The sequence below is a fragment of the Leucoraja erinacea genome, chromosome 4 (assembly GCF_028641065.1).
Source record: "Leucoraja erinacea ecotype New England chromosome 4, Leri_hhj_1, whole genome shotgun sequence".
In the NCBI taxonomy this organism is placed as follows: Eukaryota; Metazoa; Chordata; class Chondrichthyes; order Rajiformes; family Rajidae; genus Leucoraja; species Leucoraja erinaceus.
Window position 1 is genome coordinate 31942876 of NC_073380.1, and position 121896 is coordinate 32064771.

General features: G+C 42.8%; 2 protein-coding genes and 1 non-coding gene across 7 annotated transcripts; 1 reads left to right on the top strand and 2 right to left on the bottom strand.

Annotated features, from left to right (window-relative positions):
• Positions 1–44688: 44688 nt before the first annotated feature.
• LOC129696250 (tripartite motif-containing protein 54-like) lies at positions 44689–119861 on the bottom strand. Of its 5 annotated transcripts, none has more exons than XM_055633967.1 (10): positions 118978–119858; positions 105026–105198; positions 93860–94037; positions 92001–92096; positions 90963–91196; positions 90136–90158; positions 89916–90040; positions 84776–84993; positions 81693–81902; positions 44689–44802 (listed from the first exon to the last, which is right to left on the bottom strand). In XM_055633967.1, exons 1-10 carry the CDS (start codon positions 119143–119145, stop codon positions 44716–44718), a joined length of 1512 nt encoding a protein of 503 aa, XP_055489942.1. In that variant the 5' UTR covers positions 119146–119858; the 3' UTR covers positions 44689–44715. The 5 variants fall into 5 exon arrangements, with proteins under 5 accessions (XP_055489942.1, XP_055489943.1, XP_055489940.1 ...); XM_055633965.1 differs by lacking the exon at positions 44689–44802 and adding an exon at positions 72996–73600 and having other exon boundaries at positions 118978–119851; XM_055633963.1 differs by lacking the exon at positions 44689–44802 and adding an exon at positions 79591–80562 and having other exon boundaries at positions 118978–119861.
• On the top strand, positions 67695–70474 carry LOC129696251 (UI-like). Its single transcript, XM_055633969.1, has 2 exons — positions 67695–67919; positions 68616–70474. Exon 2 carries the CDS (start codon positions 68625–68627, stop codon positions 69120–69122), a length of 498 nt encoding a protein of 165 aa, XP_055489944.1. The 5' UTR covers positions 67695–67919; positions 68616–68624; the 3' UTR covers positions 69123–70474.
• A 1653-nt stretch (positions 119862–121514) lies between the features above and the next one.
• On the bottom strand, positions 121515–121603 carry trnay-gua (transfer RNA tyrosine (anticodon GUA)). The gene is given in 2 exon segments: positions 121515–121550; positions 121567–121603. It is a non-coding gene; the product is annotated as a tRNA-Tyr (tRNA).
• Between the last annotated feature and the right edge of the window lie 293 nt (positions 121604–121896).

Below are 121896 nucleotides of genomic sequence, written 5' to 3' on the forward strand. Positions count from 1 at the left end.
CCTTAATCATGAAATTTATAGCAGCTTGCACCTCTTCATGGAATTGCATTTCCATCAAGAAATGTTGTCCTCTTCCCCAAGAAGTATATGTTCAGAGTTTAGTTGAATACTATATTTCCTGGAGGGTGGAGGGTCAAGGATATGTGGAGCTCGGGAGCTTGGAATCTTTTCAGCAAATCAGACTCTATTTCCTCTGCATGGTTCAGGTGCATTTTACATGGCCAGATTTGGCAAACTGGTGTCAGGGGTTATGGGGAGAAGGCAGGAGAATGGGGTTAGTAGGGAGAGATTGATCAGCCACGATTGAATGGCAGAGTACTGAATGGCTGGGTAGATTGCCGAATGGCCTAATTCTGCTCCTATTGGGCCTGTCCCACTTAGGCGACTTTTTAGGCGACTGTTGGAGACTTTGCAGTTGCCACATGTTCGCGGGTGGTTGCCGGGGAGTTGCCTTCATGGTCGTGAGGAGTTCCCGTGTTCTCATGTTTTCAACATGTTGAAAAATTAGCGGCGACTAGAATGAAGCCGCAATGGACCTCAAAGGTAATAATCTCTGGATTACTACCAGTGCCACGTGCTAGTCAGAGTAGAAATAGGAGGATATTGCAGATGAATACGTGGCTTGAAAAATGGTGCAAGGGGGAGGGATTCAAATCTTTAGGGCATTGGAACCAGTTCTGGGGGAGGTGGGACCAGTACAAACAGGATGGTCTGCACCTGGGCTGGAATGGAACCAATGTCCTTGGGGGAGTGTTTGCTAGTGCTGTCGGGGAGGATTTAAACTAATGTGGTAGGGGGATGGGTGCAAGAGCAGAGAGGCAGGGGGGTGTAAAATGAGGGTAGAAGCAATAGGTAGCAAGGTGAAAAGTAAAAGTGGCAGGTGGACAAATCCAGGGCAAAAATCAAAAAGGGCCACTTTTGAACATAATTGTATAAGGGGTAAGAGTGTTGTAAATACAAGCCTCACTGCTTTGTATCTTAATGCAAGGAGCATTCGTAATAAGGTGGATGAGTTGAATGTGCAGTTAGTTATTAATGAATATGATATTGGAATCACGGAGACATGGCTCCAGGGTGACCAAGGCTGGGAGCTGAACATCCAGGGATATTCAATATTCAGGAGGGATAGACAGAAAGGAAAAGGAGGCGGGGTAGCGTTGCTGGTTAGAGAGGAGATTAACGCAATAGAAAGGAAGGACATTAGCTTGGAGGATGTGGAATCGATATGGGTAGAGCTGCGAAACACTAAGGGGCAGACAACGCTAGTGGAAGTGGTGTACCGGCCACCTAACAGTAGTAGTGGAGTTGGGGATGGCATCAAACAGGAAATTAGAAACGCGTGCAACAAAGGTAAAACCATTATAATGGGTGACTTCAATCTACATATAGATTGGGTGAATCAAATTGGCAGGGGTGCTGAGGAAGAGGATTTCTTGGAATGTATGCGGGATAGTTTTCTAAACCAACATGTAGAAGAACCAACGAGAGAGCAGGCTATTCTAGGCTGGGTATTGAGTAATGAGGAAGGGTTAGTTAGCAGTCTTGTTGTGCGTGGCCCCTTGGACAAGAGTGACCATAATATGGTTGAGTTCATTAGGATGGAGAGTGACGTTGTCAATTCAGAAACAAGGGTCCTGAACTTAAAGAAAGGTGACTTTGAGGGTATGAGACGTGAATTGGCCAAGATAGACTGGCCAATGATTCTTAAAGGGTCGACGGTGGATATGCAATGGAAGGCATTTAAAAACTGCAAGGATGAACTACAACAAGTATTCATCCCAGTTTGGCAAAAGAATAAATCAGGGTAGGTAGTGAATCCATGGATAACAAGGGAAATCAGGGATAGTATCAAAGCAAAAGAGGAAGCCTACAAATTAGCCAGAACAAGCAGCCTACCAGAGGACTGGGAGAAATTCAGAGAGGAGGACAAAAGGCTTAATTAGGAAAGGGAAAATAGATTATGAAAGAAAACTAGCAGGGAACATGAAAACTGACTGCAAAAATTTTTATAGATATGTGAAGAGAAAAAGATTAGTTAAAACAAATGTAGGTCCCTTGCAGTCAGAAACAGGCGAATTAATCATGGGGAACAAGGACATGGCAGACCAATTGAATAACTACTTTGGTTCTGTCTTCACTAAGGAAGACATAAATAATCTGCCGGAAATAGCCAGGGACCGGGGGTTAAATGAGATGGAAGAACTGAGTGAAATCCAGGTTAGCCAGGAAGTGGTGTTAGGTAAATTGAATGGATTAAAGGCCGATAAATCCCCAGGGCCAGATAAGTTGCATCCCAGAGTACTTAAGGAAGTAGCCCCAGAAATAGTGGATACATTAGTGATAATTTTTCAAAACTCTTTAGATTCTGGAGTAGTTCCTGAGGACTGGAGGGTAGCTAATGTAACCCCACTTTTTAAAAAGGGAGGGAGAGAGAAAACGGGGAATTACAAACCAGTTAGTCTAACATCGGTGGTGGGGAAAATTGTGGAGTCAGTTATCAAAGATGGGATAGCAGCACATTTGGAAAGTGGTGAGTTCATTGGACAAAGTCAGCATGGATTTATGAAAGATAAATCATGTCTGACGAATCTTATAGAATTTTTCGAGGATGTAACTAGTAGAGTGGATAAGGGAGAACCAGTGGATGTGTTATATCTGGACTTTCAGAAGGCTTTTGACAAGGTCCCACATAAGAGATTAGCATACAAACTTAAAGCACATGGTATTGGGGGTTCAGTATTGATGTGGATAGAAAACTGGCTGGCAGACAGGAAGCAAAGAGTAGGAGTAAACGGGTCCTTTTCAGAATGGCAGGCAGTGACTAGTGGGGTACCGCAAGGCTCAGTGCTGGGACCCCAGCTATTTACAATATATATTAATGATCTGGGTGAGGGAATTGAATGCAACATCTCCAAGTTTGCGGATGACACGAAGCTGGGGGGCAGTGTTAGCTGTGAGGAGGATGCTAGGAGACTGCAAGGTGACTTGGGTAGGCTGGGTGAGTGGGCAAAGGCATGGCAGATGCAGTATAATGTGGATAAATGTGAGGTTATCCACTTTGGTGGCAAAAACAGGAAAGTAGACTTATCTGAATGGTGGTCGATTAAGAAAAGGGGAGATGCAACGAGACCTGGGTGTCATGGTACACCAGTCATTGAAAGTAGGAATGCAGGTGCAGCAGGCAGTGAAGAAAGCAAATGGTATGTTAGCATTCATTGCAAAAGGATTTGAGTATAAGAGCAGGGAGGTTCTACTGCAGTTGTACAGGGTCTTGGTGAGACCACACCTGGAGTATTGCGTACAGTTTTGGTCTCCTAATCTGAGCAAAGACATTCTTGCCATAGAGGGAGTACAGAGAAGGTTCACCAGACTGATTCCTGGGATGGCAGGACTTTCATATGAAGAAAGACTGGATAGACTCGGCTTGTACACGTTGGAATTCAGAAGACTGAGGGGGGATCTTATAGAAACTTACAAAATTCTTAAGGGGTTGGACAGGCTAGATGCAGGAAGATTATTCCCGATGTTGGGGAAGTCCAGAACTAGAGGTCACAGTTTAAGGATAAGAGGGAAGACTTTTAGGACCGAGATGAGGAAATCATTTTTTACACAGAGAGTGGTGAATCTGTGGAATTCTTTGCCACAGAAGGTAGTTGAGGCCAGTTCATTGGCTATATTTAAGAGGGAGTTAGATGTGGCCATTGTGGCTAAAGGGATCAGGGGGTATGGAGAGAAGGCAGGGATGGGATACTGAGTTGGATGATCAGCCATGATCATATCAAATGGCGGTGCAGGCTCGAAGGGCCAAATGGCCAACTCCTGCACCTATTTTCTATGTTTCTATGTCTATGTTTCTATGGAGAGTAGCGAGAAATCTCGAGCCGTAGGTGGGTCGCCAGGAGCTCCTAGTGGGTTGCCAGGAGGTCGAAGGTGCTCTTAGGTTCTCGTAGGTTGTAGCCGGTGCAGTCCGGTAATTTTCATTGGCTCATTGGGGAAAAAAACGTGAGCAGTAGTTTTCAGAACCAGGGATAACCGACTGGTAATGTTAAATGTCCGCCGAACGTCACAGCCGTATATCTTTGGCTTCTAAAATGTTGGCTGGCTTCTTAACAGTTGTCTCCGCTCCTTCTCCCTCCTTCGCCCCCCTTCTCCCTCCTTCTCCCCCCTTCTCCCTCCCTCCCTCTTTTAAAGGACTTTATTACCATACCCTGTGCTAGCTGTCTTAATTAAAGCGGCAACCTTCCTGTTCATCGCGGTGTGTGTCTGTATCACCTTGGCTTTGCATCGTGTGAATTTTAGAAGCGCTTGCCCCCGCTTGCCCTGGCCCCCGCCTTTGCTATGTGTGTGTGTGTGTGTTGCACTCTGAGAGTCGGCATTCAAGTTGCCTGTTTTTCAGGCGACTGTTGGCAACTTAACAGTCGCCTGAAAAATCGCCTAAATGGGACAGGCCCATATCACTCGTGAGCAAGAACTTATGAATATCAAATCAACATAGCTAGCTTTTTTCTTTGAAGCCTGGAAAGTTATCCAGTGCTGGGCGGGAGTTCCTCATGGAACATATCTTCTTCACTTTATCCGCAGTCTACTTCAGTCGATGAACCTTTAAAATGGACTACAGGACATCTTCCTCATTCTGTCATTCATGAGCAGACTTGTCAAAACACAGCCCATCATCCGATTTCTTCCCTAGATTCGTGATGAACACAATGTAAGGTCATAATAAAATTGATAGTAGATATTGACCTTTGCATGAAGACAACATTTTTATGTTGACCCAAATATTACTTAAAACCTACCTCCCATTTGGTCTGGTAATATATTGAATTTAAACCAGAATGCAGGACACTGAAGAGGAGCTACATGGCCTGAATGTGGTGCAAATAGCAGCATTGTGGAGATGATAAAATCCTTCATCTACCCTGGTTGTATTCTGAAATATATGGAAAATAATGAGGCAGAAATTAAAAGATGAATCTCATTAGCACCTGTGAAACTCACAGACTGTGAATATCACGAGTAACACCAATAATGAGCTCAATGGGCACCTCAGGTGCTCCAGCATTACAACAGTGGAAGAGATTAAAAGTCTCAGAGTTGTACAACAGAGAAACAGGCCCTTCAGCCCCATCAAGTCTGTTAAAATGAGTTCTTTTTGCCAGTCTAATTCAAGAAAACTTGAGTCAAACCATTGCTGCTAAAATCAATTCTTTATTCTGTCAGCGCTGGATAATTCTTTAAACCTTCCAACACAGAGTTAGAAACTCTGGAGCTGGTCGAAAGAACTACTGACTTTGGCATAAATGTAACACATTATATAGGTAAAAGACAATGATGGTACAAAAGGAGTGGCAAACTATTAACCGATCATTATGGTTTACCATACATTTAACTTATTTGCATTAATCAATCAACTAAATCCTTTCCATTGATTGACAACACGTATAGTCACATGTTTTTCCCTTTTCCAGCCCCTTTACAACCTTCTTCCCCTCTGTGGTTTCTTCAACCTCTTTGCTCAAAATCATTTTATTTCAATAAAGCAAAACCACAGATATAAAACTAATTCTCAGAATATATACGTAATACAGCAATCACACAACACATACACACAAAACATATTTTCACTTTTGGAAAAGAAAGTTATTTCAAAAACTTCAGATTTAAACAAAGTCTAATATTTACAATCGTAATTAAACACAATACACTTCACAATTAATTTCCTTACAACCACATAAAATACAGTTACTTATGGATTACAAAGATTAAAGATGAGTTTTGCCTCATTCTTACAAAGTGGTAAAGACAAAGTTCTAATCACACAATTCCCAACTACAGACACAATTGATTGCTTCTTCCCAAGCTCGGGTCTAATTTCATTCTGTATTACAACCTCCTCCTTCTATCTCTGGAGGAAAGGAATGTAAGGCCTCTTTACAACCTCTTATCAATAGCATTCCACACAGCAATTTGAAGATTACTATATGCAAACCCCAATCGTTTGGCTTAGATCAAAACAGTTACATTCTCAGTCTTCTATAACATAAGAAATCCTTTTGCAAAGGTCACACAACCATCACCTATGCCTTATCTCTTATCCCAACATAAATACACTTAAACAGCACAAACCATCTCACAGACTAGTATCTACCCTTGGTGCCTACAATCCTCTACCATAAATCGCCTTAATGACACAGCCAAACTCTGAGATGTGCCACAAAGGAAGAAGGATGGTGCCCATGTCATGGAGAAAGATCCCATTTACAACCTCCATTATAAACAGCAACCTAAACCAACTACAACTTCTCACAGCATGATTATTGCTTCAAAGCAATAAATAAAGATATGCCTATTCAGATCAACATTTCCATGTTATGATAAGCCATCTGTTCTCCTGTGTGTGCTCTTTGTTCTTTATTTCTTTGTGGAGGCATGGATTTCTGAAAGCCCCAACTCCAAACCCTTCTCTTTGCAACTTAACACAAGTTCCTTAAGAACTTATCATTTGAGCAATTTTATTATATATTTCCTCAAGTCCACCCATGCCGTCAAGCACCCCTTCAAAAATATTTCTACAGCATGTGCATCCCCCTCATATTGTCATTTTCCTCTGCCATGTGTTATCCTGAGCATCAATGTGCAAGACCTTGGACCCATTTGATAAATTATTGGTGCAGTGAACATTTCTCAACTATCTCATCCAGCACTCCACCAATGCTAAGGTCGAATAAAGAACAGCGAATCCAGGCAGAATTGGGAGATTACTTCTGACACATTACCCTGGTAGCACCCTTAGCTCACTAGTGGTCACTATGTAATTGAGCCTACTTTGGGGCACTCATGATTAACATGGGTGGACATGATTACGATCTACCTCAAAGATACCAAACTCGTATTATGGTCAGAATAGTGGTCTTGTTTGGCAAAGTAAGTAAGTAAGTAAGTAAGTAAGTAAGTAAGTGAGTGAGTGAGTGAGTGAGTGAGTAAGTAAGTAAGTAAGGTGCTCCGCCCACAAGTAACAACATGACATACAGTGACAGTTACGAATGACTCAGAAAACACTAAACATTAATAATAATAATACATTAATGGTAAATCACCTTTGATCAAGTATGCTACATCCGCCATTCATTGTGATCATGTCTGATCATCCCCTATCAATAACCCGTGCCTGCCTTCTCCCCATATCCCTTGACACCACTAGCCCCTAGAGCTCTATCTAACTCTCTCTTAAATCCATCCAGTGATTTGGCCTCCACTGCCCTCTGTGGCAGGGAATTCCATAAATTCACAACTCTCTGGGTGAAAACGTTTTTTCTCACCTCAGTCTTAAATGACCTCCCCTTTATTCTAATAGGCCTTTCTCACGGGGCGACTTGACGCAAGATATAACCAGAGTGAAGTGGTCGTGGTCTAGCACGATATCATACGATATAACGGGGGGGTAGACAAAGAGTTCCCACGGTACTCGGCATTTCTGTTATTTGTGCGAGTGACTTGTCCGTCTCCCGATCTTTCCCGTTAAATCTTGAATTACCATTGTAAACTGTCAAGTGCAATTAAATCATCACGTGGCACAAATGATGGGAGGATTAGCTATCCTCCAATCCAGGTGTTGTTGATGGTAAGTGGGGTGAGGAGCGAGGGAGCTCTCCTAAAGTCTACAATCAATTCCACTGTCTTAAGCAAAGATCTTATAGCAGAACAAGATGGGCCACTCCTGCGAAATGCAATGGGCTGACGTGTAGTAACTATGGAGGGGATCCTGGGCATTTTTCGCGCCCATTTTAGCAACCTGAGCCTACCTAACCCGACCCGACTCGCACTGTAATCAATGTTGCGGGGCAACAGTTTGTGTGGGTTAGATTCATAAATCTGTCAGTTCAAACTTCTTGTCAAGAATAACATTTGACTCTGGTAATTGTCTTTTTTAATGTTTTTTAAATCATTTCTTTTTAAATGGCTCACAAACAGTGTTTGAGTTGATTTTGTAGTAACCGGAACCGCCCCGAATCGCAGGGTAATTGACATAGCGGGGGAACTTTTTGTGTGTGATATTAGGTTAGATTCATAATTCTGTTAGTTCATAATTCTGTTAATTCTTATTAAAGAATAAAATGTTTATAAACACACATACATGAAAATTATATAAATGTATATAATCATATAACACAGGTCTCGCACTCCCTCTCCCCGCTGCGGATCCAATCTTTAGCCGGAAGCAAGATGGCGGAACAAGATGGCGGAGGCAGGTTGCTAAAATGAGTCATAAAATCGCCCATGAATCCGCCCATGAGCGTACTACACGTTTGCGTGAGAGTAACCCATATTGCTTCGCTATAAGATCTTTGGTCTTAAGAGCATTGAGCTCTAGGTTGTTGCAACGGCACCAGGACACCAGCTGCGACACTTCCTGTCTGTAGGCAGATTCATCCCCAACCAAAAATAGCCCGATTATAACACTTGCCTAAAAGTGTGAAGTACAATACTGAGGTACTGGCAGTATTCCAGATCTCAACACATTGGTGATCATTTCAAAAAATAAAATGTAAAATCGGTGGAAGATAAGTTATTTTGATAGTTTATAAATCTTTGTCCTGACTTGGAAATATATCAATGTTCCTTCACTGTCGCTATATCTAAATATTGGAATTCCCCGCATGGTGTAACTGTGAGAGACACCACCTTCCCAGGAGTAATTATTTGGGCATCACTGAAACTAGGTAATATGAAAACATGCCATTCAATACTGAAGAAGATTGCGTGGAGTGGATCATTGTGTGAATCTACTGTGAAAGTGGCAAACTGTTTAAATAGGTTTTATGTGCAATTCATATGCTGTGTGAAAAAATACAATAAAAATAAGTATGGTCTATGAATTAAAAAGATGGCACATACTAATCTGTGACTTTGTTCAATAAAATGAATCAGAGAGTAGCTATCAAGTGTAGCTGCATGTTATCAGACTGAAATATATTTTATGGTCTTTTATCATTTGGTTATTCAATCATTACCACAGAAGGAGGCCATTCTGCCCATCATGTCAGTGCCAGCTTGAATGCTTTTTAGTTTGTCATACTGCCACCCCACCCCACCTCCACACCCAACCCCCACTTCCCCACAACCATACTCTTTCAAAGATTTATTCACTTCCCATTTGAAAATTATTATTGAATCTGCTTCCAAAATAGAACATACATTCTTTTGGTAGTTTATATAGTCTAAGCACAGTCTAGTGAGAATCCTGCTTGTTTTATAGTCATACAATGTGGAAACAGGCCCTTCAGCTCAACTTGCCAATACCAACCAACATGTCGCTTCGACACTAGTCCCATCTACCTACGTTTAACCTATATCCCTATCCATGTACCTGTCTGAATGTTTCTTAAATGTTGTGTTAGTGCCTACTTCAACTACCTCCTCCAGCAGCTTGTTCCTTATACCTACCACCCTTTGTGTAAAAAAGGTGTCCATCAGGTACCTATTAAAGCTTTCCCTCACACCTTAAACCTCTAGTTCTCGATTCCCCTACTCTGGGTAAAAGACTGTGCATTTACAACAATTTGTTATTTTCATGACCTTATACACCTCTAAGATCACCCATCATTCTCATGTGCTCCAAGAAGATAGAAATGAAGATAGAAAGTGTTGAGGATAGAAATATAAAATAGAAGATAGTGTTGAATGGAACTGGGGCTCAACACCTCCCTGTGTGCCTGGGTCCTGGACTTTCTCACCGCCAGGCCCCAGGTAGTCAAGATGGGAGGGAATACATCGAAGTCCCTCACCCTGAGCACAGGATCGCCCCAGGGTTGCGTCCTCAGCCCCCTATTGTACTCCCTGTACACACATAACTGTGTGGCTAGGTTCAGCTCCAACTCAATAATTAAGTTTGCTGATGACACTGTGGTGGTGGGCCTGATCTCAGACAACGATGAGAAGGCCTACCAGGAGGAGGTGGCTGATCTAGCACTCTGGTGCCAGGATAACAGCCTCCTCTTGAACATCAAAAAAACGAAGGAGCTGGTCATGGACTTTAGGAGGGCACATCATTCGAGGACGTACACTCCATTGAGGATAAATGGGGATCCTGTGGATAGGGTGAACTGTTTTAAATATCTGGGAGTCCACATCTCTGAGGATATGACATGGGCATCACATGCCTCAGCACTCGTGAGTAAGGCAAGGCAGCGCCTTTACCACCTCAGGCAATTGAGGAAATTCAGAGTGTCTCTGAGGATCCTCCAGTGCTTCTACGCAGCGGTGGTGGAAAGCATCTTGTCCGGTAATATTACCATCTGGTTTGGGAATTGCTCTACCAAGGACAAGAAGGCTCTGCAGAGAGTATTGCGTTCAGCCGAACGCACTATGGGAACTTCACTCGCCCCCCTGCAGGAACTATACAACAGGAGGTGCAACTCCAGAGCAAATAAAATCATGGGAGACCCCTTCCACCCCTGCAACGGACTGTTCCAGCTGCTATGGTCAGGCAAACGCCTCCGTTGCCTTGCAGTGAGAACGGAGAGGTTGAGAAGGAGTTTCTTCCCAGAGGCAATTCGGACTGTAAACGCCTATCTCACCAGGGACTAACTCTACTGAACGTTTTTCCTTCCATTATTTATTATGTAAAAGAATATGTGTGTTATGATTGTGTTTATAATTTGTTTGGTTGTTTTGTTGTTTGTCTTTTGCACAAAAGTCCGCGAGCATTGCCACATTCATTTCACTGCACATCTCGTATGTGTGTGACAAATAAACTTGACTTGACTTGACTTGACTTGAAGATAGAAATAGGCTTTGAGGAGCCATGAAGGAATAAACCATGCAGGGCCGATCTTCAGAGAAAATTAGGTGAATAGAAAAATGAGAAAAACATTTTTTACACAGAGAGTGGTGAATCTCTGGAATTCTCTGCCATAGAATGTAGTTGAGACCAGTTCATTGGCTATATTTAAGAGGGAGTTAGATGTGGACCTTGTGGCTAAAGGGATCAGGGAGTATGGAGAGAAAGCAGGTACAGGATACTGAGTTGGATGATCAGCCATGATCATATTGAATGGCAGTGCAGGCTCGAAGGGCCGAATGGCCTACTCCTGCACCTATTTTCTATGTTTCTATGAATGGCTGGCTGGGAGACAAACGTCTGATTTGCAGCAGTGGGGTCATGGTCAAAGGGATTATGAAGCAGTGTCCGGTGGTTTATATTTGGTTTTGGGAATAAGGTCTGAAAACACCCTTTCCCTCCCACCCCTCTCCAATCACCACTTCCCCCTCTACTCTGAAGCTCTGTGCCGAACAACTGGCACTGGTCTACACAGCCATTTACAACCAGTCCCTGCAAACCAGTACTGACCCTGCCTGCTTCAAAGCTTCTACTATTGTCCCTTTACCCAAAAAGGCAAGGATTACTGGTCTTAATGACTACAGGACTGTTGCATTGACCTTTGTAGTCATGAAGACCCTTGTGTAGTGGCCATTTGGCTTAATTTTGTGTGTCATAAATTATGATATTTGCCTTTAAATTTTGTCTGCCTGTAATTACGTGGGTGGGATTTATTACATAGTCGGAGGCGTGTTTGTTGCTGGGATTCTTGGGAGAAGTTTGTAGTTTTTTAGTTAGTTTGGAGGAAGCATGGTGGGACGGTGTAGCTTTCGACCGTGGGTTTGAGCCATGGGTTAAAGATGGGTTAGAGCTTTTCAACATTAAAGAAGTTTTCTAACGTTTCGGAGCCATGCGGAGTTTTCTAACATTGATCAGTCTGGATGAATATCTTACTGTTTTACTTCGACAATAAAGAAACTATTAATCAAGAGACTGTGTTTGAAAATTTATCTTTCGACGGCTCTGAATGTCTCGTGGAGAGCTCCCATGCATAAAACGACGCTATCTCCTTACCTCATGTCTTCTCCTAGTGGCTAGAGGGAGCAATTCCTTGAACGATATAATAATTTGCCACTATACCTTGAAAGGCTTGTGCTGGCCAAGCTGAAAAATATCACAAACCCCCTGCTGGACCCACTGCAGTTTGCATATGAGGCCAATAGATCTGTGGATGACGCAGTCAACCTGGGCCTTTACTTCACCCTCCAGCACTTAGACCGCCAGGGGACCAATGCGAGGATCCTGTTTGTTGATTTTAGCTCTGCATTCAACACCATTGTGCTAGAGCTACTACACTCCAAACTTTCCAAGTTTACTGTTCCTGAACCCCTCTGCGGGAGATCACCAGCTTCCTGACAGACAGGAAGCAGCATGTGAGGCTGGGAAAGCACATCTCAGGCCCGCAGACCCTCAACATAGGAGCACTGCAAGGCTGCCTACTCTCGCCTATCCTCTACTCTCTCTACACCAATGACTGCACCTCCTCTGACTCCTCGGTCAAGCCTCTCAAGTTTGTGGACAACACAACCCTGATCCAGGATGGGAAGGAATCTCCCTACAACCATCATCTCCAAGGACCTTAAATGGGTGGGCACCATCGACTCCACAATCAAAAAGGGACAACAGAGGATGTACTTCCTGTGGCAGCTAAGGAAGCACAATCTGCCACAGGCAATGATGATCCAATTCTATACAGCCATCGTAGAGTCTGTCCTCACCTTCTCCATCATGATCCGGTTTGGCTCATCTGGAAGCTGCAGCGAATCGTCCAATCAGCTGAGAAGGTTTTTGGCTGCAACCTTCCCTCCATTGACGAGCTATACACTGCAAGGGCTAGGAAGCGAGCGGGCAAGATCATCTCTAACCCCTCTCACCCTGGCCACAAACTCTTTGAATCACTTCCCTCTGGAAGGCGACTCCGGACTGTCAAAGCTGCCATAGCCAGACATAAAAACAGTTTTTTTCCACGAGTAGTACTCAATAACCAAAAATATGTAGCCTCCTTTTGCTCTGGTATTTTATTTATTTCACATGTTTAATCGATAATGTTTTATTATTAATATTTAATGTTTTATGTCATTCCTAACTGTCACTGTATGTCATGTTGTCACTTGCGAGCGGAGCACCAAGCAAATTCCTTGTATGTGAATACTTGGCTAATAAACGTATTAATTCATTCAATTCATTCATTCTAGGTCAGTTTGAAAAACCACATCAGTGCTGCCATTTTTGGCAAGTTTGATGACATTGGTAAGGTTGGTCTTTAGTGATTGAAGTTCTGCATCTACAGAAGCAGCAGATTAGTGTGAGTCAAGTTGTGGAAAAATTGTGATGGTCAATGTCATCTTGGAGGTTGTTGAAAGGGGAGGAGGACAGAGGTAGGGGTTTATATAGCTTGGGAATTCTGAGGAACGAGCTCAAAGGCACACAGAAGTAAAGATTATTTGCTAAAGAGATGGCATGGAGATGAAATCAGGGGAAGATGTCATGTCAGGCTGGAAGCTCATTGGGATAGAGAATGGGTGGATGAAGCTGAGGTCCCTGCCAAGGACAAATCATTTCTGGTCCGAGAGAGATCAGAAGGGATATCAAAATCTCACCAAGACTTGGGAAAATATGGATTCAGATTTTAAAAAAGGGATGATGCAGAAGAATATTTAAATTCAAGAGTTGGTTTCTGATAGTTGGTGCCAATAGAAAAGGAAAAAAAAACTTTTGGAAAAAGCATAGGGGGTAGCGAAAGATCAAATGGAACTGTGGACCAGGGCAGCCTTGAGGTTGGGTGAATGCTAGAATGGACATGGAATGTCAGAGATGGAAATATTCACAAAGGAAAAACATTTGGTTGTAGAAGTTAGTTTTTGTTAGTTCAAAAATTTAACAAAAACAAGAAGCACAGTGGAGTGGCGGTAGAGTTGCTGCCTTACAGCACCAGAGACCCGGGTTCAATCCAGACGACCGGTACTGTCAGTACGGAGTTTGCACATTCTCACCATGACCACGTGGGTTTTCTCTAGGTTTCTAGGTTAATTGGCTTCTGTAAATTGCCTCCACTGTGAGGGTAGAAAGGCTTGTTTCCCACACTGCGTCTTTGAAAACAAAATTATTATGAGAAAACAGAATTATTTTCAAGTTGGGCAATCTTGGCAGAGCAATGACAATGTTTAATTAAACAGTAATTCAAAAATGACTGTATAGGTCGGTGGGGGCGCTGAAAGCCGGCAGCCCTGCCAGCAGCGTGTTAGTTTTTTCTACTTTTTTTGTTTTTTTAGTATGTCCTAATGTGTGTTTTTAATGTTTCTCTGTGTGTCTTGTGTGGGGGGTGGTGTGGGGGGGTAAGAGGGAAACCGCTTTGGTCGCCTCCTCCACGGAGAGGCGACCTTTCCCATGTCGTCTCCCCCATAGCCTAACATCGAGGATCGGTGCGGCCTTTCCTGGAGACGCGCCCAGGGCTTCAGCTGTGGGCGCAGCGTGGAATCTTGTTGCGGAGCGGGCGAGCCCTCGCCGGGGATCACCGGAGGGGAGCTCCGACTGCCGGCCCTTCAGGCTGCAGTGCGGCGGGGACTTTAGATCTTCGACCGCCAGCCCGCGGCCTACACCATCTTGAAGCCGCCGTCTCCGGTAGGGAGGCACCGATTCAGAACTTACCTGGACTTTACCTTGTCTACACATCTGGACGCCCGCAGCGGTGGTTACAGAGGTTTGAGGTTTCGACCACGGGGAAAATGGAGGAGGACTGGCCAAATGTTGTGCCTTCCACCACAATGCTGTGGTGGATGTTTGTGTTAAATTTCTATTATGTTTTTGTGCAAATTGTACCGCTGCTGGCAAATAAAACTGATTGATTTTCTTTGGGTTCATAATTACTGTTCTGATGAGAATACTTTCCGTGCCAATGCATTCATGAAGTCTTCCATATAATCATATAACCATATAACAATTACAGCACGGAAACAGGCCATCTCGGCCCTTCTAGTCCGTGCCGAACACGTATTCTCCCCTAGTCCCATCTACCTGCACTCAGACCATAACCCTCCATTCCTTTCCCATCCATATAACTATCCAATTTATTTTTAAATTATAAAATTGAACCTGCCTCCACCACCTTCACTGAAAGCTCATTCCACACAGCTACCACTCTCTGAGTAAAGAAGTTCCCCCACATGTTACCCCTAAACTTCTGTCCCTTAATTCTCAAGTCATGTCCTCTTGTTCTGTCCTTCAGAGAGAATGGATATAAATCTGTAAGATTTAGATCATGCCTGGTGAAAGTGATTGATTGTTTTGTAAAGATGATGAACTAGTAGATGGCAGAAGATATTTAAGCCAGGAGCCATTTGATGAATCTCATTTCAACCACAATTAATGTTCAACCAATTGATTAATTAGGAGATTGGCTGAAACTATGGATAACAGGTAATTCCTTTAGTTGACAGAATATGTGTAATAACATCCTACTGATGTTTTGGCCCAACAATTTGCAGTTAATAAACAATGATGGAATAGGTTGTTGTTGATAGATAGAAATGTGGCATTGTAAACAATACCAAAGAAGGCAGAACATTATAAATAAATATTAAGAGATTAAGTGAAGGGTCAGAACCGTACCCAGTAAATATAGCCCCAGTTAGAACACATTCATCTTATTATGAAGATAGACACAAAATGCTGGAGTAACTCAGCAGGACAAGAAACATCTCTGGAGAGAAGGAGTGGGTGACGTTTCGGGATGAGACCCTTCTTCAGGCTCTAAATTTCTACATTTTCTTGTCTTATTATGTTTACTTCTGGCCACTGCAAGGGATATTGGAGGATTTACAAGAATGAAATCTGGATCAAAGCATTAAGCTACCTGCATGATAACTGTATTCCTTTCTCTCTGGGAATTAAAATGACTAATTCTTTCCATGACATGCTTCACATTTCATATTCGATACATATACTTGACTTATGTCCTGAAAACTAATCAAACTACCAAACACATGTATGGATACAACTGTTGGGAATGTGCTCATTGTGATTGCAGGGGGTAAGTAAAATTAACATATTCGTACTACCATACTGTAAATTAAAAACTTACAACTGAATACATTTAATTGGAATTATCTTTGCTGTTGCAAATTAAAAATTCAGTCTTTCTGGGTTGATTATTACATGGATTATGTTGATTTATTACCAGTAGTCTACAATTTATTATTAAAATATCCATTTGGTCAGGTCTAGTTTGTATTTAATATTACAGTCTGCATAATATATTGTTATGACTGAAGCTGATTCACCTTCAGTCATAATGTTATCAGCATTGCAAATTGCTAAAGTAATCACATTGCTCTTATTATTTTTAGGTCCCAGGACTATACTTCAATTAATTTTAATAAAGTCTGTAACAAGTGATACTGTCAATGGATTGGTCCATGGATTAGGAAATACAGATGGAAATTGTTTTCCTGAAACGTTGATTGCATGCAATTTCTTTATTCTTAGTCAAAATTCCTAACATATTGCTAAACATAAAAGTAGTAAATGCTGGAAACACTCATCAGGCTGCATCTGTGGAATAGAAAAAGGATTCACATTTCAAGTTGAAGAACGTACAATATTCATAGTGTTTAAGAAGGAATTGCAGATGCTGGAAAATCGAAGGTGCACAAAAATGCTGGAGAAACTCAGCGGATGCAGCAGTATCTATGGAGCGAAGGAAATAGGCAACGTTTCGGGCCAAAACCCTTCTTCAGGTTTTTTTTTGGAGGGAAGGGGGAATCACAGAGGTAGAGCAGTTAGAGAGGAGGTTGTGAAACTGTCTCCGGAGGGAGGAGGAGAACTTCTTCAAAGTAGGCATACCTTGAGGAGATTTCGCAGTGGAATAGACAAAGTGTTTAAAAAGGAACTGCAAATGCTGGAAAATCGAAGGTACACAAAAATGCTGGAGAAACTCAGCGGGTGCAGCAGCATCTATGGAGCGAAGGAAAAAGGGAACGTTTTGGGCCGAAACCCTTCTTCAGGTTTCGGCCCGAAAAGTTGCCTATTTCCTTCGCTCCATAGATGCTCCTGCACCCGCTGAGTTTCTCCAGCATTTTTGTGTACATACAATATTCACATGTCATTTAAACCTCTCTGAATTTATGTGAAAAAATAAGATATAGGAAGTTTAGTTTAGTTTAGAGATATGGCATAGAAACAGGCCCTTCAGCCCACTGAATCTGCGCCGACCAGCGATTCTCACACATTAACACTACCCTACACACACTAGGGACAATTTAATATTTTATAACAAGCCAATTAACCTACAAAACTGTACGTCTTTGGGAGTAAACCGAAGATCTCAGAGAAAACCCACGCAGGTCATGGGGAGAACGTACAAACTCTGTACAGACAGCACCCGTAGTCATGATTGAACCCGGGTCTCTGCCATTGTAAGCTCTACCACAACGCCACCATTGTAATTACCTTGTAATTTTAAATGGAATATGGATCAGTTCAATGCAAAGTATTCCTTTTTAGTATTTTTGATTTTAAAGATTCCAGTTGGGAGATATCTTGTAAACCCCATGATCTCACTCCAGCCTCTGAGAGTTCAGTGATTAAGGTTGAAAGGAACATTGATATAGTCCAGTGATGTCTGCGGTGGATGTTGTCAGTGAACAGCTGCTTTGATTCAGCAGGGATCAGCATCCTTGCTGTTTTTTGATCCTGATAATGGACCTGTCCTATTTAGGCGACTGTCGGTGACTGTCATGTTGCCGGCAGTCGCCTGAAAACCCGGCAACTGAAACAGCGACTGTCAGAGTGGAGCACACACACACACAAACACATCACTTCCTTCACCAGCCCGTTATGCAGACAGGGGACAGGGCAAGCGGGGGGAGCACTGTCCGAGTGAAATTCACACTGTGCAAAGTCAAGATGATCCAGACACACATCGCGATGAACAGGAAGGTTGGCGCTGTAATTAAGACGCTAAAAAGCACCATGTATGGTAAGTCCTTTAGGAGAGGGGGGAGAGAGGGGGAAGAAGGAGTGGAGACAACTTTTAAGAAACTGGAGATACACGGCTGTGAAGCTCTGCGGACATTAACATTACCGATCGGTTATCCTTGGTTCTGAAAGCTACTGCGTTTTATTTCCCAACGAGCCAATGAAATACACCGGTCAGCACCGGTTACAACCTACGAGGCATACAAGAGACTTCGACCCCCTGGCAATCCACTGGGACCCGTTGGCGACCCACTTATGGCACAAGAATTCTCGCTACTCTCCATGGAGGCTTCATTCTGATCGCCGCTAATTTTTCAACATGTGGGAACTCCTCACGACTGTGAAGGCGACTCCCCAGCAGCCACCCACGAACATGTGGCGACTGCATAGTCTCCTGCAGTCGCCTAAAAAGTCGCCTAAGTGGGACAGGCCCATAACTCTCACTTGTGAACACATCATCCCAGATTTTAGTGGTATACGCCAATCTCAGTTCTGCTACACGGAGGAGAAATATCCTCACCCCATTTCTAATGACTCCTGCTAAACACTATATGTATGACTGCAGTGAGGATAAGTTTGGATTTGGCAGTCGGGGTTTCGTCTCGAGATTCAAATACGGCTAGAGGCCAGTTGGTTGAAGCGAAGCAGGACTTAAAACTAATGAGGGATGTACCTCACGGTTCTTCATGAAAGCTTAAATAAAGGAAAGAGGTAGCGCTTTATCTTTGTACCAGCTAATGACAGATCATTGAACCATAAATTGTGGAAATAACCCAGTAGAGAATATATTTTTACTTTAATACAATTTATATGTCATAGAATGTTTATTAAATGGCTCATACAAAGCAAGAAATTAAATTCAAATTCAAAATATTGGAAACACTGCAAATCTGAAAAATGAATACAAATTGTTATGCTTTCTCAACGGGTCAGGTGGCCTTAATATGAGAAAGAAATGGAGCTAATGACCTTTCAACAAAACATTGACTGGTATTCTGCACACAAGTTGCTTTCTGACCTGATGAGTACTCCCAAAATATAGGAACATAGAAAATAGGAGCAGGAGTAGGCCAATCGACCTCTCGAGCCAGCACCGCCATTCAATACGATCATGTCTGATCATCCAAAATCAGTACTCCGTTCCAGATTTTTCCCCGTATCCCTTGATTCCCTTAGCCCTAAGAGCCAAACTCTCTCTTGAAAATATCCAGTTGACCTTCTGTGGCTGAGAATTCCACAGATTCACAACGCTGGGTGAAGAAAGTTTTTCCTCATCTCAGTCCGAAATGGCCTACCACTTATTCTTAAACTGTGACCCCTGGTTCTGGACTCCCCCAACATCGGGAACATTTTTCCTCCATCTACCTTGTCCAATCCTCTAAGAATTTTATATGTTTCTATAAGATCCCCTCTCATTCTAAATTCCAGTGAACAAAGCCCAGTCGACCCATTCTATCATCATATGTCAGTCCCGCCAACCCCGGAATTAACCTGGTGAACCTACGCTGCACTCCCTCAATAGCACTAATGACCAAAATTGCACACAATACTGAAGATGCTGTCTCATCCTTGCTCCTAAACTCAAATCCTTAATGGATCTTATACTAAATTTAATTCCATTGCTTTTATTGTTTGAGTGACTTTGGATATTGCTAAAGTTGCTATATCCATTCTATCGTACATTTGTTCTATTTTTTTTAATGTTCTTCATTTCAAATGAAGTGGCAGATTTTCTTGCTTTTGTCTTTTTCAAGTCATGAATCTTTATGGAGACTTCCTGAATTGATATCCGAGTTGTTCCCCAGAAACCTTCCACCTACAACCTATATGCCTTTGCACCTCAGATGAACTTTACTTGAGAGAGAAATGGAGGTAATGATTCACAAAAACACCTACAAAATTGACAGTAGAAAAAAATGCTGGAGAAACTCAGCAGGTGCGGCAGCCTATATGGAGCGAAGTAATAGGTGACATTTCAGGTCGAGACCCGAAATTGTCCTCAAGCTGCTTTGTGACCCGATAAGTAGATCTATCTCTATGTTAAATATATATATTTTTGGAGGAACAACATGGAAACAGGCCATTCAGCTCACCGAGTCCACTCGTCCATTGATTCTTCTTCTTGCGTATGGCGTGCACAGCCTAAAGTTGTAGGACAACTTGTTCCATTTGATCTTATTTGACTGTGCACACCGGGTTGATTGCATTTGTCGAAACAGGGTGGACCACGTGAAGGTTGCAATCTCCCACCCCGTCCATTGATAACCCATTCACACTGGTTCTATGTTATCCCATTTTGCATTTACTCCTTACACACAAGGGGTAATTTACACTAGGCCAATTAACCTACAAACCTGCACACCTTTGGTATGTGGGAGGAAAGTGGAGCACCCGGAGGAAACCCACGCAGTCACAGGGAGAACGTGCAAACTCCACGCAGACAGCACCCGAGGTCAGGTTTGAAACTGGCGCCATGAGGCAGCAACTCTACTAGCTGCGCCACTGTGCTGCCATATATTTATAGACTCTAGTTCTTCAGTTTTTTGATGAAGACAATTCCAAAATCTCATGATCTTTCACAAGAAGAAACATTCTTTCCACATCCACTCTGTCAAGACTTGCCATAAATACATGACTGCTCTATCTAATATTTCCTCCCAGGACACATGATCATTTGAGGCATTAGCATATTCTGGGAACATGCAAACTTTATTTTTTCTGCATGTGCTGTCTTTTCAATTGAAACTAGTTAACCACATGTCGATATGAAATTCCATGTGTAAACAGACAACTTCATCATACTGTTGTACTTTTCTTATTGTTCATACTCAATAGTTTCTGATATAGTTTATTGCTTGAAAATAAAATACAACCTCATCTAGTTCCCAGGAAGCATTCTCAGTTACAAAAGTGCCAATGGATCCATCAGTAAAAGGGGTCATTATAGCATTATGTATAAAGAGATGCATTACTGACAGCGCTGCGGTGCGGTGGACCTGGTGTGAACCCATGCCCTCCACCTCCCCCATCCCCTCCAAGGATGTTGCCATGGCTTGAGGGCCTGAGCCAAAGGAAGAGGTTGGGCAAGCTAGGACTTGATTCCTTGGAGCACAGGAGGAAGAGGGGTGATCTTAGAGTCATAGTCATAGAGTCATAAAGCGATATAGCGTGGAATGAGGCCCTTCGGCCCAACTTGCCCACACTGGCCAACATGTCCCAGTTACACTAGTCCAACCTGCCATTGATTGGTCCATACCCCTCCAAACCTGGTCTATCCATGTACTTGTCTAGCTCTTTCTTAAATGTTGGGATAGTCCCAGCCTTGATTACCTCCTCTGGCAGCTTGTTCCATACACCCACCACCCTTTGTGTGAAAACGTTACCCCTCAGATTCCTATTAAATCTTTTCCCCTTCATCTTAAACCTATGTTCTCTGGTCCTCGATTGGCCTACAGACTCTGTGCATCTACCCAATCTATTCTTCTAATGATCTTATAGAGGCGTATTTTACCCAGAGTTTTTTACCCGTTGGGAAATCAAGACCAGAGGACATAGGTTTAAGGTGAGAAGGGAAAGATTTAATAGGAATCCGAGGAGCATTTATTTTTCACAGAGGGTTGTGTGTATATGGACTAATCTGCTGGAGTAGGATGTTGTGGCAGGTATTATCACAACATTTAAAATACATTTGGACAAGTACTTTAATAGGAAAGGTTTAGAGGGATATGGGCCAAATGCTGGCAGATAGGACTAGTGTAGATGGGACATCTTGGTTAGCATGGGCAAGTTGGGCTAAAGGGTGGTGAATCTGTGGAATTCTTTGCCACAGATGGCTGTGGAAGCTAATTCAGTGGATATTTTTAAGGCAGCGATATATAGATTCTTGATTAGTAGAGGTGTCACAAGTTATGGGGAGAAGGCAGAAAAATTGGGTTAGGAGGGAGAGATAGATCAGCCATGATTGAATGGCAGAGTAGACCTGGGCTGAATGGACTCATGCTACTCCTATCACATGAGCTTATGACCTTAAAGAGCCCATTTCCATGCTGTAGCTCAATGACTTTATGACACAGGGTCAGCACCACTGTGTCAGGGACCTAGTGTGAACTCTCACCCTCCACAAGGAGTTTTGTAGCAATGAATTTGACGTTGGATGGGTGGGTGAGTGATGTGGTGGCTCAACATTGATCTGAGGGGCACAGGACTGCACTGGGCAGGCCCAGTAGTGCACAACATAGCTAGGGACTCAGATCGCCTGTTCCATATGTTGACGACCTTCAGATCCAATGGTCTCTCACATAACTGCCCATTTTCTCTTCATCTCCTGTTTGGCTTTACCAGCTCAAAGACCATTTTTGAACTTGTGACCATAGAGATGTCTTTGGGGTGCGAAGAGCTGGCAGCGAATTGAACTAGTTGCCATGAAATCCATCAGATGGTGTTGAGCAAAACCATAGGATCCTGACAGTCTATCAATGCCTATTTCACTGCACAATTCATTTCACTGCACATCTCGTATGTGTATGTGACAAATAAACTTGACTTGACTTGACTTGACCTGCACAGAGGAAGTGCTGTAATAACATCTGTAGAGTGTAATGGGTGATGCTAGATCCCTGGTATAAAATGGCTCAGTATGTAGCTCAGACGGATGTTTTTTTTTAAGTTTGGATGGAGGATGGGGTGAGGAGGATCCTTACCTGTGTATGTCTTGACTGGAGGATCAAGGTCTCTGCAACAAATAATTGCTAATGATATCAGTATGTCATCACTTATGGGCAGTGCAATGCCACAGACGCAGGTCTTACAGCCCACCATGTCCATGCTGATCATTAAGTCCCATCCTTACTAATCCCATTTACCAGCAGCTGGCCTGCAGTCTCCTATTCCTTGGCAATGCAAATGCTCATCCAGATAGTATTTTATGCGGTGAGAATACCTGTATCCATCATCTTCACAGGCAATGCATTCCAGCTTGCTGCCATCCAATGGGTGGCTTAATCAGCTCTTCTCTAAACATTACTCAGCTCTCTATAAAACTCTTCCACCTTCCTCAATTCGATAGGGGGCGCCATCCTGTACGGGTATGGCTGCCCAGCGTGCAGCTGTCCGTTTTTTCTCTCTTTTCTTTATTTTTAGTTAGTTGAGTTTTTTGTTTTCGGAGGCGGCGGCGCTGACTTTAACATCAGGAGCCCCATAATCTTCTTCTTCCTCACTTTAAAATAAACCCCTCCTTGTTTTAGAAACCTGGGTCATGCCATTAACACCTTTGATTCCTGTTATCTATACTATTACTAAAAGTCTCATCTTGACCACTTCCTGTCTATGTTAGATTTTTGAAAAAATGCTACCCTATATTGCTATGATTTTTCTGCCATCTTATTCACTGTCCTCCTCTCCTCCAACCGCCCCAAGGTTTTTCTGATCGGTGAAATAATAAAAAAGTTATGAATGCTAAAAAAGTCGTGAGATCAGCAGATTGGTCTTCTCACCTGTCAGTCACCATGATGAAGGTAACGCCCCTTCCGGGGGGGGGGGGGGGGGGGCAGGAGAATAAAGCTCCGGAGGCCGGACGTGAGTCAGTCATCCCGGAAGATTCCGAGTGAGAGTTGAGTCCAGAACTGTGAGTCTACGCTGTGGACTGAACTGTGAGTCTGCACTTTGCTGCTTGATCTAAATTGAAGGGTTGCTCTACAAAATGTACTGCTTGAACTGAATTGAAGGATTGCTCTGCAAAGTGTGCTGCTTGAGCTGAATGGAAGGGTAGCTCTGCAAACTGTGCTGCTTGAACTGAATGGAGGGGTTGGTCTGCAAACTGCTGCCTGAACTGAATGGAAGGATAGCTCTGCAAACTGTGCTGCTTGAACTGAATGGAGGGGTTGCTCTGCAAACTGCTGCCTGAATTGAATGGAAGGTTGGTCTGAAAACTGTGCTGCTTGAACTGAATGTCCCGCTCACTGCGGAAGTGCCGCTCACTGCAGAAGTCCCGCTCACTGCAGAAGTCCCGCTCAGGGGAGAGGCCGCGCTCAACCTCGTGAGTACATTCAAGAGTTTTACTGTCATATATGTTGTGTGAGAGTGTGTGATGGATTGTGTGAGTGTGTGTGTGAGAGTGATGGTGTGTGTGTGGAATGGTGGGTGTGTGTGTGAGATGGAGGGTGTGTGTGAGATGGAGTGTGTGTGTGTGTCTGTGAGATGGAGTATGCGTGTCTGTGAGATGGAATGTGTGTGTGTGATGGAGGGTGTGTGTGTGAGCCCACCATGAGCCCACCAGCCGTGAGCGAGTCAACTGCCAGCCCACCAGCCGTGAGTCAACTGTCAGCCCACCAGCCATGAGTCAACCGTCAGCCCACCAGCTGAGTGAGTCAACTGCCAGCCTACCAGCCGTGAATGAGTCGGCTGCCTGCCCACCTGGCCCGAGTGACTGAGCTGCCAGCCCACAACGCCCGAGTGACTGAGCTGCCAGCCCAACAGGCCCAAATGACTGAGCTGCCAGCCCAAGAATCCATTCAGCCCACAATGTCCATACTAACCCTCTGGAAATCAGTCCCTTCACCCCACAACACCCATACTAGTGCTCCAGAAAGGCCCCCCAATGGCCACCAATATTGGAATTGGTGGATGGGTGGAATATTGCGTCCCACTCAGGTGGAATATTGCACCAACGGGTCCCACTTAGTCTAGTAGTAGTTTATTTACGATCTACTCTATCAATACCTCTCCTAATGTTGTACACCTCCATTGACTGCTGATGAGATTACTAAACATCAGATATTGAAACATAGAAACATAGAAAATAGGTGGGGGAGTAGGCCATTCGGCCCTTCGGGCCAGCTGATCAGCCAAAATCAGTACCCCATTCCTGCTTTTGTAAATTCCGGTTCTAGACTTACCCCCTTAGTCTGGTTTAGTCAAACACTAAATCAAACTCTGGTTCCAAAACCTTACTTTATTGAAGAACAAACTGCAGGGACAGTTGTCGATCCACCCACGCAAGACAACAATATCTTGTGCAAACAGAACAGAAGACACAATCAACTGACACACCTCAAAGAATTACCCACCCTCTTATACCCTTCCAAACTAAGGGTGTGACATTACTTGGGGGAGGCAACCACAACAAACCAATCACACATATCGATCACATTATACAGTTATTAACAGTTCTCTAACCCAATTACAAAGTACCTTATTACAATTTTTCTACAGAAGCTCCTGGAAAGACTAAGTAATCCAACATTTTCCCTGGTAGTGTTGCAAAGAGCAATTCAAACAAGGTTTCACATTTCAGTTAATCATCAAACAGCAGCACAATACCCTGCAACATTATTTACAATACCTTTTCACACACCCTTCTATAACCAATCCCCACTATGCATTTGCAGATCTTCTTATCTATTTCTGCAAACCCTCATACATTTTAACAATTATCATCAACTTCCATCTGGGGTCCAGACTCCTTGGAGACATAACTCTCAGCTTGCAACTTTCACAGAAAGAGGCTATGCAGGACTTGCAGATGCAAAGGTCCTCAATTTTATATATCTCTATTTTGGTCAATATTAACACTTTTGTTTAGAGATTCAGTGCAGAAACAGGCCCTTCGGCCCACCGGGACGGCACCAACCAGCGATACCTGCACATTAACACTATCCCACTGGGGACATTTTTTACATTTACCAAGCCAATTAACCTACATACCTGTACGTCTTTGGAGTGTAGGAGGAAACCAAAGATCTCAGAGAAAACCCATGGGGAGAATGCACAAACTCTGTACAGACAGCGCCCATAGTCGGGATCGAACCCAGGTCTCCGGCGGTGCATTCACTGTAAGGCAGCAACTCTGCTGCTGCACCACCGTGACCGCCCTATATCTCCCCATATCCTTTGATTATATCAATGGACAGCATTTTGGATTTAGGTTTTATTAGCTTTCGAAATCTGTCTGTTCAGACTAAATGTACTTTGTCTGATTTGAGCATTTTCCCATAATAGTAAATGAGGATAAAAAAACAATGTAACCTTTGTATTTTGTTGGGTTTTACTGAACCCATGTTTCTATGGACAGTTAATAATATATGAAAAGATGTTGAAACAGCTTTCACACATCTCCAATAGTTGCATCACTCACATATATATGTCTTGAGGTGTAAATTACTCTGCTGCCAACACCTTTGATTCCTGTTGAGAAATACTTTCAGGCTAGATATTTGCCCTCCATTCCAAAGGTATTGCAAATATTTATCTGCCCGAATGAATATCTTCAGCGACGTGTTATGCAAATATGTCCAATGAGTGTCAAATAAAGTCATGGTAGTCCGCAGGACAAAAAGGTGACTAAGTTAAATAGCTCTAGAACACTACCGCCAGCGTTGTGACTGATTATTAATGTCTGCCCGTTTGACCCATTGCAAGGCACATATAACATTTCTGCTGCTTCATTGTCATAACTCCAGCAATTCCAACTCTTTGTGAATCACCAGAGGGGCCACTTGTGTGAGTGGTTTGCACCAATGCAAGTTTGCTGGCTCCAGTGATTTAAAGTCAGCCTGCACCTTTTAAAGGGGAGCTGCATTGCAGAGATATTTCTTGTAGAAATCCAATAGCTAGCTAAAGTTACAGTTCAGCAAGAGCAGTAGTAGACATTTAGGTTTTCTTGTGGCACAAGATGGAGAAGAATGGAGTGCTCTCCTATCTGCAAGGAGTCGGAAGGCTTTCCAGGCACAAAGAGAAGAAATGGTAGGGGAGCAGGACTAGGAATACATCCTCAAGCATCTGAATGCAGTGTTGTCAAAAGTTCAGACACATAGTCAATGGGGGTGATAATGTCTCTAAAACCCACCTTCCAGCAACCCCACCATCATCTCATCTCACCATGACCAGCACAATTGGTGTAGGCCTACATCTTGCTTCCCAACCCCTATCTATTTGCACAACCCAATCATTGTGTGATTCTCCTTTCATTTATCTAAGAAGTTTAAAACATTCAAGGGCCTGACTCAGCAACTCATAGTCATAGGGATTAGAGTATACAGCCCTTTAGCCCAACCATCCAGGTGGACTGAGATACTCCATCTAAGCTAGTCTCATTTCCCTGTGTTTGGCACATATCCATATAAACCATTCTTATCCACTTATACAACCAAATATCGTTTAATTATGTTATTGCGTCTGCTTCAATTACTTCCTCTGGTAGCTCGTTCCAGATACCCAGCACCCTCTCTGCCTAAAAGATGCTCCTCAAGTTCCTATTAAATCTTTCTCTTCTCACTATAAACCTAAGCCCTCTCGATCTTGATTCCCTTACCCTGGAAAAAGACATTGTGCATTTATCCTATTATTCCACTGATGATTTCATACTCCTTTTTTAATCCATCAAACCTCTGCCTTCCAGACGGCGGTTGAAAGGAACAAGTTGTCGAGAAAAATTAAAGTACCACTCAATTTGGTGCTGTCAGCCACTAATGAGCTGCACTTTTCAAGCTGTGAGTAGGGTTTTGGCGTAAAATTCAATTCAATTCAATTCAACTTTAATGTCATTGCACAAATACGAGTATGGGTACAACGAAATGCAGTTTAGCGTCAGTCCATAGTATAGTGCAATATAGAAATAAAAATAAAAATACAGAATAATCAAACAATAATCGAACAATGTGGACAGAGAGACTGGAGAAGTCTATCGGCGGGACTCCGAGTTCAACAATGTGATGGTATTATTGTAGAAGCTGTTCCTCATCCTACTGGTACGAGACCTGAGGCTCCTGTACCGCCTCCCTGATGGGAGGAGGGCAAACAGTCCATGGTTGGGGTGGGAGGGGTCTTTAATGATCTTCCCGGCCCGTCTCAGACACCGTTTTCGGTGGAGGGCATCCATGGCAGGGAGCGGGGCACCGATGATGTACTGCGCGTTTTTCACCACCCGTTGTAGTGCCTTCCTGTCCGCTACGGTGCAACTGCTGTACCATACCGTGAAGCAGGTGGTCAGGATGCTTTCGATGGTACAGCGGTAAAAGTTGGTCAGGATCTGGGGGGACAGGTGAGCTTTCTTGAGCCTCCTCAGGAAGTAAAGGCGCTGCTGCACCTTTTTGATCAGCTTGGAGGTGTTGAGGGACCAGGACAGATCCTCCAAGATGTGTACCCCGAGGAATTTGTAGTTGGAGACGCGCTCCACCTCAGTTCCGTTTATATGGATGGGGGTATGTCTGCCCCCTCTGACCTTCCTGAAGTCAACAATAATTTCCTTCGTCTTCTTGGAGTTGAGGACGAGGTTATTGTTGGCACACCAGGTTGTCAGGTGCTGGACCTCATCCCTGTAGGCTGACAGTAGAGTAGAAGGATTGAAGCCCCTAGGCCTTGAGCTCTCTGGTAGAGTATTTACTGCAGCACCTGGCCACATAGATAAATGTTTGAAAAAAATGCCTCTTCCTTTGATCCATTTAATACTTTGGTAAATAGGAGATCCTGAGTGGGGTGGCACAGTGGTGCAGCTGGTAGAGTTGCTGCCTCACAGTACCAGAGATCCGGGTTCAATTCTGACCTCAGGTGCTGTCTTTGTGGAGTTTGCGTGTTCTACCTGTGACCTTTTGGGTTTCCACTGGGTGCTCTGGTTCCCTCCCATATCCTAAAGACGTGCGGGTTCGTAGGTTAATTGGCTTCTGTAAATTGCCCTTAATGTGTATGGAGTGGGAAAGTTGTTAACATAGAACTAGTGTGAACAGGTGATCGATAGTTGGCGTGGAGTCAGTGAGTCTCTGGCCTTCTCTGAACTAAAAGTAAACTTTGTTATGAACTGTATTGATGAACAATCAAATTGCAAAGGTATTACTTCACTCTGAAATAGGACCAGCTTTATTGTGTTTTATGAGGAGGACAATATTAAAAATTGAATTATAGTAGGTGGATAAGAGTTAGTCTCGGCATCATGTTCGGCACAGACATTATGGGCCTGGTCTTGATCTGTACTGTTCTATGTCCTATGAAGAATTCTGTACTAAGTTTAAATTGACAAAAAAGTAGGACTTGGACTAACAGGGATAAACTACACATCAAATTCTCTTGATACTTTTGACAAGGTTTAAAACTAACAAATCTATCTGAAACTAAAAACAATAATATATTCCAATTGTTATTTGGAAAATGCCTTGAATAGATATTTGCTCTGGCTTTACATTCAGAGTCATCTTGTTCTTGTAACCAATGACTGTACAATTGCCTCATTGATGGCGTTTTGCCATTTTAGATGAAGTCAATCTGTTAGGTCACTGTACTTAAACTACTCATAACATTTTGCTGTCAGTTTGCAAAATTGTTTTCAAATGTCTTCATAATTACATTATTAAACAACTTTCACATGTATGAATGTATTTTAAATCTCAAAGAATGAATAAGAATTAACTTGTAAAATCTTAGGATCAGAAAATTGCAGTGGATTAATACCTGGTGGATATATAAATATTAAGTTATTGAGATATAAAGAGTCCGAAGATAAAACTTTGCATGCTTGGAAATTTTAGTTCACCTATTAGGGTAGCTAAGATGGGGAACAAATTATCATTTATTCATTGGTCTTTTACTAAAAACATTATTGTGTTACAGACCAGATTAAGATGTATCTTCATAGCCAAGATATTGTGGGTCAGTGCCAGGAAGAGCAACTCAATTCATGCTACAGCTGACAAGAGGTTAGGTACATCATAGGACAGAATTTGTTGAAGGAAACAGGAGAAAGGCAGTTTTTTGTTGGAGGCATTGGAAGATGGCACTGTGATGGAGTTATCTCCAGCTCCCATCCCAAGGGTAGTGGGAGCTGGAGATCAGGAAGGTGCGCATTTAGTAGGGGATCAGAGACAGGTTGGCATTCGGTAGAGGTACAGTATGTTCAGGTTTGGAAATGTGACTGTTTGCAGAGTCAATGTAAAGGGAAGATAAAATTAGACCCAGCTTTTCAATGTGCGGAACTGTAGGTTAGAAGGGGCTGTGGGTCGAAGGGTTATTCCGACAACTGGAGTTAGTAGAATTGTGCCCAAACAGAGAAAGGCCTGATAACCTGAGCTGTCAGATGTTTATCAGGGCAGTCTATGGATGAGGGTTGTTTACCTGTTGCTTGCAGCCTTTTTGCCACTTGTTACGAAGAGGCCGATTTGGGAGCTTCGTGCCGCGGAGAGAGTTTCAACCACCCCGACATGGAATTTTCGATCACCCTGATGGGGGATTCGATCGTCGGCTGTGGGGGCTTTGATGGCCCAGACTGTGGATGGTTTGACTGCCCCAACCACAGGAGAACAAGAGGAAGAATTGAAGATTGAACTTTATTTCCTTCCATCACACTGAGGAATGTGGAATCCACTGTGATGGATGTTTTTATGTTAAATTTTATGTGATTGTGTGCTTGTTGCTTTTCACTTAGTATGGCTGTTTTCACTGTATTTCACTGTACCTTAACTTGACAATAAACTGACCTTGAAATCTTAATTCCTGCAATGGTGGGACTGATGTATGATGAAAGAATGGGTCGACTGGGCTTGTATTCACTGGAATTTGAGAGGGGATCTTATAGAAACATATATTTTTTAAAGGATTGGACAGGCTGGATGCAGGAAAAATGTTCCCGATGTCGGGGGGGGGGGGTCCAGAAACAGTGGTCACAATTTACGAATAAGGGGTAGGTCAATTAGGACTGAGTTGAGGAAAAAGGTTTTACAGCCAGCCAGAGAGTTGTGAATCTGTGGAATTCTCTGCCACAGAAGGCAGTGGAGACCAATTCATTGGATGTTTTCAAGAGAGTTAAATTTAGCTCTTAGGGCAATGTGGGGGGGAAAGCAGGACCGGGTTACTAATTTTGGATGATCAGCCATGATCATATTGAATGGCAGTGCTGGCTCGAAGGGCAAAACTGCCTACTCCTGCACCTTATTTTTTTAAATGTTTTTATGTTTCTACTAGACCAATTGCAGACCCGTTGGGTCTGCTCCCCCAATGGTGTGATCCCCCAGCCCAATATTCCACCATGCACCCGTCTCCTCCAACGGAACTGAAGCCGTTCCCAAATGTAAGATTCCAGCACATTCCTGCCTCCCTCAGCAATCCCAATTGCACCTGCTGCAGCAGTTCCAATTGCAATACCAATTGGCTCTCCCCCTCCTGTTGAAGCACTTGCTGTGATATCCTATTGAGGTGAAAAGTTCAGTGTTCCTGTCTTGCAACTTTGTTTTGAAGTGTGTTGGAAGCAGATAGGAAGGAGCAGCGAATCAAAAGGAAGAAAGGCAGCCGGCAGCCGGACGGACGCATGGCAGGCGGCAGCGACAGACTTTTATATAATAATAGATGAGTCAAGGCGCAGAGAGCCGCTGGCGATGACGGACGTGAGGAGTGAGCCGGTTGGAAAAAGTAGGATTGCCCCCAGCTAAGGGTGACGGAGGAGGCTCTCCAACAGCCTGGAGCTTGCCTGAATCGGGGGCCGCTCCAGTACATCAAGCACGTGGTCCTTTTGTAACTAGCGCTACAATATTGTGATTCATGCATTTGTGATCTATGCAAAAATAATTTCACTGTGCAGTGCATTCATGACAATAAAGAACCATTGAACCATTGATTTTCCGGCCTCAGAATAGAGTCAGCCAGTGAACAACGGTGTAGACTGGGTTGAATGCCATCCAACCCAATGAATTTGCAAACTTGGGTTTTCCAAGTATAGCGTCAGAGATAATTTGACATTCTGCAAGAAACCTTTCCCTCTGTGGAGGTCAAAGTCATGCTGACACTCAGCTTCCTCACCACAAATAGTCTCCACTCTGTCTACTACATTTCTGTTCAATCTGCATCCAAGAGTCCACCCAGGGACCACATTTACTTTTCTGAGAAATAGAGTTCATGGGGAGCCCTGGGATTTTGCAGCATTGCACGCTTCCCACATTTGGAGGAACCCATTGAGGGGAGCAGGCGGAATACAACAGCTTTTGGGGGGAAGTCCCTGTGTGAAGTTCCATAGGCTTTTTCCCCCAGCTGCTGTGAGCATGCAGGTGGTAATTCCATTGCACTAAGGGAGTTTGCTACTATATGAGCAAAGCTCATTAGATGCTGATAGAATCACTTTCCCAACCATGTAATCATCTTTGCACCAAGCAACTGGGAGGGCCCTCACATGTATCAAACTATCACTTGCCAGGTTCCCACCCCTCAGCTCTCTTGCAGCTTTCTCTCCCCCACTGCAATCAATCTGAAGAAGTGTCTCGACGTGAAGCATTACATATCCATGTCCAGCAGAGATGTTGCCTGATCTGCTGAGTTACTCCAGCACTTTGCGTTCTACGCAAGATTCCAACATCTGCAGTTTCTTGAGTCACCAATGACGTTCCTGGCTTTTGTGGCATTTCTATTAGCGCCTCACTTATAGAATTTGGACTTCCGCTGAGATATTCCGTATGCTCCCTTATGTGAGAATATAAGAGGATCTCACACTTGTGGATCTCGTATGAACATGAAATGTCTTGCAGCATTGTTTCATTATGCAGGGATTATCTCTTCTGGAGGAAATTTGGAAAGTATGTTATCCATTCCTGTCAGTCTTTTCTCTTTGCGGGCCTGATGTGCCTTCGGGATCCTCTGATCCTCCTGACATGCATACTTCTTTAAGCGATTGTGGGAGCTGTCCTTCCTCCCCTCTATAACCCGCTCCACATCATCCAAAATGCATGCTGTTCTAGCTGCCTGTCATGGAGAGTGTGTTTTTAAGGACTGATGCCATTATCTGCTACAGAGCAAAGTTTGGTGAAATCCTGCTGATGAACACGCAGCATTCATTTTGGTGCTTGTTCCCGGATATAAATAACACCAAATCAATTTCAAATGGAATTTAGACAAATCTAGTGGATTTTGGTTGCAATTGGGCTTCAGCACTACTTACATCCGTGATTAATGACCATGACCTTTCGTACGGCGACTTCAAATATTTTTATACTTTGTTTTAAAAGTTAAATAAATTCATCATCTATAGAAATTGAGACTTTGGGAGAATTTCACCACTGCTCCAGAATTGGGAAGGAAAGTTAAATTCATAAATCAGAAATAGAGGCATCAAACGTGCCTGTTTTCATTTTAACCAGGTCAGGTTCTCAGGAGGGATGAGCTTGAAATTCTAATATTTAAATAAAACATTTTTAATGAGATTTTGGCAGCAGATTGAAATTAATACCTCCTGCACAGGTGTCCTGGGAATGGAGCAACTCATCAGTGAAAAGGAGGTGAGCGTGTGAGGAAATTCATGGGGTTGATTAAAGGGTATAAAGATTGTTATGAATAAAGGCTCATTGCTCACAATGACCTTCGCAGTTCCCTGTGGGATTCCTGCTGAGAATATTGTTGTTGAGGAAAATGTACTTGTGCACTTTAAAGTGTCCAAACAAAGAGCATTAAGATGAGTGGTGTTGTGGATGTTTTGACATGAACTTCACATAAGGGAGGCAAATGATGGTGATGGATAATTTCTATGTCAATAAATCAGTGCATTTGACTAACTCAATATTTGCATAAACACCCATGTACTGAATCACTCGTCACTGGATGAAGCCCCTCATCCTTTCAATCAGTCTACGCTGCACCGATGCAAAGACAATTATGTCTTCTTAGTTTGTTACGACTCCCGATGTCCACACGCCCTTAGGCCATTTCAGTGATATAGCCACATGCTCAAACACAGTGAAATATTTATCAATATCTTTTTCACTGAACGGTGGAACCAAACGAATATTTCTGCTCACATCAAACTCATGCTCTTTAGAAGAGAACCAAGAAGTATCTAATTCTTTCTCCCGCAGCTGAAATTCAGCCCTTTTGGTTTCCTCCTCAAGCTCAAGCCGTTTCATTTCAAGAACATGCATGAGCTCATCCATTTTTAAGGCCATTCTCTGTGAATCAAGCTCCATCTCCTTCAGCCTAATGACTGCCTCCATGTCCTGACCAGGCTGAACAGAAGGTGGGGGACTGTCTGCACAGCCAGGCAAAACCCCACCCTCCACCAACGCAGCCCACAACATCGATTTAATGGACTGTTTCGTTGAATGCTTGTCAATAGGCACGTCATAGTTCTCTGCCAGCAAAATCAAATTCTCCTTAGTACACCTATCAAACATCTCCTGACTAGGAGCCTCAACAAACTCTTTCACCTTAAATTCCATCTCTAATGTAGCACCAAATCACAAGCTATTCCACCACTCACAAATGCAACCACAAAGCAGAGAAAATGTTTTTTATCTCACAACACAGACTTCCTCAGCCACCAGAAGCCTACCAAAAAAACCCCAAAAACGTCTAGTGTCCTCAAAACTTAGGACGAGCCCCCATTTTGTTACGATTCCCGAATGCAGGTACTTCAGAGCCGCGTAACATCATTCAAAAACCAGGTTCAAGTTCAAAAATAGTTTTAATTATTCAATGGAACACAAAACCCAAACCTGATTCAAACAACCCAGTCAGGGATATGGATGGACTGACAAACAATGAAACAGTGCTCCAGCCAGCCACGTGATGGACCGTCGAACCGGAGACTCTAAAACCTGCCTAAAGAGATATAACCCTGAAACAAAATACACAAAAACACTAAGGTCAGCCCTTATCCATCCCAATTCAATATTTGTTAACAAGTAATGGTGAAAGTACACAAAGTTCTATGCCATGTGGCCAGGCCTTCCTCAGCTCACACCAGCAGTCTGCTCACAAGTCAGGGTCGACGAAGAAGAGAGAGAATCCTGGGAGACTCTGGTATTTAAGCTTCAGATGAGTCACCCGTCACCTGATGCAGCTTGGCCAATCGGGTACAGGAGCCTTTAACCCCTTGATTCCAGACTCACAGCCACGAGGCCTGCACTCGGGAGAGAAACAGAGAAAGGTAAGTACATAGCATTCACCAGAGGGGGACCGCCTAACAAGTTACAGATAATAATTCTCATTAGTACAAATGAGGTCTAACCAAAGCCTAGTACGATCTCAGTAAGACTTTCTCACTTTTATTTTCTAAGCCATTTACAGATCTTCCCTTGGTCATAACAGATTTGCATTCCTGAAAGCTGTTCGCAACCCAAACCCAAACAGTTTGAAATTTGGAAACATTGCCGCCTGACTATATATGTAGTCACTGAGTCTGAGACATCAACCTTCTGTAAAATAGGTCTTACATTAAGAATTTTTCTTACTGCATGTTACCCCCAAGCACCTTTGGTGTGTGAATATGACGTGAAAGTGATTACTCTTGACTTCAAGTCAACATTTGTCTGAGTGTGGCATTGAAGGCCACATTTCGGATGTCGCAGTGGTGCAGCTAATCGAGCTGCAGCACCAGACACGCATGTTCGATCCTGACTTTGGGTGCTGTCTGTGCGAAAATCTGCATGATCCTGACCTCGTAGGTTTCCTCTGAATACACTGGTTTCCTCCCACATCTCAAACATGTGCAGGTTTGTAGATTAATTGGGCTCTGTAAATTGCCCTTTGTGTGTGATAAAGTAGGATACATAGAACTAGTATGAGGGGTGATCGATGGTCAGCCTGGACTTGGGGGGCATAGGGCCCTGTTTCCATACTATACTTTTCAATCGATCAAATAAATATGCTTGTGACATTTTGACCCTATTCAATCCTAGACTGTCAACACAGGGAATTCATCAGGGCAATGCTCCAATCTCCATATTTTCTCCTATTCCACGAAATACTTTATCTCTAATACAACCAAGGAAATGATCGGTACAATAATAATTTCCATTTGCATGTCCAGTTACAAAACAATGGAAGATTATTCACTGGCATCCCATTTACCACCCAATCATTCTTCATAGCTTCAGTGAGTTTTCTCTATCTGAAACACCTCACCAATTCTCCAAGGCTCCCTTGACAATGTCTCCCAAACTCCTGATGTATACCACTTTGATGTCCTTTAGGGTTATCAATGATTGCCAGAGCCTTCAAATTACCCTTCAGTTCACATAACATCCTTATGACGAATGCCACAATTTTAAAAATTAATTCTTGTGTCAAAACCTCAGCATTTATTATCTCACAGCATGTTGAAATAACTTGCTGTGAGATACCTCCAGTACCTACTAGAGAAGGGGCGGTGTTGGACCTCCTGTTAGGAAATGAGACGGGTCAGGTGGCAGAGGTATGCATTGGGGAACAGTTCGGGACCAATGATCACAATACCATTAGTTTCAATATAATTATGGAGAGGGTCAGAACTGGATGTAGGGTTGAGATTTTTGATTGGAGAAAGGCTAACTTTGAGGAGATGCGAAAGGATTTAAAAGGAGTAAATTGGGACAGTTTGTTTTATGGGAAAGATATGGAAGAGAAATGGAGGACATTTAAAGGGGACATTTTAAGAGTACAGAATCTTTGTCCCTGTTCTGTTGAAAGGAAATAGTAAAAATTGGAAAGAGCCATGGTTTTCAAGGGAAATTGGACACATGGTTTGGAAAAAGAGAGAGATCTACAATAATTATAGGCAGCATGGAGTAAATGAGGTGCTTGAGGAGTATAAAGAATGTAAAAAGAATCTTAAGAAAGAAATTTTAAAAGCTAAAAGAAGATATGAGGTTGCTTTGGCAAGTAAGGTGAAAGTAAACCAAAGGGTTTCTACAGTCATATTAATAACAAAAGGATAACGAGAGATAAAATTGGTCCATTAGAGAGTCAGAGTGAACAGCTATCTGCAGAGCCAAAAGAGATGGGGGAGATATTGTACAATTTCTTTTCTTCGGTATTCACCAAGGAGAAGGATATTGAATTATGTGAGGTAAGGGAAACAAGTAGAGTAGCTATGGAAACTATGAGATTCAAAGTAGAGGAAGTACTGACACTTTTGAGAAATATAAAAGTGGATAAATCTCCAGGTCCGGACAGGATATTCCCTAGGACATTGAGGGAAGTTAGTGTAGAAATAGCAGGGGCTATGACAGAAATATTTCAAATGTCATTAGAAACGGGAATAGTGCCGGAGGATTGGCATACTGTGCATGTTGTTCCATTGTTTAAAAAGGGGTCTAAGAGTAAACCTAGCAATTATAGACCTGTTAGTTTGGCGTCAGTGGTGGGCAAATTAATGGAAAGGATACTTAGAGATAATATTTATAAGCATCTGGATAAACAGAGTCTGATTAGAAACAGTCAACATGGATTTGTGCCTGGAAGGTCATGTTTGGCTAAACTTCTTGAATTTTGTGAAGAGGTTACTTGGGAAATTGATGAGGGTAAAGCGATGGATGTTGTCTATATGGACTTCAGTAACGCCTTTGACAAGGTTCCTCACGGAAGGTTGGTTAAGAAAGTTCACTGGTTGGGTATTAATGGTGGAGTAGCAAGATGGATTCAACAATAATAATAATAATACATTTTATTTATGGGTGCCTTTCAAGAGTCTCAAGGACACCGTACAAAAATTTACCAGTTAGAGGAAAAACATGTAAGGGGAATGAAATAAATAGTAGAGACATGGCTAGTACACAAAGTAAAGACAGAATACAATTCAAAACACAATATGAGGCAATTAATCCACAGATGAAAAGGGAGGGGGACGTGGGGCTAAGGATAGGCAGAGGTGAAGAGATGGGTCTTGAGGCGGGACTGGAAGATGGTGAGGGACAAAGAATTGCGGATCAGTTGGGGGAGGGAGTTCCAGAGCCTGGGAGCTGCCCTGGAGAAGGCTCTGTCCCCAAAACTGCGGAGGTGGACTTGTGGATGGAGAGGAGACCGGCTGACGTGGATCTGAGGGACCGTGAGGGTTGGTAGGGGGAGAGGAGGTCAGTGAGATATGGGGGGGGGGGGCAGATGGTGGAGGGCTTTGTAGGTGAGGATAAGGATTTTGTAGGTGATCCGATGGGAGATGGGAAGCCAGTGAAGTTGTTTGAGGACTGGAGTGATGTGATGCCAGGATTTGGTGTGGGTGATGAGTCAGGCGGCTGCGTTCTGGACCAGTTGGAGTCGGTTGATGTAGGTGGAGTTGATGCCAAGGAGAAGTGAGTTGCAATAGTCCAGTCAGGAGGAGATGAAGGCATGGATGAGTCTTTCAGCAGCGGTAAGTGTGGGAGAGGGTCTGAGTTTGGCGATGTTGCGGAGATGAAAGAAGGAGGTTTTAATGACATGGCGGATGTGAGGCTCAAGGGAGAGGGTGGAATCAAAGATCACGCCAAGGTTGCGGGCCTGGGGAGATGGGGAGACAGTGGTGTCGTCGATGGTGAGAGTGGGGTTATTGATTTTGCTGAGTGTGGCTTTGGAGCCTACTCTCTGGCTGAATGGGAGATGCCAGAGAGTAATGGTGGATGGTTGTTTCTCAGGTTGGAGGCCAGTGATTGTGGGGTGCCACAGGGATCTGTGTTGGGTCCACTGTTGTTTGGCATGTACATCAATGATCTGGATGATGGTGTGGTAAATTGGATTAGTAAATATGCAGATGACACTAAGATAGGTGGGGTTGTGGATAATGAAGTAGATTTTCAAAGTCTACAGCGAGATTTATGCCAGTTGGAAGAGTGGGCTGAAAGATGGCAGATGGAGTTTAATGCTGATAAGTGTGAGGTGCTACACCTTGGCAGGACAAATCAAAATAGGACGTACATGGTAAATGGTAGGGAATTGAAGAATGCAGGTGAACAGAGGGATCTGGGAATAACTGTGCACAGTTCCCCGAAAGTAGAATCTCATGTAGATAGGGTGGTAAAGAAAGCTTTTTGTGTGCTGGCCTTTATAAATCAGAGCATTGAGTATAGAAGTTGGGATGTAATGTTAAAATTGTACAAGGCATTGGTGAGGCCAATTCTGGAGTATGATGTACAATTTTGGTTGCCTAATTATAGGAAGGATGTCAACAAAATAGAGAGAGTACAGAGTAGATTTATTAGAATGTTGCCTGGGTTTCAGCAACTAAGTTACAGAGAAAGGTTGAACAAGTTAGGGCTTTATTCTTTGGAGCGCAGAAGGTTAAGGGGGGACTTGATAGAGATCTTTAAAATTATGAGAGGGATAGACAGAGTTGACGTGGATAAGCTTTTCCCACTGAGAGTAGGGAAGATTCAAACAAGGGGACATGACTTGAGAATTAAGGGACAGAAGTTTAGGGGTAACATGAGAGTGGTGGCTGTGTGGAATGAGCTTCCAGTGAAGGTGGTGGATGCAGGTTCGTTTTTATCATTTAAAAATAAATTGGATAGTTATATGGACGGGAAAGGAATGGAGGGTTATGGTCTGAGCACAGGTATATGGGACTAGGGGAGAATACGTGTTCGGCACGAACTAGAAGGGTCGAGATGGCCTGTTTCCGTGCTGTAATTGTTATATGGTTATATGGTTATATAGTTAAACTTCTGCACATGGACTGCAATAGAGCATCATGGAAGCAACAGGTTCAAGAAGGCGACAATACCACTTTCTCAAAGGGAACACAATGCCACCTTCTCGAAGGCAATTAAGTAAAAAGCAATAATGCAATCAAAGTCTCCATGCCACTCTTATGGGCAAAAATTCTCAACTCCAATTTATGTATAACTTGCCTGAGGAAATTCACCATTCCAAGGGTTCTCTCACACTGATAACTTGTTTGATTTCAGTTCTAAAAACAGTCCCCAGCTCTATTTGCTGTGACAATTACAATCATCACAAATTCACCACAACCTTTTAATCACCCAATTAATTGTGACATGAGGTACGCATCCATGCATGCTATGTGATACTAATGAGCCCAAAGCCACTAAAATTGATTTCAGTTGTCATCATTTCGACAAGAATATCCACCTCCTCTCAACCTGACTCTAGTCGTAGGATTTCAGCACATATCATTTCTGAACTACTGATTGGTGACCAATTGCGTGCAGCTATTTATTTTGTAACACCATTCATTCCTGTTCTATCCACATGAATTCATACCATTTAAAATATATATTTCATGCAATACAGATTTTCTTTGAAAACAAAATTGATCCACAATTTGAGAATTCATCAATAAAAACAAATAAAAGATACTGGTCAATGATATAATGTTGAGTTTACATAATCAATGGCAAGCAATTGTGGAAAGTTTGCACACTTCAAGAAATTCCCTATGAAATTTCTTGAAGCTGTAAGAAGTGCAATGATATTGGAATTATTTTGAGAATACATGAGCTGGAAGGATAAATGTTGAATGCAGTATGACTTTCAGAGACACGTGCTGAGCTTAGAACAGTAACTCCGGACGAAGACTTTTGATGACTGTAAATTCTTTAACATGACATTAAATTTTGCAGGACAATGTTTTCTCAAATCTGCACATGCTCTCCTTCTGGTATTTTCTGACCCCCTCCTCTTATTATTTTAAATTTGAGGATACTTTTCAAATGCATCTCTGATTGCAATGTGAGGATGACAGAGTGGGAGGAGCAGGATGGGGCAAAGAAATCGAACATGTCCCAGTGATCTCAAGCGGCTGGCTTGGATTGGAGTGGCCTTTCCCGGCGACAGCCCAGAGCTTCGACAGCAGGCGTGGCGCGTACTTCCATTGCGGAGCCAGAAGAAAGACTCCGACCACTGGCCTGCTGACTTTAACATCATGAAGCTGTGGTCTGCGGAGCTTCTAGCAGCAGGCATGGAGTGGACATTTACCATCCCGGAGCCAAGGATCCCTTGCCGGGGATCGCCGGAGAAGAGCTCTGACCGCTGGCCTGCCTGTGGCCTATAACATCGAGAAGCCCCGGTCTCCGGTAAGAAAGTGGCTGATTCGGGCACTCCAAGTCGAGGAGTGTGTTCCATCCGTCCCGACATTGGAGCTTCTATCATCCCGATGAGAGGGCTTGTACATCGGGCCGTCGATAACGGCGACGACGGAGGGTCAAAGACCTTAACACGGGCGAACAAAAGGAGGAAGACTGACTAAACTTTATTGCCTTCCATCACAGTCATCACTGTGGTGGATGTTTATGTTAAGTTCTATCGTTCTTTTTAATTGTGTGGTGTTCTTTTAATAGTATGGCTGCATGGTAACTCAAATATCACTGAACCTTAATTGGTGCATGTGACAATAAATGTGAATCTGAATCTGAATCGGTGATGGAATCGTGTCGCAGTTAATTTAGCTCTGAATCAAATGATCACTCTATGAAAATGTAACGGGGTAAATTTAAATTGTAACAGGATAACGATCTACAGAGTGAAATAATGTGTATTTTATATTAAAATTTCATTCCGGATTAAAATGATTAAAATCATACAAATGATTACCAATAAATCAATACAAATAAAATTATTAAAATCATACAAATTGAGTAGAATGCAGAATACTTGATTAACTCCCTAACTAAATTATTCCACAAAAATAAATCAATAATTGAAGCAAGAAAATAATTTATTATACTTAAGCAATAATTAGCTAAGATAAAGATAATTTGGATAATAAATTAATTGCTGAAATACTCAAAGGTTTCAGTTGCCTGAATAATTAATTATACTTCCAGTGGTCAGTTTGCATCACAACCTGACACCCAAGGTTAATTTATGCTAACAGTTGCTCCGTGAGGTGTTGATTCCCTTGCCAAGCTTTTACTGATACTTGTCTAGATCCTCCTGACTGAGAGTCCATATTTTAATTGCCTGTGACTGAGTAAATACGGACTGGCAATTGGGACAGAAGAAAGGTACAAGAAAAAGCATTGCTACTGAATATTTTCAAGCAGAACAAGGCTTGGTTTGGATTTAATGAATGAGTCATTGGAAATGTAAATGTTGCCTACACTGATACTGACTACTTCATGAAGTTTCAGCTGATATGATACTTTACAGCTCGGCATTTAATACAATCATTCCCTCCAAGCTGGCTACCAAACTCTCAGAACTGGGTTTCTGCGAATCCCTCTGCAATTGGATCCTCGACTTCCTCATTGGTGGAAATGTGTCAGCCTCGATAACAATCAGCACGGGAGCACCTCAAGGCTGCGTGCTTAGCCCCCTGCTGTACTCACTCTATACCCATGACTGCGTAGCCAGTCATAGTGCGAACTCCATCATCAAGTTCACTGACGACACCACTGTTGTGGGACATATCACTGATGAGTCAGAGTATAGAAGTGAGGTCGACCGTCTGACCAAATCAACAAATTTCAACAACAATCAGTTTTATTCGTCACATTGCACATAAAGTGCAAGTGAAATGAATTTGCCAGCAGTGGTACAATGATAAAGAACACACAAAAACACACTAAAATTTTTAACACAAACATCCACCACAGCATTCGTCACTATGGTGGAAGGCACAAAAATTTGGCCAGTCCTCCTCCATTTCCCCCCGTGGTCGGGACCTCAACCCTCCGCAGCCGCCGCTGCGGGCGCCACATCAGCACCTCTACTTCCTGAGAAGATTACGTCAAGGAGGACTCTCTCGAACTTCTACAGGTGCACAGTAGAGAGCATGCTGACCGGTTGCATCGTGGCTTGGTTCGGCAACTTGAGCGCCCAGGAGTGGAAAAGACTGCAAAAAGCTGTAAACACTGCCCAGTCCATCATCGGCTCTGACCTCCCCACCATCGAGGGGATCTATCGCAGTCGCTACCTCAAAAAGGCTGCCAGCATCATCAAGGATCTACACCATCCTGGCCACACACTCATCTCCCCGCTGCCTTCAGGTAAAAGGTACAGGAGCCTGAAATCTGCAACATCCAGTTTCAGGAATAGCTGATTCCCTTAAAATATCAGGCTAAATGGAATGAAATAATTCTGTAATAGATTATCAGGAATAAGTCATTAATCATTTGAATGGGATGAACTAAAGAAGAAGTAACTAATTACATTTGATCTTCTTTGGTCAAGGGGAGAGCTCCCCCACCCCCCTCACCCCTTAACCCCCTTAACCCCCCCCCACCCCCTCACCTCTTAACCCCCCTATTCCCCTCATCCCTTTAACCCCCCCATTCAATCTTAACCCCACCCCCCCTCACCCCTTAACCTCTCCCTCCCCCCTCACCGCTTATCCCCACATCAGTCCAGTTCAGAGCCACCCTCCCAAACTACGGCAGAATCTAGCAGCTGAACATGTGCTGATTAAATCCACTTGTTTCGTTAAATGTGCTGTCAGAATAAAGAATACAGAATACAGGAGCCAACAGGTATCTATGTCTTGTCAATTTACATTAGTTTATACCAGTTTCCATATTCTAAGTTTGATGTTTTAAATGATTCCACCTCAATTTCTCCCAGGCTACAGAACGTACATTTATAAAATGATGAAAGAGCACCCATATTTTAAGAGTCACTGAGTTTTGACATTTATTTCTCAGACCCAGAAGGTTATGCTAAAAGCACAATCTCCTCATTCTGTAAGTGAGCAAGCATCCCTTTTTTGTAAAGCTCACGTTATGAGGTTTTGAGTTTCAGCCTGTGTCATGTGCTACAGTATAGGCTTCCATGTTTAACTTAAAAATACCGCAATTTATTTTTCCTTTCGCTAAATTCCTCTGACATGATCAATGAATAAATTTAAGGATCAGGGCTTTGTGATCCAGGGAAAATAAATCAAATGTTTACTACGGCACATAGTTGCAAAATGTATTGCATGTGTTAACCCAGTTTCTCATGATTGATGTTTCATTCTAGAAAATAGAAGTTTAGTGAAATTCTACTGCCTGTACTTCATATGATTGGTAGTATTTGGATTTTGTGCAAGAGTGTTAAATTATTTCTTGTAAATCAACACCCAATTTTGTGTCTTTCTTGACTTTTATTTTATGGAATTATGAAAACAGGAATGTTGTAAAACTTCATCTTGCTATTCTACATTACAGAAACATTAAAAAAAATACCTCCCTTGAGATCTTACATAATACTATTAGTGTTCCAAATTGTACTAACTAAATGACCTGGAGGAAGTAGTACATTGAATTAAAATTGTGAAGTTTTGAGCTAGAATTACTGTGGTGTCTCTGGATCATTCAAAAAATTTAGTGCAGTGATTCATGTTCAATGTGAAATAGCATTGATTGTTGGTTGACATCCTTTCATCTGCCGGATGGTGGAAATGCTTATTTCAAAATTTGCTGAGGCCACACCAATCGTTCATTTCCTTTGATGATATGCAAGCCAATTTAGGAAAGACTGAGCCAGTCAGAAGTGCCATAGTCTGCTTCTGTAATCTTATTTACAATGCTGATATCTGCCATGGAGCTGTTGAAACCAATCCTTGTCATGACAGTACAACCCCATCCGCAGCTAATGATACCATGCACTTCTGTCATCGAGTTCGCACTCATCTATTCAGTATTGAAATTTATTTTATTAACATCTTTAACACAGATCTTTGGCTGCCTTACTAGCCATTTGACATGGGCTACCTCCCATACCAGGAGTCCTTGGAGATGTTGCCATCTTGTGAAGTGTCATTGATTCAGAATGACATTATAACATGTCCAGTATATCTGTTTATTGAGTATCCATTGTATATTGTTTTAATTCCTTCTTGAAGCTAGATTACAATGTTCTAAAATTATTTCCAGTGTCAGTACATATTAATCCACAGATCAGAAGTCTAATTCAAAAAACAGTAGAAACAGTCTCTTGATAAATAATAAACATTTATTTGCTTGCCGTTCGTGCATTTTTTTTGTGATTATTACTATTTTAAATGCATAAGCACAGAGGTAATATAACATCACGCTTCCCGGTCCTCAAGTTTTGAGGCCAAGGGTCAACCGTGGCCTTGTTGAAAAGCAGCGCAGGCTCCAGGGGCTGTACGGCTCCTGTGTTTGATTTTCAAAGGAAGAAATGTAATTTGCATAACTTAAACAAGAACAAATTGAAATATTCCTAATGGATCTAAGCCCATTGAAAAGAAATGCATACCTCAAAAGATCTCATCTTGACAGCTACAGTGATGTCTTTTCAAGTGAAGTGACTGTAATGACTCGCTGAAGCTGCTCCTCAAGATCTTGTCTGTCCCTCTGCCCAACAAACTGAGGGAACATGTTGGCGATTACATTAGTGCAGAATACATAAGGTATTTCTGACACAAACTTAGATGTATATTTATTCAGTGCCATTGGAGTAAGACTATTAGGATTATATTAGATTATATTTGAAAAGGCAGATGAAGCAATGGAAAGAAAATTGTATTCATCCTAAAGGAATAACTAAAATCTCTGATCTAAAAAGGATATACAGAAAACACTGGCAAAATTAATATGTTATAAAATGAATTGAGTTGTGATTCATAATTAATCTGACAAGAGGAAACAGGTACCAAGTTTTCTGCAGCGATACATGATTTATTTGCTTTTAAATATTAAATTATTATAATCAAAGAAAAAGCCAAATATATTTGAAAATTAAAACCAGATGAAATGCTGCCAGTGTCAGGATAAAATAAAGCCACAGTAATATTTGGAAGTTATATTCATCAGCCTAATATGCTTATACTTGTACCCAGAATGGTATTTTTTACTTTCCAGATGTTGATCAATCACACCTCCCCTCCAGCATTTTCTGCTCTACTTAATGGATGTATAAATAATAATAAAATAATTCAAAATAAATGAAATAAAGTTGACAAAAGTTTCTTTAAATTCATACTAATATGGGCCTCATATCTGAGGAAGGAGGTGCTGGCTCTGGAGAGGGTCCAGAGGAGGTTCACAAGGAATCCCAGGAATGAGTGGATTGACATATGATGAGCGTTTGATGGCACTGGACCTGTGCTCGCTGGAGTTTAGATGGATGAGGGGGGACCTCATTGAAACTTACCGGATAGTGAAAGGCTTGGATAGAGTGGATATGGAGAGGATGTTTCCATCAGTGGGAGAGCCTAGGACTAGTGGTCATAGCCTCAGAATTAAAGGACGTTCCTTTAGGAAGGAGGAGGAATTTCTTTAGTCAGAGAGTGGTGATTTTATGGGATTCTTTGCCACAGAAGGCTGTGGAGAACATCAATGGATATTTTTAAGGCAGAGATAGATAGATTCTTGATTAGTACAGGTGTCAGGGGCTATGGGAACAAGGAGAATGGAGTTAGGAGAGAGAGATAGATCAGCCATGACTGTGGCAGAGTAGACTTCATGGGCTGAATGGCCTATTTTTGCTCCAGCATTTGTGACCTTATAACTTTACTCCGATGGAAGAATAGAACACGTCCTCTTCTGCTCCTTCATCTGCACCACACTCCTCTAGCCCCTCCTTGTCATGCTGCAGCCGTGACATGCAATGCAGCCAGGATAATGAAGAGGTCGTAAATAGTAGACCACTCACTGCAAGTCTTGAGATATTTTCTTTCTGAAGAAGATGGTTGGGCTCTGTCATTCTGGCCAATTTTTTTGTGGGGGGGGGGGGGGGGGGGACAGAATAAGAACAGAAAGTGCTTGAAATGCTCAGCAGCTCAGAGAGCCTCTAGCGAGAGAGAAATAAAATTAACATCTCAGGTTGATGGCCTTTCAGCAGAACTTTCATTGGGGAGCAGAATTGTTGGTGGAGGAAGTCGTTTTGTCAGATTGTACATAATAAAACAACATTCCTTACGAGCTGGCAATTTCACAGGAACCTTCCATCAAGTTCAGGATACAACTGTGTGCAAGGGAAGTTAAAGGTTGACTCCAGAAATCAAAACTTAGATGATACTTGTAGAGAGATAGAGAGATTGTAAATGCAACATTTTTTGTTGATTTCTATCATTGTTACTAATACTTACAATATCTCAAATACACAGTTCAAAATAAATTGTATTTTTAGATTGTTAGCTGGAAATCAACAATTCTACTACCCAGTGCTTAATTAGTCCCCACTATATTTCAATGTAGATCTCAACCAGAATGTTAGCAGCATTTTGCTTCATTCTTATTCATGCAATTTTAGTAAATGCTATTAAATAATATAAAAGATGGTTTCTCATTGAAAAACTAAAACCAAGAGAATTTGATTGATGATATCATGTTGGAATCATAGAGTATTTGGAATACAGAACTAAAGAGAATACAGTCCATTGTGTCTGTGCTGGTCAAAGGTCCAAAGGCCAGCCAGGCAATCTCATCGTCAGCCACTCAGTCCAGAGTCTTGTGGATCACAGCTCTAAGTACAAGGGTTTCTGTCTCTACCACCCTTTCATGCAATTCCTGATCCACTGCCACCATCAAGTCAATTGTGTTTTTTTTTGATGCATTACACATACTGATGAATGTTTAAGTGTTACAGTCATTGTTGTACAGGACAGAAATGGGCCCTGCCCATGCTGCTGACCTGCTTGCCCTTCCACACTAATCCAATCTGCCCGATTATGGCCCATTCTATACACCAGAGGGTGAGGGTGAAAGGTTGCTTCTCGGACTGGAAGCCTGTGACTAGTGGTGTGCCTCAGGGTTCGGTGCTGGGCCCATTACTGTTTGCCATCTATATCAATGATTTGAATGAGAACATACAAGGCAAGATTAGCAAGTTTGCAGATGATACAAAAGTGGGTGGTTTTGCAGGTAGTGAAGATGGTTGTGAAAAATTGCACATTGGCCTTCATCAGCCAGAGTATTGAGTATAGAAGTTGGAAGATAATGTTGCAGTTGTGTAAGACGTCGGTGAGGCCAGATTTAGAGTATTGGATTCAGTTCTGTGCACCGTGTTATAGGAAAGATGTTGTCAAGCTGGAAAGAATACAAAGAAGATTTATGAGGTTGGTGCCAGAACTAGAGGGTCTGAGCTATGGGCAGAGGTTGAGTAGACTGGGACATGTTGGCCGGTGTTCCTTGGAGTGCAGGAGGATAAGGGGTGATCTTATAAAGGTGTATAAGACCATGAGAGGGATAGATCGGGTCGATGCACAGAGTCTCTTGCCTAGAGTAGGAGAATTGAGGACCAGAGGACATAGGTTTAAGGTGAAGGGGAAAATATTTAACAGGAAATGAGGGGTAACCTTTTCACACAAAGGATGGTGGGTGTATGGAACAAGCTTCCAGAGAAGTTAGTTGAGGCAGGAACTATCCCAACATTTAAGAAACAGTTAGACTCGGATGCTCTTTGTGGATTATAGCTCAGCTTTCAATACAATCATTCCGGACATTCTCATTGGTAAACTGGTCACTCTCGGCCTCCCCACTCTCACATGTGCCTGGATAAAAGATTTCCTCACCAACCGGCCCCAGACTGTGAGACTCGGCCCCCACCTCTCCTCCACGCGCAGGTTGAGTACTGGCTCCCCACAGGGCTGTGTGCTGGGTCACAGTAGTCCGGCCCACAACAACAACCGCATCAAAAGGACGACACTACTGTAGTCGGACTTATTTCAAAGGGAGACGACACCTACAGAGAGGAAGTCCTCTATGCTCAAAAACATCTGGCTCTGACCCCAGCAAAAGAGCTCATTGTCGACTTCAGGAGGCATCACCGACTTAGTCCCCCTACACATCAGCGGCGAGTGTGTGGAGAGGGTCAACGCCTTCCGGTTTCTCGGCGTCCAAAATATCCTCGGACACACGACCGGTCATCAAGAAGGCTCAGCAACTGCACTTCCTGAGGGTCCTCAGTCTACCTGCTGACCTTCTACCGTTCAAGAGCCTGCACATACCTTCCAGCATGTATGGCAGCTGCACCATGGCAGACAGGGAGAGGCTTCAGAGGGTGACAGCACAGAAGATCATTGGTTGCCCTCTCCCCTCCCTGATTGACATCTACACCTCCCGCTGCCTTAGCAGGGCAAATAAGACCATCAAAGACAGCTCCCATCCTGGTATTGTTCGACCTGCTAAGTATAGGTGCATCAAATCCAGGACAAATAGACTCAGAAAAGTATAGTTTTTCCGATTTAACTTATTAATTCATCAAAAGTTGTTCACAATATTAAAATTGATAAATGTGCACCTATCCCCCCCCCCCTGTTTTTGTTTGTTTCTTGTTTTTTGTACTAAATCTGCACTGAGTCCTTTAAAATATTTCATCTATCTGCAGTACATGGATTGACAAGCTATGGACCAAATACTGGCAGGTCACCTTACTTTACGGATGGCCATGGGCAAGTTGGGCCAAAAGGTCACATGGCTCTATGAAATTTAAGCCTTTCCACATCGCACAACATCCCAGTTAAAACTTTCTGTAAAAGTCACACAGATCCTTAGTTTGGTGACCAGAATTTTTTGTCTTCAAAAGACCTACATGGTGTTTTGAAGTTTGCATTTGAAAGATATTTATTTACTTATATCAAAAGTTGTTCACGATTTAAAATTGATAAATTATCAGGGTGTGATCAAAAAATATTTCAAATACAGTGGATTCAAGCTCCGTGATCACCTTACTTTACGGATCCCCATGATCCCAGCACATTTTATAAATTTAAACCACATCGCACTGTCTTTCTAAAAGTCACACAGATCTATTAATTTTTTTTTAAAAAGTGATGCACAGAACAAATATCAACATTTCATTTGTTCAAATCAGGGTGAATCAAAATGTTTTTCATCATCAATATCCAAATCAATTATTCACATTGCTATGACCTTTACGCAAAACTACTTTTTTTTAACTTAAAGCAAGCAAAATTTACCGTGACAGAAATACTTAAATAATGAATCCACAACCTGAACAGAATTCTGGGTAAATATTCCCTGGACCAAGAGATGAAAGAGACTTTTGTTGGACAAAAAATCTTCTCTATTTAGAATTAAAAACTAAAAATGCTGAAAGTATTCAACAAGCCAAGCAATATCTGTGCAGGGAGAATAAAAAAACATTTAAAGTCAATGATTTTTCAAATGAATTGACAAATATATAGATCAAACCAATTTCAACTGGGATCTTATATTGATCTAATGAGGCAATCCTTAAAGTGTGAAGATGGGTCCTGACCTGAAATATCACCTGTCCAATCCCTCCACAGATGCTGTATGACCTGCTGAGTTCCTCCAGCAATTTAGTTTTGCTCAAGATTCCAGCATATGCAGTTCCTTGTGAATTCTTAAAGTCAACTACACTTCTGTGAACAAGCCGTCAAGAATAGAGTAATCTATTGACTGAATTTTTCTACATTTGTTAAACACATACTAGTGTAAATATTTCCTTTCTTAAATTACTGTAGCTTAGGCATTTGAGTGCATCTTTTTAATATTTAAATACATGCATTTTAAGTTAAGCTGCAATTAATTCCATCTTATTTTATATTGAGTACATGTTATACAGTGATATTGAAAACAACTTGAAAATACTTATGTAACAATAGCTTCTATTCATGCTGCCACGCATTAAGCATTTTATTTTATAATTCAGGACACTTTAATCATATATTGATCAAGGGTCAAGAGTCAAGAGTGTTTTTATTATCAGAGGTCCTGAAATTAAACAATGACATTCTTAAGGGGCTGTCCACCTTGGGCGACCTAATTGGCGAGTTAAGAAGAGTTTAGGAGAGTTTGAAAAAATGTCATGTTGAAGACTTCCTTCGACTATGTAGAAGACCTCCTTCGACCTTCTTCGACTATGTTGAAGACTAGCTTTGACTAGCTACGACTAACTTCAGGAAAATTGGACACCGAATAGTGGAGAGCGAAGAAGACATCCTTCGGTCTCCTTCGACCTCCCTTCGACTTCCCTTCGACTATGATGAAGACTATCTACGATCTTTTGACTACCTTCGACTACCCTCGATTACCTACGACTAACATGCTGATCTACTACGACCTATTACGACTAAACCTACGAGTGAAAAAAGTATTGATTTTTCCCATGGCAACCTTTTTTTACTCGCGGCCATTTTTCAACATGTTGAAAAATACGGCATGACCTAGATGAGGCCTCGAGTACGTGGAGACTACTCTCAAGCATGAAGGAGAGTTACAAAGACCTCCTACGACCTCGTGTCGACCATGCTGTGAGTATGAGTCGAGGGCAAACTCGCCGAAACTCGCGGATTAGGTCGCCCAAGTGGGACAGCCCCTTAACTTGCAGCAGCACAACAGATATGTAAACACAGTACTCTGTAAACATCATAATAAACATCAAAAGGTTCAATACAAAATATTGATTCAAATGCTTCAAAATAATGCCATTTTGATCTTAATGTATGTATTTCTAAATTTCTCATGTAACATTGTTATATTTATCTTATTTCTTTACTTTTTTTGTATTTATCGTTCCTTACGACTACCATAAGGTAAAATATGGGGTTTTTGGGGGCATTTTGATATCACAAATCTGTGGTCAAAATACATCACTGCCTTTCAGATTTCTGTCAGTTTACATGCTGTTTAGCCCAAAGACAAATGTATTTACTATTATTAGTTAACTAATTATGAAATTAGCTGCAAATAGATACGTCTCCCACATCAAAAGGTCACACCTCATTTAAGATGGAAATCCTTGGATGAAATTATGTTGTTTCAATGAGACAATCCTAAAGGTCAATTGTATTTCTGCTGGTGAGCTGTCAAGTATAGAGCTACCTCTTGTCTGAATGCTTCCACGTCACATACCTATGCACATTTTAACTATTTCCTGCCTTAAATTAGCTATGCCACTTGAGTTTCATATTAATATTAAAGGAAGTTTACGTTGTTGAGCTACAATTAATTTCACCTTATTTTATGTTGAACGCATGTAATTACACATTTTGTATCTGTGAACGTTTATTAAGAGTCAAGAGTCAATTTAATTGTCATTTGGACCCCTTGAGGTCCAAACGAAATGCCGTTTCTGCAGCCATACATTACAAACAAATAGACCCAAGACACAACACAATTTACATTTTACATAAACATCCATCACATCGCTGTGATGGAAGGCCAATAAAACTTATGACACTTGAGTTTCTGGCGGTACACTAAATTATTTACTTTATAATTCACAAAACTATGAACATGTATTGATCAAAAACCTTCAAAGTAATCCAATAACCCAATAATCCAACCTGCGTCTACCACCTCCACTGACAGTACATTCCCGAAACCCAGCAGCCTTTGTGTAATAAACTTGCCCCTCAGAATCCTTTCAAATCTTTCCCCTCTCACCTTAAAGAATGCCATTTAATTTTTAATGTATGTACCCTAGGAAAAGAACTGTGACTATCTACCCTATCAATGTCTCTCCCTCATAATTTTCTTAAACCTATTAGGTCACCACTCAACCCCCTTCACTCCAGGGGAAACAATTCCAGCCTCCAAAACACTCATAGAGTCATAGAGTCAATAGAGTCCTTGCAGCTCAAGTTCTCCAGTCCAGACAATGTCCTTCTGAATCTTTTTTGCACCATTTCTGGCTTTATCACATCCATGGTAATGGGAACTGCGCACAATATTCCAAATACAGTCGAATATTATGGCCATGAGGGCAAGCCTGCGAAAGCCTTGGTCACTATTCTGTAGACCTGTGTTGTCACTTTTAGTGAACCATGTATTGTACCCCTAGGTCGCTCTGTTCAACAAATTCAACTCTTTCAGCTTTATGCGGCTTTCTCGTATTTCTCTATCATTAATCGTAATGAAAGTCTTGTATTCCAATAAAAATAGATTAAAAACATGTTAATGGCAGCATGTTAATTTAAATGATTTAAATTAATTTTATGTTCTACTATTTTACTCAAAGCCTTATCTCTTCCTTCTACTAAAAGCAGATTTTAAATTATCGACCGCAGCCCTCAGGTGAGCTCGTTTACAATTTATGTCAAAAAAACCACATGTGTGGTATCAGGTCTCCTATGCAAACTGATACAGATGTGTCAAATTCAACCATCAATTTACAATGGAATCATTAAAGGAAACTTCTGCAGAGAATAGAGTGGTTTATTCGAGTTTAATTTTGTCAATTGTTCCCTAACTGTTATACATGAAAGGTTCTTTAAGAGCAGAGACGTTCTCTTGATAAAACCTTGATTTTATGTAAAATATTGCTTCTCAATGATTAGAATTTATCATTAAGAAATAAATCAAGTTTTTTGTGTGTATTGGCTATTGAAGCAGAGGACAGTGTCTTTGTTCAATTTGATTTGGGTGAAAATTATCAAATCTTTGGTGTTTTTGGTTTTCAGCTTTGAGAAATATAACATCAAAGTATTTCCAAAGCAAAATGGAATCTCTATACTTAAGATTGTTCAAGACTTCGAGGCATATTCATGCTGTAGAAAAATGAATCTTCAAACACCAATGAATTTGAAATGATTCAGTCATAGTCATAGAGCAGGAAATAGGCCCTTCAGCTCCAATTGATCCATGCTGCCAAGATGCCCCATCTAAACTAGTCTCATGTGCCTGTGTTTGACCCATATCCCTCCAAACCTCCATTAACACGTTCCTGTGCAAATATCTTTTAAAATCTTTTAAATATTCATGTATTTGCCTCAATTACTTCCTCTGGCTGCTCCTTCCATATACCTTTCGACCTTTGTGTGGAAAATGTTGCCCCTTAGATTCCTATTAAATCTTTCCCCTCTCACCTTGAACCTTGCTCCTGACCTCTTTATCCCTAACCCAGGAAAAAGACTATGAATTCACCCCATCTATTAATTCATGATGTTATACACCGCTCTAAGATCAAACCATAGCCTCCTGTCCTCTAAAAGATAAAGTTCCAGCCTATATAACCTCTTCCTGTAGATCTGGCCCTCGTGTACTGGCAACATCCTGGTAAAATACCTTGCACTCTTTTCAGCTTAATGGCAAATTGCCTCTAGCAGGGTGACTAAATATTCCAATTGTGGCCTCAACAATGTCTTGTACAACTGGTTTGGTTCACCAACGTCTTGTACAACCTCATAGTTTCATAAAGTTTTAAACTTTCTCCATGGTGATTGGATAAAACTGACACATTAAAAAGAGAATATCAACTCATTAACTAAGTAGCATCTGTACAATTTAGGTGAGTTAATGATATCTAATTTAGTTTAGAGATACACTGTGGCCAACCGAGTCTGCACCGACCAGCGATCCCTGCACACCAACGCACTATTGCCAATTTACAATTTTACCTAAGTCAATTAACCTACAAACCTGTACATGTTTGGAATATGGGAGGAAGTCGGAGCACCCGGAGAAAACCTACGCAGGTCACAGGGAAAACGTACAGACAACACCCGTGGTCAGAATCAAACCCAGGTCTCTGGTGCGGTAAGACAGCAACTCTACTGCTGCATCACTGTGCATGCACATGGTAAATAAATGTATATTAATGATTTTTGAAAATAACTATAACAGGAATAGGAATGCTCACCTTCCGTTGGTTGTTTTATAATTAAATGTGGCCTCCTCTGACCAAAAGGTTTGCAAAATTAGATTGCTGACTATAACTTTAAATAAGATTCTATCAAAACAAGTAACATTTTCACAATCACTGCTAAAAAGGAGGATGATTAATAACATACGTAAAGCAACTGACAGAAAGAAAGTCATTATGACAGTCTGAAGGAGCCCAGAGGTGGAGTTTTCAATATCTGTCACTTAGCCTCATCTGTCTCGTGTTTTAATGTGTTTGGAAAGTAGCTTTGGGGTCAATGGAAGTGATTTTTCACCAAAATCAAACATACTATTTTACATTAACTTTTAAATATATTCCAGGAAATGTGGAATGTCTCCAAAAGAATTCCAGGAGATGTGTTTTCACTACACAATTATCTGATCCCTGGTAATGACGAAAATATTTCTCTATCCACCGAGCTTTACATGCATTGGTTCACTACCTTTCAGATGTCATATTAAAATATCTGTTTTTATAAAGTCCTTGCATGGATGTGTTTGGGTCCTGCTTGCAGCAGACTAAGTCAAAAGGTATATTCCAAGGGATAAGATACACATGCATTTGGATAGGTGGGCTGATTAGGGATAGTCTGCATAGTTTTGTATGTGGGAGATTGTGACTTACAAATCTGATTGAGATTTTAGAAGAAGTAACTAAAATGGTTGATGAGAGCAAAACCATTGATTGGTAAGTTTGCAGATAACACTAAAGACTTCAACAAGACCTTTGATAAGATTCCACATGGAAGCTGCTCTGGAAGGTTAGATCACATGGGATCCAGGAAGACCTAGGAGAGCTAGCCAGGAAGCATTTAGATGGATGAGGAGAGACCCCATTGAAATTAGTTTAGAAGGATGAGGGGACACCTCATTGAAACATCAAATAGTGAAAGGCCTGGATAGAGTGGATGTAAAGAGGATGTTTCCACTAGAGATAGAGTCTAGGGCCAGAGGCCAGAGCCTCAGAATAAAAGGACGTACCTTTAGGAAGAAGATGAGGAGGAATTTCTTTAGTCAAAGGGTGATATATCTGTGGAATTCAAATCCACAGAAGGCTGGGGAGGTCACGTCAGTAGATATTTTAAAGGCAGATTGATAGATTCTTGATTAGTACAGGTGTCAGGAGTTTTGGGGAGAAGGGAGGAGAACGAGGGTGAGAAGGAAAGATAGATTAGCCATGATTGAATGCCAGAGTACACCTGAAGGGCTGAATGGCCTAATTCTACTCCTATCATTTACGATTTTATGAGCTATCAGACTGGATAAAGAATTAGCTTCATGAAAGAAAGCAGAAGGTGATAGTGGGGTTATTTTTCAGACTGGAGGCCCAAGACTAGCGGAATCGGTGCTGGACCCATTACTGTTTGAGGCTTAGATCAATGATTTGAATGAGAATATACAAGATTAGTAAATTTGCAGATAACACTAAAGTGAGTGATATCGTAGATAGCAGAGATGGTTATCAAAATATACTGCAGGACCTTGATCAGTTGGGCAAGAGGGCTGAAGAATGATAAATTAATTTTAATGCAGATAAGTGCAAGATATTGTATTTTGGGAAGTCAAACCAGTACAGGACTTTCACAGTGAAAGGCCGAGCCCTGAAAAGAGTTGTAGAGCAGAGGGATCTTGAAGTGCAGGTACATAGTTCTTTGAAAGTGACATCACACATAGATAGGATTGTCAAGAAAGCTTTTGGTTCATTGGCCTTCATCAGTCAAGGTATTGAGTATCGAAGTTCGGATATTATGTTACAGTTGTACAAGATGATTGTGAGGCCGCATTTGGAGTATTGTGTTCAGTTTTGGTCACCTTGTTATAGGAACTACGACATTCAACTGTAAAGACTGCGGAGATGATTTACGAGGATGTTGCTTGGACTTGACGGTCTTAGCTACAGGGAGAAGTTGCATGTGAGAGGATAACCTGGTGGTTAAAATGACAATTTGCTTGACATCCTGAACCAGATGCAAGAAGATGAATTTCTGCAGGCAAATGAAGTCAAAGTGAAAGTCAAAAGCTTTTGATGTGGTCACAAAGGTCCTATCAGGTGGCGGTTCTGCTGCTCCTTGCGTTACCCATGGTGCATGGTGAAGATCATGTCCATTGTACCTATAGATAGACACAATCCTTGCTGTGGTTCAAGGGCCAGTTCTTTGGCCATTGGGAGGAATTGGTTTTGGAAATCCCTCGTGAGGAGTTTCCCTGTGGTGGGCAGTAGGGAGACCCTTGTGCTGATCATGAAATCATATTTTTTCTCATTTCTTGAGGATGCTTATGAATAATATAACTCTGGTATACCCTTGTGGAAGTGAATTTATGATTGAAGTTCCTCTCCACTGAGTTTGCTAACTTCGGCAGGAATTTCGCCTGTGAACCGCCTTGTTGTCAGTCAGAATGAGGTTAGACAGGCTTCTTTGCTTTTGGATGGAGCAAGGGGTGACTTTATCCAGGACAGAGGTATAGTCAAAGGTTTTTCAATTGTTTCTTGCTACAGCCACTGATTGCCTCTCTGTACTTGGTATGTTCATCATCCTTCTTGAATGCGATTTTAAAAGATCTGGAGTTACTCTCCAGATACCAGCAAGGCGGTGGGGGGACTGACGTGAGGGGGAGAACAAGGATGGATCTGGCGTGGGATACTTTGTACTTTGTAAGCACCCTTTATATGGTGACTATTTGCATACCTTGGGTATGCAAGCAAAGAATTTTACTGTGACTTGTCACATGCGACAATCAGAGATCACAGCTAGTCCACTCGACGCAAAAGCCATAGTAGGTCATGGGTGATCTTTAGCGCCATTTCCGTAACCGGCTTCCGCCTCCGCTCTAGTATCTTTGCTTTACTGACAGATTTTTCACTTTTAAAACTTTTCATATAACAAATGAATAAAGATAAAAAAGTCAATAATGCCTTACTTTTGATGAAATACAGTGAGCAAACGCGATAATTCCCGATATTTTGGATCTTTAAATCTCCACGGCAAATGTCCGCTAAGCACTTCCGCTGTTTTTGCACCTTCAGCTCCCTCTTGAATTTACCTTAGTTTCCATTTTGTTTTTGGACTGTAAATTTAGGTAGCTGTGCCTCACGGTCACCCCAACTGGCACAGTAAATTGCAGCTCAAAAACTGTCCGTTTTCGATGTTTTTAACGGGTGTGAAAGTGCGTGTTTTCCCATTCACTAACATCTACCGGAAGTGACGAGTATCCTCCAGTTATAATTTGTGGTCACGTGGATCAGGATCTACGCTCCAGTGACCTTTTGTGAAATCACCCTATTGCTATTATTTTACCAAATACCACACAAATCATCTTTTTGTTGGTCCCTCCTCTCGGCCTCTAGTGTAAACCCCCACATCGTCCTCTCTCTCTCTCTCTCTCTCTCTCTCTCTCTCTCGCTACTTTATCTCTCCTTCATTTCAGTCTCTCCGTCTGCCCACGTCTCCCCGACCCACCCGCTCCCTCTCTCTCTCCTCTCACAGCCTCGCGTTCTGACCCGCTTGTCCCCGCAGTTCTCTCTCTCCTCTCCCGATCTCTCTACCCTCTCCCTTGCTGTCTCTCGTTCTGACGCCGTCCTTTCCCTCGCTCTTCCCCCCTTCTCCTCCCCACTCTTTCCTTCTGTGACCTCTCTCCACTCCCCTCTGTTTCGCAGTGTCCACCCTCGCCTCTTCTTATTGTCCATTCTTCCCTCCCTCTCCCTTCTCTCCTCTCCCTCCCCTTCTCACTCCTCTCTCCTTCCCCATCTCTGTTCCTCTCTCTCCTTTCCACCCTTTCTCCCCCTTCCTCTCACCCTCCTCTCTCTCACCTTCCCTCCCTCTCTCTCCCCCTTTCTCACCGCCCTCTCCTCCCCTCTCTCCCCTTCCCTCCCTCTCTCTCTTCCCTCCCTCCTCTCTCTCTCTCCCTCCCTCCCTCTCTCCCTGCCTGCTCCATCTCCCTTCCTCCCATTCTCTCTCCGCTCTCTGTGACAAAGATCATAGATGTTCTGTGAGAAGATTCCTCGTGTGTTTGTTTACCCCTCTCTGCGCACATCCTGTCCCGGAGCTACGAATGCGAAGCATGAGCGGAGAAGCAGAGAGGGTTCATCTTTATAGTGAGGACAGTATCTCTCCGCTGGGAACAGCGTATTGTGCAGGGAGCGCCAGGACCAGTGTCACTGCCACGGGTGTCGTTTCCATTGGAAACGTTGTTACCGGCCGAGAGAGGTCGAAGATGGACTGTTAGCGCTGGGGCTGGTATCCCTACTGTGGGATTCCGGTAGCAGAGTTCCGTGTACTGAAACTCCACCCTGACTCAATAATTTGTTTTCTGGTTAGCAGAGTCTGTGTAGTGACAATGACAGTGTTAAACTCCAGATTGATTTAATAGTCTGCCTTCTGGTAGCAGAGTCTGTGAGTAGCAATGTTACAAAATTTTGAGATTTTAAAAGTCTAGTCTGTAATTTATCCCATCAGATAAAGCATAAAAAGAAGTTTAATTTGACACCCAATTCACTTTCATTTCTTCAGTATTAAAAAAGTTATGGCCATTTTCATACTCGGAAATTAGCATCTTGTTCCCTATTGCTTTTCCATTGACTTAACACAAAAGCTGGGATCGAGGACAGTCAAAAGCCCATAACTTTCTTAAAAATTAAGAGAACTGAAAGAAATTTTCAGTTATTATAGATTGATGCATTCTGAAACAAATATGAAACAATCTTACTTAGATGACTTGAAATTAAAGCATATAATTAGTTAGTTACCTAATTATAGCTAATTACAAAATTCAATTACTAGATCTAAACATAGAAACATAGAAATTAGGTGCAGAGTAGGCCATTCGGCCCTTTAAGCCTGCACCGCCATTCAATATGATCATGGCTGATCATCCAACTCAGTATCCCGTACCTGCCTGTGAGTACAGAGTGACTGTTTAGCACACGGGCTGGGACAGATTTTCAGCAATGCTTCAGGTATGTTTTGCAACATACCTATGACTAGCGCATGAAATAAGTAAACACTCTTGAGAATTAAGAGTACAACTATTAATTATTAGTGATCCTGGAAGTAGTATTGCATTTTAAAATGCTGAATAATACGTATTTACCTGCTTTCCCAATCTTATTTGTATTATCGATTTGGAAAATTCCTAAAATGCCACCAGTTCTTTGTGGGTGACGCCAGGATTCAAGTTTACATCTGCAACACGACCAGAATTGCAGATGCACCACCTAGTGGTCACAACTGGAATCTGCTACGTTTTAGAAGCCTGTTAATCGACTCAGCATGTAGATCTACAGTATGTGGTTAAGGAAGAGGTAACTGAAGGAGGGAAAAAATAACTTTGTTCTCCAACGTGACATTTGTGACAAAGGCTCCAACCTCCAACATTGAATGTCCATTCTCTCCACAGATCCTACCTGCCCTGCTGATTTCTTCCAGCACTTTGTATTTTGTACCGGGGTTCTGCATCTGCAGTTCCTTTTTGCACTCCCTGCACTCCCCCCTTAATTAAGGTAAGGGGGGAGTATGGGTGCCAGGGCAGTTTACTGTTCTGGATGTCAGATGTGGGAAGTCATGGAGTCTGATAGCCTTCCAGACGTCCACATCTGTGCCAGGTGCGTCGAGATGGGGCTCCTAATGGACCATATTAGGAACCTGGAGCAGCAACTCGATGACCTCTGTCTGGTCAGGGAGAGCGAGGAGGTCATAGAGAGGAGTTATAGAGAGGTGGTCACTTCAAGATCACAGGAGGCAGACGAGTGGGTCACGGTTAGGAGGGGCAAGGGGCAGAGCCACGGACTAGAGGCTGTACACCTTGACAATAAGTACTCCTGTTTGAGTACAGTTGGGGGGGGGGGACAGCCTACCTGGGGGTAGCGACAGCGACCGGGCCTCAGGCACCGAGACCGGCCTGTTGCTCAGAAGGGTAGGGAAAGGAAGAGGAAGACAATAATAATAGGGGACTCTATAGTTAGGGGGTCAGATAGGCGATTCTGTGGACGCGGTCAGGAGACCCGGATGGTAGTTTGCCTCCCTGGTGCCAGGGTCTGGGATGTGTCTGAACATGTCCAAGATATCCTGAAATGGGAGGGAGAGGACCCTGAGGTCGTGGTACATATAGGTACCAACGACATAGGTAGAAAAAGAGAAGAGGTCCTGAAAGGAGAATTTAGTGAGTTAGGAAAAGAGTTAAGGAGAAGGACCGCGAAGGTAACAATCTCAGGATTACTGCCTGTGCCACGCGACAGTGAGAGTAGGAATGGAGTGAGATGGAGGATAAATGCGTGCCTGAGGGACTGGTGCAGAGGGCAGGGATTCAAGTTTCTGGATCATTGGAACCTCTTTTGGGGAAGGTGGGACCTGTACAAAAATGACGCGTTGCACTTGAACCCGAGGGGAACCAATATCCTGGGGGGAGATTTGCAAAGGCTACTCGGGAGACTTTAAACTTGAACTGTTGGGGGGAGGGACTCAAATAGAGAAAGCTAGCAGTCAGTGTGTGAGGCAGGAGGCAGAGAATGGTAGCACTCAGACCCAACATGTAGGGGAGAAAGAAGAAAAAGATAATAAACAGAGAATAAGAGGTGGTGGATTTCTTAAATGTGTATATTTTAATGCTAGGCGCATTGTAAGAAAAGTGAATGAGCTTAGAGCCTGAATTGACACCTGGAAGTATGATGTTGTGGCGATTAGTGAAACATGGTTGCAGGATGGCTGTGATTGGAAACTAAATATTCCAGGATTTTGTTGCTTCAGGTGTGATAGAATTGGAGGGGCAAGAGGTGGAGGTGTTGCATTGCTTGTCAGGGAAGATATTACAGCAGTGCTTTGGCAGGATTGATTAGAGGGCTCGTCTAGGGAGGCTATTTGGGTGGAACTGAGAAATGGGAAAGGTGTAGCAACACTTATAGGGGTGTATTATAGACCGCCTAATGGGGAGCGAGAATTGGAAGAGCAAATATGTAAGGAGGTAGCAGATATTAGTAATAAGCACAAGGTAGTGATTGTGGGAGATTTCAATTTTCCACACATACACTGGGAAACACATTCTGTAAAAGGGCTGGATGGTTTGGAGTTTGTAAAATGTGTGCAGGATAGTTTTTTGTAGCAATACATAGAGGTACCTACTAGAGAAGGGGCAGTGCTGGACCTCCTGTTAGGAAATGAGACAGGTCAGGTGACTGAGGTATGTGTTGGGGAGCACTTCGGGTCCAGTGATCACAATACCATTAGTTTCAATATAATTATGGAAAAGGTCAGAACTGGACCAAGGGTTGAGATTTTTGATTGGAGAAAGGCTAACTTTGAGGGGATGCGAAAGGATTTAAAAGGAGTTTATGGGAAGGATGCAGTAGAGAAATGGAGGACATTTAAAGGTGAAATTTTAAGAGTACAGAATCTTTATGTCCTTGTTCGGTTGAAAGGAAAGAGTAATAATTGTAAAGAGCCATGGTTTTCAAGGCAAAGTGGACGCTTGGTTCAGAAAAGGAGAGAGATCTACAATAAATATAGGCAACATGGAGTAAATGAGGTGCTTGAGGAGTATAAAGAATGTAAAAAGAATCTTAAGAAAGAAATTAGAAAAGCTAAAAAAATATATGAGGTTGCTTTGGCAAGTAAGGTGAAAGTAAATCCAAAGGGTTTCTACAGCTATATTAATAACAAAAGGATAACGAGGGATAAAATTGGTCCATTAGAGAGTCAGAGTGGACAGCTATCTGCAGAGCCAAAAGAGATGGGGGAGATATTGAACAATTTATTTTCTTCGGTATTCACCAAGGAGAAGGATATTGAATTATGTGAGGTAGGGTAACAATGGAAACTATGAGGATCAAAGAAGTGGAAGTACTGACACTTTTGAAAAATATAAAAGTGGATAAGTCTCCAGTTCCTGACAGGATATTCGCTAGGACATTGAGGGAAGTTAGTGTAGAAATAGCAGGGGCTATGACAGAAATATTTCAAATGTCATTGGAAACGGGAATGGTGCTGGAGGATTGGCGTACTGCGCATGTTGTTCCATTGTTTAAAAAGGGTTCTAAGAGTAAACCTAGCAATTATAGACCTGTTGGTTTGACGTCAGTGGTGGGTAAATTAATGGAAAGGATACTCAGAGATAATATATATAATCATCTGGATAAACAGGGTCTGATTAGGAACATTCAACATGGATTTGTGCCTGGAAGGTCATGTTTGACTAATCTTTTTTGAAGAGGTTACTAGGGAAGTTGATGAGGGTAAAGCGGTGGATGTTGTCTATATGGACTTCAGTAAGGCCTTTGACAAGGTTCCACATGGAAGGTTGGTTAAGAAGGATCATTGTTGGGTATTACTAGTGGAGTAGCAAGATGGATTCAACAGTGGCTGAATGGGAGATACCAGAGAGTCATGGTGGATAACCGTTTGTCAGGTTGGAGGCCGATGACTAGTGGGGTGCCTCAGGGATCTGTGTTGGGTCCACTGTTGTTTGTCATATACATCAATGATCTGGATGATGGTGTGGTAAATTGGATTAGTAAGTATGCAGATGATACTAAGATAGGTGGTGTTGTGGATAATGAAGTAGATTTTCAAAGTCTACAGAGAGATTTAGGAAGAGTGGGCTGAAAGATAGCAGATGGAGTTTAATGCTGAGGTTCTATATTTTGGTAGGACAAATCAAAATAGGACGTACATGGTAAATGGTAACGAATTGAGGAATGCAGTAGAACAGAGGGATCGAGGAATAACTGTGCATAGTGTGTGCAACTGTGCATTCCCTGAAGGTGGAATCTCATGTAGATAGGGTGGTAAATAAAGCTTTTGGGTGTGCTGGCCTTTATAAATCAGAGCATTGAGTATAGAAGTTCGGATGTATGGTTAAAATTGTACACGGCATTGCAGAGGCCAATTCTGGAGTATGGTGTACTATTCTGGTCGCCAAATTATAGGAAGGATGTCAACAAAATAGAGAGAGTACAGAGGAGATTTATTAGAATGTTGCCTGGGTTTCAGCACCTAAGTTACAAAGAAAGGTTGAACAAGATAGGTCTTTATTCTAAGGAGCGCAGAAGGTTAAAGGGGGACTTGATAGAGGTCTTTAAAGTTATAAGAGGGATAGACAGAGTTGATGTGGATAAGCTTTTCCCACTGAGAGTAGGGAAGATTCAAACAAGGGGACATGACTTGAGAATGAAGGGACAGAAGTTTAGGGGTAACATGAGGGGGAACTTCTTTACTCAGAGAGTGGTAGCTGTGTGGTGTGAGCTTCCAGTGGAAGTAGTAGAGGCAGGTTCGATTTTACCATTTAAAAATAAATTGGATAGGTATATGGATGGGAAAGGAATGGAGGGTTATGGTCTGAGTGCAGGAAGATGGGACTAGGTGGGATCCTGTTGGAGGTGGCGAAAATGTCAGAGGATTATCTATTGAAAGTGACGGCGGGTAGGGTGGAAGGTGAGGACAAGGGGGAGTCTGTCCTTGTTACGAGTGGGGGGATGAGGAGTGAGAGCGGAGCTATGGAATATAGAAGAGACACTGGTGAGAGCCTCATCTATCCAGCATCTGCAGTTTTTTCTTAAACAAGGATAGACCAAGGGTCATCAAAGAGGAAGACAGTACTGCTCTCTGGTTGTGGTAGGATGATTCAGTTGCCTAATAACAGCTGGGAAGAAACTGTCCCCGAATCTGGTGGTGTGCTTTTTCACACTGCTATACCTTTTGCCTGATGGGAGAGGGGAGAAGGGGGAGTGGTCAGGTTGCGACTCATCCTTGATTATGTTGCTGGCCTTGCCGAGGCAATGTAAGGTGTAAATGGAGTCAATAGAAGGGAGGTTGGTTTGTGTGATGGTCTGGGCTGCATATACAATAATTCCTACCATAAATCCTTCGGACAACTGAGTCCATGCTGATTGTTGGTCACCCAAACACACTAGTTTTATGTTATCCAATTTGCTCATACATTTCTAACACACCAGATGCTAATGAATCTACAAACTTGGATGACTTTGGGATGTGGAAGGAAACTGGAGCACCTGGGGCAAAACCACACAGTTACAGGGAGAACATGCAAAACACCACATAGGTCAAGATTGAGACCGGGGTCTCTGGTGCTATGAGGTTGATTGTGTTTGGTTTTATGCTTCAATTCAATATTGTGCAGATGTTGTGTTTAACTTTTCGATATTCCAGAAATTTCGAATTGTTAGAAAAAAATTCAATATCATACACGATGAACATAAAAGGGCAGGAAAAAGCCTGCCTAACCTGGTGAAGCTTGAAACGTGGAGAAACAAGATTAGAAATATATTCTCTAAAATTTCTCATAGACATTCACACAAGTTCCAGTTATTATCATTCAAACAAGCGACCTGCTATAACTCAAGATGTTTTTCATTCACATGAACATGCCCTGCTCCGTTTTGAAGCCATCTAACAACCTATTCCAAAAATGGTAAACGTTCTACAAAAAAAAATACAAAAAGCAAAAAAAAAAATCAATTGTTTACTAACTGGTGATTCCCCGGCCCATTGCTCTCCAATAATATATTTAATGGACCCACTTGTGCAGAATCTAATTCTGTACTATTAAGAATATATTGTACTACAATTTATTGTGATATGATGTCACTTTGCAAAACAAGTTTTGTGAAAACTAATGGACTTGAATACAGCCTATAAGATTCATGGTCATAAACTAATCAATAATATGTGTTGCTCTGGAATGTATGCACATGGGTGACCATGTAGATTTCAAAAGTTCTGCAATGCTGAATTTAGTCCTGGGCACTGCACTGAGTTTGGAAGGGACCTCATTGAAATATACAGAATAGTGAAAGGCCTCTGATGTGGAGAAGATATTTCCACTAGTGGGAGAGTTTAGGACTAGAGGTCATAGCCTCAGAATTAAATGATGTTATTTTAGGAAGGAGATGATGAGAAATGTATCTAGGCAAAGGGTGATGATCTGTGGAAATCTTTGCCACAGAAGGCTGTGGAGGCCAAGTCAGTGGATATTTTTAAAACAGAGAAAGATAGATTCTTGATTAGTCCGGGTGTCAGGGGTTATGGGGAGAAGGTAGGAGAATGGGGTTAGGAGGAAGAGATAGATCAGCCATGATTGAATGGCGGAGTAGACGTGATCAGCAGAATGGCCTAATTCTACTCTGATCGCTTATGACCTTATGACCTTATGACTGCAGGTAGGGTGTTTCAGTCTTCAAAGCGGTAGAGTACAGCTTTGCCAGAACGATGCTGGAGCTAAAACGGTTAAATTGTCAGGACAGATTGCACAAACTACACATCCCTTCTGTATAAAATATTAAGGTGCTATAAATAGACACAAAATGCTGGTGTAACTCAGTGGGACTGGCATCATGTCCATAGTGAAGAAACGGGTGACGTTTCAGGTCAAGACCCTTCTTCATACTGAAGTCTGAAGTCTGAAGTCTGAGAAGGGTCTCGACTGAAACATCACCCATTCCTTCTTTCTGGAGATGCCGCCCACCCCGCCGAGTTACTCCTGCATTTTGTGTCTTTCTTCGATTTAAACCAGCATCTGCAGTTCTTCCTACACATTAAGGTCTATAGGATGTGGGACTGGGTGCTCAGGGAATAGAAGCCATCCTGTCTGATTTTGGGAGTCGTGGCAGAGTGGCACAAACGTTAAAATTAGCAAGATCATCCAAAGGGATGTCAGAGAGGACAGTTTTCACATAAAGGAAATCCATACTCTCATCCCCAGTGCTCCCTCCCAGAAAAAAAACAAAGTCCAAATCCAGGCATTGAAAAATTCAAAACTGAGGCATGTTGATTGCTTTTCTGCAGAGTTGTTATGGATAGATTGAGTTAAGATGCAGTACAGGCATTGTAATAGAATACAAAACATAGATAGCTGGAAGAACTTGGTAGGTCAGGCAGGATCTGTAGAGACAAAAGGAAAAAGCCAATGTTTTTGGTTAAGCCCTTTCATCAGGCCTGAGAAGGAAGGAAAAGGGTTGCTAGTACATACAGTAGCATATATCAGTATGAGCAGTTGGAATAATAATGGTGTTTAAGAAGGAACTGCAGATGCTGGAAAATCGAAGGTAGACAAAAGTGCTGAAGAAACTCAGCGGGTGCAGCAGCATCTATGGAGCGAAGGAAATAGGCAACGTGTGGGGCTGAAACCCTAGTAATGGGACAGAGACTGACATGTGATAGTTGGAACAAGATGGGAAAGGTTCACAAAATGAAAAGAAAACTACTTGGATGGATAGATGTGTGAGGGAGGAAAATACTGGGAGCATGGGTTACTAATTCATATAAAATTGAATGTGCAAACCAACTAGTATGCCAGATGCGGTTCTACCCATTCGCATATAGACCCTCTGTGGCAATGGAGGTCAATCATAGTTCATTGTGGGAGTGGGAAGGGGAGAGAAAAGGAGTGCAAAAAGAGTGGCCTCCAAAAGTGTCGTCTAGTCCACCCTTGGTTAGCCAGTGTAGAAAAGAACACGTGTGAGCACTTATTGCACTGAGCACTGACTGCAGTCGGTCAGGTTGGACGAGATGCAGGTGACTCATCTGGAAGAGTTGTTTAAGGCCCCTGGGTGGTAATGAGGGAGGAGGTGAAGGGACGGTTGTTACACCTCCTACTGTTACGGGGGCCGACTGGGTGGGGAGCGATGAACGGACCAGGGAGTCACAAAGAGAGTAATCCCTGCTGACAGCTGAAAAAGGGAATGTGGAATCATGTTGGAGCTGGCGAGAATAACAAGGATCATATATTGGTGAGGTGAAAGGTGAGGATCTAGTGCTGAAATATTGGGGGACAAGAGGGTGGGTCGTCGCACACATTTCCTTCATTTCCCTCAAGTCTGTTCGCAATATCCCCCTCCCTCTTCAAACTATGCGGGACAGGGTCAAGATACCGTTGACTTTAGGATGTCAGTGGAAGCAAGTTTTCTCTATACAACTTGATCTCCTGCAGGTGCACACTACCTATTATCGAGACGTACAAGTTATGAAGAAAGAAATTATATGCACGTAAGCCACTTTAGTTGCAGTCTGCTCGTTAGTGATCTACAATTGTCTCGATTCATATTTTAAGCAAGAATGGGCGCCTTTGAGATCAGTCGAAACTCAAGATACGTTTACCTGGTTGATAACATTCAGACTTTTAGATGGTGCCTCCTCTCAATTCTAACCCAACTCATACAGCTCCAATCCACTCTTACCTCGGCTCAATGCAACTACAACCCAGCCTCTCCCCGACTCCACGCAGACCCATCATATCTCTTCCCGGTTCCATTTACTACAATCTATTCTCTTCCGGCTTCTATACAACTCCAAATGAGTTTCTCTCCTGCATCTACCTATCACTTTGTCCTGCCAGCTTTCTCCACAACCCACCACCACCACAATCAGTCACCCAAAACGTCGCATATTCAAGTTCTCCAGATGTCGCATGACCTACCGAGTTACTCCAACATCGGCAGTTCTCTCTCTCTCTTTCTCTCTTTTTTTTCCCAATGCTGCTCACTACCCACGGATTTGCCAGTTTAACCTCAAGCAATGCAGCCACTCTTGGGTTTATCGTTATCAGGGCAATGCTCGATTGCGTGAAGCCCACCCATCCTGTTGCCGTGTTGAGGTGCTGTGTGTGTGCATGTTGGCGTCCGCAAAGTGTGTGTGTGTGTGTGTGTGTGTGTGTGTATGTGTGTGTGTGTATGTTGTATGTTGACGCCGTGGGTCCTCCGTCTCCTCCCCCTCACTTTTCTTTCATGAATGCTCCGATAGTATTTGCGTCAGCAGCCAGGGCGAGTCGTGCTACCGGGGATATAAAAGATCTAGACCGTAGCCTAATAACTCCTTATCACATTGCCATCTCATCTGGAGGTGATCAGTATCTGGACTCCTGGATACGAACCGACCGATCCGGTTAAAGTATTTATTTCTATTACATTTTCAGATTTCCACAATATTTTGCATTAATTCTCTGTCCGATACGTACTTGTTTCACCAACATTTAATTTACAGTAAGGGTTAAATTTAAAAATGTGGTCCTGTATTTGGAGGCGTAATGCAATGTAGATTAACATTTCCAGGTATAACTGTTTCAGATGACTAATGAAAAGTACTGGGCTATACCGGACTGTAATCGATGCCCTGCCTGCGCTCTGTGTGTGCGTGTGTTCGTTCCAGCCGCGTCTTCTTTCCTGGCTCCGCTAACACGGGACAGAGTCGTAGTTGAAGGTGTTTTCCATGATTTATGTAGTGATGCGGTGATCAAAGATAAAGAACCAAGAGCAAATATTGAGCAATGATGTACTTCACTGCGTAATGAAGACTGACGTTAGACGCGATATGCTGGAGTAACTCAGCGGAACAGACAACATTTCTGGATAGAAGGAGTGGGAGACGTTTGGATCGAGACCCTTCTTCAGAAGGCTGAAGTCAAACTTCTGAAAAAGGGTCTCGACCCGAAACGTCACCCATTCATCCCTTGCATCCAGAGATACTGCCGCTCCCGCTGAGTTACTCCAGTATTTTGTGTCTATCTTCAATGCGATAGATTCCTCGTGCGATAGATAGCAAGCAGTGAGTGCGAATTTAATTTGCCTTTGCCCTCTTCAACCCCAGCTCTCTGCCATGAAGATCCCCGTGGTGTTTTACATTGCTGTGCTCCTGGTTACGTTGATACCCAGAGATGACTGTTGGCCTTTACTGAAGCCTGCATCAACTAACAACCACCGTGGTCCGCAATCGGAGCTCCAGTATTTCGTTCCACTGGTTGGGAATCGCCTCCTGGAGGAATACCTTAAAGCACTGACTGAGGCGAACAATAAGCCAACTTATCCTGCTCCAAATCTACATGAGGTGGTTGCCCCCGACGGCGCTTTCCAAGTGCCACTCATCCAGTTCCAGCGCACCCGACATGGTAAAGTTGGAGACTTGAATAGCGCTTCTGACAAATACCAACATTTACTGGATGCGTTGTTAGAAAGAGGAAAAAGGCGCGAGACGCATCTACTTTCCCTTAATGTACCTCTGCATGTTCTAAATAAACTGATCGGGATAGCTAAAGTGGAGCAAATGGCCAGGCAAGCCGAGAAAAACAGGAAAATAATGGATGCAGTCGGGAAATAGAGATTGTCATCTATCACTCACCATTCACGTTTATTTTTGTGGCTAAACTAGAAATTCACCAAATCAATGTGCATTTGACGATCATTGTACAATTCTAGGTAATAAACGCATATATAACCAAGCATTTATCCTGAGCGAGAGAATGTCTAACATTTATATTTCTAATAAAAACTGCAACGTGACGGTCTATTCGGTTTATGTTTTATTGCGGAGATTGTTGTTAATTAATCCAGGTCGTTTTTGTAACGTGTTTGTGGGAGTTTTCCGTGAAATCATTGATGTTTTTCTTTGAAATATGCGCGACAATGTGATGTGATGTGATGCACACGGGAGTTGTGTGAATGAACTGTGAACACGAGGTCCCCGTAAACCGCTTGCTCGCCGGACTAGAGTCAGGAGGAGGCGCCGCGACATTTGAAATATCAAAGAACACATAATATTTGTAAATGAAAGGACACAAAGTGCTGGAGTAACACAGCAGGCCAGGTAGCCTAGCTGGAGCACATGGATCGATTACGTTTCAGATAGAGCCCCTTCTTCACATTTATAATGCTACGCTCGCCTGTTCAGTTTCGTGAGCAGCCTTCCTCCTCCACCCTCTCCGCCGAGCCACCTCACCTACAGCTTGCCCGAGATAAGGATTAGCTTCAAAAGAGTGATAAGCCGCGGCTTCATCAATTCACGTGGAAAGGTCGGCAATTTTAGTATCAAAGTTGCTGTTGTGATTTTCATCCCACGGTTTTTAATCATCAGCCTACATGTAAAATATATTCACAATCTCACCCAATGTCTCAATTTCCTCGTCAGAAAACCCAGACATGTTAATCAGTAACTATCCTCTTATTTATTTGCTTCGAGGCGCATTCGTCGTTAACCCAACCCTAACCAGGTAGTCTCCTCGATTATTGATTCCGAAAACATCTCACTGTCATCAGTAAACATGGGTGATCAAAGGAACAATACTTTACAGTTACGAAATTGCATTAGCAAAGTTAGATTCGTTTATCGTGGAGTTCATATCCTAATAGAAATTTTAATTGAGAAAACATGCCTCATCTTTTAATGGGCATCGTATTTTATGTCAAATACTTGCAAGTGAACATACCATGCAGTTTGACAGAAAAAGCTGGAGTAACTCGGTGGACCAGGCAGCATCTCTGGAGAAAATGAAAAGGTGACGTTTCGGGTCGAAACCCTTCTTCAGACTGAGAGTCAGGGGAAAGGGACATGGGAGATATAGATCCATATCACCGACTATTTCGCAATGTCACTCGTTCCCCTTTCCCCTGGCTCCCAGTCTGAAGAAGGGTCTCGACCCAAAACGTCACCTTTTCCTTTCCTCCAGGGATACTGTCTGACCCACTGAGTTACTCCAGCTTTTTGTGTCTACCTTCGGTTTAAACCAGCGTCTTGGGCTCCTTCCTATACATACCATGCGGATTTTGGTCATTACCTTTACCGATTTTCAAACTAACAATGTTACCCCTTATCATTATCATTCCATTCATTGTGTTTTTAGACCATAATTGATTAACACCTCATGTTGAAATCAGGTTCAGTTCCATTTCTGTGCTGTTTCTTCTGCACTTCGACTACAGCGATAATTTTGTTATGGACAACTGACTTCAGAGACCTCTGATTAGAGAGAGTTACATATGATTGTAAATAAAACGATTGGGCATCTCGAAGTAGATCGTCGGACTATCATTGATCGGACTTTACTGGACTTTATCTTGCACTAAACGTTATTCACGTATCTGTACACTGTGGATTGTAATCGTGTATTGTCTTTCCGCTGACTGGTTACCACGCAATAAAGTTGTTCACTTTACCTCAGTAATACCCCTGTCCCACTTAGGAAACCTGAACGGAAACCTCTGGTGATTTTGCGCCCCACCCAAGGTTCCCGTGCGGTTCCCGGAGGATGCAGGTGGTTGCCGGAGGTACGTGAGTTACTACAAGAAAGCCAGGCAGTAGCGGGAATTGAAGTTTGGCTGAGTGTGGCAGATTCTGAGGAAGTGCTTTGTAAAGTATTAAAAGTGGATGTAGATGACGAATTATATGTATTGCTATACATTTATTTTTGTCACGTGTACCCAATGCAACAAACATATTTGTTTCGCCTGAGTGGAGGCAACTCATGTCATACACGAGTACAATCAAACTATAGGCCAATACAAGAAGATGGACACAACATCTCTCTGTCGTCAGGGTGATGCTGTAGCATGGGTGCCATGGGTGACGCCACCCATTCCTTCTCTCCAGAGATGCTGCCTGTCCCGCTGAGTTACTCCAGCATTGTGTGTCTATCTTCGGTTTAAACCAACATTTGCAGTTCCTTCCTACACATATAGGCAAATACAACACGTAGAGCAAAGATAAAAATGAGTGTATGGTGTGCAGATTAATATACCGTTAATCTGCGCCGAGAATGTGCAAATTAAAAATAACACAAATTCCACAATGAGGTTGATAGATCGTAAGGTCATAAGATCGTATGATATGAGCAGAATTAGGCCGTTCGGCCCAGAAAGTCTACTCCGCCATTCAATCATGGCTAAACTATCTCCCCCCCCCCCCCCCCCCCCCCCCCCCCCCCCCCCCCCCCCCCCCCCCCCCCCCCCCCCCCCAGAACCCCATTCTTCTGCCTTCTCCCCATAACCCCTGACACCAGTACTAATCAAGAATCTATCTATCCTTGCCTTAAATATACCCACAGACTTTGCCTCCACAGCCTTCTGTGGCAAATTCCACAATTCTTAAAGGATTGGACAGGCTAGACGCAGAAAAAAATGTTCCCGATGTTGGGGGAGTTCAGAGCCAGGGGTCACAGTTTAAGAATAAGGGGTAGGCCATTTAGGACTGAGATGAAGAAAAACTTTGGAGATGCTCTTTACCGGTAATAAAATGCCTGGCAAGTGGAAGGTTTTTAAAGATGAGATTGGGAGAGTTCAGTGAGAGAATGGTCCAGTTAGAATGAAGGGCAAGGTTGGTTTGGGAGTGCGGGATGACTAGTGATATCGAGGTGCCAGAGAAAATGAAGCATATGTGTCGGAAAGAACTGCAGATGCTGGTTTAAATGGAAGATAGACACATGTGAGTCTGTGGAATTATCTGCCACAAAAGGCAGTGGAGGCCAATTCTCTGGATGTTTTCAAGAAAGAGTTAGATTTAGCTCTTAGGGCTAAATGAATCAAGGGATATGGGGAAAAAAGCAGGAACGGGGATTTGTTTTTATATGATTAGCCATGGTCATATTGAATGGTTATGGTCATATATGGTCATATGATCATATTGAATGGTTATGATCATATACTTCCAATAAAAGCTGGCTAGAAGGGCCGAATGGCCTACTCCTGCAACTATTTTTCTATGTTCTATATTTCTATGTAAACTATAAAGCGCGTGAATTTTCATCAAATTTGATTGAAATGTAGAATTCTGGATAATAACCGCGCATAATATCCAATTATTTATCCTGAGCGAGAGAATGCCTAAACTTTATACTTCCAATAAAAGCTGCACTGTGATGGTCTACTTGCTTTATACTTTATCGTGGAGACGATCTTTATTAATCAAGATCGACACGAATTGCTGGAGGAACTCTGCTGAACACGCAGATGCTGCCTGCACCGCAGTTACTCCAGCATTTTGTGTCTATCTTCGGTGTAAACCTGCATCTGCAGTTCCTTCGTACACAATCAATTCAGTTCATTTTGTAACATATCCGAGGAGGTTGTATATTAGATCATAATGCTCTTGTATAACTGAATAAATCCATCGCGATTTTTGTATATAATATGATGGGAATCTCACGGGAGTTGAGTGAATAAACTTAGAACACGAGGTGCCCGTGAACAGCCTTTTGGCTGGGCTGTAGACAGAAGGAGGCGCCGCGGTATTTGAAGCACACAGAACACATTTAATTGAAATACAAGGCAAGACTCGCCCGCTGGATGTTGTCAGAACCCCCCTCACCACCACCACCACCACCCACATGCGCCACGCCACCCCAGCAACGGCTGGGACCAACACACAGATTTGCTACAAGTGTTAAGAGTTGTAGGCACCACAGTTCACGTGGAATGGTCGGCGACGTTACCAGAAATTCCCCCTTTTTCCATCAAAATGTTTAATGTCTTCACGGCTCCCTCACCCCTAACTAGGCGGCCGGTGGTAAAGTTAACACAGGTAAAATGATGACCTGTAGCCTCCCATTCTCAAATCCACAAGCATAAACCCAAATTAACAGCCTCAAATGTGAGGCGTGAAGATAGATTTTATTTTTACAATGACTGATAGATATTACTTTGGAAAGGTTACGATGCGCCCGGTTTTGTCCTGTGTCTCTGGTGTTTCTATTTAGCCTGCGTGTTTAACCAGGAGAAGGAAAAGACGTGCCGGGGTGAGTCGTCGCCAATTGCTTCGCCCCCACCCTGCTCTCCAGATGGGATCGGAGCCGAGTTTTCAAAACCAGTCTGAAAGAGAGGGAATAGACAAACGCTCAGTTTTTTTAGTGTCGAATGAGGATTAAAACCTCTCGTGGTACATCCAGGTCCGACAAACGCCACAAATGCAGGTACATTAGGCTCGGAGCACAGTCTGTATCCCGGGCTTCCGATGGCAAGGCGTATATAGCCTGGCAAGGATCTGTATTTTAGGTACATGATCTCTACTAAAAATTGCTCTTGGTTTTGCAAGTGCTACGCAAAAGCCATGTCCATATCCAAATGTATATATCCAACTGTGCACAAACTAGCAAAAGACACATTGCTGGAGCGACTCAGTGGGGTCGCGCTGTTAGTGTACGGAGGAATGGACGATACACAGGTGCCGCCTGACCCGCTGAGTTCTTCCACCAGTTTGTTTAATTGCTCAAGATTCTAGTATCTCGTGTCTCCTGCGCCGAAGTTTAGACCTTTCTAACTAGGCACCAATGCACACTAAATATTACAAGGCACGTTTACCAACACTGATTACAAAAAGCCCTACTAGGGTCCATTCATCCTGTACCACAGTTAGACCTCGTCTAGTGTCCACATAGATTTAACATCTTATCTTCCCAGAGGGTTTTTTTTTAACCTTATGACATTGTGAGGATTACAGAGACATGGCTGCAGGAGGATCGGGACTGGGAACTGAATATTCAGGGTTATACGTCCTATAGAAAGGACAGGCGGATGGGCAGAGGGGGTGGGGTTGTTCCGTTGGTAAGGGGTGAAATTCAGTCCCTTGTGAGGGGGGGGGGGGGGGGGGGGGGTTGACATAGGGACTGACGATGTACAGTCATTGTGGATAGAATTGAGGAATTGTAAAGGTAAGAAGATACTAATGGAAGTTATCAACAGGTCCCTAAACAGAAGGCTGGATATAGATATCTTCCTGCATCTAGCCTGTCCAACCCCTTAAGAATTTTGTAAGTTTCTATAAGATCCCCCCTCAGTCTTCTAAATTCTAGCGAGTACAAGCCAAGTCTATCCAGTCTTTCTTCATATGAAAGTCCTACCATCCCAGGAATCAGTCTGGTGAACCTTCTCTGTACTCCCTCTAGGGCAAGGATGTCTTTCCTCAGATTAGGAAACCAAAACTGTACGCAATACTCCAGGTGTGGTCTCACCAAGACCCTGTACAACTGCAGTGGAACCTCCCTGCTCCTATACTCAAATCCTTAGTACTCCTGTTTCCTCCCACGTCTCAAAGATGCAAGGGTTTGTAGGTTAGTTAGCCTCTGTAAATTGTCCCTTGAGTGTAGGAAGTGGATGTGAAATAACATAGAATGAGTGTGAACAGGTGGTCACATGAATGATGGTCAGCATGGACTCAGTGGGTTAATGGGCCTGTTCCTTGTTATACCAAAAATAAACAAGTTTTTCCTCCAGTAGTGAGTTTTCAGTTCTGGAGTAATAATATTTTCAAAGGATGCAAAACTAAAATGTAACAAGATATCATGGAATGAATAACTTGCAACTGGAATTTAACGGGTGTAATTCTTAAATAAGGTGGTTGTCATTTCATTTCATGATACTGAATATTGCTAAGTCACAACTTACTGCTTTCTTTATTATTGTCTTAGTAATGGGCACTTGAATGTAAAAGAATAAACTTTTACTATTAATCTGATTATTTGTCAGCAGATTATATATAGTTATCAAGCAACAGGTCTTTGGCAGTAATAAAAAGAAGCAAAGCTGGACTCTTAATTGGATCAGAGCATTAAAGTGGGCACAAAATCACAAAACAAATGTAAACTCCTTATAATGGTAGGTTATTTTTTTGTAAATTATATAACGCCATTCAATAGGATGATGTTGAATGTCATGGAATGATGACAAAATGGACATCCCTGTTAAATACACTGTTAGAGAGATTTTGTTCAATTTAAATTAATGCTGCTGGTATTTTTCTGACAAAACATGTTGTTAGGAGTTAATCACACAATCCTACTGTAAATAACATAATCTCTGTCCAAATATATCTCAGAACAAAGGTTGTTATTTAATTGATAGATAATTATTTTTGATGGTCTTATGGATTTAACGGTTTGATTATGTTGTTAAGAGTTACAGCTGTTTAATACACATAAGCGCCGGAATGGTGAAATTCTTACTTGCTGCAACTTTACATTAAATGCACACTAAACACAAAAAAAATATGTAGCAAACTATTGTTGATTGTAGATAAATCAGATCATAATAGTGCAAGCCAAAGTAAGTAGTGCAAACTCTCTAGTGCAACGTCCATAGTAATTCAGTCTTGAGGTAGTGCTTTTTGCTCTGAATTTCCCAGATATTTTGATAAATTTGAAAATGCTAAATTGAAATAATCACTATCAACATGATTAATTTCCCTGCGATAGGGAATTTACAAAGAATGTCAATGTTTCCCAATGTACTTTGACAAAAACTGTTGTCATATGAAATCAGGGCAAAATGCACCTTGCAATAAATATGCCAGAAGTCTATTTCACTCCATTGTTAAAATGTCATGGCAGAATACAAAGCACAGCACAGCAATGCAGAGCACACCGGCTTTTTAAGCAAACTATCTGAAACATTGCTATTAAAGAAGCATATCTAAAAATTCTAAAGACCAAAAGGCTTTATCGATAAGGACAATAGTTTCTCTAATGGATCTAACAGTTAAATATAAAAAGGAAGCAACTAATCTAATGCTGTACACTATGTATTCATAACAACAATTCCTACATAGGTATCTTATAACAAAATCAGATGGCAGATAGGTGCATGAGGAGGTGAGGAATAATTGTCTGATACATTTACATAAGGTATTCAAAGCTTTTTCAACAAATTACATACGTTTAACCAAACATCTTCTTCCCAGTTGAAACCTGTGTTGGCTACTCTCGATTTGGTTTATTGATATTTTCTATTATAGTTTATGTAAGGATTTGATTATATATCCAATCCCTGACATTAAGGTGGGTAAACATCTTCTCCATTTTTAAACATAGTACCCTGTATACAGAATTGGCTTCATGGAAGGAAGCAGAGGATGGTGGTGGAAGGTTGTTTTTTGGACTGATGACCTGTAACTTGTGGTGTTCCTCAGGATTCGATGCTGGGCCCATTGCCATTTGTGGTTTATATTAATAATTTAGATGAGAATGTACAAGGTATGGTTAATAAGTTTTCAGGTGCACTAAAGTAGGTGGAATCGTAGGCAGCGAAGAAATACATCAGGATCTTGATCAGCTGGGCAAGTGGGCTGCGGAATGGCAAATGGAGTTTAATACAGATAAATGCGACGTGTTGCATTTTGGGAAGTCAAACCTAGGCAGGATCTTCACAGTGAATGCTAGGGGCCTGGGTAGTATTATACAGCAGAGGGATCTAGGAGTACAGGTACATAGATCCCTGAAAGTGGTGTCACATATAGATAGGTAGGTAAAGAGGCTTTTGACACATTGGCCTTCATCAGTCAGGGCATTGATTTTATGGCAGGCGCCTTCCGGAGGTGCCGCTGAGAAGCCGATGCCGGAGCCTCACGGATCGGAGTCTGGGCCTCGCCAGTCAGAGCCTCGTGGGCTGGAGGTGGAGCCTCTCGAGTTGACGAAGCCCATGGCCAATGCCCCATGGTCTGTGGAGCCCGTGGCTGGGGCCTCATTCAACACCATGGAAGTGTCTGGGGAGGACCCGGCGGCAATAGTGGAGAGGTTGTTGTGGAGGTCGACAATGGCACCAACCGATGGACGAGGACGGACCATGTGGTGTGAGGACGCTGTTGCTGGTGGAAGGAACAACGGAGGACCCGGCGTGGGGGGACAGCTGTGAGGAGGGGGAGGGGGGAGGACAAAGGAAGACCTGGTGCGGGGGTACTTTGTACCTTTGTAAACACCCTTTATGTGTGGCTATTTGCATATCTTGGGTATGCCAGCTCAGAATTTCACTGTGTCACATGTGACAATAAAGTATTCAATTTAATTCAATTCACAAAGTTGGGACATTATGTTACAATTGTACAAGACAATGGTGAGGCCACATTTGAAGTATTGTGTTCAGTTTTGGCTACCCTGCTATAGGAAGGGTCATTAAGCTGCAAAGAGTGCAGAGAAGATTTACAAGGATATTGCCTGGGCTTGGGGGATAAGCTATAGTGAAATACTGGGCAATCCAGGACTTTATTCCTTGGAGCGCAGAAGACTGAAGGGTGATCTTAGAGAGGCAAAGAAAATCATGGGGCGAATAGATAGGGCGAATGTTTGGAGTCTTTTACATAGGTACGGGAATCAAGAACCAGAGGACATAGGTTTAAGATGGGAGGGGAAAAATTCAACAGGGATCCGAGGGACATTTATTTAGAGGGTGGTGGATACATGGAATGAGCTGCCAAAGGAGGTAGTTGAGGGTAATACTGCAACTGTATTTAAAAGACACATAGACAAGTAGGATAGGTTCAGGTGGATATAGACTAAGTTTGGGGAAATGTGACTAGCTTAGATGGAGCATCATGGTTAGCATGGACAAGTTGGATCAAATAGCCTGTTCCCCTGCTGTATGAGTCTATGAACAATATTTACAGTCTCTTAGTCCTCTTAAGTTAGTCATTTTACTAAGTGTAATAGTGTCTCTATTGCTCCAGCCAACTTTTTAAATTATTTCAAATTAAAGTGGCTTACATCTGTTGTAAATCTGCGATATAAATAACATTCAGTTCCTATCCTTCTATATCTTTAAGAGAGAGCTTGAAACATTATAAGCAAACAACATGGAGGACCTCTCGACTCCATCCAAGGACCCAAGCAGTCTTTCCAGGTGAGGCAGAGATTCACCTGCACCTCCTCCAACCTCACACAGCATCTGCTGTTCTAAGTGTCAACTTCTCTACATCAACGAGACCAAGCGCAGGCTCGGCGATCGCTTCGCTGAACACCGCCGCTCAGTCTGTGTTAACCAATATGATCGCCCGGTTGCTCAGCACTTCAACTCCCCCTCCCATTCCCAATCTGACCTTTCTGTCCTGGGCATCCTCCATTGCCAGAGTGAGGCCCAGCGCAAATTGGAGGAACAACACCTCATATTCCGCTTGGGTTTGTTTACATCTCAGGGGTATGAACATTGACTTCTCTAATTTTAGATAGCCCTTGCTTTCTCCCTCCTTCCCCTCCCAGTTCTCCCACGTCCTACTGTCTCCGCCTACTGTCTCCGACATCAGTCTGAAGAAGGGTCTCGACCCGAAATGTTGCCTATATGTTGCCTGTGGGACGACAGATGGCGCAATGGGCTAAGTGTTCGGCTGGCGACCGGAAGGTAGCCAGTTCGAATCCCGCTTGGAGTGCATACTGTCGTTGTGTCCTTGGGGCAAGACACTTCACCCACCTTTGCCTGTGTGTAAATGTAATGTAATTATGTGAAGCACTTCGGGGTCAATGCAAGTTGACTAAAAATGTGCTATATAAATAAGATTATTATTATTATTATTATTATTATTATTATATTCCTTCTCTCCATAGATGCTGCCTCCCGCTGAGTTGCTCCAGCATTTTTTGGAACAACCTTCGATTGTTCCAGCATCTGTAGTTCTTTCTTAAACATGGAGGAACTAGTTCTCTTATTCACTTTGGCTCAGGAGAATACACGGGCAACAGAGAAAATGACATGGGAAGAAATTAAAGGAAGATTTATTCTAAATAAATTAAAATCTGGTTACTAAAGGGCCTGTCCCACATACGCGGCCTTTTCGGCAACTGCTGGCACCCGTCATAGGTCACCGAAAATGTTCAACATGTTGAAAATTCAGCGGCAACCAGAAAGACGCTACGACTCTTTGGGTGATTAGGAGACTACTCATGACCATACAGGCGACCCCTGGCGACCTCTCACGACCATACAGGCGACACCCTGGCGAAAGTCATAGCGTCTTTCTGGTCGCCGCTGAATTTTCAACATGTTGAACATTTTCGGTGACCTATGACGGGTGCCGGCAGTTGCTGAAAAAGTCACATAAGTGGGACAGGTCCTTTATTTTATGCTTTTAAAGTGTAAGGAGCAAGAACATAGAACTGCAATTAGCCTTCACCCTACTCTGCTTCCAGTGTGTTTTTCTTACGATCAGCTTTTTGTTTGGGACACTTTTTTCAATCTTTTATTTGTTTTATATTTTTCAAAATCAATTGAAAAATTAAGGACATACTCATGTGATAAAAGTTCCAAAGTCACACAAAGCGCAAAAGAAACATTGATTATAAAATGATGCATTTCTGAAAAAGAAAAAAAATTTCATCCAGAAAAGATCATTAGAGCTTCAATCCACCACTCACTCACTCATTAATTTCTGGGATTGCTTTATATGCCACATATAAGTAGTTTCTCACTCTCACAAATGCAAATTGGTATGATTATCATTGGGGTTTGAGGACAAAAGCAGAATCTGGCTAATTTGTGGGGAAACTAAATTTGTCACAGATTTTTCAAATTTGGAAATAAAAGTATTTAGTATGAAGTTAAAAAGTCACAGTTGTCAGCTAATGGTAACTTGAACACCAAAAATGGAAAATTGGGTTTGTAATTCAGGCAGGTATAAATTAAGTCTCATCTCTTCTCATTATCTCATGATTTCAAGATAGAGAAGATAAATAAACAGAATCTGTGATAAGATATTCTGTTGGTCTATGGTCAGATAACACTGAAAGCAGCAATCAGAATAACCCAATCTCAAAACTGGAGAAAATGTGTCTTAAATTGGTAAAAGTGGAGGAACATTTTTCATTTTAAGTTATGAAGCGATTGATATATCAATATTAGGCTATTCCTTTAGTTCCTTAAACAGGAGGAGAGTGTGAGTAACTACTTTATGTTTTAAAGATACCATATTTAAAAATATTCTTCCTACCCAGAAAAGAAAAAATCATGTACTGAATCTGATTCCAAAGGTGGCGCAGTGCGGTCATCAAAACCAAAACTGAAATGAAGAACGCTAGACCCTATGAGAAATAAGATACACTGGGTCTGCATTAAGATAACTTTGTTGATGATTGGTTCTTTAGAAACTTTTGTTAATGCAAAATTGTGCAGAGTGGTGAGAAGGCAATCAAATTAAACAATACATTCAAGCTTATCCTTAGAGAAACATTTTGATTGCATGTAGCAGAGTGCAGTTGTTCTCCTGAAGAGAGAAAATGCTTTCTCTTTCCTGTTCCACCTTGTTCATATTTTTAGGCTCTTATTAAGGAAGGATAAGTAAGGGGACACTTGAAGCTCCCCAATTCCCATGTGTTTTCATCCCTTTGGGAGCTTGGAGGGATTGCCTCGATTTCCTGCCCAGGTAATTTAACACCATGGCACGATAGAGTTGCTGCCTTACAGCAAACGCAGAGCCGGAAATCCGGGTTTGAGCCCAACTACGGGTGCTGTCTGTATGGAGTTTGTATGTTCTCAATGTGACCTGTGTGGGTTTTCTCCGAGATCTTCAGTTTCCTCCCACACTCCAAAGCCAAACAGGTTTGTAGGTAAATTGGCTTGGTAAATATAAAAATTGGCCCTAGTGTGTGTAGGATAGTGTTAATCTGCGAGGATCGCTGGTCGGCACTGACCCGGTGGGCCGAAGGGCCTGTTTCCGCACTGCATCTCTAAACTAAAATTAAACAACCCTTTTAATAATGCTTGTGATCAAAGGGGTGGGGCATAACTGCCAATAGCTCATTTAACCATGCGGACCATCTCACTAATCTGACCTTGTACCTGTCTGGCAATTGTCAGGACGCATGCTTCAGCAGGAGGCTCTGGGTGGCCTTCAGGTGCCTGAGCCACTGATGGCCCCTCAATTCCACAGTCCTGCAACCTTAATGACAGGAGTTAATTGAGTAGAGGGACAACTTGAGGACTTCTTGATTTGGATGTGCTGTTAATATTGATTTGACTGTTATGTGGTTACCCGTTCTGTCTTTGGGAAACACTAATAAAATGCCCGATTGTGAATGGGAAAATAACTGCAACCTACTTCACCATGCACAAAGCGTATTTAGATACATGAATGAAAATGTTGGTGAGGTGCATTGTGTTGTGTCAAACTGGCCCACAAGTGTGGAACTCATTGTGCAAATGTTTCACTGACCTGCGATGGAGTGGCAACTGAACTAGCTTCATTCTTGTCCACTTCTAGATCCTCTGAACTCTTGCTCACTGGATTCAGATTGGGGCTGTTCTTGTCCAATGAACGAGCTTTATGCCAGGCAGGGTAAAAGAAAGGATCTGCGGCTGCTGCTTCTCCAGTTGACAGCAACTGAGTTCCAGACTCCGGTGTATTGTGAATCTCAGCTGCGGCCTTTATAAATAGGATAAAACAAATATATACTACTCTTTTGGCTCTATATATAAATATAACATACATTGAAATTATGTTCTTTTATATTTAATTGTGATGTTTTAAGGAAAAATCAGTATTAAACATTTGCTTGTTGGTGAATCCTATTTTATCAAGACCATTCCTACATGCAGTTTATGCTTCCACTTTAATAATGACCAATCTTTGCTTCTCAGTATCATTGTGTATCAGATAAAACAGTAAATTCTCAGTGAAATGTGCAAGCTGGACAAGCGTGTTATAAAGGAAGGATGGGTTTGATATGGAACTTTTGTTGAAAGGTAATGAATTTCTCAGTTTTGATCAGTCATTTCCTACTGCAAGATGACTTGCGGCCATGAAGACAGCACACATCTATTAGAATATGTATATTGTTGTTGAGCCAGAGTAACAATGTTGGAGCCTAGGAGGATGAGAGGTGATCTTATAGAGGTACATAAGATCATGAGGGACTCAGTGGGCTGGGCAGTATCCGTGGAGGGAAATAGACAGATGGCGTTTCAGGTAAGGACTTTCTTGAGGTTCCTCCAGCAGTTTGTTTTAATCTGCAGTTGGTGCCGGCAATGAGAACATTGTTATTGAAGGTTAAGCATGTCATACACTGAAGGTTAAGCATGTCATACACTGTTTGCTGCTGAAGTTCAGGGCGGAGAATTGGTCCCTGAACATCTTGGGCAGGTGGAGCAACATGTTCTCAGCCCTGCTCTTATTCCTTCACTTTCCTCTTCCAGCAGCCTGTCCTGCTTTGTGTGCCCTCTGCTCCATCTACCAATGCTGAACTCCCGGTCCATCCATATCATAAGGAATCCTGGATGTGCAGAAGCAAGGTTCAGTGATGGGTCTGCTGCAAGCTACATTCCCTTGGGAGCAGATCCAACGTCTCCTCTGTTTTCCTCTTCTTAAAACTTTCTTGCCTGACATCCCAACACATCTTCTCAAGTAAACATAGAAAATAGGTGCAGGAGTAGGCCATTCGGCCCTTCGAGCCGGCACCACTATTCAATATGATCATGGCTGATCATCCAAAATCAGTACCCCGTTCCTGCTTTCTCCCCATATCCTGTGATTCCGTTAGCCATAACAGCTATATCCAGCTCTCTCTTGAATACATCAAGTAGATGAAAGGTCAGAGGATGCAGTCCACACTCTGTGATTGATTTTCTCTGATGCAACAGGCTGTCTTCTCCTTAGGGAAAATACTCCGTGTTTCCAATGATCTCAGTCAATGGCAGTTGTTAGGAGATTAGACTGTAGCCTTTAGACTTTAGAGATACAGGGCGGAAACAGGCCCTTCAGCCCACTGATCCACACAGACTGGCAATCACCCCGTACACTAACACTATCCAACACACTAGGGTCAATTTACAATTTTACCGAAGCTAATTAACCTACAAACCTGAACGCCTTTGCAGTGTGGGAGGAAACCGGAGCACCCGGAGAAATGTACAATTCACAGGGATAATGTACAAACTCCATACAGGCAGCATCCCTAGTCAGGATCGAACCTGGTCTCTGGCTCTGTGAGGCAGCAACTCTATTGCTGCACCACTGCGCCGCCCCAGATATGTGATAATGGACTGTGTTAACAATTCAGAAAATGAGTTACAGTCATTAAAGGAGACTTCTGCTGGGCTCAATTTATGAACGTTTGTGAGAGACACAAAATGACCCACACCTTATGGTGATAGTAGATAGCAGTCTTTCTGAATCTTCTGAGTTTTGTAGTCGGAAGGGCAGTACTTTGCATATCGCCAACTTGGACAATTTTACATTTTTATCAAGCCAATTAACCTATAAACCTGTACGTCTTTGGAGTGTGGGAGGAAACCGAAGATCTCAGATAAAACCCATGCAGATCACGGGGAAAACGTACAAACACCATACAGACAGCACCCATAGTCTGGATCGAACCCGGGTCTCTGGCACTGCATTTTGCTGTAAGGCAGCAACTCTACCGCTGTGCCACCGTGAATGCTCATTTTTAGTATCATAGCTTTTTAGCTTGCTTCCTTAACCTGTTAAAGTTATTAAACTTCCAACTGTTTTATATTGGATGTAGGTATTATCAATGTCCCAGTTCGGACCATACTAGTCTCCGAGTCATGTGTCTTGACTTTTCAAAGATCCATGCTGATACTCCAGGTCAATGCTCAATCAGGGTGACATAGCCTGAGGTGGTGCCTTTTCGATGAGGGCTTGGCATATCTGAAGGCAGTATATTGCAGACAAGTAGGGGAAGTGTTCCTGGTGCCATGGTCAATATTTATTTCACAGTCGACATCAATAAAAAAAATAGATTAACTGGTCATGGCTTTTTATGGGAGATTGCACCAGGCAAATTGGCTGTGTTTCCTCCATTATAAAATTGATTGCACTTTGGAAGTATTTAATTGGCTGTAAAACACTTTGGAGCATCCAGTGACTAGTAAAAGCCGTTTAAACTTTAGACTTTAGAGATGCGACTCGGAAACAGGCCCAAGAGTCCATGCCAATGATTGATCACCAGTACACTAGCAGTATCCTACACACTAGGGACAATTTACCTAAGCCCATTAACCGACACACCTGCACGTCTTTGGAATGTGCGAGGAAACCAGTTCAAAACATTATCCCCTTCAGAAACTGTGTCTTGAAATAATAAAGCTAGCGTCATTTTCCATCCTTCTCCCCAATAGAGTGACTTTTATCACAACACTTTCATCAGTGAAAGAAAGCATCTCTGTCTCATCCATCTCCAAAAAAATAGCCCAACCAGCAAAAATAAGTTATGATTTCTGGAAGGTTTTAAATACTGTCACTAGTTGTTAGCATCAACATTTGAATATCAGGGTTACCTGCTGAACAGCATCTGCTGGCAATGAATAATTTTCCATTTCTGCCGCCAATGCAGCTGTGTTTGTGCGCACTGTCTCTGCTGGAGCTAGAGGTGGTGGCATACCCTCGGCAGTGTCTTCCTGGTGCAGGAACTGTTCCACATCAGTGTGAATCTCTTCAGCTTCTTCGGCTTCCATCTCTTCCTCTTCTCCTTCCAGTTCCTCTGTCTCCTCTTCAACTGCAAATTTAAAGTGTTTAGATTCTTATGTACGAGTGTTACTCATGATGACAGAAAAAAAAAAACTACAGATGCTGGGATCTTCAGCAAAAGACAAAGTGTTTGGAGGAACAATGCGGGTCGGGCAACATCTGGGGAGGGAATGTACAAATGATGTTTTGGATCGGGATCCTTCTTCAGGTCATCTAAGTCAGACGCTGCCTGACCCACTGAATTCCTCCAGAAATGTGTGTGCTCAGAATGGTGGTCCTTTGTTCTTTCTTGGTGCAATCAGCTTCTGATAAGTGAATGTTAATCAGGTGGCAGTAACGCCATCACAAATGTTGCATCTATGGGGGAGGGATGAGGGGAGCTGAGGTGGATGAGGTGAGGTGGGTGGGTGTGGGCTCAACATGTTCAGTGTTTGTATTGGCATTGCCATCAGCTGCACTAAGCTAACAGACCAGGAGCAGGGCCACTAGTATTACTAGTGTATAACTAGTATAACAAGTATAACTAGTTCAAAACAATATTCAAAGTAACATTAGAAAATTTGCAGATGACACAAAGCTGAATGGCAGTGTGAACAGTGAGGAGGATGCTATGAGAATGCAGGGTGACTTGGACAGGTTGGGGGAGTGGGCAGATGCATGGCAGATGAAGTTTAATGTGGATAAATGTGAGGTTATCCACTTTGGTAGCAAAAACAGGAAGGCAGTTTATTATCTAAATGGTGTCAAGTTGGGAAATGGGGAAATACAACAGGATCTGGGGGTCCTTGTACATCAGTCTATGAAAGTAATCATGCAGGTACAGTAGGCAGTGAAGAAAGCGAATGGCATGTTGGCCTTTATAACAAGAGGAATCGAATATAGGAGCAAAGAGGTCCTTCTGCAGTTGTACTGAGCCCGAGTGAGACCACACCTGGAGTATTGTGTGCAGTTTTGGTCCCCTAATTTGAGGAAGAACATTCTTGCTATTGAAGAAGTGCAGCATAGGTTTACAAGGTTAATTCCCGGGCTGGCGGGACTGTCATATGCTGAGAGAATGGAGCAGCTGGGCTTGTACACTCTGGAGTTTAGAAGGATGAGAGGGCATCTCATTGAAACATGTAAGATTGTTAAGGGTTTGGACAAGCTAGAGGCAGGAAACATGTTCCCGATGTTGGGGGAGTCCAGAACCAGGGGCCACAGTTTAAGAATAAGGAGTAAGCAATTTAGAACGGAGACGAGGAAACATTTTTTCTCACACTGAGTGGTGAGTCTGTGGAATTCTCTGCCTCAGAGAGCGGTGGAGGCGGGTTCTCTGGATGCTTTCAAGAGAAAGCTAGATAGGGCTCTTAAAAATAGCGGAGTCAGGGGATATGGGGAGAAGGCAGGAACGGTGTACTGATTGGGGATGATCAGCCATGATCACATTGAATGGCGGTGCTGGCTCGAAGGGCTGAATAGCCTACTCCTTCACCTATTGTCTATTGTCTATTGTCAAACTGACTGTAAAAAGCATCTTAGAACAATGAGAGTAAACAATGAGAAAATGAAAAGAGACTGCATCTGGAACTAAAAACAAAACACTGGAAGAACTCAACGGATCAAGCAGAATCTGTGGCATCAAAAGGTGTAGGGCAACGCAAAATCCAAGTCACAACGTCTATGAACAGCTTCTAACTCCATGGATGCTGCTTGACACACCAAGGGCATTCTGTTTCTTAAGCAATGTGCTGATCTCTGATGTCTATGGAAGATTTACACTGTGTGCCAAGTCCAGCAAATTCATATAAGTATTTTTATGTCATTTAAAATGTGTTTATCCAAAGTACAAGAACATTAACTTTCAAGGGACTTATAATGCTGGGGATTTGCAAGGGCGTTTAACCAAAGCAATTTTAGTCGAAGTAGAGCCCGGTCCCAGGGGTTTACATCCTTCCTATCATCAATCGCAAAAGTGCTTTGAGGGGAAAGGTGAAGCTGATGATATGTCTGAGGTCATGTCTGAGTAAATTTCTAGAATGCCCTGGGAATTGAGGCATGTTATCAGACCTGATCAGCCCAAATGGTGCTAAGAGGCATGGAGTCATGGTTCCCAGACTGTCGTGCCTGCTGCACAATCCCCAAACATTCTGCATCTTTTGCCTCAGCATATGACACTTGTTAAAGAGAAATTATAATTCTGCATGTTAAAGCTCACTCAAGAACACAACCCGATCAATCACTGTCTGTCCTGGGTCTCCTCCATGGCCACAGCGAGCAGCACCGGAAATTGGAGGAACAGCACCTCATATTCCGTTTGAGGAGTCTGCATCCTGGGGGCATGAACATCGAATTCTCCCAATTTTGTTAGTCCTTGCTGTCTCCTCCCCTTCCTCAGTCCCCCTGCTGTCTCCTCCCATCCCCCAGCCTTATCCTCCTCTGCATTCTTCCCCCCGACCCCCGCTCCCGACAGTCAAGAACACCGAACGTTGCCTATTTCCTTCGCTCAGATCACTGCACCACTTAGTTTAGTTTTTTGGTGTAGACATAAGTTTAGTTTGGAGACATAATGCTGAAACAGGCTCTTCAGCCCAACGAGTCAGGGCAGACCACCGATCCCTGCATCAACACTAAGCTATGCATACCAGAGACAATTTACAATTATACCAAGCCAATTAACCTACAAACCTGTACACCTTTGGCGTGTGGGAGGAAACTGGAGATCCCAGAGAAAGCCCACGCAGGTCACGGGGAGAGCGTATAAACTCCGTACAGACAAGCACCCATAGTCAGGATTGAACCCGGGACTCCGGCACTACAAGGCAGCAGTTCTACTGCTGCACCATCACTGTAGAGATGATTGACAGTTTCCAATTCCGGGTCATCCATATCGCCAGCAACCTAACTGACCACTCCACACTGATGCGGTGATCAAGAAAACATATCAACGTATTGACTTTGGTGTCTGAGAAAAGTCGACATGTCCACAAGGATTTTCTCAAAATTTTGCAGATGCACTAACAAAGGTATTCTGGTGAGATGCATCTCAGTCTGATATGGCAACAGCTCTGATCTTGACCACCTGAACCTGCAGAAAGTTGTGAAAACAGCCCAGTCCACAGGGTTGTTAATTCCTTCCATCTACTACATCTATGGTGCATTGCATTAGGAAGGCTGAAGGTATCATCCCGGATGCCTGCCACCCTTCCACTCTCTTTTCTTTCTTAGCTCTTCTGGGCACTTGAAAGCCCAGACATCCAGACTTCAGAACACCTTCCACCCCACTGCCATTAGATTCCTCAACCAATGACCTCTTTCATACTCCTTTCCCAGAGGGGCTGCAATGAATTCTTACTTTTAACTCTTCCACCTCATTCTGTTTTTCTGTTATTGCACCTTAGTATTTTTTGTGTACACTACTTCAGATTGCACTGCAATCTTTGCATTATTTTGTTGTTTTGCATTTGTCATTACATTTATAGTTATATCTATGTGGGCTGCAAATTAGTGCAATGGTAGAGTTGGTGTCTGAGACGCTTGCAGCGTCGGAGAACTTAATTCAATCCCGACTACAGGTGCTGTCTGATACAAGATACATTTATTTGTCACATGTGCCAGATGGCACAGTGAAATGTGATTACCATACAGCCATACAATAAAAATAAAGAACACAACACACGATAGAGTTCAACATAAAAACATCCCCACACAGCAGAATCAAAGTTTCCCACTGTGAGGGAAGGCACCAAAGTCAGTCTCTTCCTCTAATGTTCGCCAATGTTCACCCGTGGTCGGGGCCTCCCTGAACCCTCCGCAGTCACCGCTACAGGCCCGATATTCAGGCCCGCTCGCCGGGATGATGTCAGTCCGACGTCGTAGCTGGGAGGCCTCCTCAGCGGCCTGGACATCAGAGTCGGGCACCACCTATCGGAGTCTGCGGTTCCCAAAGTCCGCTGGCCGCGCTGGGTGGAGATGCAACACTGGCGGCCCTCGGCAAAGGGCACCACGACTCCACGATAATGGTCAGCGCCGCCCACGTTGGAAGCTCTCCGATGTTGGAGCAATGGCCCAACCCTCCGGAGCTCCAAACGGCAATCCAGGTAGGCATCGCCCGCTCCACGGTGAATTCAGCGCTGCACCGCTGCTGTTGTCGCTCTGGTCTGGTTCCCGGTACCCGGCAGGAAAGGCCACTCCGATCCAGGCCGCGAGGATGGGGGACGAGGACGCAACTCGGAGAAATAGTCGCATCCCCGCCAGGAAGTGACTGGCAAACAGTTTCCCCCTTACCCTGTCCCCCTCCACCACATAGAAAAGTCAAAGATTTCCCCCAAAACAGACTTTAAACTAACTAAAAATAAAACAAACAAACAAATAAAAAAACTAAACAGGCTGTAGGCAGAGGCCGCCGTCAATGCGCCGCGCCCCTAGTGGTATGGAGTTTGTACATTCTCCCATTGAACCGTTTGGGTTTTCTCCGAGATCAGTTTCCTCCCACACTCCAAAGACGTACAGGTATGTAGGTAAATTGGTTTGTAAATGTGAAAAAAAAATTGTCCCTCATGTGTGTGGGATAGTGTCAATATGTGGGTTCGCTGGTTAGCAGGGACTGACCGGGTGGGCTGAAGGACCTGTTTCCACGCTGTATCTCCAAATTAAACTATCATTATCATGTATACTGTTTACTATGATTTTCATGCAAACAAGGAATTTCATTGCATCCCAGTTTATGTGAAAATAAACAAATCCAATCTAACCTACATTAAATTAAAAGTATTAAACATGATCAGTCAAGATTTTCTAATAGTATTTTCACAGCAGTTACATTTCTACCTGATTATTCATAGTATTTTAGAATATTTCCAGTACCAACATCTTGACTAGCATAAAGCACATTTAGGAATTGGTGTATAAGCTTCTGTTTGTCTTTATTACAAACTGTATATGATCAGAAATGTTTGTGGAATATGAACTTACATCTCTGGAAGCCAATCTCTTTCAGCATCCTTTCTTCCTTTGCAAATTCAGCTGAAAAATGATCCATATTCTCAAAGCCACGTTCTATCTTTTCCATGTGTGATATCTTTGATGCTTCTGAAATCCTAAAATGTTTCACGATAGTGGTAAAAAAGATTGTATGATGACAAATCACATCTTAAAAACATCAATAAAATAACCTGTTCGCTTTGGTACTCACTTTTTAATAAGAGGCTTTGTATTCTGTAAGAGAAATAAACATCATTATTAAATGTCCAAAATACTTCCATAATAAACATTTGATAAATTATTTAAAATAATACTATTGAACAATATGATTGGTGATTAGTTAACATTTGCCTGATGCTGTTTTACTGGTAACATTATCTACCACTAAAAAATTAAGAGAGGGTTTTAAATAAATCCACTGCGTGTCCACTAGAATTTCCAGCTGTTTAAGAAGGAACTGCAGATGCTGGATCAGTATCTGAAGAAGAGTCTCGACCTGAAACGTTGCCTCTTTCCTTCGCTCCATAGAATCTGCCTCACCCGCTGAGTTTCTCCAGAATTTCCAGCTAATCAGTTGAATGCTTGTATTCCCTCTTCTTCCTGGTCACTCCCTCTCCACCGTCAGGCAAAAGATGCAAAAGCACATATCACCAGATTAAAGAACAGCTTCCTCCCTGCTATTAACAAAGTCTTGAAAGGAACTCTCATCTGGTGATTCATTACTGAAACCCTAGCCCTTGCACTTTTTGTCATTTGCACACCATTTTCTGCACTTTATTTCTCTTCTCATTTTGTTTTACTTCTTGTGCTTCTGTATGGTTTAATTCTACTCGTGTATGGTATGATAGGCATGGATTGCATGCAAAACAATTGAGAGCTTTGAGAGCACAGATTTTTTTAACAATGAAGAGAATTTTGTTTTGAACGGTTGGTAACACGATGTATTCATAATGTTCTAAATTTTACTTTCAGAACTCTTTAGTGATTTGAATATGAAAATAAAACAAGTGTCGTTTACGAAATAAGGTTATTGAGTACCTGCAGAAATACTGCTATTTCAGGCTCCTCCATACACTGTAATCCAGTCCCGATAACTTTGGAGACCTCCTCGAGATGTTCCCCATATTTCCTAATCAAGGAGCGAACATGCTGCGTTTTTTCTTCCTGCTCCACAGTGATAATTTGCAGCATGTCCTTTTTCCTATCCTCCAGCATCGTGTACAGACCATCAAATTTCTCACACATCAATTCTTTTTGGCAACTACCATTGCTCTGCAAAATTTAGCAAACATGGTCGTCATTTCAGTAACATTCAACATTTCCAATATTAAAGTCACCTCATTTAAAAATTCAAAAGCAATGTGCAAATGTCTCTTAGCTCTTACTGCTGTGAAGTTTCACTCAGTGCATAATTACCTGTCAGCTGATTATCGACTTTGTTAAGTGGATAAACACATTTCATATGAACCAAGTCTCAAGAATGTGAATGACAATATTTGCAAATTTATGGCACTAAGAGAAAATAAGTCACTATAGAGGGTATTTTTTATGACAGGTTAAAGGTCTGTGAGAATATTGGAGCAGTTATATACATTGTGGTATGTGCCAACCTGTTTGAACACACACTGGTCTCAGGTTGGGTTGCTTTTATTCATTAGAGGACATTTTAGAGGAAAACATGGGTTCAGAGTAATATTGTCAGAGGATGTCTGATGTGTGGTTGAGAAAACTGGGACAAAACATAAAAATAACCATCAGACTATTAAACATTACAACCTCCAACTAATCTACATAGACTTGCGGGGCATTGATTTGTCTTTGCACTATTATGGTCCGTTTTTTATATACTGAACTTCTTTTTTGGTGCTTATTATAGTGTTTGCAGAGTACTGTGTATACATATCTGTTGAGCTGCTGCAAGTAAGAATTTCATTGTTGTCTTTCAGGACATATGACAATAAAACACTTTTGACTTGACATGTATTAAAAAACACACTGTAATACTTCTAGAGTATTGTGAAGGAGTTATTGAAGGTGGCTGTAGTTGTAATACAAATTTACAAGAATATGAATTACCTCAATATTTCTGCATGCCTCTTCCATCTGCGTGATCACTGTCTGAATTCGGTCATTGCTTGCCACCAACATTGAAATCCCGTCACTGAGTTCAGACTACACGCAAAATTAAACAAAACATTCTAAGTAACTTGTATAGGATGGAACTGCAGATGCTGGTTTAAATTGGATAGATGCAAATTGCTGGAGTAACTCAGCGGGCCAGGCAGCATCTCTGGAGAGAATGAATGGGTGACGTTTTGGGTCGAGACCCTTCTTCAGACCTAATTTTAATTCTAATTCTAAGTTAAATCCGAAATAACTTAAGCAATAATGGGAAAGGTCACTAATTTTGTATGAAATGTTACTTTTACAATTGGCAATAAATTGCCCACGTGAAAAAATCTTATCTCAAGATTTAAGATGGAGTTTGTTTTTTCACTGTATCAGGGCATATGGAAAGTTTTTTTTTTAAATTGGCTTAGTGTGATGTTTCAACAAATACTGAAAATGAAACAGATGCATAAATAATTATAGACTGGAAGCAGAAAATATATTTCATGTGCCAGTAGAGATATTAAATTCAAGAGTTGCTGAACAAGAACAATGTTATTAGAAGTCTAGATTGTAATTAATAATGATTGTTGAAATGTATCCACTCTATTCATGAGTGTCACCTGTGTATTGAATTGATGGAAAAGCATGGAGGTCCATCTCTCTGATACAAATTTGCAAATCATGCCCTATTGTTCCATTGGACATACCTAAACTAATTGTTAATTTATCACTGAACAACTGGATATATTAAACTCTTTTAAAATGTGTCTATCTATGATTCATTGTGTATAGGATTTGAGTATAGGAACAGGGAGGTTCTACTGCAGTTGTACAGGGTCTTGGTGAGACCACACCTGGAGTATTGCATACAGTTGAGTTTTGGTCTCCTAATCTGAGGAAGGACATTCTTGCCATAGAGGGAGTACAGAGAAGGTTCACCAGACTGATTCCTGGGATGTCAGGACTTTCATATGAAGAAAGACTGGATAGACTCGGCTTGTACTCGCTAGAATTTAGAAGATTGAGGGGAGATCTTATAGAAACTTACAAAATTCTTAAGGGGTTGGACAGGCTAGATGCAGGAAGATTGTTCCCGAAGTCCAGAACAAGGGGTCACAGTTTAAGGATAAGGGGGAAATCTTTTACGACCGAGATGAGAAAAACATTTTTCACACAGAGAATGGTGAATCTGTGGAATTCTCTGCCACAGAAGGTAGTTGAGGTCAGTTCATTGGCTATATTTAAGAGGGAGTTAGATGTGGCCCTTGTGGTCCACATGGGGTATGGGGTATGGAGAGAAAGCAGGTACAGGATACTGAGTTGGATGATCAGCCATGATCATATCGAATCGCGGTGCAGGCTCGAAGGGCCGAATGGCCTACTCCTGCACCTATTTTCTATGTTTCTATTCATAGAAGCACATTGGAATTTTTTTGAGGTTTTTAATAACTTCTAACTAACTGCTTCAAATTTCATACGACACACAACGAACTGTGAACCTTCATTAAATTGGTGCTTAGGTCTTTTGATGAACGTAATCCATTTCACCATTGTATTAACGGATTAAACTATGAGGTAAATTGATTAAACTATTAGGAAAATATTTCATCATATCCATGTTGGTTTTTAGAGCATGGAGAAACTGGCACTGTTACCTCCACTTTGAACAACTCAAAACCATTTTTGTCATGCCTTTTGTCTCTTGATTGATAATAAAGTATCCACCAAGAAACAAAAGGTACGATGAAAATAGTTTTGTGGTGATCAAAGAGGAGTTAGGGGAAACCTTACAAAAATTATTTAAGAGCGGAAATAAGACCTACCTTTTGCCGTTTATAAACATTAGTGAGTGGAGCCACCTCACAGTCTTTATGAGCACCAAATACTTTACACATGGAGCATGTTGGTACTTCGCATGTCATGCAATAAATGTTGATTCGTTCATCATCATGTTCTTCGCACATGGGCTGCTCAGTCTTCTTTTCGGGTCTGCAAACAAAACTGAATGAATACATCATTTTTTTTTTTTTTTAATATTTTATTTTATTAGAGGTAAGTACAATCATGTGGCACCAAAGTGCCTAATATATATTTTCATAATACATTTTATGTACAGCTTCTTTTTTTTTGTTATATTAAAGAAAAATTAGAATAAGGAAAATAAATTAGACTGTAAAGGATAGAAAGACGTGAGATATATAGTGTGTGAAGAAAAAGACAAATGACGAATGAGTGAAGAAAGTTGAGAAAAAGAAAATAGAAAAAAGGGAATGAAACATAAAAAATAAAAATAAAAAAAATAAAAAGTAAGGAGATCATTGTTTAGAATCTTGACCAACCCTCCTCCAGTCCTGAAACAGTTAGTTCTTACAATTGTGTTGCACCATATGATTCCAAAAAGATGACAAATGGAGACCAACTCGTTATGAATTGGTCTGATTTATCCATTAGGAGGCATCGCATTTCCTCAAGATGTGCGGTGTCCAACATACTTGCAATCCACATTTTAAGCGTTGGTATTGATGTATTTTTCCAAAATTTAAGTATTCATTTTTTTGCTATTATTAAACCATAGTTAAAAAATAAATTTTGAGATGTGTTCAATTTATTCCCATCTTCCATTACGCCAAATATAATCATTTCAGTATTAGGTTCCATTCTTATCTTAAATAATTTTGTAAATATTTCGAAAATATCACTCCAAAATCTATAAAGTTTTATGCAGGAAACTAAGGAGTGCGTTATAGTTGCATTTTGGGATAGACATTTATCACAAATGGCGGATATATTTGGATAAAATTTGTTCAATCTTGTTTTTGATTAATATAATCTATGTAAAATTTTAAATTGAATTAGATTATGTCTTACATTAATCGAACATTTGTGAATATATATCAAGTGCTTTTCCCATGTAACCGTCGTAATTTTTATCATTAGTTCCCGTTCCCACTCTTCTCTAAGTACCTCTGTCGATGGTAGGTCTATATTTAGAATAGAATACATCATAATATCCAATCTAACAAGGAACTTTCAAAATTACGCATTGTACCATTTCATCCCACTGTGGAGCTTCTGACTTTTTTCTTGCATTTTAAAGAAATGCCCAGCTTCTCCAACACACAGGAGCAGTGCAGACCCCGCATAGAAAGGGGACCAACCCATGAAAAAGGAATAAATTAAAAAAACTACAAAAGCAACATTTGTTGATAGGCAGCTTTCCAAATCCACACTATAGAAATAAATACCTGGATGCACATTGAAAACAACAGATAGTGGTCTCACGTCATTCACCAATGCCACTCAATCATGGCACCACTGGATACAAAGTATTTAATGGCACCACAGGACTGCAAAGTATTTAATGACACATTTCCCAGTCTCTTCGGATGCAAGGCACAATATCTGCACTTGCAGATGCCATGAAATTAGGCTTTTTTTGTGAACTGTGATAAATTGATGCAAGGTGTAAATGGGTGGTGGAATGGGTAGCTGCATGGCCAGATGAGGATTAACGTGGATACGTGAGGTCTTCCATTTTGGTAGGAAGAATGAGGAAGGCAACATCGAACAAAGGATGCTTTTCCGAAATGAGTCAGCACCTGTAGCATCTGAGCGAGCATAGGTCATTGAAAGTAGCAGGCCAGGATGAGATGGTAATGAATAAAGTCAACTCCGTTTTGGACTTTCACAAAGTTTCACAAAAAAACTTGCAAAGACATGAAGTGACCAAGGTCCCTTTTGTTGTTAACATTCATATCTAGACGTGTGATTGGGTATGTGTGATTATTCACGTGTGTGTGTGCAGTGTGCATGCATCCAGTTCACTGTGAGTGACCTGGCAATATGGTTGTGTACATGTCATTGGGATGAGATAGGGTCTTCAGGAATCATTGGAACTTTTGTAGCTTAGGGCTTGAAGGTTAGGGGAGGTTGCCTCAGTAGGAAGGAAGTAAAAAGATTGAGTAGGCATATCCTGCACAAATTAGAATTTATGTTGGATTTACTCAAATTTGAATGTATGTTATAACCAGCGCTGGGGTATTTTTGCACTCAAAATTAGATGCTGAGATCCAACAACAATTGTTATGCATATTTATATTACATTAGGTATGGACATCTGAGTTTCAGTTCAGTTCAATTTAGTTTATTGTCACGTGTACTGAGGTAGAATGAAAAGCTTTCGTTGCATGCCAATCCGCCAGCAGAAGACAATACATGATTACAATCGAGCCATTCACAGTGTACAGATACATGATAAGGGAATAACGTTTAGTGCAAGATAAAGCCAGCAAAGTCCGATCAAGGATAATCCGAGGGTCCCCGATGTGGTAAGATGGTTCGGTTGCCTGATACCAGCTGTGAAGAAACTGTCTCTGAATCTGGAGGTGTGCATTTTCACACTTCTATACCTTTTGCCCGATGGGAGAGGGGAGCAGGAATGGGCAGGGAGCGACTGGTCCTTGATTATGCTGCTGGCCTTGACAAGCCAAACATGAGGTATAAATGGAGTCAATGGAAGGGAGGCTGTTTTGTGTGATGGTCTGGGCTGCTTTTCAAGCCAGCTCAGCAACTCAAAGTTGGCTGTGATCATTAAAGTCAGAACATACTGTTATTCCTGAAAAATTAATAAATTACATCCAACTGGTTCTTAGTAGAGAGAGTAGTGATTCTGCCATTAGGTGCAATGGCTGAATTGAGCGGTGAGACAGATGGCCAAGTTAACACCTTGGTTGGCATATATTTACATGTAATACATATTCGGCTGATGATCAATGCTAGCTGTAACATATGAAAGCAAATCCTAAATAAAACTAACAGCAAACTGACTATTTTTAGTGCATTTGTCACATGTTTGACTTGTCAATGTCATCTGAGCTCATGCCAATTTGTGGAACACATTTCTGAGGCAAGTTAGTTTTAAATAAACTCTGTTTACAATTCTATTACTCCAAGGAATTTGCTCGTGTTGGACTCTGCTGGTAAGAGTAGGAAGAGGAAGACTATTGTTTTGCCTGCTCCTCGACAATCCTCGACAAGTAGACAATCAAACAACATATTCAGAAAGTATTTCTGCTCTCCAATATTGTATTCAACTTTAGTATAAAGCTTTATTTTAATCAGTTCCACCGGTAATGTCTGCAATCAAATTCATAATGGACTAAGTAACATTCGCACAAACACTTACCTTGGGAGCAACATATTTACAGCAAGATGTACAATTGATTGATTGATTGATTCTTTTAATGACCACACAGCCAGGCTGGTGGAATTTGTTATGCCAATGCAGCACATAAAAAAAAGAATACAAACATGACAATACTAAAGAACTTTAACATGAAAACATCCCCCCACAATGGTTCCCACTATGAGGGAAGGCACAAAGTCCAGTCCCCGACCCCAGTTCCCCCATAGTCGGGCCAATTGAGGCCTCCACAGTTGCCTCTACGGAGGCCCGATGTTCCAGGCCGTTCTTGCCGGGTGATGTTGTTCCGACGTCAGCAGCATGGGAACCCTGGAAACGGCCGCCTCCTTACTTGAGACCGTGGTTTCTGGAGCCGACAAGGCCGCGCCGAATGGAGCTCAACTGGCAATCTCATCAAGAGATTCCAGGCTTCCGATGGAAAGTTCAGCGCCGCCGCCCGCAGCCGCTCCACAGACCCGCAGCTCCGCAACGGACCCAGCTCACCGGAGTTCCAGCTCAGTGACCCAGGCAAGGAACCGTCCGCACGGCAATGGCTCTCCAGCGCTGCACCGCCGTCCTCAGACCCGCAGCTCCGCCGATGCCGATGCCGGTGCCGGTGCCGATGCCGAGGTTCTGGGCGGTCCCCTCAGGAAACGCCGCTCCAGGTCCGCTGTTAGGCCGCGAGGACGGGTCGAGAGTGCAGCCCGGAGAAAAACTGCATCTCCGACCAGTTAGGGACCCTGAAAATTAGTTTCCCCCTTCCCCCCCCCTCCCCCACACTTAAAAAAAGCTAGAACTCCTAAGACAAAACACTAAACCAAAGATCCTATAGCAGAGCAAGATGGGTTACTCTCACGCAAATGTGTAGTACGCTCATGGGCGGATTCATGGGTGATTTTATGACTCATTTTAGCAACCTGCCTCCACCATCTTGTTCCGCCATCTTGCTCAGCCATCTCGCTTCCGGCCGAAGATTGGATCCGCAGCGGGGAGAGGGAGTGCGCGGCCCGGGGCAGCGGGAGAGGGAGTGGGGGGTCCGGGGCAGCGGGAAAGGGAGTGGGGGGTCCAGGGCAGTGGGAGAGGGAGTGCGCGGCCCGGGGCAGCACGAGAGGGGATAAAGCCTAGTGTGTGTGAAGTTACGGGGAGGTTTATAATGTTTCTTATTTACAATGTTTCTTATTTAATGTCCCGTGTCTAGTCTGAAATAAAGTTCATTATTGGATCAGAATATAATTGTGTGTGTTATATGATTATATACATTTATATAATTTTCATGTATGTGTGTTTATAAACATTTTATTCTTTAACAAGAATTAACAGAATTATGAACTAACAGAATTATGAATCTAACCTAATATCACACACAAAAAGTTCCCCCGCAATGTCAATTACCCTGCGAGTCGGGTCGGTTCCGGTTACTACAAAATCAACTCAAACACTGTTTGTGAGCCATTTAAAAAGAAAAGATTTAAAAAACATTAAAAAAGACAATTACCAGAGTCAAATTTTATTCTTGACAAGAAGTATGAACTAACAGATTTATGAATCTGACCCACACAAACTGTTGCCCCGCAACATTGATTACAGTGCGAGTCGGGTCGGGTCAGGTAGGCTCAGGTTGCTAAACTGGGCGTGGAAAAATGCCCAGGATCCCCTCCATAGCGTACTACACGTCAGCCCATTGCATTTAGCAGGAGTAGCCCATCTTGCTCTGCTATAAGACCTTTGCACTAAACTAACTAAAAATAAGAAAAAAAAGATGAAAGGACAGGACAGCAGCTGGCTGGGCAACCGTACACAAAACAGCGCCCCCTTTGACGCTATAAAAATCACCAAAAAAAGTTGTAGATGCTGGAAATCTAAAATAAAAAGAGAAATTGCTGGAGACACTCAGCAGATTAGGGAGCCTCTGGAAAGAAAAACATTTAATGTTTCAGGTCTGAGACCTTTTGTGAGAACTGGGAAAAGAGAAAATAAATTAGTTTTCAGTAATAGAGTAGCTGAGGGAGGGATGCGTGGAACAAAGGGAATATCTCTGATAAATTTGAGAGTGAATCTGGCAGCTAGCATCAGATTATGCTAGCTGTCTGCATGGCCGTCCAAAGGGGGGTGCGCTGGGTGCGACCGCATCCCCCTTTTTTTCCCTTAAGAAAAAAGTCAACCAAAAAAAATAAAAAAATCAATGTTTCCACTTTGAAAACGGCCAGTTCTCTGTTCTCTCGTCCCCGGGCGGGAGTGGCTGAATCTGAACCCAACGGCTGTAACCCCAACACCAGTCGCCGCTGCAGTGGAGCCCGCTCCCCTCGCCTCCCCCTCCGGGAGCCGGGGCCCAAGCCATCTTCCCCCCACACCACCCTAGCTGACCCCCACTGGAGCCACGCCACCCCCGCTGGGCTCATGCCACCCCCGCTGAGCCCACTCCACCCTCGCTGGGTCCACGCCACCCCGCTGGGCCCACGCCACCTTCATTCCCCCCCGCCCCCCCCGCTGGGCCCACGCCACCTTCATTCCCCCCCGCTGGGCCCATGCCACCCCCGCTGGCCCATGCCACCTTCATCTTCGCCCCCCCTCAGCAAGAAAGAGGGGGGATGTGAGAGGGGGAGGGGGGAGAGAGAGAGAGGGGAAAAGGAGAGGAGAGAGAGAGATGGGGAGGGGAGAGGGAAAGGGGAATTATCTTGAGTGAGATTGCAAAATTAAGGTAGGTTTTAGAGCTATTATATTTTCTCCTCCATATGAATAATATTAAGCAATATCAAATAATATCAAACAATTGGAACTGCTTTCTTTTCCTTGATAACAATACTGAAAAATATGAATTCCATAGTTTGTGACATAAATACACATTTTAATGGGATCATTATATACAGATGTAACATTTCCATTTTGAGATCGGGGGGAGTTATGGGGGCAAATATGCGTCAAGCCGATAGCCTAATCGTTAAAGAGTTAAAAGATAGCCTAATCGATAAAGAGCTGAGAAGAGGAATCAGAGCTGCCAAGGAAAGGTACTCTGAGAAGTTGAGGAGCAAGTTCTCATCTAATGAATCTTCTTCAGTTTGGAAGGGCATGCAAGAAATCACCAGCTATAAGAGGAAAGCCCCCCCGCTCTTTGGACAATCGTCAGCTGACGAACAACCTGAATGAGTATTACTGCAGGCTTGAAAATCAGAAACGTAACCCTGGTACCCCCTCCCCAACAAACACAGCCAGACCCCAGTCTGCAAAGAATGGACCCTTCTACACCCACCCCACTACAATCACCACTCCACTCCAATCACCACTTCACACCCAATGACTGCACCTCCACAGACACCTCCATCAAGCTTCTCAAGTTTGCGGATGACAAAACCCTGATTGGACTGATCCAGGATGGGGATCTCTGAACTCTTTTCAGTTTTACATCTTTCCTATAACATGGTGCCCAGAACTGAACACAATATTCTAAATGCGGTCTCACCAACGCCTTATACAACTGCAACATGACCTCCCAACTTCTATACTCAATACTCTGACTGATGAGGGCCAAAGTGCCAAAATACTTTTTGACCACCTGATATACCTGCGACACGACCTTCAAGGAACCATGCAACCATCAACCATTCCTCTGCCCACCTGGCTAATTGATCCAGATCCTGCTGCAATCTTTCACAACTATCTTCACTATCTTCAAAACCACTCACTTCTGTATCATCAGCAAACTTGCTAATCTTGCCCTGTTCTGTGACGTTCAGAGTGCTGGAGTAACTCAGCGGGTCGGGTGAGTAAAGAAGTTGGGAGGTCATGTTGCAGTTGCATAAGAAGTTGGTGAGGCCGCATTCAGAGTATTGTGTTCAGTTCTGGGCACCATGTTATAGGAAAGATGTCATCAAACTGGAAAGGGTACAGTGAAGATTTATGAGGATGTTGCCAGGACTAGAGGGCCAGAGCTATAGGGAGAGGTTGTGTAGGCTGGGACTCTATTTCATGGAGCACAGGAGGCTGAGGGATGATCTAATAGAGGTGTATAAAATCATGATTTGAATAGATATGGTTGAGTCTTTTGCCCAGAGTAAGTGAATCGAGGAGCAGAGGACATAAGTTTAAGGTGAAGGGCAAAAGATTTAATAGGAATCTGAGGGGTATGTTTTTCACACAAAGGGTGGTAGGTGTATGGAACAAGCTGCCAGAGGAGGTAGTTGTGGCAGGGACTATCGCAACATTTAAGAAACAGTTAGACAGGTACATGGATAGGACAGGTTCGGAGGGATATGGATCAAACATGGGCAGGTGGGACTAGTGCAGATGGGACATGCTGGGCCGAAGGGCCTGTTTCCACACTGTATCACCCAATGACTATCTTTCCCTCTCCCCATTCTCCTGCCTTCTCCCCATTACCTTTGACACCCGTATCAATCAAGAATTTATCAATCTCCTCCTGAAAAATGTCCATTGACTTGACCTCCACAGCTGTCTGTGGCAATTAATTCCTCAGTTCACCACCCTCGGACTTAAGAAATTCCTGCTCATCTCCTTCCAAAAGGAATGTCTTTTAAGTCTGAGGCTGTGGCCACTGGTCCTAGACTCTCCCACTAGTGGAACCATCCTCTCCAAATCCACTCCATCCAGGTTTTTACCAGGCTGGGACAGACGGCAACAGCTTCACACCGTGTCCCAAAGCTTGTGTCCTGTCCTGCATCACCCAAGGCAGCAGAGACGTTATAGGAGAGGGCAAGCACCGTAACAAAGTAGCTCACGATGGTTTGGGTAACATTCAGGAATGTCTATGCATGTCACATCATGAATATTACTGAAGAACGGTCTTGACCCGAACTATGATCTATACCATTTCTGCAGAGATGCTGCCTGACCCACTGAGTTACTCCAGCACTCTGTGATATGTCACCTATCCATGTTCTCCACAGATGCTGCCTGACCCGCTGAGTTACTCCAGCACTTTGTGACTATTTTCCCTTCACCCATCTGCCCAAGCCCACTCTCCCCCCTCCTTTCCTATGTTCCTTTCCACCCATAAACCTCTCTCTGCCTTTACATTTCATTCCTCTTTCAAATCTGCTCTACTTAGCTACATGCATTTTTCTTCTTCACTTTTTAGTCATAGAATGATGCAGTGTGGAAACAGGCCCTTCAGCCCAACTTGCCCACACCGACCGACATGTCCCGTGTACATTAGTCCCACTCACACGCGTCTGGCCCATATATCCATCTGAATCTGTCCTATCCCTGTACGTGTCCAAATGTCTCTTAAACATAAGGATAGTCCCAGCCTTAACTATCTCCTCTGGCAGCTCGTTACATACACCCAGCACTCTTGTGTGAAAAAACTATCTCAGATTCCTGTTAATTTCTGAAATATTGGTCATATATTTGGTGCAAAAATCTCCAAAGCAAGGCTCAGAATGCATCAGAGAGCATCTAAAACCCCTGAGCTTCCCTTAAGTGGGCCCTGGACCCCGGCATCGAGGGACTTCACGCTTCGTGCTCGTGATGTGTGCAGCGCACACATTATTTCACATTAAGTTTTTTGTAATCCTGTCATGCCACCCCCCTTTTTGAAAAGCTTCGTACGGGCCTGTGTCTGTGTTATGTTTTGTTAATTGTAGGGCTGACTATATTGAGGCCAGACTGCACAATTTGAGGCCAGCACAGCAGTGAAGCTTATAAAACTGCTGCCTCACCGCGCCTGCGACTAGGGTTCATTGCTGTCCGTGTGGGGCTAGTACATTTTCTTTACAACTGTGACTGTTCCCATTGTGTGCTCTCGTTTCCTCCCACATCACATCCCAAGACATGAAGGTTAATTGGCCTTTGTAAATTGCCCCAGGTATGCAGATGAGTGGTAGAACAAGCGGGGAAGTTGATGTGAGTGTGGGGACAATAAAGTAGGATTAATGTCATGCAAGTCGATGGTTGGTATGCACTTAGCAGCTGAAACATAGAAACATAGAAAATAGGTGCAGGAGTAAGCCATTCGGCCCCTCGAGGCTGATCATCCAGAATCAGTACCCTGTTCCTGTTTTCTCACCATATCCCTTGATTCCGTTAGCCCTGAGCTATACCGTATTTACAGTGCCCGCCATAGTGTTTGGGACAAAGACCCTTTATTTAATTATTTGTCTCTGTACTCCACAATTTGAGATTTGTATAGAAAAAAAAATCACATGTGGTTAAAGTGCACATTGTCAGATTTTAATAAAGGCAATTTTTATACATTTTGGTTTCACCATGTAGAAATTACAGCAGAGATGATGAGCTAATCAATAAGTTATAAAGAAAGATAGATGGTTGAAATACTGAAAGCAAAGGGAAAGGCAACATGTGTTGTGCTGGTATCTGATTGGAGCTGTTTGAAATTCCAAACGATGTTTCATTGAAAGTGAAAGTTGGTGAGGTTGAAGGTGAAAAACAGGGGAACTGATTTTGTTCTGTGTGTGGGGGGGGGGGCGGTGTGTGAGTAGAGGGACAGGAAATAGACGAGACATGTTCAAGGTGTCTGTCCATTATGGTGGAAGGGAAACCACAGTTAAACAAGAAGGAAAATATTTCAGAGACACCTGGAATGTCTTACCATTGGAGCGAAAGCAATAGAGAATGAGGAACTGGGAGATTGGAATGGAATTCTTGCAGGAGGCAGGGTGGAAAGGAGTATAGCCGAGATAGCTGTAAAAATTGATGGGCTTGTAATGGATGCCAGGCTACCCCCAGAGGTACCGATGGAGATATCCAGAAAGAGTAGGGCATTAATCAATCACAATCACAATGATACTTTATTAGCAAAGTATGTTTTGCAGCATACGAGGAATTTCATTTGCCAAGTCAGTCATAAAAATAAAAAGCAACGGAACACACAAAATACATTTTTACATAAACATCCACCACAGTGACTCCTCCACATTCCTCACTGTGATGGAAGGTGAAAAAAGGTCAATCTCTTCCCTTCTTTGCTCTCCCACGGTCGGAGGCTCGAGCCCTCCATTGGTGGGACGACTTTGACTCCTGTAGCTGGCGGCGTTTAGGCCCTCCACATCAGGGCGATCAGCTCCTGCATCAGGGGGATGTCAGCTCCCCCGCACCGGCGATCAGACCCCGGGTCAGGGCTGGTCGAACCTCCGCGTCATTGGGGCTCCCGACTCGGCCTCTCCCGAGACTGCGAGCTCTTGATGTCAAAATGTGCACAGCATGCTGCTTTATGTTACGTCACAAGTCCAATGGTTTCTGTGCATAATCATGGTAAAATATCCCCAAGCACTTCAATGGGAGCATCTCCAACAACATCTTACAGCGAATCGTGCAAAATTAGGTGTCCAAAAGCCCGATTCAAGATTGAGAATTGGAGGAGGAAGGGAATAGTGTGAAGGGAGAAGAGGAAAGGTGGAAGGTGAGATTTGGGTGGCATGGTGGCGCAGCAGTAGAGTTGCTGCCTTACAGCGCCAGGGTCCTGGGTTCGATCCTGACTACGGGTGCTGCCTGTACAGTCTGACCAGTGCTTCATAAAGCTTCAGCATTACATCCCTTCTTTTTTCATTGGTATCATTTAAAAATAAATTGGATAGGCATATGGATGAGAAGGGAATGGAGGGTTATGGTATGAGTGCAGGCAGGTGGGACTAAGGGGACAAAAAATTTGTTCAGCACGGACTTGTAGGGCCGAGATGGCCTGTTTCCGTGCTGTAATTGTTATATGGTTATATGGTTATATGGTTAGATGGGTAAGAAGGAGGTAGAAGGGAAGAAGGGAAGTCACCTTATTTTCAACTTCAAGTATCTGTTCTTAATGCAGATTTGCTGGACATGAATACTGGAGAATTACCTGATTGACTCTTGCTTGTATAAGTCGATAATGTTTTCAACGAGTAGATTTCTTTGCAGGCCGTAAACCCCATGTCTGTCCAGAATCACTTCATGTCGACAAGAGGGGCAGCGGAATCGACCCCCTGATCCCACTGCAGAACTGCCACGGTTAGACCAGTATGGATTGGATGCCTGATTACAATTGAAAAGGCACAACTAATTAATTATATGTAACTATTTTTTACTCTGTGCTTTTGAATTTGTACTTCATTTTTGCTAGATTTACTACAGTGGGAATACAAAATCATAAATATTTTGCTAGTGCTTTTTCTTATCACCAATCCTTTGCAGTTTTAACAATGTAGTATGTTAATCTGAAATGCAATCAGAAATTTGTTTGATGTTTCAAAGACCTTAATTTTACTGTAAGAATATGATGTTGGTTTTTACCCATCTTCCCTCTATACATCTGGGTGTCAGTAATGTTCTTCTATTGTTCAGACCAACGCACAAAACAAAAACAAACATAGCAATAGCAGCTCCGAAATGGACTCCCTCAGTCTCTTCCTCTATAAATCTTATATGTCTGGGAGTCAAATTTCATTTTCAATTGCTCCTATGAAACACTTTGTGATATTATAAAATGCAAAATATACTGTATAATTCTCAGTTATAGTTAGTCAGCTTTATCTTCCTTCCAGTATCCCCCCCCCCCCCCATGCAATCAGTCTGAATAAGGGTCCAACCCAAAATGCCACATCCAATTTCTCCAGAGATGCTGCCTGACCCGCTGAGTTACTCCAGCATTTTGTGTCTAGCTATAAATAAAATAAAACCTTGCATTGTGTGGAACTTCGGACCCATATCTCCTGCATGAACAAGAGGCCAGTTCCATTTGAACCATTATGCAGAAGCTGAAGGACCACATCTCAGCTTTCATTACATGACAAGCAGATCCCATGCAAAGCCTAAGCACTGCAGTGAAAGCTCTGAACTCATGTCAGCGGTATTAGCGTTCCAAGAAGTTGCCAGAGAATTCCAGCAATTTGTCCTCAACTGTAACATGGATGATTGACGCTCTGTCCCGAAGGAGGGGGAGTTGCTCTGTGCAACTCATGTGTTGCCCTCTCTCACAATAATGACAATTGTAACAACACCTGCTCCTGCCAATTCCGCTTACTGACACGCATTAGGGGGCAGGAAAGGCGAAACTGAGCTCTGGGCCCTAGAGTCAAACTCAGACTTCTCTGTTGCAAGATGGCAGTCTTTCCACAAACAAAGAAATGGCAGAACAGTTAAACGAGCACTTTGGTTCTGTCTTCGCTACGGAAGGCACAATCTCCCAGAAATACTAGGGGACCGAGGATCTAGTGGGAGGGAGGAACCGAAGGGAATCCACATTAGTCAGGAAATGGTATTAGGTAAACTTTTGGTACTGAAGGCAGGTAAATCCCCAGGGCCTGATGGTCTGCATCCCAGAGTACTCAAGGAGGTTGGCCCTAGAAATCGTGGATGCATTGGAGATCATTTTCCAATGTTCTCTCGACTCTGGATCAGTTCCTGTGGAATGGTGGGTAGCCAATGTTACTCTAGTTTTTAAGAAAGGAGGGAGAGAGAAAACGGGAAATTATAGACCAGTTAGCTTTACATCGGTAGTGGGGAAGATGCTTGAGTTAAAGATGTTATAACAGCGGATTTGGAAAGCAGTAACAGGATCGGTCAAAGTCAGCATGGATTTATGAAGGGGAAATCATGCTTGACTAATCTTTTAGAATTTTTTGAGGATGTAACAAGTAGAATGGACGAGGGAGATCCAGTGGATGTGGTTTATCTGGAATTTCAAAAATCCTTTGGCGGTCCCACACAAGAGATTGGTGTGCAAAGTTAGAGCCCACGGTATTGGGGGTAGGGTATTAACATGGATGGAGAACTGGTTGCCAGACAGGAAGCAAAGAGCAGGAATTAACGGGTCCTTTTCAGAACAGCAATCAGTGACTAGTGGGGTGCCGCAAGGCTCGGTGCTGGGACCTCAGTTATTTACAACATATATTAACGATTTAGATGAGGGAATTAAATGTGACACCTCAAAATTTGCAGATGACACAAAGCTGGGTGGCAGTGTGAGCTGCGATGCTATGCTATGAGGCTACAGGGTGACTAGGATAGGCTGGGTGAGTGGGCAGATGCACGGCAGATGCAGTATAATGTGGATAAATGTGAAGTTATCCATTTTGGTGGTAAGAACAGGAAGGCAGATTATTATCTGAATTATGTCAAATTAGGAAAAGGGGACGTGCAACGAGACATAGGTGTCTTTGTTCATCAGTCACTGAAATTAAGCAAGCAGGTACAGCAGGCAGTGAAGAAAGCTAATGGCATGTTGGCCTTCCTTGCAAAAGTATTTGAGTTTCGGAGCAAGGAGGTCCTACCGGAGTTGTACAGGGCCCTGGTGAGACCGCACCAGGTGTATTGTGTGCAATTTTGTAAGTAAGTAAGTAAATTTTATTTATATAGCACGTTTAAATCAACTCGCGTTGAAACCAAAGTGCTTTACATTGAAGAAATAATTAAGTTTCCGTACATCCATACAAAAATTAAAAAAAAAGAAAAATGACACAACACATTATAGAATTCAACATGAACGTCCCCCCACAGCAGAATCAAAATTTTCCACTGTGGGGAAAGGCATCAGAAAGTTCAGTCCTCTTCCTCTGTGATCACCCGAGGTCGGGGCCTATTTGTGGCCTCCGCAGCCAGTCCGATGTTTTCAGGCCCTCTTGCCGGGAAGATGGAACTCCGGCATCGGATGAACACTCCTCAGCGGCTTGGAATGTCTGGAGCGGCCGCTTCCTCACCGGAGACCGCGGCACCCGAAGTCCTGGTTGGAGCTCCGACTCTGGCGATCTCGGATCCCATGCTCCGCGGTGTTTTAAATCCAGCGCCGCCCGCGGCTGGACACTCCGCAGCCATAGCTACTCCGATGTTGGAGTCGGCAGTCACAGCACTCCGGAGCTTACCGCACGGCGACCCGGGTAGGGCATCGCCTGCTCCGTGATGTTGTCCCAGCGCTGTGCCGCCGCCGAAGCTGGGGTTCCGGCTGGTCCCGACAGGAAACGCCACTCCAGTCACTCCATGTTTTCAATAGAGAGTTAGATTTAGCTCTTAGGGCTAAAGAAATCAAGGGATATGGGGAAAAAACTGGAACGGGGTATTGATTTTAGATGATCAGCCATGATCATATTGAATGGCGGTGTTGGCTCGAAGTGCTGAATGGCCTACTCCTACACCTATTTTTCTATTTTCTATGTTTCTAACCCTGCCGCAGCTACTGTGGGAGCCCTGCCTTGAAGGACCATGGCAGCCAAGGACAAATGGAAAACAAGTGGAATTAAGTGGGCCGATGGACTGATGTTATTATGATTTGCTCATGGTCGGATTGTATAGATATGGTTAAGGAGTAGGAAGTAACTGCAGATGCTGGTTTACACCGAAGATAGGCACAAAAAGCTGGCGTAACTCAGCGGGTCAGACAGCATCTTTTGAGAAAAGGAATAGGTGGCGTTTTGGGTCAAGACTATTTTTCAAACTGAGAGACGAGTTATGGAAAGGTACAAAGAAAAAATGAATGAAAAGTATGAAAATGACAATCAAAGCCAGGTAGACAAAAATGCTGGAGAAACTCAGCGGGTGAGGCAGCATCTATGGAGCAAAGGAATAGGTGACATTTTGGGTTGAGACCCTTCTTCAGATCAAAGCCAGCAACGATGGAGCCACCCATGGTCCATTGTTGGCTGTGGAAAAGGTGATAACGTGTGGATACAAACAGTGAAACTAAGCAGGACGACAGTGAAACTAGCAGAATGACTAGGGTGGGGGAGGGATGGAGAGAGAGGTAATGCAAGGGTTACTTGAAATTAGATAAATCAATATTCATATCCCTGGGATCCGGTGGTTCCAGTTCCTTGGTGTTAATATTACCAAAGTTCTGTCATGGACCAACTGCATTGATATACTGCCATGAAAGCGCACCAAATGCCTTTACTAAGGGAAGTTGGCATTCTCCAATGACCTAAAAACATCAGATCAACATTAGAAAGCATGCTGTCAGGTTGCATCACAGCTTAGTTTGAGAACAGCTCGGCCCAAGACTGCAAGATGTTGCAGGGAGTTGTAAATGTAGCCCAGTCCACCACACATAACAGACTTCCCACCATCCACTCTGTCTACACTTGATGCTACCTTGGAAGAGCAGCCAACATAATCAAAGACATGTCCTATCCGAGAAAAATAAGGTCATCCCTTCTTCTCCCTGCTCCCATCCGGAAGGAGGTACAGAGACATGACAGTGTGCACCACCAGACTTAGGAACACTTTCTTCCTCTCTGTCATGCTTCTGGACAGCCCTTCCATAAGCTATGGCACTGTCTGATTCACCTCTACCCCATTGCAGACACCGGACTATGTCTATAAAACTGATCCACTACAATGCTGAGAACTATATTAGCACTCTGCATCTTGCACTTTGCTCTACCAATTGTACGTGAGTTTGACTTGATTGTAGTTATGTATAGTATTATCTGATCTGATGGATAAACACAAAGCTTTTTACTATACCTTGGTACTTGTGACAATAATAAACCTAATCAAGCACTCGAAACACCTAGGATAGAAGACCTAGGCTCTGTGCTGGAAGATGGAACTCATGTGGAAGGATACCCACTGGTCATTGGTTGTCAAGGGCACGTTCTGTTTCAATGCTGCATGATCTTTTGCCTCTGTGACAGAGAGGTCAGAGGTATAATGCAATGGAGAATTCATCTAACAGGCAATTTGATGTGTTGGGTAATGCTTATGGATTGAATAGAAGTAGTCTGTAAAACAATTACCTTTCAATAAATGGTTTCCCCAAAGCAGAGGAGAACCACTCCATGAGCATATGTTATGCAATATACTAAATTGCAATACTTACTGGTAAGTTGCTGCTTCTCATAGAAGGTTATGTTTGAGCTGATGTACAGTGGAAGGGAGGAAGTGAAATGGCAGGTGTTGTATCTCCTGCAGTTACACAGGTGGTGAGGCAAGAAGGTATTGTCGGAAACAACAGAGTGAAGCAGAGCATGGTCCCATAGAATATTGAAAAAGGGAAGCACGATCTATCTGGTAATGGTGTCATGTTGGAGGCGCCAATTATGGAGGATAATCCTTTTAATGTGAAGGATTCTGATGCGAACGATAAGAGAAAGATGAGCTCTATGCTGAATCTGGATGGGAGAGGTGAGAGCAGAATATTTCCATCCAAGCATCATCTTCACTGGCAGGGCCAAAGTGTTTCTGGGAGAGTCACACTTACAAATATGGCAAGTTTAAAATGTGTGCACTTACATCACAATGAAACTCCTGCCAAATCAGTCACAACAGAGTCAAATTTTACAGGTAAACTGCTGTTACTGTAAGAACCATTTGCTCTTAGTAAGTTTGGCATTTATAAAGGCAAATATGACAGATCCTAAATGCCAATTTTGTTCTAATTACTACTTTACCGCATGCATTCCTGTATCAGTTATAGATCCAGTCAAGAAACAGATATAACTGTGGTAAGTGTTATGTGCAAATGCCCAATTCATTCTATGTAATCTCGAATAAAGCTTAACTTAACAAGTTAAAAAGATGGTTTGCTAAACAAGGAGTGTCCGCAAGGTCACCATTGAAATTCTCGGTCTTGAATTTTCTTGTTCTTCATGTCACTGTGGGCAGTGGGCAGGTGCTAGAGACCTGCACGGAAAGGTAGACGCTCCCACCCCCATGAGTCTCGAGCAGATGGGGTTCATCAGCCTGGGAAGGCAGTCCATCTAGGAGAGGGAAATTTCTGATTTAAAACCTCCACTGCCTTGTGGCCATATCCAGTCATGGAAAAGGCTCCTGGAGTAAACCTCAAGAAAATCCGGAGTCGGTGCCCCTAAGGCAGTTCGTCGTTGTCTACAACCTCGCTCTGGCAGCTCCTGCAACGGCACTGGTGCCAAACTGTAATGGCCCTGCTGTTCCTTTGGATCGATCAGCGACATGGAGAGGGGGGACTTGCTGCATGGGTAACAGCCGGTCCTCCAAATGACATCACCTAGGCTTGCATCCGACCACACATCACCTGCAAACTAGGATGCATCACCCATGGTCAGTCATGACCGAGGGTGGCCCACTACTACATGTCACTGCGTGCCCCCAGAAATTTGCAGTAGATTTGATATGGCAATACAGATCCAAGGATATTCTGTGGCACCGAGTAAAACAATGGTTATTTGATGAAGAATAAGTGTAGATAGACACCTTATTTCTAAATATTGATGTGCATTGTTTATTTAGGAAAAAAACACACAATTCCAAAAATGGCCTTTAAAACAGGAGGTGGAAAATAGGATTAAATGTGTAGCATAATTCTTGGTTATGCACAGTTCACGCTACAATTTTTGGGACGGCTACGCTCCTTCAACATCTGCAGTAAGATGCTGCAGATGTTCTACCAATCGGTGGTAACCAGTGCCACTTTCTTCGCTGCCGTGTGATGGGGTTGGGCGAAGGTCACAGAAGCCAACAGGAATAACAAACTCATCAGGAAGGCTGGTTCTGTCCTGGGGGCAGAGTTGGATTCATGGGAGGTGGTCTTGGAGGAGAGGATTCTCCTCAAACTGCGGAGAATCTTTGACAATCAGCTCACACTCTCCATGTAAACACTAGTTAACCTGAGGAGCACCTTCAGCTACAGACTGGTTCCACCAAGATGCAGTGCAGAGCACCACAGGAGATCCTTTTTCACTGTGGCTTTCAAATTGTTCAACTCCTACCCCTTCTGTCGTGGGGTAGACCGACTCCCCTCTCCCCCCCCTCCCGAGCTCCCCATCCGTTGCACATCCAGAGCTCCCCATCCGTTGCACATCCCCAATCCTTTCCATTCATCACTTTCATTTCATGTTTTATGTATCTTGTGTTTTATGACTGTTGGGAGATCAATTTCCCTCCTTTTATCGTATCGTATCATGTTGCATCATGATGGAAGGTTTAATAGTGCTGTTATGTGGCACTTACTCACCAACAGCCTGGCACAGGACCTCATAACAGCACAAACGGAAGTGTATGGCCTGAACATCAAGGCAGTGTTTGGTCACATGTGGCATCAGGGAGAGGTCTATAGAAATCAAGAGAAAACTACAACAGCTAGCTTCTTGGTTAACGGAAGCCATTTGGAATGGCTGAAGATCAATAAGCTCAGCCTGAAAACATTGCTGCAGGTGAGACTAGGCCAAATATCTCAGGCCCAACAATCTTCAGTCAGTTCTTCATTGACCTTCCCTTTACCATAATCTGACCACTGGGAATATTTGTTGATAGCAAAATACGTAGTTCTGTTATTCAGGTAATGAAGCAGTTTATGCCCATCTGCAGCAAGACCTGGATGACATTCAACACACAGCCATTTTAGCTGGCGTTGTCAGCCTGCACAGTAGTCAGGCAGGGTGAGACACATAGGACTGTATCTCTGCCAACCACCCACATGCAATGAGCTGCCAGAGAAATGCAAGTCAAACTGCAGGGAGTAGGTATGTGCAGCTGCAGATTCTTGTGCTGGCTCATGTTTTTTGAAAAAAGGTTTTAAAACGCACTTCTAGTTTCAGAAACATTTTCTAATTTTGAAGCATTTTTATAGAAAGCAAATTACATAATTTTCTGTACATACTATCAAAGAAAAATGAGATACTGCTGCCAGCAACGACAAGGAGAGCTGCAGGTGAAACTCAATGGGTCAGGCAGCATCCATGGAGAAAAACGATTTGTCAATGATTTGGCCCAGACCGTTCATCTAGACTTTGACTGGCAGGTCTCCTGTTGTGCCACAAAGTCCAGCATTTCTAGTCACTTGTACTTTTATACTACTGCCAGAAATTGCCTATAGTTTAGTTCCTATGAATGCTGCATAGAACAAATAAATATTATGAAGAACATCTAACATAAAAATGCTTTGAATAGAAATGGTTGCATGCAACGTAATTATATCAATATATTTAAATTCCGCTCCTTTGCAATTTAATCTCTGCTTTCATCCATTCATTTTAAATGATTTGACCTCTGCAATCAAATAGTAGAGAGAGAAAACATAGAGGATGTTCAAGCTTTTATTTGATTCTATTAAAGATTGTTACAAGGATTTCACCGATAATCCATTCCTAACCATATTGTTTATTGGCCAGACACAAAATGCTGGAGTAACTCAGTGGGACCGGCAGCATCTCTAGAGAGAAGGAATGGGTGGCGCTTAGGGTCGAGGCCATTCTTCAGACTTGTCAGAAAGCAGGAGGAATCACAGAGGGGGAGCAGTGAGAGAGGATGTTGTTGAACTCTCATCGGAGAGAGGAGAGCTTCTTCAAAATAGACATATCTGTTTATTGGCCAGTTACGTGATCAGTTGGAACTAAGATGCTGGATGATATTAATTAAACCCAGCCTACACCTCCTACAGTAACATTACAGATGGTGTAAAGCATTCTATGAGTCCTTACAAATGGCTGGCAGATTTAGTTAAGACAATAGACAATAGGTACAGGAGTGGGCCATTCGGCCCTTCGAGCCAGCACACCATTCAATACGATCACGGTTTATCATCAACAATCAGTACCCCGTTCCTGCCTTCTCCCCATATCCCCTGACTCTGCTATCCTTAAGAGCCCTATCTAGCTCTCTCTTGAAAGTATCCAGAGAACCGGCCTCCACTGCCCTTAGAAGCAGATTCAGAACTCTCTGTGTGAAAAAGAGCATGAGGAACTGCAAGCAAATAGATTTTCAATCACAGAACTGGATGCTCTGTTAAGCAAGTTAGGAAGCAGAAGCAAGAACAGTGGCGCAGCAGTAGAGTTGCTGCCTTACAGTGCCAGAGATCCAGGTTCAATCATGTCTACAGGTGCTTGACTGTACAGACTTTGTAAGTTCTTCCCGTGACCTGTGTGGGTTTTTCTCCGAGATCTTCGGTTTTCTCCCACACTCCAAAGACGTACAGGTTTGTAGGTTAATTGGCTTGGAATAAATGTAAATTATCCTTAGTGTGTGTAGGATAGTGTTAATGTGCAGGGATTGCTGGGAGGTGTGGACTCGGTGGGCCGAATGGCCTGTTTTCACATTGTATATCTGAACTGAACAAGGTCCTTTACCTAATGGGCAGGAAGAATGCGGAATCCAGATACCATCTCCCCAGAAAGCAAAGATGCACATGGGTTCTGCTGGTAGAATAGGCATGGCATTTTTGATACAGTATACCCATCAATAGATGATAGATATGCTTGGTTTATTGACACATCTGCTGACAGTATGAAAGTTGTAGCCGGTTCCATTTATATTTTTGCCTATCCAACCTTCACACTGTGTCTAATGCACAAAGTATCAGCTGCTTTGCCTAAGTAAATAGAAGCCACTCAGTGTCTAAATGCCAAGTTTAATACTCAGTTTATGTGTACAATTAAGCCATACAAGGTTAAGCTATTCTTATGCAGGTTAATTTGGTAACCCCACAAGCTAGTGCAATAATAATTGTGGGTGGCAATGTTCGAAGGGCATTTGAGGGTTCCTGGCACATCAGCAATCCATCCTCTGAAAGGATCGTGAAGTACCAACCTGGGGAACTGGAAATGGCCCTGAGAAAAATATAAGTACAGTACTGAAGATCTTTCCACTGTCACTTCACGTGCTTTTGTCTGTCGGTCACTCAAGGACACAAGGTCTGATCGAAGTACAGACCAGAGGTCTTTGAAGTCATCCTCCAAGGTCATTAACACTTAACAACCTGCTAACAGTCATGTGAAAGCCATTGAGGAGCTTAACATAGAAGCACATCAAACTAAAGAGATGGTGAAACCTGGGTGACCTGTACTAAATGTCAGCCGTTTCACATTGCCTTGATTGGATGTTTATCACAGTTGCAATGGGAGTCCAGTGAGCGACATATTATTCAGGACAGAAGATCCTAATAAAGGGAATAGCTGCATTAAAATTTCCCAATGATTTGCCCAATTTGAGATTTGACCCTTTTAAAACTCAGTATGTTAAGAATATAAGAAATAGAAGTTAGACTATGTCTTCTGCCTACAAACCTATTCAATAAGACCCCCCACTTCATGACAGAGCCCTGGAGAGTTTGTAGAACAGAGAGATTTGAGAGTGCAGGTGCATGGTCTCCAGTAAGTAGCCTGTCAGGTGGAAAGTGTGGTGATGAATGCCTTTGGTACGCTTGCCTTCATTGGGAATGGTATTGAGTACAAACATTGAGACATCATGATGCAGCTGTACAAGTCATGTTGAGACCACATTTGGAACACTATGTGAAGTTCTGGTCTCCCAGCTACAGGAAGGATACCTTGAATCTTGAAGTTGCGAATGATGCAGAAGAAATTCCCAGGATGTTATCTGGGCTTGTGTTATAGGTGGACATTGGACAGGCTGGGACTTTTTTTCTTTGCCGTGTAGGAGGCCGAGGGTTGACTATGTTGAGGTGTACAAGATCATGAAATGGATCAAGAAAGTGAATAGACACCATCTTTTTCTCCATGGTGGAGGTTTATAAAACTAAAGGGCATGGCTTTAAGGGGAGAGGAAGGAGATTCAAGAGGTATCTAAGCAGAAACTTTTTCCACTCAGAGAGAAGTCTGCATCTGGATTGAGCTGCCAGTGGATGCAGTGGAAGCAGACACAATTAGAATGTTTAAAAGCCATTTAGAGCGATACAAGGATAGTTTAGGTTTAGAGTTGGGTTGCCAACTGTCCAGTATTAGCTGGGACATCCCGTTTTTGGGCTAAATTGGTATTTCCCGTACTGTACCACCCTTGTCCCATATTTGACTGCTACTACTCGGGTCGAGGGTACTGTCGGGTCGGAGCGCCGCGTCAGGCCCTGCCTCACCCGCCCCGAAGTAGTGCAGCCTGTGGAATGCAGCAGCCGTGCCTCGCCCGTGGCCCCCTCGGTCGGCAGCCCGGCCAGCTGTCCTACCTTCGGAACTTCGCTTACCGCCGACATGACCACCCCTCCTTCTCATGGTCAATCATTGGATCATGAGTTGGATGGGGAGCCGGACTTTGCGCGCGACGTCGAGCAGGCCAAATCTCCTCAGCTGGCCTGCCAGCTGGGCTTTGTGTGCACCCGGGCCAACTCGTCATTCACCCAGCCACGGCCGAGTCAGTCAACAAATTGCCGTCGGGAATTTGTCCCATATTTTAACCTTTGGTCCCTTATTTGGGAGTGAGAAAGTTGACAACCCTAGTTTAGAGGGACAAGGCCTTATTGGTCTATAGGCCAGTATCCCATATTCATCAACATGGACAAGGTAGGCCGAACTGATCTCAATGTGTCTCCCAGCCCCACAGCAATGTAATTGACTCTTATAATGCCATCCGGAGTGGCATATTTTGTTCAGAGACAAGGGGGAAGGACCTATCTCCAATCTGTATAGCTCCATGACCATGCTGTACCCTGTAGGTTGTGATCAGGCTGAGTCTTTATGCTGAGACATTCTTTGTTGCTGGGCTTCAGCACCTTATAAGTGAGCCCCCACAACAAAAAGGCCTGGATTACTTCCCCTTCCAAAGGTGGGGCTGAGGTCACCTTCCTATGTTTTATATTGTTCAGTCATTTTTTCAGGATGGCCACATTGGTGGCATTTATTGTCCTTGTCTCTGAACAACGTAGGCTACTCCAGTGGGCATTTTAAGAGCCAATTTCATTGCTGTGTGGCTGGGTTGACGAGTTCAGGTAAAGCTGAAAAATTTCTTCCCCTCAGGGCATTTTTCATTCATTGTATTAATCATTTCTAAAATCATTTTAAAATTTCATGCCTGAATGTAATTTCCACACTGCCACAATGGGATTTGAACACAGGATTTTAGATTTAGCCCAGGTCTCTGAGTAGCTAGTCCAGTAATCTAATCACCACAACTAAGTGGTGGCCAATGGTGACATTTGAATGCATGAGAGGTGGATACACTCTGGGGATTCACTTCTAACGGTGCCTGTGCTTCCCACCAATCTGTAGTGGGTCACTGAAAGATATATTTTCCAATGTAAATGTAAGGTTCGAGCCCTGACAAAACCTGGGGCTTGTGCAAGGTAACATAAGCAGGCAAATCTATGTGACTATATTAAAGATTTGCAAAACAATGTGAACAGCAGCTTCCATCTATATACAATGATTATATAATTATGATATAAACCACGAGGCATTAAAGTTTGGAAGTTCCTTACCATAATCAGAATAATTCATTGAAACAGAATATTGCTCTGCACAAAAAAAGTGACCTCAGCCATCTAACTTGAAAGGCCTGGCTCTGATTTTGCCTCTGAAACAGCCCATCCCCATGGCCATATTATTAAACCAAATTGTACATAAAGTTATAAAATTATATATTAAAGGAAACAACTGATGCCTTAGTGATAGGGTCACAGTCATACAGCATGGGAACAGAGCCTTCGTCCCAACTCATTACGCCAATCAAGATTCCCATCAAAACTAGTCCCATTTCCCCCCCGTTTTGCCCATATCCCTCTAAACCTTTGATGACCATGTACTTGTCCGGATGTATTGGCCTCAACAACCTCCTTTGGCAACGCCTTCCATTTATCCACTACCCTTTGTGTGAAAAATGTTCAGTTTAAATATTTTCCATCTCACCTTAAACCTCTGCTCTCCTTGTTATTGATTCTCCTACCTCAGGGAAAAAGACTCTGCATTCACCCTATCCATTCCCTTCATCATTTTATACACATCTATTAGATCACACCAGCCTCCTGCATTCCAAGGGCTAACATCTTAGACTGCACAACCTCTCCCCACAGAGCCTCATATATTTATCTAAAGTCCTAAAGGAAGGTTTGAAGGAATGTCTTAAAAATAGAATAAATGAAGAGGCAAAGAGACTGAGGTAAGGACATCCAACCTTTAATGCCTCGGAGGCTGAAGCCAAGACCACTGTAGATGGAGCAACCTAAGGCATACGAAGGAATATAAATCTCCTGGGCAAGATCAGATATATCCGAGGACACTGTGTGAAGCTAGGAAGAAAATGCAGGTGTCCTGGCTGAGACATATGAATCATCATTAAACATGGGAAGGTGCCAGAAGACTGGAGGGTGTTAACGTGCTTCTAATTATGAAAGGCTGCAAGTAAAAGCCTGGGAACTATAGACCAGTGAGCCCAACATTTGTGGTAGACAACTTAGTGGAGAGGATTTTGAAAGATAAGATATAAAAGCATTTTGATAGAGGGGCTGCTTGGAGATAGTTGGCATGGTTTTGTACGTGGACACAGGCAGGTGGGACTAGTGTAGATGGGGCATTTTGGTTGGCACAGGCAAGGTGGTCCAAAGGGCCTTTCCGTGCTCTATTACTCTATGACTAATCAAATTCTGGAGGGTTTATATATCTGGAAGCTCAGGTAGTGTTGAGACCTGAGAGGTTGGAAATAATTAGAGAACTGGTGAGAGATGGGACCATGGTGAGAATGAAAGACAGAAAGAGGATTTAAACACAAGCTCGAGTGAACTAAGAGCCAATGTAGCACAGCATTTGCAGGGGTAATTTTGAATAACAGGTTTTAGACAAACTTAATTTTGCGAAGGATGGAAAAATGGAGGTTAGCTAGGAGCAAGGTGGAATAATTATCTCTAGCCTTGAGAGGTTACCTTTCTCCACATTAATTTCATTTCCTTTAAAACATATTTTTATAAACCACATGCAAAAGTAAGCAATCTTACAAAGAATTCATGGGGAAAAGTGCTGAGGATAATAGAGATTTTCATAGAACACCTCACTCACCTTAATCCTAGTTTGTACAATTGTGCCCTGTGATCTATAAACAAGTTCAAAATGGAAAATCCGAGGTTGCAAATTAGCTAATTTACTATATTCTCCTTTTAGTGGCTACATATCTTGAGAATCAGTAACTTACCTGGAACATGTCATTTGCACACTTCCGGCAGAGGTTATGCTGACATGGAAGAATAACAACTGGTTTGGAGAACAATTCTAAACAGATTGGGCAAATCAACTGCTTTTCCAGGTTGTCCATGGTTTGGCGGTCATTGGACAAAAGATTATAATCCATGGATGTCGTCATGTTAGAAAACTTCAGGGATTAACTCTAACTTGCAGTTACTTGCAAAAACTAAACCGCTATCAGCTTCTCTCCCTTTCGTCCTGGGGTTGTGACCTGATTGACTTGAGCACTTCTTGGTGTTTCTGCTTAGGCAATATTGTCTTTGATTGGGTTGGTGGGCTTGATGTTGTTTATAGCATCACAACGTCAGCTGTTGCCATGCTTACTCATTTCGCTGTGTCCTTATATGAAACTAATGCTGCCTGCCAGAGCTGCTGCCTGCTTTCCCTCTGTCCCTCTAATCTGACACCTGTCAGCACTCTGATCCAAAGCAGCTGTTTCTCTGAACACTGACATTCAAAAAGAAATGGTCATTAACTGGATTTAGTCAAAACAACCTGAAGCAGAACAGTCAATAATAATTTCCCAAGTTCATGCCCCCCAAGACTGTGCTGAATTAAAATGCAAACTGTTTTTATTAAAGTACATTAATGTCAGGACTATGACCACTGACAAGCTTGACAGTCCTGCACGGACTCACTTGATCCTGAAATGCAGCCTGAGTTTTAAATAGCAGAGAGATACTATACACAACATGTCCTTATTGTACTGAATAAGCAACTATGCCATCATTTTCAATTTAACAGCAAAAAGGCAAAATGTCTCAGAATAATAACATTTTATACATTTGGCATAGATAGTGAATAAATATGCCAACTTGGAGTGTTTTAATTGCCTAATCTGTGATAAATCAAATGTAAATTCAAATTATAATTTAAAAAAAAATTATTATGTTTGTGAACTTTGCTGACTTGAAAATTTAATAAATTATTATCCTTGATTTTATTATGGCTATGGATGCACTTTCTCCTATTCAGCTTTCTTTTTAAAGGGGTACCATATCCCTTCAATAGTACTGCCTGAACTTTGCACTTCACAGTCTAATAGTTCGATCATAGAATATACAACAGCACAGCACAAAAACAAGCCCTTCGGCTCACCAAATCTGCTCTGGCCATTATGTCAATCTAACTAAATCCTCTGATCTTGGGAAAATGCTATACTCTGCCTGTTCAAATCAAAAGCAAATGGCAGCACATGTTCATCCCTGCGTATGGAGGGGAGAACTTAGTCCAAACGATGCTCAATTTGACTGACTAGTCTGAGATCTTGCATCAGTCATTTCCTGACACGCAGGGACCATCCACCATGTACAAAGCATAAACTAGGAAGTGTGATGGATTACTCTCTATTGAATGAATGCAGTGGTAACAACTTTAAAGAAGAAGTCCGAACATAGACTCTGGCTGGTGAAAATCTAACCCCTCCATACTGGAGAGCAAAGATCTTTGCTGGAGAGCGCAGATGCTCCTCTAGTACCTTTGCTGGCGAGATGGGGGTTGGGAAGTCGGAGTTGATGTCCAATACAAACAGAAAACTGTTCCAAGATGATCCAGCCCACACATAACAATGCACACTAAACTAAGATTGGAGAGAAGGCCAGCATTGGTCATCTGATTTATTTGCAGATTCTGGTAAACATGAGGAGACGCTCCCACTTGGTCTAGTTTCATTTAAAAGGTGATGTATGCCGAGCCCATGTGAACGTTGAAGAAGGGTCTCGACCCGAAACGTCACCCATTCTTTCTCTCCAGAAATGCTGCCTGTCCCGCTAAGTTACTCCAGCTTTTTGTGCCCATCTTCCATGTGAACGGTTTGCCTCTGTACAAAGACCCTGAGCATTGCCCTTCGTTACCGCAGATAAACTACTTAAAATTGGAAAAGTCCACGGGGACACAACGCGCTATTCTCCAGGAAACATAACGTGCACAACCCGAGTAAACATTGCACCAACACTGTGTGTACCCCCTGACTGAGCAAACATTGCACCAACAAACATTGCACCAACACTGTGTGCACCCCCCTGACTGAGTAAACATTGCACCAACAAACATTGCACCAACACTGTGTGCACCCCCCTGACTGAGTAAACATTGCTCTAACACTGTGTGCACCCCCCTGTCTGAGCAAACATTACTCCAACACTGTGTGCACCCCCCTGTCTGAGCAAACATTGCTCTAACACTGTGTGCACCCCCTGACTGAGCAAACATTGCACCAACACTGTGTATACCCCCCTGTCTGAGCAAATATTGCACCAACACTGTGTGCACCCCCCTGACTGAGCAAACATTACTGTAACACTGTGTGTGTGTACCCGCTGTGTGAATACTACACCAACCTGGCGTGCCAGCGGACCGTGTGCGGCCCACGTAAAGGTGGGATCTTAATTCGGAAATATAAAATGGATAATGGAGTAAAAGTATTTCACCCGGGAGATTAATTGCAATTTGTCGATTAAAAAAAAGTACTGTTGAAAAAAAAAACCGTCCTTCGAGCCGGAATCGAACCAGCGACCTAAGGATTTCCAGAGCTTTGCCACTACAGTCCTCCGCTCTACCAGCTGAGCTATCGAAGGAACATGTCCCCTGGCTCGCTCCCGCGCTTTAACAACCGAGTCAGAGGCAGCGAACTGCGCCGTCTCTGGCCTGCGGTGGAAGTGCAGGCACTGGTGACCGAATAGAGGGCTACACAGAGACAGATAGACACAAAAACTGCAGTAGAAGAAGAAGACCATCAGAAAAAATGGTAAAAACAGGAAAGCAGACTATTATCTAAATGGTGGTGGCGATTGGGAAAGGGGGGGGGAGATGCAGCGAGACCTGGGTGTCATGGTACACCAGTCATTGAAAGTAGGCATGCAGGTGCAGC

What these genes read in the sequence shown, in the direction of transcription:
- LOC129696250 (XM_055633963.1), bottom strand. Translation starts at nt 119,145, where the DNA reads ATGACGACATCCATGGATTATAATCTTTTGTCCAATGACCGCCAAACC. An exon ending in ATGTTTATAAACGGCAAAAG is followed by an intron (nt 92,097 to 93,859) that starts GTAGGTCTTATT and finishes TTTTGCGTGTAG; the next exon opens with TCTGAACTCAGTGACGGGAT. An exon ending in CAGTTGCCACTCCATCGCAG is followed by an intron (nt 80,563 to 81,692) that starts GTCAGTGAAACA and finishes TATTTCTCATAG; the next exon opens with GGTCTAGCGTTCTTCATTTC.
- LOC129696251 (XM_055633969.1), top strand. Translation starts at nt 68,625, where the DNA reads ATGAAGATCCCCGTGGTGTTTTACATTGCTGTGCTCCTGGTTACGTTG.